This window comes from Bombina bombina, chromosome 3 (assembly GCF_027579735.1).
Source record: "Bombina bombina isolate aBomBom1 chromosome 3, aBomBom1.pri, whole genome shotgun sequence".
Classification (NCBI taxonomy): domain Eukaryota; kingdom Metazoa; phylum Chordata; class Amphibia; order Anura; family Bombinatoridae; genus Bombina; species Bombina bombina.
The window spans coordinates 1189710909-1189855087 of record NC_069501.1 but is presented as its reverse complement, the minus strand read 5'-3'; positions in this window follow the sequence as shown (position 1 = coordinate 1189855087).

The following is a 144179-nucleotide window of genomic DNA, read 5'->3' as shown; positions in this document are numbered from 1 at the left end:
AACTTCCTCTTTCGACACACAAATGTGTATAAATTGTTAACAATTGTTAATGATGGCATTCACTTTTTTATCTGATGAAACGACCCGTTTGAGGTTGAGAAACGCGTCATAAGTATTAAAAGCCATTTTATTTGAAGTTGTCTGTGTTGTGGTTTATCAATACCAACTGAACAACACACAAAAGATTACATCTCTGCAGCACCTGAAGTCCAGCCAACAGGAGATACACACAGAGTTTCAACTAGGACAAGTGCCTTTGGAGCTTGGCTTCCACAGTGTACTAGCCACTGATAAGTGCTAGCCTGCTTTCTTGCACTGGTCATAGCACAGTGCCACACCATTTGGTAAGCATAATATTATACATAATATCGGTATTGAACAGAAGCAATTTTGTAATATACATGTATTAGCAAAAAATGGTTCTAAAAAAAGCTATATCTGTTTCAAAGTGTATTTTAGTATGCACCGTGCACCAGCATTTTAAACACAACAATTGTTTGGAGAGCCTAAGGTGCTTGTATCATCTTGTAAGGACTTTATTTCTTAATTGCTGACATGATATAAGCCCCACTGATGATCTGAGCAGCTGCTAAAACAGTGATAACTTTTACTAGAAGCATTTTTTCCAATACATCTACATTGAAAATATGTTTCTATTTAAAGATGCAATAAATCTATGTGCATTTATATTTTGACTGGAATGTCCCTTTAACTCCCTGCATTTTACATTTATAGCCTCTTATACAATCCTCATCACAAAACCACCCATGTCATTTAGAGGTTGTGAAAACAATGATAAAGTTGTGAATGTGCTGTAATGACCTGAGGCATTTTAGCAACACCATTTAAGCAAATTACCAGTATAAACATAGGTTTATAATATCAGTAACTATCGGCTATCTATCTATCTATCTATCGGCTAGATTACAAGTTTTGCGGTATGAGTAAAAGAGCAGCGTTAAGGCTCATAACGCTGCTTTTTCACTACCGCTGCTATTACGAGTCTTGTAGGTACAGCTGTCCCGCATATTTTTTTGGCCATACTGCAAATTAACTTATGCAGTTTTCGTAAAGTCTTTTTTCAATGGGACTTCCATAGCGCCGGTATTTTAGGTCAAAAAGTGAGCGGTACAGCCTATCCCGCAAGATTCGTAACACATTCTAAAGTCAGTAGTTATGAGTTTTACGATACAAAGCTGTAGCATAAAACTCATAACTAAAGTGCTAAAAAGTACACTAACACCCATAAACTACCTATTAACCCCAAAACCGAGGCCCTCCCAAATCTCAAACACTAAAATAAAATTATTAACCCCTAATCTGCCGCTCCGGACAGCGCCACCACTATAATAAACATATTAACCCCTAAACTGCTGTACTCCTGCATCGCAAACACTAGTTAAATATTATTAACCCCTAATCTGCCGTCCCTAACATCGCCGCCACCTACCTTAATTTATTAACACCTAATCTGCTGTCCCCAACGTCGCCGCCACTATACTAAAGTTATTAACCCCTAAACCTAAGTCTAACCCTAACACCCACTAACTTAAATATAATTAAAATAAATCTAAAGAAAACCTACTATTAATAACTAAATAATTCCTATTTAAAACTAAATACCTGTAAAATAAAACCTAAGCTAGCTACAATATAACTAATAGTTACATTGTATCTAGCTTAGGGGTTTTTTTTATTTTACAGGCAAGTTTGTATTTATTTTAACTAGGTACAATAGCTACTAAATAGTTATTAACTATTTACTAACTACCTATCTAAAATAAATACAAATTTACTTGTAAAATAAAACCTAACATGTCTTACACTAACACCTAACCTTACACTACAATTAAAGGGACACTGAACCAAAAATGTTTCTTTCGTGATTCAGATAGAGCATGACATTTTAAGCAACTTTCTAATTTACTCCTATTGTCAAATTTTCTTCATTCTATTGGTATCTTTATTTGAAATGCAAGAATGTAAGTTTAGATGCCGGCCCATTTTTGGTGAACAACCTGGGGTGTTCTTGCTGATTGGTGGATAAATTCATCCACCAATAAAAAAGTGCTGTCCAGAGTACTGAACTAAAAAAAAGCTTAGATGCCTTCTTTTTCAAATAAAGATAGCAAGAGAACGAATAAAAATTCATAATAGGAGTAAATTAAAAAGTTGCTTAAAATTGCATGCTCTATCTGAATCACAAAAGAAAAAAATTGGGTTCAGTGTCCCTTTAAATACAATTAACTAGGCCAGCAAAGAGAGAAGCAGCACTTCTGTTTAGCTCTGCACAGAAAGTGACAAATAACACTAGTTTTACACTTTTATTTGAGGAATATCAACGTCAAAAGCCCACTAGGTGATAGATATACTAACAGGGACTATCCGTTACAACTTTGGAGTGGATACCTGCCGATTTCCGATATATCCACAAACGAGAACCAGCAGATTTCTAGGAAAGACCGCGGCTGCGGCCTACTCCGGAACCTCCAGCCCTAAAAAGTGACCCATCCGATTACAGGAGTGCTATAAAGGGAGACCCCAGGAGACTACTAATGGTGAGATTGAACATATCTATTGACAGAAATAAGTTTTAAACACTCCGGGCCTATCTCCTAAAATGTAACAGAAGGAAATTAGCTGCACACATCCAGTTAGCTGACTATATCCTTTGGGACACTTTGCTGCTGAATTGTCACCCTCTTGGGTTTATAAGGCCAATTGGAGGATTAACACTATACTTTAGCAGGACTGCCAGTGGCGGGAAAGGAGGCCATCTTGTCTTGCAGCTTTTGATACAGAACAGTAATCTTTTCTAAACCACGCAGCCTTTATCTACTTAGGTGATTTACAAACAAGCTACAGAAAATTGAGAGCCCATACGGCTGTTTTTCTCTCCTTGTCCAAATAACCGGCAGCTATCGAAGCTAAATTTGGTGTGACTGCAGTCTAAAAATATGCCGAACTTTTAGCCGCTGACCTTATGCTGTGCAAGTGTGGACTGATACCCTGCTAGTCTGTTAACATGAGTCATACGAAGGTATCTGGGGACATGTATCCCGGAAAATAGCATCCAAAGCGGGACAGAGAACACCAGTATTATATCAAAACCACTGTGACAATCCTTATGCATTTCTAGTCAGAGATAGCGCGGTGAGAGCCTCCCCCTCCAACTTTTAAGAACCTCACGAGTTTCCTTTTTTTCACCAAACAGATTATAACCCTATTGACACCTGCTCCTTGATCCACTACGTTATTTCATAGTGAGAACCTGGGGGTTTTTCACAAGTCTCCCGAAATGTCTGCCAGGAAATCCTCCTTAGACAAAAGAAACAAGCCTACATCTTTGAACACATACTTCAAGCCCTCCAAAACAATAAAACAGATAGACCAACCAGACGCTGAGATCCCAGAAGAAATGGACTCAGATTCAGAATCTGCAGTATCAAACACAGATCAGACCCCAGTAACTAAAGCAGACCTGCAATCTTTGGTTTCAAAACAAGATATATCAGCTAGCTTTGATAAATTATGGACTAAAATTGATTCCATGCACACAGCAGTAACAGCTAGTCTAACAGAGATCAGGTCTGATATAGCAGAACTAGGAGGTAGAATGGATACAATTGAAGAACATACAGAAGCAATTACGGAGGATATGAATGGACTTTCACAAACCATTGCCTCACATCACCAACTGTTCATAGAGATGCAAGACAAGATTGAAGATCTGGAGAACAGGAGTAGAAGAAGCAATCTAAGGCTAAAAGGTATCCCGGAGACGGTGGATGGTAAGGAGCTACCTACCTATCTACAACAACTCTTCAGAAGCATAACTGGAAATAAGGGAAATAGTGATTTTACTATGGAAAGAGCTCACAGAGCTCTGAGGGCTAAACCTAAGGGGGAGGCTCCACCGCGAGATGTAATAGTGAAGATGTTGCTCTTCCAAGACAAAGAGCTAATACTCTCAGCAGCTAGAAATGCTCCTACGTTCAAATTCCAGGGGTCAGTTGTTCAATTCTATCAAGACCTATCTTTTAGGACTCTCCAAAGGCGGAACTCTTTTCGCCCCTTAACTCAGCTATTGAGGAAACAACAGATTCAATACAAATGGGGGTTCCCTTTCACTCTGTATATCTTGAAGGACAACTTAACTGTGACTATCAAGGAAGCGGCAGACATCCCTGACTTATGCCAACGACTGGGGCTAGAAACACCAAAAATGCCTGATCCGCCGGTCTCAGCCCTACAACTGGAACCCCAGGCATTTCTGAGATCAAACACCATTCCTAGATGGAAAACAGTCAGTAAAAAACGTTCTAAGAATAAGTGAAACACAGCTTCCTTCTGGGAAATCCTTTTTTTTCTCTCTATCTCTGGAAGAGAAAAGAAATGAAGGCCACAAGTCGACAAATGCAGGAGGAACATAGCTATCTCACATGAAGTACCTTTTTATGTGACTCTCTAATGAGTAGGTGGTAGCCATGCTACCAGCTATGTAAGTTTTGTAAGCTTAATAGGTATACTACGGGACTCCCTGTATAGACCATCAGGTTATATATGAAGAACTCTGCAGGTAATGGGGTAAAGCAGGGAGTTGGGAGAAAGATGAACTGCAGTTACCATGTGCCTGTAGAAGAGACAGGGCTCACGCCCATTGTTTTTGTTCTCTATTGCATAGTTATAACACTTGCACAGTTACTTAAACTTAAAATGTTAAGGTTATTTATCTTATTACCTTGCCCTCAAGTGAGGGAATTATTATGTTTTTTTTCTATGGTTAATTCACTAATTTGTTATTGTACTCACACTACTCACTACAATCCTCTTTTAGAGCCACATAATGTTGTAGCACATCACACACGCCCAGATGACACAGTTGTAGAATGGTCAGAGGCTTACCCCGGTCAGAGAAATTCCAGATGCACACATCTTCTCAAACTATATCCCAATATCAAAAAGAGAAAAGAGAAGAGGAGCCAAATGGTGTGTATCGTTTTAAATTCAGTAGGCCATGCCCCCAGATAAAAACTACTTACAAAATTTCCAGCACTTGAGAAGTGCCACAAATGCCTTCTGAACTGTTAGCAGCCGTCCAGCTAGCTGAATTGTACCAGTACTGCTTCAATAATGTGCTGTGTGAGACAAAAAACACAAAAGTGCCACAATAGTGTGTATCAGTGTGATCACTTGTGAAAGCGCAATAATTGAAATGTACTCACAGGATATAGGGCACTTGAGAAGTGCCACAAAGACCTCCTGGACACTTGTCAGCTGTCCAGCTCACTGATTTCACCGATATCCTCTGGGTTCAATAGTTCAGGTCACAAAAGGGCTCCAATGAAGCACTCTACGATATACCTGCAGCTCAGTGTCCTGTTACTTGCATAAATGGCTGTCAGTATTAAATGCCAAAAAATGCCGTGCTACTTGTAATTGTAATATAAAATGATATTTATTTAAAAACAATGTTACACTACGCGTTTCCCGGTTGCTAAGACCGCTTCCTCAGGTGTAAATACAAATACAAAGTAGCCAAATTTTATAGCCCATTGTCGGCGTCTATCCCGACCTAGGGCGCATGCGTGAGCAACTAAAACATCGTTAGCCAATCCGTGTCTGTATAAGAATTATCTGTGGTATAATAGGTTCCCACTTAGGGGCTTGGCCTGTGACGTTACCCACTATCATATGAGTGCAGTGATTGACACTAGGTGCCGAGGTGCCACATCAATGGCCAACACCGGTAAACAAACACATCGTAAGTGTTTTTTACATATTGCAAAAATTATTAAAGGATCGCCCCATGGGGCGATCCTTTAATAATTTTTTTAATAATTTTTGCAATATGTAAAAAACACTTACGATGTGTTTGTTTACCGGTGTTGGCCATTGATGTGGCACATCGGCACCTAGTGTCAATCACTGCACTCATATGATAGTGGGTAACGTCACAGGCCAAGCCCCTAAGTGGGAACCTATTATACCACAGATAATTCTTATACAGACACGGATTGGCTAACGATGTTTTAGTTGCTCATGCATGCGCCCTAGGTCGGGATAGACGCCGACAATGGGCTATAAAATTTGGCTACTTTGTATTTGTATTTACACCTGAGGAAGCGGTCTTAGCAACCGGGAAACGCGTAGTGTATCATTGTTTTTAAATAAATATCATTTTATATTACAATTACAAGTAGCACGGCATTTTTTGGCATTTAATACTGACAGCCATTTATGCAAGTAACAGGACACTGAGCTGCAGGTATATCGTAGAGTGCTTCATTGGAGCCCTTTTGTGACCTGAACTATTGAACCCAGAGGATATCGGTGAAATCAGTGAGCTGGACAGCTGACAAGTGTCCAGGAGGTCTTTGTGGCACTTCTCAAGTGCCCTATATCCTGTGAGTACATTTCAATTATTGCGCTTTCACAAGTGATCACACTGATACACACTATTGTGGCACTTTTGTGTTTTTTGTCTCACACAGCACATTATTGAAGCAGTACTGGTACAATTCAGCTAGCTGGACGGCTGCTAACAGTTCAGAAGGCATTTGTGGCACTTCTCAAGTGCTGGAAATTTTGTAAGTAGTTTTTATCTGGGGGCATGGCCTACTGAATTTAAAACGATACACACCATTTGGCGCCTCTTCTCTTTTCTCTTTTTGAACAGAACCTGTGATTGCCAACACCTATCTGGAATGAGTCTGCTGCCTGGAGATTTTAATACCTCTGAGAGTGTGGACTATCTAACTTATATTGACAGAGGGATAGTCATATCATTGTAGTATACTTTGATAAAATCGTTTGAGTCTAACAATTTATATTTATATATGTAGGTTGTTATTTTGCTTGTTACATCATACATTGTATTGTCAATATAAAAACAATTAGTGACAAGTTATACATTTAACACTTTATTGTAGCACATAGCACACCAATACTGGCAATTTAATAACTGCCAGTACACGAGGGCGCCTCTAATTTCACTTTAACATATATCCCAATATATTTATGATACATCCTATATCCACTTAGATGGCCCCTAAAATTAAATTAATTTCTCATAATGTGAGAGGCCTGAATACGGATGTAAAGAGACGAGTGGCAATGAACCAATATATAAATATCAAAGCTAATATTCTCTTCCTACAGGAGACTCACTTTCTTAACAATCAGGTTCCTAAATATTGGTCCAGACACTTTCAACAACATTACCATGCCACAGCCTCTACCAAAAAAAGAGGAGTTTCCATTTTGATTCACTCGGTCCTTAACTTTGAACTTGAATCCATAACCACAGATGAGGAGGGGAGATATTTAATAGTTAAAGGTCAAATTGATAACACAGACATAGTACTCTGCAATATATATGCACCTAATACGAAACAGACAGAATTCTTTGCCCATATATCGCATCTTCTAACTCAGTGGTCCCAAATTAGGATTATAGTAGCTGGAGATTTTAACATTAACTTATCTCCGATCCAGACACCCAGTCGAGAGACTTTATCACATAAAAAACAGCAACACAACCGGGATATAAAGCACATTCAGGAACACCTGGCGTCCCACACTCTTATAGATTCCTGGCAGGCCTTATATGGAACCACAAACGACACCACCAATTATTCCGCTGCACATAAATCTTATACAAGAATTGACTATATCTATACCAGCCAAATCTTTCACCCGATCTTACTATCTTCTGAAATATACCCCTGCGTTTGGTCTGACCACTCCATACTGACGCTATCTTTAGATGGGATACAAGATCATAAGCGGGAAAAGTCGTGGTCTTATGACCCACAATATTTCCAGCAGCCCCTAGCACAGGACCAGGTCCTGACATATCTCAAAGAGTACTGGGACATAAATATAGATACCACCTCCAACCCTTTATACACATGGGCGGCTCACAAAGCATATCTTAGGGGAATACTAATGCAAGGGAAGGCGGCACATACCAGACAATGTCGAAAACAGATATCTACACTCCACCAAGAGATAGCCACTTTAGAGAAGTCACACAGGCTTACACATAGTGAGAATACCTTAAGAACATTACAGGCAAAAAGAACCACATTAGCTAACTTACTGACTACAAATGCCACTAAAACACTACATAAACTGAAAGTACAATATTTCATATTTGCCAATAAACCAGACAGATATTTGGCACATAAACTACAGGAAAGAAATAGAGCCATGGCTATTCCCTTCCTACAGCTAGCCAATGGAGATACAACATCATCTCCTCAGGAGATAGTAGATGAATTCGCAAGGTACTATGGCCAACTCTATGATGGTCACAAAACTAAACACTCACCATCTATTACAAAAGACACACATAACTTTTTGACTGATGCACATCTTCCGGTTATCTCAGATGAGGACAAAATTATCTTAAATGCCCCCGTATCTCCAATAGAGGTTATACAGGTTATAAAAGAATTGAAAGTGGGAAAGGCAGCGGGACCGGACGGCTTCCCGGGGGATTATTATAAGCTATTTCGTACAACATTATTAACTCATCTCACGAAATTCTGCAATCATTTCTTAGAGGGCCGGGAAATACCAAAGGAATTACTGGGGGCTAAAATTGTGGTCATTCCTAAAACAGGGAAAAATCCCAAACTCTGCGCCAGTTATCGCTCTATATCGCTCATAAATCAGGATCTGAAGATATTCACCAAGATATTGGCCAATCGCTTAAAAACTATATTGCCCTCACTTGTCCATCCGGACCAGGTGGGATTTATAGCAAATAGAGAGGCCCCGGATAACATAAGAAGAATGATAAATATTATAGAACACCTGGGAAAGAAGGAAACGCCTTCTCTGCTCCTATCTTTGGACGCGGAGAAGGAGTTTGATAGGATAGACTGGGGATACATGATGATGGTACTGCGGCACATGGGGTTTGACGGTCCCTTTATTAAAGCAATTCAGGCAATTTACTCTAGCCCCACTGCACAGGTTGTATCGGCAGGATATAGATCTAAACCTTTTCCCATAAGGAATGGGACAAGACAGGGATGCCCTCTGTCCCCCCTGATATTTGCGCTATGCATAGAGCCCCTAGCAGCTAGAATAAGACTATCCCCGGATATTGCCGGCGCCACTATAGCAAATCAAGAATACAAACTCACCCTCTTTGCAGATGACATTTTGGTCACCGTTACGAAACCCCTGTTGTCTCTCCCGAATTTATACAACCTCCTCGATAGATTCTCACAGATATCGGGATATAAAATCAATCTTGAGAAATGTGAGGCATTACCAATAGCTTTACCTCCCCATACAAAAAAAAACATAGAGCTTAACTTTGAGTTTAAATGGGTGAAACACTCTCTTAGGTACCTGGGGATCCAGCTAACATCTCAATACAACCAACTGTATAAGTACAATTATACTCCGTTATTTAAAACTATAAGAAAGGACCTCCAGAGTTGGAGAAGACATACTTTTTCTTGGTATGGCCGACTTGCCGCAGTCAAAATGAATGTTTTCCCACGGTTACTTAGAATTATCCACACTACAAAAGGAACTAATAGCCTATGTTAGGGGTAGCAAAAAAGCAAGAATCCCTTCAGTGGTTCTGACACAACACAAAACTCTGGGAGGGGTAGGTATCCCAAACCTAATTGACTATTACAAGGCAGCTAGAATATCGCAAACAATACTACTGGGGAGGAGACAAGGGGACATTATCTGGCCCAAGTTAGAGGCGGGGATGGAGGGACTACCAAATGCAGGACCAAACAAGTAATACACTTACATATAGATCACCAATCCATGCGTCCACCAAACAAGTTAAAAAATGGATAACAGATCACCACAACATACTACCTCCGAGATCAGTGATGATCCCACTTAGGAAAATTATGCCTCAAGAACTTTACACCACTATAGATAAATGGGCAAATAAAGGGCTGTATAGAGTTGCGGACGCCTTACTCAATAACACACTTAAGACCTACACTCAGATTCAAGATAAACTGACTCCGATGAAGATAAGGTGGTTTCAATATTTACAGTTGTCCTCCTCCATCCGTAAATATATGGGCAATGAGAGAGCCTCTTCCCCCACAACACTGGAAAACATATACTCACTAACATCCAGGCCTAAACGTACAATCTCTATTATGTACATAGCGCTACAGAAAGACCCCAATGCCCCTAAAACAACTTTGATGCAGAGGTGGGAAGAAGACATTAATGTCATATATGATAAACACACATGGGAGAATATATTTAGCTCCATGGGAAGAGGGTTGATCAGTGCAGATCTACGTGAAAATACTCTCAAAATAGCATTTCGCTGGTACCTCACACCAAATATTACCTCTCATATGTCACAGGCGGCATCCAACTTATGCTACAGGGGATGTGGGAACATAGGCACCTTTAAACACATGTGGTGGGACTGTGATGGGGTAAAACAGATATGGCATTCTCTCTCCACTTTACTTAGCTCTATCCTAGTGGAAGAGATAAAGCTTGATATTTCACAGGCCTTATTACACACAGGTTTCAAACAATATAATAAAGATATTAATGCCTTTACCAGAATCCTATGCACGACCACAAGAATAGCAATAGCATACCACTGGAAAAACGGGGGCACCAACATGGATAGAGGTGAGGAATAAAATTAACAATATGTTTAGAATCAGCTTCATGGATCATGAATACTAGAGAGTCATTTAAGAGGGTTTGGTTCTATTGGGCCCTGAATAACGCCACTACCATTTAAACACTACATAGTACAGACGCTTGATCTGGGGGTTGGATCAGAAGAAAATATATACACAATAGCAGAGGTGTGTTGGCTTGGGAAAGAATAAGTAGCCTCTATAAAGCAATTTTTAAATACCTCTTTCTTTCGTAACGTAAAATATTTGATATTGATATATGCAACTTTGATGTGAGTACAAAATTTGTTTTGTTTTTTTTCCCCTAGTTTTGAGATTTAGTTATTTCTTTCTCTTTTTTTTTTTTTTTTTTTTTCTTTTCTTTCTTAATCTCTTTGATGTATGGATATATGGCTAGCCCTGCCCATATGTTACTCAGTTCTAATTTTTTTGAAAACTCAGGGCAATTTCCTTCCCTATCCCATCCCTCCACCTCCTGGTTTCCCCTTCCCCTCTTTTTCCTTTCCCCCCTCCTCCCTTTTTTCTCGTTTGTATGCCATAATGAAAGGTATTAATACGATGTTATGACGACAACTGCCCCCCACTTAAAGGGGCTCCGATGTATTTACCTCATGCAACAGTTTATAATTTGTTATATTTATGCTGTAAAAAACTCAATAAAAAATATTTAAACATAAATACAATTAACTAAATTAAATACAAATACCTAAATTACAAAAAAAAACAAAAAACACTAAATTACACAAAATAAAAAACAAATTACAAGATATTTAAACTAATTACACCTAATCTAATAGCCCTATCAAAATAAAAAAAAACCTAGCCTAAACTAAACTACGAATAGCCCTTAAAAGGGCCTTTTGTGGGGCATTGCCCCAAAGAAATCAGCTCTTTTACCTGTAAAAACCAATACAAACAACCACTCCTAATAGTAAAACCCACCACCCACACAACCGACCTCCCAAATAAAAAGCTAGCTAAAAAACCTAAGCTCCCCATTGCCCTGAAAGGGCATTTGGATGGGCATTGCCCTTAAAAGGGCATTTAACTCTATTGCTGCCCAAACCCTAACCTAAAAATAAAACCCACCCAATAAACCCTTAAAAAAAACTAACACTAACCCCTGAAGATCCACTTACAGTTTTGAAGAGCCAACATCCATCCTCAACGAAGTCGGGAGAAGTCCTCAACGAAGCGGCAAGAAGTCCTCAATGAAGCCGGGAGAAGTCTTCATCCAAGCTGGGATAAGTGGTCCTCCAGACGGGCAGAAGTCTTCATCCAGACGGCATCTTCTATCTTCCTCCATTCGGCGCAGAGCGGGTCATCTTCAAGACATCCGGCACGGAGCATCCTCTTCTTCCGATGACTCCCGACGAATGAAGGTTCCTTTAAGTGACATCATCCAAGATGGCGTCCCTTAGATTCCGATTGGCTGATGGATCAATCAGCCAATAGGATTGAGCTCACATTCTATTGGCTGTACCAATCATGGCTGTTCCAATGTTTAGACTCGGGGTTCATGTTAGGGTGTTAGGTGTAAACATAAATTTTGTTTCCCCATAGGAATCAATGGGGCTGCGTTACGGAGCTTTACGCTGCTTTTTTGCAGGTGTTAGGCTTTTTTTCAGCCGAATCTCCCCATTGATGTCTATGGGGAAATTGTGCATGAGCACATACGACCAGCTCACCGCTGACTTAACCAGCGTTGGTATTGGAGTGCGGTATGGAGCACAATTTTGCTCTACGCTCACTTCTTGCCTTTTAACGCCGGGTTTAGAAAACCCTGTAATACCAGCACTGTAGGTAAGTGACCAGTGACAATAACGTGCATAACGCAAAACTCGTAATCTAGCCGTATATATTTTAACTAATTTGTTGATATTATTTTGCTTCACTTTAAAGCTATTATTGAAGTAGCCAGAGGGCAGAAAAAAACATTTGATTACAAAGAACATTCATAGTCTAATCTGTGGTAATGACATTTTTGACCAGTGACTGGCAAATTTAAAGGGACATTCCGGTCAAAATGTAAATGCACATAGATGAATTACATCTTGAATAGAACCATATTTACAATTTACATGTATTAGTAAAAATACTTCTAGCAACAGTTATCACTGTTTTAGCGTTAACATTTCTCTCTGCAAGTGCACGTGATGCATAGCTAGATATTCTCAGTGCGCCAGCATTTAAAACACTGCAGTTGCTCAGAGAACCAGTGGGGCTTGTATCATGTAATCGATTAACAAATTAAGGCATTACCAGATGGTACAATCACCTTAGGCTCTCTGAGCAAGTGGTTTTGTTTAAAATGCTGGTGCACGGTGCATACTTTAATACACATTTAAAACAGCTATAGCTTTTATTAGAAGCATTTTTGCTAATACATGTATATTACAAAAATGCTTCTATTATAAAACTGAAATACATCCATGTGGATTCTAATTTTGGCTGGAATGGCAATTCAAATTTGATTGACATTTCTTGAAACTATTGCGCTTAACTACTTGATTGACATTTCTTGAAACTATTGCGCTTAACTACTTGATTGACATTTCTTGAAACAATAACATTACAATAATTTCTCAGATAAGGCTGAAGTAGTAATGCTTTCTTGACCAACGTCAGGTTAAAGGAATTGTATTGGAAATTTCATAAATTGATTTGGTAATTGTGTATTTTTGCTTCCTCTGGGTAGTTTTTGACACTGATCCATATTTCATGAATAAAATATATTTTTTCTGTATAAGATTCAAGAAAGTATACACTCCTATGCTGCTATACAATCTTAAATTTATGAAGTGAAATATATTTTGACTCAAGTCAAGCTGGTGTTGCCGTGTTCATTAATATTCTGTAAGATGTCGTATCAGTAATTTAATGCTAGTACTTGGTACCGTATTGCTTTTGATTACAAAATCTTAACAAATCCTTTACATGTCAGAGAATATTATGAAGCAGTTTTATGAAGCGTGTCTTTTGCCCACATCAGAGCAATGGATCCCTGCTAACAACTCAGGAGGAAATTAAATGATTTCAATCAGTATTAACTAGTTCTGTATGATGAATTAAATCTTTAGAAAACCGTATTCAAAGCGTAGCAATTTCATTCTAAAATCTGTAGGATGTTCTGTATTGTATTAATAAATGCAAACATTTTGAAATAATGGAATACCTGAAGCAAAAAGATTTTATTTTTAAAGTCTCTCATTAATAAAATATTAAAATATGAACTGTTAAAATTAATATCCATCAGCTTAAGTTGCCTGGCTGTTGCAAAATCCAGTAAAGCAAAAACTGCAGTAATTTGAAATAATATATTTTATGCTGTATTCTTAAAAGATTTGGTTTATGCTGACATCATGCTGTGGGTTGAGATATCAAATAATTGAAGAATAATTAAATGATTTTGGTGATTATACAAATAAAAGAGAGCATTTATCAAGTTGGTAGTTATGTCCCCATGAAGTGCAATTAAATCTATATTACTTGTCTGTAACTTTTCCACATTTATTGGATGTCTCTCCCATAAATATAATGCATTCTAGTATAACACCAGTTTTAATCAAACCCAGCATTTAGGTTATAGCTCAAATGCTGAAAAATCACCAAATCATTCAATCATTGTTGACGCCTGTCATATGATCAATAGCATCAAATATATAAAGGAACATTCTTCTCAATATAATTTCTAGTATGCATAAGAAAAATTATCTGTTTAAGAGACACAAAACCCACATTTTTTCTTTCATGATTCCGTTAGAGATTACAATTTTAAACAACATTCCAATTTACTTCTATTATTTAATTTGGTTCATTCTTTAGATGTCCTTAGTTGAAAAATAGCAGTGCACATGGGTGAGCCAATCACACGAGGCATCTATGTGCAGCCAACAATTAGCAGCTACTGAGATTTAGATATGCTTTTCAACAAAGGATATTAAGAGAATAAAGCAAATTAGATAAAATAAGTAAATTGGAAAGTTGTTTACAATTGCATGCTCTTTCTAAGCCCCACTGTCTTGTAATCCCTGTGCCGGTCGACTGTTTATCCAGACGACTTGGCGGTTGTGCAGGTGGTTGTCTCCGCTGGCGGGGTCCACCTCATAAAGGACCCGACCTCTTCTTCTGCCTATTCAGCATAATCTGCAGGGCCCTCTGAGTCCAAGCAGTGGATGGCAGTTCTGTAGCCTCCAGCCGAAGCCCTTGTCCACTGAGCAGAAGGAGGATTCTTTGGCCTCTCCACTGCCGGGCAGTGCCTTCGGATATGACCCATCTGACCATACCCAAAGCACCCCCGAGGTGAGCTACCGGGGAGGCGCCGAGGGGACGAGCAGGGGTGTTAGAGGAGCGGGTCACCGGTTGCAGCTCAGGGCGAACCTGACGCTGTGCATTCAAGTACTGGTCAGCCAGGATGGCCACTTGGCTGGCTGTCTTGGGACCCCTATCTCGAACCCATTCTCGCACCTCCACTGGGGAGTGGTTATAAAAGTGCTCCAATAGAATGAGCTGGGTGGCTTCGGCCAGGGTAGTTACATGGCAAAAAATGTGCTTACAGGTAGGATGCGCCTAATATATAAAATATCATAAGCAGGGGGGCGTGTCTAACCACCGACTGTGATGGCTGCATTCTAACTAGGGCTCCACAGAAGAGCGTTTAAAACTGCTGTTTTTCACTCTTATATATCGCATACCAAGCTTGATTCACGATAATTAGTGCTTGTGGAACAGTATTGGTCAGTATTTGCTGTTCAATCTTTGCCCAGCAGTCCAGAATTTATGAGGTATGCAGCAGAGGCCTGTGATGGCCTGGAACCTCATCCACCCCTTCATATTTCTGACGCTACCAGATATTACCAGCCAGTTGTGCTGAAGAATGAAATACACTCTACACATCATTCTATTACAAGGGTAAGAAGACAAATTGTGCCTTGACCCTTTTCATTGTTTAACCCAGTTACAAAAGGGGGGCTACTCTACAATATTGTCTATGGCTTTCGCTATGGAGTATCTCCCTGCGGCTCATCTTTACAGATTTTGAAATCTCCATTATGCGGGCTTTGTACTGTATGCTTGGGCCCACTTGTCAAGAGACGGCGCAATATCCAGAGCCCATGATATTTACGCCAGCGGACCTGTTACTTATGGAGGTACAGAAACAGGACAGCACAGAGTTCACCTATAATGACCTAACCCCGTGTAATGTGGCTGGCCCTGGGGAACAGGAAATTACCTTTCTAGCACCCAGCAGAGTTAGATCAACGGACTCAAATGTCAGTATGCAAACTATCCCACCGTACATGTCACTAGGGTTGAGACCAAGAATACAGGAGCCTAGCGACTTGATCTTTTATCATCACCTATATGCGTGGAAGAGTGGCACTGAAGTGATATCAGCACGATGGTTTGTTTCAGTGCCGGACTCCACGCCAACTCTAATGCCGGTCTGTTTCTATCAAGAGGCTGAAGAGGTAGGGTTTATATATCTGCTACAATACTCCCGTCACGCAAGAGCTTGAGGACACTGGAGTGGGGTAGGCTACTATGACTTTCATAGCAGAAACTGCATTAGTCCTCTGGTGCGGTAACTGCCCAAATACTGCTGCTACTCTGCTATACCTATTGGAACTATACATAATGACACTGAGGCTTATGGCCGTAGACCTCATGAAAGTTATAGATCCGTCAGTCTCACCTCGCTGGACACTCAGTTCTGGTTATTGGCCATATATAGCTTATATTAGGTGTTTTGTTTTTTTCAATGTTTGAACTTTTTCTTATAGAATATGTTAACTATTTTTCCTAAACTTCATCCTCTGTTGCATATGGCTCTCTGAAAATACTAGAGACATACTCCATGTCTTAATACATATAGATTGGCTTTGATAATACCTATAATATACTATCAAGATTTATATTCAATAGGCGATAGGAGTAGGTTTAGACTGCAGAGCTTAGTAACTATGTGTTAGCAAGTTTTATCTTCACCTAAACCTGCTTTATTCCTGTTACTTTTTTAATTCTTAGCTGCTACAGCCATATGTAGGAGATAGATTGATAGTACTTTTGCCTGTTTTTTTTTATAGATACCTGATACCTCCACTAGATGGCAGTAGATATCTAAACATGGTTTCATAGATTAAGCAAGTTCTTCTTAGCTTTACCCACTTCAGGGAAAGATCCATAGCTGACCAGAGATTTTTGGGATATAATATTGAGTAGCCCTCATTAAGCATAAACAATCATAAACGGCTCCATCCATATATGTTCTTGTCCAGGAATCATGAGTGATCCTATATATTTAAAGTTTTGAATATGCCCTTTTTTATATCCCTAATTGATCCACATTTTGACATGACTATGTTATAATAGATTAAAAAAAAAAGGAAAAAATGAGGTTACCAATTAAAATGTTCAGTACCTACAAGACCCACGGAGGACTCGTCCTAGGAGGTATCTTTGAGTTATAAGAGTAATAAGCTTAAATTTAGCATTTAACTACGGCTTACTTTTATTTGCTGGATACTTATAACAATGATATCTTTATAATGTAAGGTTATTGATTTTGTTCTCTCCTGCTTGCCATTTATTTTTATTTTCCTCTGTATGCCTTTTTATAACCTCAATAAAAATATTAAAATATTAAAATAAAATATCATAAGCAATGTGATATAAATCTGAGTGTGTAATATGGGTAAAATATCGTATGATGGGGAGGTGGGGCTAGCTGGGGAGGTGGGGCTAGCTGGGGAGGTGGGGCTAGCTGGGGAGGTGGGGCTAGCTGGCAAAGGAAACAGCAGCATATGAGAGAAGCTCTGTGTAAAAAAGGGTATTAAACTAATATAAAGCAGCTTTCTGAGGCCACTACTTACTACTTGTTGGCATCCTCAACTAAGGGGTAATAAATAACATCAAATTGGAAGCACTAGAAAAAACAGAACTTCAACCTGAATTTGAGAACCAGGGAAAATTCAGGAAAGTCCCCGGCTGCGGCCTACTCCGGATCGAGTAGGCCCCCCCAAAGAAGACAAAAATAGCTGGATTTGTAAAGGCAGCCCAAACAAGGTAGACACATACACTGAAAAATCAGGTAGAGGAGAATAGAAGCCAAAATAAGCCTTTTGCAATCAGAAGAAAAACGGAGGCCCTCACAGCCAGCAATCCTAGTAGCCTCACTGAATAAAAGTGGTGTAAGAAAAGACACAGACATCCATGCTGGGATAGTGTACAGAAGTATAAGAAATTCAGAAGCAAAACAGGCTAGATATATTAAGAGTCCCTGCAGAGGGGTAAGTAGCGGAAAAATACAGCATTTTATTTATACATCTCTTTAAGTCAATAGAAGCATTACACCTGCAGCATAATTATTCAGGACTGCATTGAACTGCAGGAACACTCTCATCATGAAAATAATGTAAACACATAGATAAAATAGAGGGGGTAACCAGCCAGCTCACTGACTCCAATGATATGATCTCAGGTAATTCATATGCCGTTAAATGGCGTTCTGTTTTTGGTCGCTGCCTTTATACCAAACCTCAAGTATATGAAAAAATGATCTAGTCATTAAAACAAATATTCTGCCTAACGCTGACATAAACATACGCCCACTTTCATTAATTGTTTAGGACTTGGTGCTCCCGTGCACTCGTCTGTACCGCCACGGCAGTCAGAACCACATCTTAGAAGCAGAAACATGGCTGCCAGGAGATCAGTGAAGGGCGATACGTCGCTGAAGACTACCAATATGTCCTCTTTTTTTAAAACAACCCAATCTGATAAAATTCCCAAAGATTCAGAGTTAGAAGAGGAATCAGAGGGGGAACCCCCACAACCTCGAGATGACAGTGTCCCTCTCACAAGGGCAGATTTATGCACACTAGTCTCTAAGCAGGATATCGCTGATAACTTTGAGAAGTTGTGGGAGAAGATTGACTCTATCCACACATCAGTCTCTAACAGTTTGTCAGAGATCAAATCTGACTTGGTGGACATGGGGGGGAGAATTGAGACCCTAGAAGACCAACAGGACTCTATTGTGGGAAACATGGATGAAATGACACAAACAATTTCCTCACAACAACAACTAATAGCGGAATGTGAAGATAAATTGGAGGACCTCGAAAATAGAAGTAGACGTAACAACATTAGACTGAAGGGAATTCCGGAAGAAGTCACTTCTAGAGATCTACCAGCATATCTATCTCAACTCTTCAGCCAGATCACTGAAAAACCAGCTGACTATATTTTCCAGGTGGAAAGGGCTCACAGAGCTTTAAAGGCTAAACCTAAGAACGACCTTCCCCCCAGGGATGTAGTAATCAGATTAACTTTCTTCCCTGACAAAGAGAAAATACTATAAGCCTCTAGGAGACATCCTACCTTCAAATTTCAGGGGAATGTGATTCAGTTCTTTCAGGACCTAAGCTTGCGAACTCTACAACGCAGGGGTACCTTACGGCCCCTTACGCTTTTGCTCCGGAAACATCAGATACCATATAAGTGGGGCTTCCCCTTTGCGCTCATCATCACCAAAGACTCTAAAATAATAACCCTCAAAGAGCGAGAAGATATTCCTGAAATTTGTAAAGTCCTGGGCTTAGAAGCCTCAGCATTACCACATCTGGAAGCTCCCTCTAATGGCGAGTCAACACAGGAAACCAGACACAAAGCGTTATGGCAGAAAATTAACTATAAAAAAACAAAAGACAAAAGACACTCAAGGAAACGGAACTTGACTCCTAAATGTGAAAGATACCCGAGACTGAGGTAACACTACCAAATTCCGGTTAACGGCCTAGTTGATGGTTGTTTAGAAGCCTTTGTACTTTTCACTAATTACACAAAAACAAACTTTGATGACGCTCATTTGGTTGAGGTCGTGAGCTGACTTTAGATATGACCTGACTTGTGAGCTGGAGGGGTGCCCTTGCCCCCTCGCAATACTGATTGTTTATTATTTGTTCATTTTCACAATGTTGTCCCCTAGCTGACTGTTTCAGGGACGGGGACCTGTTTTTTATTCTGTTGCATGTAATGTGCTGTTTTTTCTCTAATGTTTCTTTTTACCCCAGTGACAACTTTGTAATGCTCCTTGATATTGAAACTACTACTCCATTAAGACTCCAGCAAAGTAAAGGCTGGAACCAGAAGGTACCAGTTTACGCAGCCCTAACATACACAACATTACCAAACAATTTTCCCTAGAATAACTTTGCTTTCCCATAATGTCAGGGGACTTAACACTGACACCAAATGTAAGATAGCGATGTCCCAATATGCCTCATTGCAGGCAAACATATTATTTTTACAAGAAACACACCTTCTTAAAGCTAATATCCCAAGATACTGGGCACGACACTTCACAACCCACTACCATGCCACGGCATCCACCAAGAAAAGGGGAGTCTCTATTTTAATTCATTCCTCTATTAATTTCACACATGTATCTACCATTGAGGACCCAGAAGGGAGATATCTTATTGACAGGGGTCAGATTTTAGACACTGAGATCACTCTATGCAATGTCTATGCACCCAATGAGAACCAGCACTCATTCTTTCGACATATAGCACACCTATTAACACAATGGTCCCAAACTAAGATCATTTTAGCAGGGGATTTTAATATCACTATGTCCCTGAATAAACATACATCTAATAGCTTTTTGACTAACAAGCAACTCCGACATAATCGACTAGTCAAATCTATTCAAGATCACTTATCACCTCACTCCCTAATAGATACATGGGATACATTATATGGAGTAACTACTGATACTACTTTCTATTCAGTTGCACACAACTGATACGCGAGATTAGACTATGTATATGTTAGCCAGATTCTTCAACCCTTAATACGAAAATCTGACATACATGCCTGTGTATGGTCAGATCATTCCATTGTTTCCCTACAGATAGACGGACTAAGAGATCCATCATGTAGCAAAACTTGGACGTTCGACCCTACATATCTTAAAAACCCTCAGGCACACGAAAACACTCTACGAGCATTAACAGAATATTGGACTATCAACACTGACTCCACTTTAAATCCAATAAATATATGGGCAGCACATAAGGTAGTGCTACAGAGATTGCTTATCAAAGAAAAAGCGGTCCAAAACAAAAAATACAGAAATCAACTAGAAGAGCTTTATAGGGAAATAAATTTACTAGAGAGACAACACAGACTATCGAAATTGACTTCCACCCTAAATATGCTCCAGACTAAAAAAAAACTACTAATGTCGATGCTTAACTCCTAAGCTACTAGGGCTACTCAAAAACTGAAATCTCTGTATTTCATTTACGCGAATAAGCCGGATAAATTTATGGCCTACAAAATCAGGGAAAGATGTAGAGCATCAGCCATCCCAGTTATTGAGACCATTCAGGGTACCTCCACTTCACATCCACAGGAAATAGTCGATACATTTGCAACCTATTATGGGGACTTATATGACATACACAAAGTCATTCAACAACAGAAACTCTCACGACATAATTTTTCGCACATTCCCCCCTGCACACAATATCTAGGGAACACAGGGAAACACTTAATGCTAAGATATCTGCAGCGGAGGTGATGGAGGTGATCCGAGATCTTAAACCAGGGAATGCGGCGGGCCCTGACGGGCTTCCAGGGGAATACTATAAACTATTTGGATCCACGTTGGTCCCTCACCTTACCACATTTTGCAACCATATTATGGAGGGCAACCCTGTTCCACCGGAACTCTTATATGCTAAAATTGTAGTGATACCTAAACCTGGTACAAACCATAGACTTTGTAAAAATTATCGTCCCTTATATATCCCTTATAAATCAAGATTTGAAGATCTTTACGAAGATTTTGGCAAATCGCCTTAAACTAATTATACCCCACCTGGTGCATCCTGATCAGGTGGGATTCATCAAATATAGGGAGGCTCCGGATAATATCAGAAGGTGACAAATCTCGTGCAGTGGTTGGATAAGACAAAAATGCCTTCTCTGCTCCTGTCATTGGATGCGGAGAAGGCGTTTGATAGAATTGATTGGAAATATATGTTCACCACCCTTGGGAGGATGGGGTTTGAAGGTACATTTATAACAGCCTTACAAGAGATATACTCTCTCCCATTCGCCCAGGTAGCCTCAGCTGGATACAAGTCCAAAAGTTTTCCAATCCTAAACGGCACGAGACAGGGTTGCCCTCTTTCACCACTATTATTCGCCCTTTGTATAGAACCACTAGCAGACAGAATCAGATCTCACCCAGATATCTCGGGGGTCTCTGTAGCAAATTCGGAGTATAAGCTTTCGCTCTTTGCAGACGACAACCTATTAACCGTCACCAAGCCACTTATCTCACTCCCCAACCTCTATGGGATCTTAGACACATTTTCAATTATATCAGGATATAAGATAAACACAGGTAAATCTGAGGCCCTACCTATCGCTATTCCCTTACACTCTCAAAAATTATTAGAATCCAATTTCGATTTCAAATGGATGAAACATACACTCAAATATCTAGGAATTTTCCTGCCACCACAGACTCATTTATTATATAAATTCAACTATATCCCCCTTTTTAAACAGATCAGACGAGACCTTGGGAAATGGAAAAGTTACAACTTTTCCTGGCTAGGGAGACTTGCAGCTGTCAAAATGACTATTTTACCTAGAATTTTATATCTATTTCAATCACTCCCTATAAAGATCAACAGGCCTGATATAGAAAAGTTGCAAACTGAGCTTCTCTCCTTCATTAGAGGGAGCAAATCTGCTAGAGTATCAAAATTTATAATAAATAGACACAAAACACTAGGAGGGGTTGGAGGACCGGCATTGTTAGATTACTATAAGGCCGCTAGAATAGCACAGGATAAAATGCTTTTACAGAAGTCAACAGATGCATTGTGGCCCAGATTGGAGGCAGAGATGGGAGGCTGGGGTGAACCAGATTCAATCTTCTGGGACAGGAAAATTCAACAATCCACTTTATCCCACCCAACACCATACACTTCAGAGCTTACCTTACATACATGGTCGAAAGTGATATTGGGCAACGATCTAATGCCAAGATTCTCTCTTTCCACCCCAATTCAATATATCTTTCCTGACGAGCTAAGACCACAGTTTAAGAAGTGGGAGAATAAGGGACTGTACCAAGTTGCAGACATATTAAATAACGGGAAGTTGCTCTTCTTCAATCAAGTTGCAAGAGAAAGTAGCATCAATACAAATACATTGGTATCTTTACCTCCAACTCAGCTCCTCAGTCAGATCATTTCTCACTCAGAAGGGAGCCCCTACTATTTTGGAACTACTTTGTAATAGCCCCCATTGCTCCAAACACACTATTTCCAGACTATACTTGACTATTCAATCTGGTCCACTTAAGACCAAATCCTCGGTTATGACAGCCTGGGAAAGGGACTTGAATATGACTAAAGACCTAGTGGACTGGGAACACCTATTTCAGACCGCTGATAGAGGCCTTTTGAGTGCAGACTTAAAATAAAACGTTATGAAAACACTTTTCTGATGGTACCTGACACCGGTTAAGACTGCACATATGTCCACACAAGGCAGCAAACTATGCTATTGAGGGTGCGGGGAGGTAGGCACATATCGCCATATGTGGTGGGACTGCGCTGGGGTCAATGCGATCTGGATGAGATTGGCTTCTTTCATGGGTTGCCTGATAGGTGAGGAGATCAATTTCACTATACAACAAGCTCTCTTACACGATCACAACACCTTATATAACAAACACTTAAATACCTTTTTCAATATTCTATGTACGGTCACCAGAACATGTATTGCTAAATATTGGAAGACAGGGGTCCCTACCTGGTCTGAAATAATTAATAAGATACAATACACATACAATATGTACGAATTGGCATCTGGGATCCTAGACAACAAGGACACATTTCATCAGATCTGGTTCTATTGGATAAATGGGGATGCTTCAGACCAGGATCTACCCAATAGGAGTACCATATCTTGATCAACATGCATTACACACTTAGATTCAAAAGCACTACCATGATAAGCTTATCCAGCTGTTGCTGGATATGTTGTCACCTTTACCCATGTTATATTCCCCACCCCTTTTTTTTCAATATAAATTTATGGTATAACTTACCTTCCTTGTCTTACATTGCTCAAGGGGATACGTTCTCCCCCTTTCTCTTTTATGTCTCTTAGAGGGAGGTCTAGGACACCATATATGTTATGTTTTACATCATGATTGCGGAGAACTGAGATCTAATTTTTGAATATTTGAGTTATACAAGTTCGAAACTTTATTTGTTATGACAATGTGTTTTATTTTCAATTTGTTTGAAAACGTAATTGGCAAATTTTTATGTAAATGTACTTCATAAATCTTTGCAAACTTTAATAAAAAATATTTAAACATAAAATATTGTATGATTATAGTTATTCCCAGTGTTAAAAAGTGCTAAATAAATTGCAAAAAAAACATCAACAATTGGTGACATATAAAACACAAAAATATGGGGGCGGAGCCAACTGCCGATGTAGAAAGACGCATCTTACTAGAGCTCCTGTTACATGTTTAAATATTCTATCTTTCTGAGCACATTAAGGAATTTTATATCAAGTTTTACTCTTTATTAAAACCTGGAGTGTAAGAGGCACGTTACACTGACTTTGAAAACAGGGTCTTAGAGACCACATCGGCATAAGAATCTTTCTGGCCTGCTGTGATGGCTGTATGAGGTGAAACGCCATTTTTAGAGTACAGCTACGCGCTATTTCTCATCGTGAAGGCTCGACTGGACACTAAGATATGGAGAGGCAAGTCATATCTATGCTACAGGACCTGATGTGCACCTTGGATACCTATCAGGGAGAACTGGTAGCTGTACTCAGAACAGCTATGACCGGAAGCCAAGATCTACAGACTGCGAGTAGGACTGTGGAAACTACTAATGGAGATATATCAAATACACCGCATATGGGATCCGATACTCCTCAACGCACAGGGTATGTACACATTGAAATTAAAGGGAGACCGGAGACTAACGTAGTAGAATCGCTGGAGCGATACATACCACCAAAGCCCTTGCAGCCTATTACCCTTAAACCGGAAGAGATACGTCCCCTGCAGTGGGAAGATGGATCTCTGCTGGTCCTGATAACAACTCACACGAGTGGTAACCTAGCGATCGCACTAACAGAGCCATGGTCTGATCTTATGAGAGGTTTGTCACTGAAGCCTGATCTTGTTGCCGACGGCTCTTAGGCTAGAAGAGGACTATATATTGAAGCTCCGTTTGAGGTTGGTGATATTTCTCTGACTACATTATATGGGACGACCACGAGTGACTTTCTTGCTATGAGCAGTCAAATAGTATGGTCTTGCCGCCGCCACGCTAGTATAGCTGATCTGGACTCTCCAAGCAGTTTCCCACTCTCCTTTTGTCTGAGAGTAATGATCTCAGGCTCCGACGGTTCACATACCCTCCTATACTATGCAATCCACCAAGCTCCATGTGGAATAGGTTGATGGTCAGCCAAAATCCAAGCTTAGTGCCCCTGCTGCCCTGCTGGACCTAGGGGCATTTTCAAGCACTGACTCAAGATCCCAGTAACACCTCTATCAAGGACAGTATGAACCTTCTTAATGTTGAACATTTGCTTAAGACATTCACATTTTATATAGTCTTCCTATGTTTGGTCCTATGTTTCTTAGTTTACAGTTTATACCACTGATTAAGCTTGTCACAAACTAGTGATTCTCAGGTTACTATGGTTTGAGGTTCTTATTTACATGCAGCAGCTGCTACTCCTATTCAATGTGCCTAGAATACCTAACTGGTAAACTACAGTACCGCTGATACAGTCTGGCATACACTGCTTTAGATACTTCTAATACATACTTCGTGCTCCCTGGGACAACATACAAACTACCAGTTGTTCAGCTGCAGAATTTTCCTGTGTATTTTTTGTGAGACCTATAATACTTAAGGCTAACTTTTCCCTAGCATTAGTCTATCCTACAAAAATTAATATTCATACTGCCTACCTAGCTAAATTCATATGCACTTGCAAAAGTGTTGTCGCATTTTAGGAAAGATCTTAATATAATAATACTATTAGTAATCTCAGTTAGGGAACATTACGGGTAAGCACTTCTTCTAATATATATATTTGCAGGAGCGGGTATGATGCCCACTTACCCTATGACCTGGAATTCCTAAGTCTCAGCCGGGCACTTATAAGCCCATACATTGCAGCAATATTTTTAAAAAATAATTTTAATATCAAAGGTATCGGTGGCCACTGCCATTAAACATCCTAAGTATTGACATGCTGTTTAAGCTATCTGTTATGGGTACTGCAACTACTATAGCCCCAGATTCTTATATAGAGGCTATATGTATACATAACCAAACTGTGCCTATACTGACTTACCATTATAATAGCATCTTATATTTTCAAAATAATGGTGATCTTGGTCCTATTACCACTGTCTGATTGCTGACCTGCCGCTGAAGTATACATTGTTTATTATACTTAGAATATCTATCTTCCTTTACTCCGTATTGCAGTATATATGTGTGTGAAGTAGGAGGCACTTACTTACCTTAAGTATTAACACACTACCCAGCCCATGGCACCTATACACCAGGCACTATATATATCCTGGCAAAATTTGCCTATTTAAAGTATTAGTACTACTGCAGATCTATACGTAGGGGTTTATGCTTTCACCTTCACATACTTCATTTAATATATATAGCTCAAGACATATGTGGATGTTGTTCATTATCTAAAGATATGCCTGCGCTCATATTAGGGACACTACCAACAACCTCTTATATACCCCGATTTCACAAAGGTCTTACATAATAATACCCTAGTAGGGGAAAACCCCAGCTTTTGTTACTCACCTATATGATACGTGATATCTGTATACTTACCCTTGGTACCATCTTGCTATGAACTCTTATATTCCTATTGGAGATTTTCTCTTTTGTATTATATTATATTGCATCATATCTATGCATGATACTAGTCTGTAGTGTGGCCTCAAGCAGTCTCCCTAGCAGTTTCCGACTATTAACCCATGTGTATGTGACAGTTAGTATTGTACTCAGGTTATAGCCGCATGCAGTTTAGGCTACATACATAGTATACTTTTAGTCAAATTTAATCAATGTTATATCTTACATGTCAGTTTTGCTCTATCTCCCATGCCACATGTTATACAACGATAATTAAGCGACCATGTTCATTAACATTTCTATGGTCTCCCGCCCCCCCCACAGTAGTTGACCATAGCTATTTATACTGCTATTGTTTCTATTTCCATCAAATAATTTAAGTATGCTATAATATTGTTATATAGACATATTACCTGTATAAGCGGTGCTTACCCGCTGACAATTTCCTAATTCCCCCCTTGCTTTTTATGAAGCTTTTGACATTATGACCCTGACTTTAACAATATGAAGCGTTCAAGTACAAATTAGTTCAGAATAAAATGGGTCTATATGGTAGCTACAGTGCTCTTCCAGAGTACCTTTTTAACATTATGGCCTGGACTAATAGCTACCCATATTGTTATATAAAAAAACAAAATGAGGTTTTCAGATATATCTTGGCATCCATTATATATATTCTATTTTTTATTTTTTATTTTTTGCCTGTTATATTGTTATTGCGACAATCATTGCTATGTTTTGAAACATGTCTATTCCATAGTTTTTTGTTGTCATTATGAAAAACCCTCAATAAAAAATTATTATAAAAAAAAAACACAAAAATATAGCATGTGTATCAAATACTATTTTCTTAAATCACATGCAAAATCCAAGTGGAAAAGATATTGATAAAAGTTCAAAGTCACTTATCATAAAAGGAATAAATCTCTCTTGAGACAGCGATGGAGAATCCCACAGGGGTCCAAAGCGTGACTGCGGCAAGCTACTCCTCCCAAATTCTGTTGGTGTTTCAGAATACGTGACAGTCTAGAAATATAAAAAAGTAGGAGGCGCCACCATAGTGCACAATCAATATTGCAAAAAATAGGGCCAGCGCACAATGTAACGTACTTACAGTGTTGAAGGCACTTGAGAAGTGCTACAAAGGCTTCCTGGACTCTTAAAGTCGTCCAGATAACTTATCCTCATCTTACCCAGGCCACTCGAACCTCTTATTCTGCTGCCGCACATGGGTTCAGGTAGATTGTTGTGAGAAAGACCGGAGCATCCAATCATTCACTTTTCAGCTCCGTAATAACTACCATACACTCCGTGCGCTCTTGGTTCCAGCTGGGGTAGTGTACAGTGTATACATTAAACAGTATAGATAAAATCTAAAATGAAGCTTGTGGAAAAAGCCAATGTAAAAAAGACATTGAATTTAAAAACACAACGTTTCACAATCCAACACGATCGTTTCATCAGGTGTAGATAAATAATTAAAATTCCACAGCTTCAAAGTATATGATCATTACACTAGTATTATGATAATGGGGCATTGAGGTGATTGATTTTAGACAACTATACTGGTGTTGGTATATCCATTTTGGAAATTAATATCTCTTATTGACACTTTTTTTTTTTTTTTTTTTAAATAATTTTTATTGAGGTTTTGCAGGGGAAAAAAAAAAGACATACATATAAATATGCAGATGAAACTGTTACATAACAGCAAGACGTAGCGTCATACAGAAGCATGAGTTCAGCATATTAATCAGTGACCATTAACATCAAATGAATAAGAACAACAATAGTATGTCATATGAAGGGTACCAAGGCTAAACAAACCTCACGTATTTTTTGTTTTATAACACAACGGTCTATCAACATTCAAAAAGAAAAACAATAATATATGAGAAAGACATAGATTGTCGAGTTATTAATGAATAACAGGCGAGAAATAGAGCAACTCAACAGATAAATAGCATATAGTACAAGAAAAGTAAGGAGGGGGAGGAAAGGAAGGAGGAGGGGGGGAAAGAAAAAAAAAAAAAAAAAAAATTATGACTTCCCAAAAGATGCTATAATATTTGGTCCCTGCAGGAGAACCCACCAGCGATCAGCATTCACCCCTCAAAAGTGATATCACTAATGATCTCAACATATGAGGTAGAAGATATTTCTAGCATGTAATGACCTCCCCTACTAGGCTTTGTCGCCAGGCTTCCCAGCATAAACAGTGGATCGTGATTTTATTATTAGCTGCAAAAACAGCGCATTCCATGGTTTCAATATGTGCCATCGTGGACTTAATCTGACTCCATCTTGGGCCCTTAGATTGGAGCCATGCCTTAGCGATATTTAATTTAACAGACATGAAAATATATACACACAGTAATTTTAAATGTCGAGGCATCTTGTCAGTGAATAAATGGAATAGCGCTGCTGCCGGCCGGTTAGAATCTACTAAGCCTAGCTTGGTGCAAAAGTAGAATGCCCTAGTCCAGATTCTCTGGATCCTGGAACACTCCCACCACATATGGGCCGGCGACCCTACTTTGCCACATCCCCTCCAACACATAGGGGAGTTTGTTTTGGAAATCTGGAATAAGCGTAGGGGGGTATAATGCCATTGTGTCAAGATCTTAAAGTAGAGTTCGAAATAGGTAGTACTATGAACCGTACTTTTAGTTAGTAAGGCTGCAGACCTCCATGCCTCTTCAGGGGCATTAAAATGTAGAGCACCCTCCCAATGTGAGATATAAAAAGACTTGTTGTACGTGGGTGCCTGTATCAGAGCAGAGTAAGCAAGAGAGAACACTCTTGGGGCAAGGTATCTTGCATCCCAAAGCTTTTCCCACAGAGTACGGGATCTTAGGGGTCCTGAAGTGAAGCCCCAAGAACGCAAGAAATTTCGCAATCGAAAAAACTCAAAGCTCATCAGGGGCGAAGGAGAGAATTTATTTTGGAAGAGGGTAACCGGGATCAAGCCCTCATCTGAGAACAAATCTCTTACAGACTGAATCTCAAGCGCTCTCCACTCTAAAGGATGTGGATCTGCTAAAGCACCCAGTAAGCCTGTGATAGAGTGGGCCGGAGAGGGGTGTGGAGCAATTCCACTCTTATGATGAATTCTGTCCCAAAACTTTAGGTTAGAAGCTATGATGTAATTCAAGCTTAACTCTGGTTTCCTGGAGTGTCTTGGGATCCAGATTAGATCTCGCAGACTGAGTCCCTTTGGTAGGGACGCCTGTTCAATTTCCGCCCACCTACTTTCAGGGGGCTCTAAACCCCAGGCTGTGATATGGGCCAACCTGGATGCCTCATGATAGACCGCTATATTGGGGGCTGCCGCTCCACCTGCTAGTATTGGATATGACATAATTTTCATCGCGACTCTAGGACGTTTCCTTTTCCAAATGAAATTGTTGCACAGTCTCTGAAACTGAGAAATTATACTCTTAGGAATAGGGAGAGGAAGGCACCGGAAGAGATATGTCAGCTTTGGCAGAAGGTTCATTTTGATAGCAGCTATCCTGCCCCACCAGGAGATATTGGGTGAATCCAATTTCACAAAGTATTCTTTGAACTTACCTTATTGACACTTTCATAATCATCTACACACATCATTCATAATCGGGGCATCGGGTATGTCATACTGCACCATAAATTTGGTTTGTAGAACACTGCTCTATCACCCGGATTTATGTTGGATATATGGACTTTATAAACAGATCTAACTTTTATACACAAAATATAGATAATATGAGATTTCATTTTTGACATCGCTGTATTCCTGAATTGTTGGTTAGACTGTGAAATACATTTTTCTAACAAAAACTTGATGTATGTTATATAGATTTGCTATAGATTGTTAGGGGTTCTGTCACTGAGCACTACGCGAAGGTTTCGGGACATCGCTGCTACAAACATGGTATCGTGAATGGAATAGGGGGGTGGGGTTGTGATATCCATTAATCCATTGGACTCAGCCAATAAGGTATTCCGCTTCTAAAATGAGCCTGTAAAAAGTGAGTAGGGGCTTGGTGGTATATAGGATTCTGATTGGATAAGTTCAGCCGGATTGGGCTAGGTGCAGCGTAACAAGGTTATCCTAACAGGTGTGTGAAACCTTCGCGCAAGCGCAGTGAAACCCTGAGAACGCTGAAAAGAGTATTTGAAGCTGTGGAATTTTAATTATTTTGTTACATGGCAGCCTATGAACCAAGAGTCCAAGGACTGGGTGAACCGGTGTGTCCACTCCGTAAAAGGCTGCCCCTCCTGCCTCTTTAGTTCCCGGAACTTCAGCCGGTGAGTTCTTTCGGTCTCCCAAGGGAACAGTGTTGAAAGCCTCTAGGGCTTGTCCGGACAGTTTTCCGTGCAGGAGGGTGACTCGGTCTGTATTGGCAACACCCTGCAACTCACACTGTATTTCAAATACTTGGAGGTAGCTGTCAATCTCCTCTTCATTGTCTTTGAAAGCTAGGAAAGCATCATGGGGTAGCTTCTTTTTGGAAGATACCTGCTTCTGTGAGGAGGAAAAAATGATTTTTTTTATAGGTGTAGGTATATACAGATATAAAGTATATTGGAATACCTATTTAAAAATACTTAGAACATATTCCCTTTTGTAAAAAAAAAACATTGGAATGTATAATATTTACACAATTAAACACATTATTAAATGTGTATAACATATATAACTTTTCATGTTTTCAGGTATTTGACTGCCATGGGCTCCAATGTGTGTATATATGTGTGTGTGTGTGTGTATATATATATATATATATACATATATATATATATATATATATATATATATATATATATATAAAGATATGAGATAGCGCTAAATGCAGCTCATATCTATGAGCTGTTTGTGATCTGAATGAATTTCCTTATAAGTACTGCTTGTCAAAGACAGGAAGTAGATTACACATGTAGTATACTATATTGTATGTATGTGTTATATCAATATATAAAATGATACTACTTATGACATATAAAAACCATACAATGTAGCAAATGACAAAAACAAAGAATATAAAAATATAAAAATAAAAGTCCTTTTAAAATTCTAAAACGTTCTTAAAAAGTTCTTAATCCCAATGAGTGATAAACATCCAACAGAAAGTGTTCCTGCACCCAATCAGATGTGCACTTACTTTCACAGACCTCAATCGATATGAGGTAAGTAGATGGTGTGTATAATCGATCACCGTTAGTAGTTCAATAACCATGGAAAGAAACACAAGCCAGAAGAGGCGTATGTCAGGCTGGTATGTCGAATGGGGGTTTGTCTACGTTTTTTCGGCCTGGAGGGGCCTTGATAAATTATCTGGAATTAATATATTACAGAAGTAGGATTCCTTTGGGTGTGAGCGCTTTTGGGGCTTTTCTGAGGACTTTTCTTGTCACCAGATATTCTAGCTTTGTTTCTATTCCAGTCGTTAGTAGTTCAATAAACATAGAAAGAAACACAAGACCCCCATTCGACATACCAGCCTCACATACGCCTCTTCTGGCTTGTGTTTCTTTCCATGGTTATTGAACTACTAATGACCGAAATACTGAGGGAGTTACCATTGGAGAGTTTTTGGGAGTGCTTGGAAGTTTCTCACATCAAAGACAGCAAAACCTGAGGAGTGTGCATGACACACAAACTGCTGGATCCATACTCTGGGAGGTGATCGATTATACACACCATCTACTTACCTCATATCGATTGAGGTCTGTGAAAGTAAGTGCACATCTGATTGGGTGCAGGAACACTTTCTGTTGGACATTTATCACTCATTGGGATTAAGACTTTTATTTTTATATTTTTATATTCTTTGTTTTTGTCATTTGCTACATTGTATTTATATGTCATAAGTAGTATAATTTTATATATTGATATAACACATACATACAATATAGTATACTACATGTGTCATCCACTTCCTGTCATTGACAAGCAGTACTTATAAGGAAATTCATTCAGATCACAAACAGCTCATAGATATGAGCTGCATTTAGAGCTATCTCATATATTTTTATGTATCTACTTTTTAGAAAAGTCTGAGGGACTTATCTTAGTTGTCTATTTTGTGACTGTCTGCTCTGTTTCCTCTGAATATATTATAGATTTACATTATCTTCAATTAATAAATTACAGAAAAAGGATTCCTTTTTCTGTAATATCTGAGGACATTTCTTGTCACCAGATATTGTAGCTTTGTTTCTATATACAGTATATATATATATATATATATATATATATATATATAATATCTCACACAGGGAAAGTCCAGCACTCACTTACAAGCTCTCAGCTAAGATTAAAAGCAAAAATGGAAGGGTTAGTTACCGCATTTGGCCAAATGGAACAAGCCCAGGTACCACGTCAAGGTCCCTTCCAAAACCTGTCTGGGGTTAACTGCCTGTGATTCTGGTGTTGCATGTTCCTGCATCACCTGTGGCAGGGTTGTGATTAACTCCCAACATGGTGTAATTGTGCCACTATCCAATACTCCCAACACATCCCTCTGTCAAACAGCAGCACTCTCAGGGAAAAATTGGGCCTCAACTCAGTTTGAGACCCCTCTCATAGAAACATTTGGAGCACCATCATTCTTGTGGAGGCAAAGACAAGACTAGTTGGGTGGGAGGGGTTTTATAGGTCTTTTCGAGTTTAGGAGTCTTTGCCTCCTCCTAGTAGTCAGAAAAGATCATTCCCAGGAGTAATGGATTGTGGACTCTCACCACCTGTATGAAAGAAATGAACAATCATACAGGTTCTTATCTTAAACAGATAATCATACAAAAACAAAACCTTTCAGGTATTTGAACCAATTGTCAATAGTAGTCAAATTTCCCAATCAGCAGTGATGTAAAAATAATGTGGACAAATAAATTATAGGTCTGTGATGAACATGCAGATTATTTTCCATTATGTACAGCAAGCACTGAACAAACAAATATGTACCTACAGGCAGCTCTTGAAAACAGTAAATATAGAGAATAGTTCATTACCTAAAAATAAAAAGCTGCACAGACTGAACAGTACTTAAAAAGAACAACTGAACACATTTCTACATTCCCGAAGGTGCACACTTAATCATAGACTAGCTGTGTTTTAATAAGTAACATTTGTATTAATAGACCTGTCAGACATGAAGGTTTTTCATCCTTGAAAGTTTCTTTATTTGAGATAAAGGAAAGCTGTGTAACGATATCAGTCTGGCTACTAGACTGAGAGTGCTTAACCTGCCCTGAACAGCACTTACAGGTGCCTCACATATTTTAGTTTTTTCCTTTGTTTGCTAAATTAGGATTTTTCTGCAGATTGTACCAATTGTACTATATATCTTTTTCCATGAATCTTTAAAGCAGTAGCCCTGATGAACAGAAAGTTGTGAATCATTTGTGAATTATATCATATTGTCATTTTAAGTTTCAGGGGGGGGGTTAGCTCCAAGCTATGGTATCAGTCTATAGAGTGCCCAGCCTGCTCTGAACACCACCTGCAGAATACCCACAATTGTGAACAAAGATTTTTAGAGATATTATGGCACCAAGTGAATATAAGAAGAAAAGTAAAGAAGAAAAACAGATGAATTTGCAAAAAGAAATAATAGAAGGATTATTTCCTTGTTTAGACTGCAAATCTTGTAAATATAGTGAGAAGAAAAAATCAATAATGGTAACAAATACAAAGAGACATTTTAAGATTAGGGATGTAATTAGGTGTACAGATAAGAACATAATATATGTACTACAGTGTTCATGTACTTCACGGTATTTGGGCCAAATGGGTAGACAACTAAAAGATAGAATAAGAGAACACATTTGGCAAATTAAGAAGGTCAATGCAGGCCCAATTGTACATAAACATTTTAGGGAAGTAAACTATAAGGATATGAAGTTTTGGGGTATTAAGAATATTAAAACTGAGGGAAGGAAGGGAAATTGAGAAAATTATATTGATAAATGAAGCTAGATAAATATATGATTTTAAAACCCTTCATTCCTCAGGTCTAAACCTTGAACTTGATTTAAATATATTTCACAGTATCTGATTTAAGGTATTGTGAAATACTATACTGGTGCTATCCCTTTCAATAACAATAGTAAACTCTGACAATATTTAGAAGTGAGTATGTAGAAATTAAAAATATTCTAGTATTAACAGTATAAAAGGCTATAAAAGATGTAGGGTGGTTTTATTCTTGAAATGTACAAAGGGCGACACACAGTGCAGTGGTTAAGATATAAGGTTTTGAAGAATAGGACTGAATAATCTGTTAGAGGTTAAATAACTACATTTACACTCAATTTATACTGATATGTAAATGATGTCCTTTAGCAGTGAATATAATTGTATGTACTCTTCTATACACGCAGTAAAGACAATTGAGTTTGTCAAAATAATAGTTTTAAAAGGCATAGAGAGATACCTTAACATTTATAAAAAAAGAAAAGTTATACTAGATTAGGTTTAGTTCAGATTTAGGCAAATCAAGTTTGGAGGTACAGTGGAGTGGTTAAGAAATTTTGTTTGGTGAAGAGGAAAGAAAAGTAATTCAAATGTTCGATTCCAATTAGAATAAATATTTTAAGAATGGCAAAGACAAAGTTTTAATAAGATTTTATAATGTTAAATTCATGCTTAAAGTTTGTTTTCTCAAGAATTAGGTTTATAACTTTTAGGAAATAAGTGTGAATACTATTGGATTAAGACAAAGACTGGAAATAATATGATGCTAATACAAAGGAGTCACACTGAATGTGCTGATCAATTATGTGAAACGGGTACTGAAAGGGATGTAATGGAAACACTATAAAAGGGTGCTCACTATGATAATCAGGTACTCTTGACAAAGGCTTGCAAGAGCTGAAACGCGTAGAGGCGTAACCTGATTAGCACCTGTTGAATACAAGTGAGAGCGGAGTTAGTTTGCCCCAGAAGACCACGGGAGATTCACTTCCACTGGGAACGTTAATTGAAGAGCCGAGTGAAGTGAGAAGCATAGATTATTAGAGAAACCGCAAAGAGGAGGGTGACTCAGCCCAGCTCGGTAACCTTTTAAGAGGAGCAGTATCATCTCTCCAAAGAGGAGAAACTGGGTGTGAGGGTAAGGAAGGTGTCTGGAACTCAGTATGCAGGAATAGAAAACCAAAACAAAGAAAGTATTTTCTTGAACAAACTTTACTGAAGAAAAATAATGAAGAAACAGGTAAATCAAATTGAAGTCAATATTGAACCAGAATAAAGAACAAATAAAGTATTTAGAAATAAAACTTTAAGCACAAGTCTCTCAGCAAGCACAGAACCCAGTGGGTACTGTTGGTAAGGTATTTTGTAAAATGTCCAGGAACAAGAGAGGACATATAGGTATCACAGCAGAGGCCTTTTGATCTAAGCAGTAAAGATAAGAATACCCAAGGATCACAGCAGAGGTATTTGGTCTCAGCAGTAGGATAAGAATACCCAAGTATCACAGCGGAGGTCTTTGGTCTCAGCAGTAGAATAAGCATACACAAGTATCACAGCAGAGGTATTTGGTCTCAGTGGTAGGATAAGCATACACAAGTATCACAGCAGAGGTTTTTGGTCTCAGAAGTAGGATAAGCATACACAAGTATCACAGCAGAGGTCTTTGGTCTCAGCGGTAGAATAAGTATACACAAGTATCACAGCAGAGGTCTTTGGTCTCAGCAGTAGAATAAGTGTCACGCTGTTCCTCTGCTCTGCTGTGGCTGTTGCCACGGACACAGGCACTCCTCCTTTTGCTAGGGATGCAGCACAGTGATGAGATCATCATGCCCGCCCTGTCTTCCCTATGTAAAGGCCTCAGTCTCTCTCACCTGTGCCCAAGTATATGTGTTACTTCTTGTGCTCCTGGGTGCTGTATATCTGTATGCTGAATTGCTGGACTGCTTTACTGTTGATGAACTCTGCCTGTTTTGACTACTCTGCTTGCCTTAACCCCTGAATTGCTGGACTGCTTAACTATTGATGAACTCTGCCTGTTTGACTATGCTGCTTGCCTTAAACTCTGCATTGCTGTATTGCTTAACTGTTGATGAACTCTGCCTGTTTGACTATGCTGCTTGCCTTAACCCCTGAATTGCTGGGTTGCTTTACCGCTGATATACTCTGCCTGTTTTGACTACTCTGCTTGCCTAAACCCCCTGAATTGCTGGAGTGCTTTACTGTTGATAAACTCTGCCTGTTTTGACTTCTCTACTTGCCTTAACCCTAAAATATTGGATTGCCATTCTGTTGCCGAACTCTGCCTGCCTGACCATTCTATGGATTTACCCTTGTACTGCTTTACCGCTGGATTCCCTACCTATTGCCGTCAGACACTATCCTGTCTGTTTCCAGTCCATCAAGTGGTTTAACCTTGAACTGCCTAACTGCTAATTCCCTGCCTGTTACCCATCAAAGACTATCCTGTCTGTTTCCAGTCCTTCAAGTGGTTTACCCTTGAACTGCCTAACCGCTGATTCCTACCTGCTGCCGCCAAAGATTACCCTGCATAGTGTGAGTACTGCTTCCAAAAATAGATAGTGCAGTCTCTGCTCATTATTAAAGTGTGTACCAATAAGACACTATCCAAGGTGCACAAACACATTCACCAGTAGCTTCATCAAAATCAGACCCAGTTTTCGTTCAGCCTTTACACCAATCTTGGTATCCACATACATATATGCCTTCAAACAACGGAGCGGGTAACGGGTATACACCATCGGTATCCACCTCCGCACTCTTGGAGGTAGCTGAGCGTACTCCCCTCTATAGTGCCTCACTGGCTCTTACCTGTGGCTGGAATACATCCCACACACTCCAGCTTTGTGAGTACTGCTTACCTCATTTTGCAAACTTTCTCTGCTCTGGGATATTCCCTATCATTCCAGCTTGATGCTGGGATAAGAAGACTACTGGCCAAGTTTGGTCTCATAGTGGAATATCCACTACACAAGTATTTCAGCAGAGGTCTTTGGTCTCAGCAGTAGGATAAGTATACCCAAGTATCACAGCAGAGGTCTTTGGTCTCAGCAGTAGGATAAGCATACACAAGTATAGCAGCAGAGGTCTTTGGTCTCCTCAGTAGGATAAGCATACACAAGTTTCACAGCAGAGGTCTTTGGTCTCATCAGTAGGATAAGCATACACAAGAAGTAACCTTCAGATAAGGACCAGGAACATGGTAATAAGGACTTTCTTAGGCAATAACTCAGCAGCCTTATATAAGGACTCCCACACCTGTGCCTTCCCGGTGGGAGTCCTAACAATCAGAGGATGGCCCTTTAAATCTAGGCAGCGTGCAACTGCACACCTAGAGAGCTGCAGATATTGATCAGACTGGTCTTGGCGTCTCTGCACGTGGGACGCCAAGACGGACCTCTGGGGGGCCCCGCATTCACTGGGGCAAACAGCCAGAGTAAGGACCTAACACCGGGAAAGGACACAGAATGAGAAGTGAGTGATAGGCTGAATATGGAGCCGCCTATTATAAGGTAATCACTCATTGTTCCATTAACAGAAGAGTGAGTTTGATTCTAAACACTGAGGAGCCGGACGTTTTGTGAACTATCTTTCGCTAAGTAGCGAACAACAGGCTTACTAACAAATAGACATGTGCATGGCAAAAAAATTCGGTTCGGTTCGGTTCGGATCGATTCGGAATTTTTCGAAGTTCGGTTCGGATCGATTCGAATTCGGAAAATTATGAATCGATTCGTTTCGGATTCGTTTCGGATTCGAAGAAATTCAGCTGGGTTCGATTCGGTTCAATTCGGTTCGTAAATTCGGCATTTCGGTAAGTGTTAGGTGGGATTAGACTAGTATTATACTGTATATTAGGTGTTAACCTAACATACTGTACAATACTAGTGTAATCCCAATGGCCATCCGAATTTACGAATCGATTCGGTTCGATTCGGTTAGATTCGGAAAATTCGGCAGAATTTTAAATCGGAAATTCGGTTCGATCCGAATCGCCGAATTTTCAGAATTTTCCGAATTTCCGAATCGAACCGAAACGAATCGCACATGTCTACTAACAAACTACCCAGGATATAGTGATATAGTATGGTTTGGCAGAGCATGAAACTGTAAGCACTGTGAAGCCAGACCCTTTTCAACATATCACAATCTCATACAGTGTGGAGATTTACTTATCCAATAAACGTTTACACTAATTAACTCGATGTGTCATTCTGGACTTTAAAAGAACATTGTATTTTAAATGTTATTGTTATGGAAGTGCATCTAATTTAATTTCTCAGGAAAAATTTCATTAGATTGTGTAAAAGAAGCAATTTTATTTCTATTTTTATATTTATATATATGTAGCTTTTATTTTAATACCAGCGTTGGTCTATGAGATTAATCCCATTTATTGTAAATTGTTTTTTATTAATAAATTATTAGTTAAATTATAAATTGGAAAGGACCTTGATTGCTTGTTAGCGCTACTCCAGTGTATTTCTGCAAACTAAATGTTCCTCAAGAGCACTAGGTGGTGCTATGTGGGTATATACAAGGGTTAACAAAACCTTTAAGACTACTGTACTGTTCAAACCACAAGCAATAATATGGGAACAAAAAATATATATAAAAAAGCAGCGAACAAACAAAAAACAAATGAACCTAAAACAGAATAACACACAAATTATAAAGTCCAAAATAATAAAAAAAATATGTAGCAGACTTTCTTCAAAACCGACCACAGTGATATATATGCACAGGGTACTCATATTTAGTTGCAGCACACTGATGTGCTTATAGAGTCACGCTGAAGATTTGCAGTGCTTCAGCTCATTGTTTCCACGCTTACAGGAACTCTTGTGGAGAGTTCAGCAAACCGGTAGCAAACTGGGACAACAAGGCTTAGCTTAAAAGCACATGGTGAATTAATTAAAACATAAAATAAAATAGTCATTTAGACCAACAAGTGCAGGGATATGACAAATAGCATAATCCCCTTATGCAATGCGTTTGTCGGCTCATACGCCGTTTCCTCAGGCATATAACACTCAATCCCAAAGCTACCTTTTATATATTTGCATTTAGACACGTCTATACAGCTGTCAGCAATTTAAACAATTATTCTACCTATCGACATCACTAGCTCCTCCCACCCCTCTTCATATTTGAGACTGCCCATATATACAAAAAATAATAATAATAACAACAATGATGGTTACTTAAAATTAAAGGGACAGTCAAGTCCAAAAAAAAACCTTTCATGATTCAGATAGGGCATGTAATTTTAAACAACTTTGCAATTTACTTTTATCACCAATTTTGCTTTGTTCTTGATATTCTTAGTTGAAAGCTAAACCTAGATGGTTCATATGCTAATTTCTTAGACCTTGAATGCCGCCTCTAATCTAAATGCATTTTGATAGTTTTTCACCACTAGAGGGCATTAGTTCATGTATTTCATATAGATAACATTGAGCTCATGCACTTGCATTTACCATAGAGACAGCTCTGATTGGCTAAAATGCAAGTCTGTCAAAAGAACTGAAATAAGGGGGCAGTCTGCTGAGGCTTAGATACAAGGTAATTACAGAGGTGTTGGTTATGCAAAATTGGGGAATTGGTAATTAAGGGATTATCTATCTTTTAAAACAACAAAAATTCTGGTGTTGACTGTCCCTTCAAATAAAACAAATCTAAACCAAGAACAAGTATTGACTCCACAAAATGTAGAATATATAACTCCCACTGGGATCCACTCGCTACATAGTGATGCTCTTGTTTAATAACATATCAAGGTTACACGTTGATACATTTTATTATACCTCCTAACGAAAAACACATGTGATCCTGAAAATAGATGGGACTTTCCAAAGAAAATCTTATTTATTATACCTCCAATGTGCATCCGTTTCCTACATGTATTACAAAAATATGCGATTGTTCACAAGTTGCTAACTTCAGCGATTGCCATTTAAGCATATTGATGCAAAACCTGATCATAACACCTTAGAGTGTTGGAAGGGTGAATCACATGACTGCAACTTCTGTGACGTCAATGGGATCATTAACTCACTCCTGAATTGAACGACCATTGTGATTATACTGAGCTAATACTATGTGAACCAATCTGAGTGTAATTTAACCCTACTGATGCTGATAAAGTGTTAATAAAATGTTAAATAATAAATATTATGAGAACGCTACCTTCCTTTCTATTTTTAAAACAATATATACATATATATATATATATATATATATATATATACATACAACTGTAATAAGTGAAAAATAGTGTTTGGGATAATAGTGAATATTAATTTATATCAATAATAATGCACATCAATAATAATTTACGTATGCTCTTATAGAGACTTAAAAAGAAAAAATTGCAAAATAATTTATTTCTATGGGTAGACTATTCAATATTTCAAAAGTTTTGTTTTATTTGATGTTTAGTAACCATCGTTGTTGTTGTTTTTGTTATTATTATTGTTATTATTCTTTGTATATATAGGCGGTCTTCAATATGAAGTGGGGTGGGGTGGGAGGAGCTAGTGATGTTGATAGGTATAATAATTGTTTTAATTGCTGACAGCTGTATAGACGTGTCTAAATGCAAATATATAAAAGAAAGCTTTTGGATTGAGTGTTATATGCCTGAGGAACTGCGTATGAGCTGAGAAACGCATCGCATAAGAGGATTACGCTATTTGTCATACCCCTGCCGTTGTTAGTCTAAATGACTATTTTATGTTTTAATAAATTCACATGTGCATTTAAACTAAGCCTTGTTGTGCCAATTTGCTACCGGTTTGCTGAAGCACTGCAAATCATCAGTGTGACTCTACAAGCACATCAGTGTGCTGCAACTAAATATGAGTACCCTGTGGTCGGTTTGGAAGAAACTACTGATACACACGAGGCGCCCTTTTTTGTTTGTTTGTAGATACAGACATCCCAACTCTCTCTGAAGTTCAGGGAGTCTCCCTGATTGTAATAGCGGCTCCCTGATGCCAGCAAATGGAATGCAATCTCCCTGAAACTCCAAGTACTATGATCCAATGTGGCCCAAATCCGGAAAAGTGGTTCTTTAAGGAATGCCTTTAGTTGCTGGGACATTATAGAACCCTCAAAGCATGCATCAGTAACCAAAAAACCCTCACTTATTCTAATAAAATAAAAACACAAATACTACCTTATTTACTACACGTAATTAAACTTTGTATTCTAAAATATTTAAGCATTCAACAAGCATACAATCACTGGAAAATAGGTTTGTTGTAATGTGGTTGTGCAATAAATTTACTTTTTTTTTAATGTGACTTTAGAGGGAAGCTTCTTTAATGATGAGTCTCTATCTTATTTAGGGTTTCAAGGTGTCCAATATATAACTGGGGGGGGGGGGGTTGGTGGCACAGTAGCGGGTGAACCCACCTCCCTGAAATGAGTTTTTGCAGGTTGGGATGTCTGTAGATATCCAGTGTATTTCTGTATCTTGTAAAGTATTGTGCATAATTACATTTTGGTTCAGTTTTTTTGTATGGATTTTTTTTTCATGCTCATCCAAAAATATTTGAATAATTATATTTCAGATGACGACAATTTCTTGATTGTTAGCTTGTTTGTATAGATGCTATTCTATAAAAAAAATTAAATAAATATTTTTTCCCAGACAAACAAATAGGACGTTCAAAAACAACATTTAGCCTTGATTCCAACTCAGTTCATCAGCTGAGAAACCTTTTTTTGGCTCAGCGTTAGTTCAGATATTTAGATTTTTTAGAGTTTCATTTTAGATATTGCGGCTTCATTTTATCAAAATTTAAAAGAGCAATCAAGCGGCTAGATTACGAGTTGTGCGTTTGGGTAAAAAAGCAGCGTTAAGAGGTCCTAATGTTGCTTTTTTACTACAGCTGCTATTACAAGTCTTGCAGGTTTAGGGGCCCCGCACACTTCTTTGGCCTTACCGCAAAACGACTTACCTAAACTTCGTAAAGTCTTTTTTCTATGGGACTTCCATAGCACTGATATTACGAGTCTGTCCTGGGAGGCCAAAAAGTGAGCGGTACACCCGTCAATAGTCCTTACGCATTTAAAAGTCTGTAGTTATGAGTTTTATGGTACAACGCCGTAACATACAAATCTTAACTAAAGTGCTAAAAAGTACACAAACACCCATAAACTACCTATTAACCCCTAAACCGAGGCCCTCCCGCATCGCAAACACTATAATAAAATTTTTTACCCCTAATCTGCTGCTCTGGACACCGCTGCTACCTACATTTTATGTATTAACCCCTAATCTGCTGCCCCCAACATCGCCGACACCTACATACTATTTATTAACCCCTAATCTGCCGCCCCAATGTCGCCGCAACCTACCTACATTTATTAACCCCTAATCTGCCGCCCCCATATTAAAGTTATTAACCCATAAACCTAAGTCTAACCCTAACCCTAACACACCCTAACTTAAATATAATTAAAATAAATCTAAATAAAATTCCTATCATTAACTAAATTATTCCTATTTAAAACTAAATACTTACCTATAAAATAAACCCTGAGCTAGCTACAATATAACTAATAGTTACATTGTAGCTAGCTTAGGGTGTATTTTTATTTTACAGGCAAGTTTGTATTTATTTTAACTAGGTAGAAAAGTTATTAAATAGTTATTAACTATTTAATAACTACCTAGCTAAAATAAATACAAATTTACCTGTAAAATAAAATCTAACCTAAGTTACAATAACACCTAACACTACACTATAATTAAATAAATTAACTAAATTAAATTAGCTAAAGTACAAAAAAAACAAACACTAAATTACAGAAAATAATAAACAAATTACAGATATTTAAACTAATTACACCTAATCTAATAGCCCTATTAAAATAAAAAAGCCCCCCAAAATAAAAAAACCCTAGCCTAAACTAAACTACCAATAGCCCTTTAAAGGGCCTTTTGCAGGGCATTGCCCCAAAGTAATCAGCTCTTTTACCTGAAAAAACAAATACAAACAACACCCCCAATAGTAAAACCCACCACCCACACAACCAACCCCCCAAATAAAATACTATCTAAAAAAACCTAAGCTCCCCATTTCCCTGAAAAGGGCATTTGGATGGGCATTGCCCTTAAAAGGGCAGTTAGCTCTACTGCAGCCCAAAGTCCCTAACCTAAAAATAAAACCCACCCAATACACCCTTAAAAAACCTAACACTAACCCCCTGAAGATCGACTTACCGGGAGAAGTATTCATCCAAGCCGGGCCGAAGTCCTCAATGAAGCTGGGAGAAGTCTTCATCCAAGCCAGGCAAAGTTGTCCTCCAGACGGGCAGAAGTCTTCATCCAGATGGCATCTTCTATCTTTATCCATCCGGTGCGGAGCGGGTCCATCTTCAAGACATCTGACGTGGAGCATCCTCTTCATCCGACGACTAAAGCTGAATGAAGGTACCTTTAAGTAACGTCATCCAAGATGGCGTCCCTTAGATTCCGAATTGGCTAATAGAATTCTATCAGCCAATTCGGCATTAAGGTAGAAAAAATCCTTTTAGCTGATGCAATCAGCCAATAGGATTGAAGTTCAATCCAATTTGCTGATCCAATCAGCCAATAGGATTGAGCTCGCAGTCTATTGGCTGATTGGAAATGTCCTTTTAGATAGTACTTTATTTGGGGGGTTAGTTGTGTGGGTGGTGGGTTTTACTGTTGGGTGGGTTGTTTGTATTTTTTTTCAGGTAAAAAAGCTGATTACTTTGGGCAATGTCCCGCAAAAGGCCCTTTTAAAGGGCCATAATACCCAAATATTTAAACACTTGAAAGTGCTGCAGCATAGCTGTAAGAAGCTGACTAGAAAATTTCTCCTGAACATCTCTATGTAAAAAAGAAAGATATTTTACCTCAAAAGTTCCTCAGTAGCCACCTCCCATTGTAAAGGATTTCTAAGCAGCATTTTAGTGTGTCTGTCCTGGGACATCTGAAGGGATGAGCATCGTGCACTCTCATCTTATTTCACCATTCAGGTAAAGGAAGTTTACAATGAAATCTCATGAGAGTCAAATCAAATCTCATGAGATCACAGTAAGAGTTCATGACCTCAGCACTGCTGATGCTGATTGGCTGCTGTTCATTTCTTCATTTTTTTTAATTTTTTTTTTACCTGCAGCTGGGAGCAGCTGAGTATAACTTTTTACACAGAACTTACTCTGGTGAGCTGAGGAGATTGTGAGGTAAAATATCTTCCTTTTTTACATAGAGATGTTTAGGTGATATTTTCCTGTCAGCTTTTTACAGTTATACTGCATCAGTTTCAAGTGATTTAGCATATGAGTATTATGTCCCTTTAAGGGATATTGGTAGTTTAGTTTAGGCTTTTTAATTTTAATAGGGCTATTAGATTAGATGTAATTAGTTGAAATATCTGTAATTTGTTTATTATTTTCTGTAATTTAGTGTTTGTTTTTTGTACTTTAGCTAATTTAATTTAGGTAATTGTATTTAATTTAGTTAATTTATTTAATTATAGTGTAGTGTTAGGTGTTATTGTAACTTAGGTTAGGTTTTATTTTACAGGTAAATTTGTATTTATTTTAGCTAGGTAGTTATTAAATAGTTAATAACTATTTAATAACTATTCTACCTAGTTAAAATAAATACAAACTTGCCTGTAAAATAAAAAATAAACCCTAAGCTAGCTACAATGTAACTATTAGTTATATTGTAACTAGCTCAGGGTTTATTTTATAGGTAAGTATTTAGTTTTAAATAGGAATAATTTAGTTAATGATAGGAATTTTATTTAGATTTATTTTAATTATATTTAAGTTAGGGTGTGTTAGGGTTAGGGTTGGACTTAGGTTTAGGGGTTAATAACTTTAATATAGTGGCGGCGACGTTGGGGGCGGCAGATTAGGAGTTAATAAATGTAGGTAGGTTGCAGCGACATTGGGGGCGGCAGATTAGGGGTTAATAAATAGTATGTAGGTGTCAGCGATGTTGGGGTCAGCAGATTAGGGGTTAATACATATAATGTAGGTGGCGGCGGTGTCCGGAGCAGCAGATTAGGGGTTAATAAGTATAATGTAGGTGTCGGCGATGTCGGGGGCAGCATATTAGGGGTTAATAAGTGTAAGAATAGGGGTGTTTAGACTCGGGGTTCATGTTAGGGTGTTAGGTATAGACATAACTTTTATTTCCCCATAGGAATCAATGGGGCTGCGTTAAGGAGTTTTATGCTGCTTTTTTTGCAGGTGTTAGACTTTTTCTCAGCTGGCTCTCCCCGCTGATTCCTATGGGGAAATTGTGCACAAGCACTTACGACCAGCTCACCGCTGACTTAAGCAGCGCTGGTATTGGAGTGCGGTAATGAGCAAAATTTTGTTCAAGGCTCACTTCTTGTCTTTTAACGACGGGTTTCTGAAAACTCGTAATACCAGCGCTGCAGGTAAGTGAACGGTGAGGGAAAACTGCTGGTTAGCACCGCACAGCCTCTAACGCAAAACTCATAATCTAGGCCTAAGTTTTTGAGCCCTGTCACTCTTATCATCTTTGTTGTCAAAACACAAAACTTGATGATAGATGCCTTTCGTCATTCTTAGTTAAAGGGACATTCTAATACAAAAAGTGAAATGCTTTAATTTCTTTATATTTTTGTTTGTATGACAATTTTGCATAAATCTCCATGTGCTGGGGATCAACACAAATTGGTTAATCACAATCTTTTGTGTTTTCGTTTTTGAACATCAGCGGTAGTGTTAAATTGTTTTTCCATTGATACAATCTCAAAATGCTTTACCTGATAATGCTGTTAGAGCACACAATTGTTACCTTCCAAAAATAATACAAAATAATTATGTGCCTTGTTAATTGTGCTGTATATTAATTAAAAGATAAAATGAATACTATTAAAGATAAATAAAATTGTGATTTATGGCCCATGTATTGATTTATCCATATTAAAACTGCTAAAGGGATACTGAACCTATATATATATATATATATTTTTTTTTTTCTTTCATAATTCAGATTCAGGGCCAGGGGCCAATTTATCATTGTTTGTCCAACATGATACGCTGTAGTGTATCATGTCTGACAGACACTGCTGAATGCCGACAGCATACGCTGTCTGCATTTAACATTGCAAAAGCAGTTCTGGTGAACTGCTTGTGCAATGCCGCCCCCGGCAGATTTACTGCCAATCGGCCGCTAGCAGGGGGTGTCAATCAACCCAATCGTATAGGATCGGGCGGATTGCAGACCGTAGGCTCAGAGACAGCAGACCAGTTATGGAGCAGCGGTCTTAAGATCGCTGCTTCATAATTGCTGTTCCCGGGAGCCTGAAGGCTCACGCGGAAACAGGGGCATCAATGGCCATTCGGCCCTTGATAAATTGGCCCCTTTTATCAATTTTTCTTTGTTTTCTTGGTATCTTTATTTAAAAAGGCAGGACTGTAAGCTTATGAGCCAGCCCATCTTTGGTTCAGCACCTTTGTACAGCTTGCTGATTGATAGCTAAATGTACCCATCAATCAGCAAGCGCTATCCAGAGTTCTGAACCAAAAATGGTCCGGCTTGTAAGCTTACATTCCTGCTTTTTCAAATAAAGATACTAAGAGAACAAATAAAAATTGAAAGAAGGAGTAAATTAAAAAGTTGCTTAAAATTGCTTGCTCTATTTAGGTTCAGTATCCCTTTAAGTGATACAAATAGTTAACATGTGCAATTAAACTGTTGTGCCCCAAATATAAAGATAAAGAAATGTCCATCTGAGGGATTGGAACAGGGGCTGTATGGGTACAGTAGGAATTAAACAGGTGGTGTTTGTATCTGGTAATATTGCTTTCTAATATCATCAAATATGTCAGGGTAATACCAGTGTGTTTTGTTCATGCTCAAAACCAGTATTATATATGAAACCTTTTTGAGGTACTCGATAATAAGTCAAAAAAGTGCTGTCTGGGGTTTATAAGCCCTTTTAGCTGTTTCATAAGTGAAAAATATGTTAACTTTCAAGAATTAATATTGTAAACAGAACAAACAGGACTGGCACATGTTAGTATAGGGCTATTTTTTGTAAAACCAAAAAACTATTAAAATGTCTGGTTATGATCACATTGACATAAAAAAAGGGAACAAATGTTTATATTATGCATAATTATCAAAGAATAGATTGCAACATTAAAGCACACATTACACATTATTTTATAACTGTCCCTAAGTGACCTTAGCAATGAAAAACCATCGATGGGACCTATTGCTGTATGGACACCAAGGGCTAAATAACACAACGCTAGACACCTGTAGCAAGAGCTTTCTACCAGCACTAGCTACAAGTAGCAAATGATCAGCTATCACACTTAAAGGGACATTATACACTAATTTTTTCTTTGCATAAATGTTTTGTAGATGATCTATTTATATAACCCATAAAGTTTTTTTTTAAATAAATGTATAGTTTTGCTTATTTTTAAATAACATTGCTCTGATTTTCAGACTCCTAACCAAGCCCCAAAGTTTTATGTGAATACCGTCAGCTACCTTCTCCAGCTTGCTCCTGTTTGTGTAAAGGGTCTTTTCATATGCAAAAGAAGGGGGAGGGGGGGGAGGGTCTTATTTGCCACTTGCAGTGGGCTTTCCAGCTACCTTTTCAACAGAGCCAAACTGACAGCTTCTAAGTAAGTTATTAAACAGTTTTATACTGGATTTTTATATCAGTATCTGTGCATCTTATTCTTTATAGTAGTGTCTATTACATGCAGTTATATGAAAATGAGTGTATACTGTCCCTTTAACTTGCTACCAATGGTATCAAGAACTCTTGTAGAGTAACCAGAGGTTTTTGGCTGCCTATACTTTTAATGGGATTTCCAAATCATTGTAGTTTACATATCATATGACGCTTGCTACAAATTTATAAGCTGTTGCTACATTTCTTTTTGCTACTGGTGGATTCAAAACTTGTACATTGAAACCAGTGGAATGTTTGTGTTGGTAAACTTTATAAGATTGTATTGTTTTTTAATGTAAACATTATAACAGGATAATTAATCTTTCCTTTGGTAAATATGTCAAGATACCATTAAATATTATCAAGAAAGGGAAAATCAATCTTAATAAAATGGACTTTCCAGCTAGAATTGGAATTAACATGGATGCATTTCAATTTTGAATGGAATCATTTTTGTAATTTACATGTATTAGCAAATATTCTTCTAACAAAAGCTATAGCTGTTTCAAATGTGTATTTAAGTATGCACCAGCATTTTACACACAGCACTTGCTCAGAGAGAGCTTAAGGTACTTGTAGCATGTGGTAATGACTCAATTTGTTAATTGCTGACATAATACAAGCCCCACTGGCGCTCTAAGCAGCTGTAGTATGTAGAATTTACATTGAGCATATCTAACTATGCTTCACGTGCACGTGCAGAGAAAAATATTAACATTAAAACAGTGATAGCTTTTTCTAGACACATTTTTGCCAATACATGTATACTGCAAATAGGTTTCTATTCAAAGATTTAATTCATCTATGTGCATTTCAATTTTTTAACGTAATGTAAAAAATATTAATAATTAAATAACTTTAAAAAAAAAATAATCTGCATTTTATACTGAGGCTAATATTTACTTTAAACACACAATTCTATCTCATATACATTTAGTTTTCCATGTCCTTTTAATCTTTTCTCTGATAATAATATGCAATTGGCATTTTGTACGTTTGCCTCCTCAGACAATTCTTGGATGACGTATGCATGAATGTTTCCCTTCTGATTTAGGGTGTTATCCTGAATATGGACTATAATGACATATTTTTATGAATTGATCACATTGTCTATTTAATTGTCTATCTGCATATGTGCTGCAATAAACATGTTAGACGTTTTAGAGAGCCATGCTGAGATCTTTATCTTTTAAATCAAAAGCATAATGGGTATTAGGATTCCATGTATTTGTCTATACAATGCTGAACAGCAGGTGGATTTCAGCGAAACCGTAAAATGATAGATTATTAATTGCTATGAAATGTGTGATGGATGCTCTGCAAGAATCATTTTAACAACATTTATTATACACAATTTTTAAAATAAAACGTAAATGTACTTGGAAATATTTTTCTAGAAACGTATTAAACATGTGTAGGGTGCACCATCCCTGATGGTTTTTAGTTGATCATTTATTAAAAAGTAGCAAACAATTGTAATCAGTAGTCACTTATTATTCAAGAATTCATTATTTAACATTGAGACAAATTATGTTTTTTTCTCTTTGTTAAAAGGCGTAATATTGCCATTTATATAAAAATCTTCCGCACACACCATGTGTATACATTTTAAAAACTGTTGTGGCCCTATGGGCCCGGGCAGTGCAGTCTTTTTAATGCAAGCCTCATTCATGTGGAATGATTGACAAGTCCTTCTCTCTCACAATTGGTTGCACAAGAGCAGGGGGTAGGGCTGCACAAGAATCGTCTTATGCAATGCTGCTTTGGAGGCCCCAAAGTGGCTGGAGAGCTTTATTGCCTAGAAAAAAGTCTCTTAAATTCACATGCACTAGTTTTATTTTGATGTTAATGTCCCTTTAATAAAGTTAAAACCCATCAGATATGTTTCAAATGTTTTCTTTTTTGGGGTTTTTAAATACATTCAGCCTCTAAACTTGTGCACAAATAAAGTATGATGATTTGAATGTTTGTTTATAATTAGCATTAAAGGGACAGTCAACACAAAAATTATTATTGCCTAAAAAGATAGATAACACCTTTACTACCCATTCCCCAACTTTATAAAACCAACATTGTTATATTAATATACTTTATAACATTTAAACCTCTAAATGTCTGCCTATTTCTAAGCCACTTAGGACAGCCCCCTGATCACATGCTTTTTTATTAGCTTTTCACAACAGGGAAGTCCTAGTTCATGTGAGCCAAATAGATAACATTGTGATCACGCCCTTGAAGTTGTGCACAACACTGCACTAATTGGCTTAAATGCAAGCAAATAGATAACAAATAAAAAGTCATGTGATCAGGGGGCTATTAGAAGAGGCTTATACACAAGGTAATCACAGAGGTAAAAAGTGTTTTCAACTAAGAATACAAAGAGAACAAAGAAAATTTGATAATAAAAGTAAATTAGAAAGTTGTTTAAAATAACATGCCCTATTTGAATCATGAACGTTTAATTTGGACGTTACTATCCCTTTAAGGAGCAGAGGTCTTTTGACCACTGCTTCTTAACTTCCATTTCATCTAAACCTGAAACAATGAGCCTCTGAAGCAACATCCGCTGCGCAATAAATGGAGCCCTTAGATTCTATACTAACACGTGTGGATATTCTTAATGTGTGTTCCCTTTAGTGAATTAACCGTTTTATTTTTCATTTCATATGCTGCTTTTCTAAATGGATGTCTCCTAACTGTGCAGTCTTTCTAATAGAATCATAAAAACAATTTGATTCCAACGGTGTCTCTTCTACACTCCCTTGCCTTGGGGTCTCAGCCTTTAATTTCAGCACTATTTCCATAAAGCTTTTTCAGGTTCATGTATCAAGACAAGGAGCGTCACAGCCTTTTGTTCTCTTTGATACAAGCAATATAAAGGAAGAATTTACAGAAATATGGGCATCTTCAGCAGTCAAACAAAATGACATTATTGACAAGGTACAGATTTGAGCTAAAAAAATTAAGACATGTAACTGCCTGCGCTACAATGCCTGAGCATCCCATCCGTTAAAAAAACATGAAAGTTAAAATAAAACATTTTGGGCTGGATTACAAGTGTTGTTTTTTTTTGCGCCGGTTAAATTGCCCTAGAATCATTACCACAATTTCAGAGCTGTGGTTAACTGTTTTGAGAAATTAAAAAGTGTCACAAAACATATAAAACATACATTACAAAGTAAAGTTACACTCAAAATAACAAATGCTTTTAAAAATATTGCACAAAACTTTTATAGGGGCTCAAAGATATAGAAAAAAAAGCCGTCAAAGGTCTTTACATAGATATGCATACACATAAATTGCTAAAGATGTATATGTATGTGTGTGCGTGTATGTATATATATATATATATATATATATATATATATATATATATGTGTGTGTGTTTGTGTAAATATGTATTTATATGTGTATATATCTATGTAAAGGATATTTACACATATAAACACATAAATACATATGTACACACACACACATATATATATAAATATATATACAGTATATATATATATATATATATATATATATATATATATGTATATGTGCATTAGAACCTTTTGCCGTAAGTAGATGAAAACATGTAAAAACATATTTATGCAATAATCATATTTAATAAAATAAAATAAAATATGTATTTACTGCAAATATTTCATTCCAATGTTCTTTACATAGGGGAATATGTTATATATGTATTTCTAAATATACAACAAAAAGGTATTGGCGCACCACCATTATCAAAAGCACAACAATTTTTTTAAACTGCTGCAAAGAAATGCCTGCAAACAACTATTCTTTTTAAATAAAATTGGGATCTTAGTCACCCAATATGGCCATATTTTGCTTAGCCAGTCACCACTTACAAGGTGTCCCAATCTAGACTGGTACTAACACTACATTTCTTTTGCCACAGAGGGCTGAATCATTCCTGCTTTAACTCCTCATAATAGAATGAGACTCCCTGGCTTAATATTCACAACTGTCTTACACAGTCATGAGCACACCTGAACTTGGGTGGGGTGCTTAAACAAATGGTAGATGGTCAGTCTCCCTGATTAAATACAAATACAATATGGTTTTTTAAAACACCTTACAAAAAGTTTATATACGCATCTTTTGGGAGTGCTGCCAATATGACCCAGTAATTATACAACAAAAAGGTATTGGCGCACCTCCACTAGATCCCAATTTTATTTAAAAAAGAATAGTTGTTTGCAGGCATTTCTTTGCAGCAGTTTAAAAAATATGTTGTGCTTTTGATAATGGATGTGCGCCAATACCTTTGTGTTGTATAATTACTGGGTCATATTGGCAGCACTCCCAAAAGATGTGTATATAAACTTTTTGTAAGGTGTGCTAAAAAACCATATTGTATTTGTATTTATAAATATATATCTGTATATAACTATACCTATATATAATCATGTATATAAATAGTTATACATATACTTTTGTTTAAAAAACCATCAGATACATGTAGAAATACTTAATAATGAAAAAATAGAACATATTCAATTACGTAAAGTACATTGGAATAAGAAATATTCATATTTTCATGTCTGGTTAGTGCTAATTAGAATATGTGATGGTGTTTGTACAAGATTGGGTGATTTTTTCCAACCTTTTTTGTTCTCCATTGACTTCCATGGGGAAATACGTAAACGTGCACATGTTATTAGAACTTCGGATTTATGTGCTAGTCAGGTTACCGCTAGAGCAAAACTGTTTACTTTCAACTTGTAATACTAGCGCAATCCAACTAGCGCAAAAATCTTAATTCTAGCTGAGTTATCATTATAGCGGAAACGCAAAATACCGCTCCACTTGTACATCTCCACACTTCTCTGCAAACCTGAGGCCTGTTACCTGTGACTGACCAATACAATTCTCACGATTATCTGTATTGTGCCACAAATTTAGCATCTGGAAACATCTGATAACAGACATATTTAATATGCCAAGTGTCACAAAATCTTTTACCCATAACAATAATTTCTACTTCTGTACTGAAATTGAATAGCAGTTATTCACATTCTAATCTGGCCTTAAACAGATATTTCATCCTGACCTCAATTTAGAACATTTTCTGGCAAAATACCAGTGACTCCTTTATTAAAGGAACTAATATTTAAAATAAAGGATTTTCCTTTTGTTAAGAAATATGGTGCTGTATCCATTTGTGTTTTATTTAATGCAGTTGGAGAAAAGCTGAACTTCCAGATTATTTGCACATTTAGAGAACATTTGTAAAGTACTGGGCTTAAAAGGGCAAAAATAACAAATATTTGCTTTCATAATTCAGACAGAACATACAATTTTAAACAATTTTCCATTTTACTTCTATTATCACATTTTCTTTGTTTTCTTGTTATCCTTTGTTGAAAATCAGGAAGGTAAGTTCAGTAGTGTGCTCATGTCTTCAGTATTATATGGCAGCTGTTTTGCAACAAGGTTATATATTAGCAAGAGCACTAAATGGCAGCACTATTTCCTATCATGAAGTGCTACAGACGAGATACCTCATCAACAAAGAATAACAAGAGAACGATGCAAATTGGATAAAAGAAGTAAATTGGAAATGTTTTTAAAATTGTATTCTCTATCTGAATCATAAAATTAAAAACAATTGGGTTTCATGTCCCTTTAAATTAGTGAATAGTTTGCCAGATATAGCTAGATCAAATTTGGTGTTATTAGGAGGAAGACTCTTGAGACAGATATTTGGAATAATAATACTTTGGCAGACATGTTTGTTAGAGAATTATCAAAGATGTTGAAGGTATAATGAAGCTATGGAAATCGGTTACACTGAAAAATAGGCATTTTATGTTTAGACAAATTCCTTAACTTTTCTATGGCCTAGATTTGGAGTTCGGCGGTAAAAGGGCTGTTAACGCTACGCGGGTTTTTTTCTGGCCGCACCATAAATTTAACTCTGGTATCGAGAGTTCAAACAAATGCTGCGTTAGGCTCCAAAAAAGGAGCGTAGAGCATATTTACCGCAAATGCAACTCTCGATACCAGAGTTGCTTACGGACGCGGCCGGCATCAAAAACGTGCTCGTGCACGATTCCCCCATAGGAAACAATGGGGCAGTTTGAGCTGAAAAAAAACCTAACACCTGCAAAAAAGCAGCGTTCAGCTCTTAACGCAGCCCCATTGTTTCCTATGGGGAAACACTTCCTACGTCTGCACCTAACACTCTAACATGTACCCCGAGTCTAAACACCCCTAACCTTACACTTATTAACCCCTAATCTGCCGCCCCCGCTATCGCTGACCCCTGCATTACACTTTTAACCCCTAATCTGCCGCTCCGTAAACCGCCGCCACCTACGTTATCCCTATGTACCCCTAATCTGCTGCCCTAACATCGCCGACCCCTATGTTATATTTATTAACCCCTAATCTGCCCCCCACAACGTCGCCGACACCTGCCTACACTTATTAACCCCTAATCTGCCGAGCGGACCTGAGCGCTACTATAATAAAGTTATTAACCCCTAATCCGCCTCACTAACCCTATCATAAATAGTATTAACCCCTAATCTGCCCTCCCTAACATCGCCGACACCTACCTTCAATTATTAACCCCTAATCTGCCGACCGGAGCTCACCGCTATTCTAATAAATGTATTAACCCCTAAAGCTAAGTCTAACCCTAACACTAACACCCCCCTAAGTTAAATATAATTTTTATCTAACGAAATAAATTAACTCTTATTAAATAAATGATTCCTATTTAAAGCTAAATACTTACCTGTAAAATAAATCCTAATATAGGTACAATATAAATTATAATTATATTATAGCTATTTTAGGATTAATATTTATTTTACAGGCAACTTTGTAATTATTTTAACCAGGTACAATAGCTATTAAATAGTTAAGAACTATTTAATAGTTACCTAGTTAAAATAATAACAAATTTACCTGTAAAATAAATCCTAACCTAAGATATAATTAAACCTAACACTACCCTATCAATAAAATAATTAAATAAACTACCTACAATTACCTACAATTAACCTAACACTACACTATCAATAAATTAATTAAACACAATTGCTACAAATAAATACAATTAAATAAACTATCTAAAGTACAAAAAATAAAAAAGAACTAAGTTACAGAAAATAATAAAATATTTACAAACATAAGAACAATATTACAACAATTTTAAACTAATTACACCTACTCTAAGCCCCCTAATAAAATAACAAAGCCCCCCAAAATAAAAAATTCCCTACCCTATTCTAAAATACAAATATTACAAGCTCTTTTACCTTACCAGCCCTGAACAGGGCCCTTTGCGGGGCATGCCCCAAGAATTTCAGCTCTTTTGCCTGTAAAAAAAAACATACAATACCCCCCCCCAACATTACAACCCACCACCCACATACCCCTAATCTAACCCAAACCCCCCTTAAATAAACCTAACACTAATCCCCTGAAGATCTTCCTACCTTGTCTTCACCATACCAGGTTCACCGATCCGTCCTGGCTCCAAGATCTTCATCCAACCCAAGCGGGGGTTGGCGATCCATAATCCGGTGCTCCAAAGTCTTCCTCCTATCCGGCAAGAAGAGGACATCCGGACCGGCAAACATCTTCTCCAAGCGGCATCTTCTATCTTCTTCCATCCGATGACGACCGGCTCCATCTTGAAGACCTCCAGCGCGGATCCATCCTCTTCTTCCGACGACTAGACGACGAATGACGGTTCCTTTAAGGGACGTCATCCAAGATGGCGTCCCTCGAATTCCGATTGGCTGATAGGATTCTATCAGCCAATCGGAATTAAGGTAGGAATTTTCTGATTGGCTGATGGAATCAGCCAATCAGAATATAGTTCAATCCGATTGGCTGATCCAATCAGCCAATCAGATTGAGCTTGCATTCTATTGGCTGATCGGAACAGCCAATAGAATGCGAGCTCAATCTGATTGGCTGATTGGATCAGCCAATCGGATTGAACTATATTCTGATTGGCTGATTCCATCAGCCAATCAGAAAATTCCTACCTTAATTCCGATTGGCTGATAGAATCCTATCAGCCAATCGGAATTTGAGGGACGCCATCTTGGATGACGTCCCTTAAAGGAACCGTCATTCGTCGTCTAGTCGTCGGAAGAAGAGGATGGATCCGCGCTGGAGGTCTTCAAGATGGAGCCGGTCGTCATCGGATGGAAGAAGATAGAAGATGCCGCTTGGAGAAGATGTTTGCCGGTCCGGATGTCCTCTTCTTGCCGGATAGGAGGAAGACTTTGGAGCACCGGATTATGGATCGCCAACCCCCGCTTGGGTTGGATGAAGATCTTGGAGCCAGGACGGATCGGTGAACCTGGTATGGTGAAGACAAGGTAGGAAGATCTTCAGGGGATTAGTGTTAGGTTTATTTAAGGGGGGTTTGGGTTAGATTAGGGGTATGTGGGTGGTGGGTTGTAATGTTGGGGGGGGGGTATTGTATGTTTTTTTTTACAGGCAAAAGAGCTGAAATTCTTGGGGCATGCCCCGCAAAGGGCCCTGTTAAGGGCTGGTAAGGTAAAAGAGCTTGTAATATTTGTATTTTAGAATAGGGTAGGGAATTTTTTATTTTGGGGGGCTTTGTTATTTTATTAGGGGGCTTAGAGTAGGTGTAATTAGTTTAAAATTGTTGTAATATTGTTCTTATGTTTGTAAATATTTTATTATTTTCTGTAACTTAGTTCTTTTTTATTTTTTGTACTTTAGATAGTTTATTTAATTGTATTTATTTGTAGCAATTGTGTTTAATTAATTTATTGATAGTGTAGTGTTAGGTTAATTGTAGGTAATTGTAGGTAGTTTATTTAATTATTTTATTGATAGGGTAGTGTTAGGTTTAATTATATCTTAGGTTAGGACTTATTTTACAGGTAATTTTGTTATTATTTTAACTAGGTAACTATTAAATAGTTCTTAACTATTTAATAGCTATTGTACCTGGTTAAAATAATTACAAAGTTGCCTGTAAAATAAATATTAATCCTAAAATAGCTATAATATAATTATAATTTATATTGTAGCTATATTAGGATGTATTTTACAGGTAAGTATTTAGCTTTAAATAGGAATTATTTATTTAATAAGAGTTAATTTATTTCGTTAGATAAAAATTATATTTAACTTAGGGGGGTGTTAGTGTTAGGGTTAGACTTAGCTTTAGGGGTTAATACATTTATTAGAATAGCGGTGAGCTCCGGTCGGCAGATTAGGGGTTAATAATTGAAGGTAGGTGTCGGCGATGTTAGGGAGGGCAGATTAGGGGTTAATACTATTTATGATAGGGTTAGTGAGGCGGATTAGGGGTTAATAACTTTATTATAGTAGCGCTCAGGTCCGCTCGGCAGATTAGGGGTTAATAAGTGTAGGTAGGTGTCGGCGACGTTGAGGGGGGCAGATTAGGGGTTAATAAATATAACATAGGGGTCGGCGATGTTAGGGGTAGCAGATTAGGGGTACATAGGGATAACGTAGGTGGCGGCGATTTGCGGTCGGAAGATTAGGGGTTAATTATTTTAAGTAGCTTGCGGCGACGTTGTGGGGGGCAAGTTAGGGGTTAATAGATATAATACAGGGGTCGGCGGTGTTAGGGGCAGCAGATTAGGGGTACATAAGTATAACGTAGGTGGCGGTCGGCAGATTAGGGGTTAAAAATTTTAATCGAGTGGCGGCGATGTGGGGGGACCTCGGTTTAGGGGTACATAGGTAGTTTATGGGTGTTAGTGTACTTTAGGGTACAGTAGTTAAGAGCTTTATAAACCGGCGTTAGCCAGAAAGCTCTTAACTCCTGCTATTTTCAGGCGGCTGGAATCTTGTCGTTAGAGCTCTAACGCTCACTGCAGAAACGACTCTAAATACCGGCGTTAGGAAGATCCCATTGAAAAGATAGGCTACGCAAATGGCGTAGGGGGATCTGCGGTATGGAAAAGTCGCGGCTGAAAAGTGAGCGTTAGACCCTTTAATCACTGACTCCAAATACCAGCGGGCGGCCAAAACCAGCGTTAGGAGCCTCTAACGCTGGTTTTGACGGCTACCGCCGAACTCTAAATCTAGGCCTATGTGTTTAAAGGAACACTAGAGTGAAATTTAAACTCTCATTATAAAAGTGGTCAGAGATCTGCACAATGGTTCTAAATGGCTCTAAAACTCTGAACTAATTTCACATTACAACATACATACCAAGCTCACCTTTGAAGTGATGCCTTTCCGCTCTTTATTACATAGTTGGGGATTCCTACGTACTGACCTTAGAGCATTAACCATCTGGGAAACTAGATGGAAATCGGAACAACAGAGACACAAACCTTTGACAGTGCACTACCAATGTTTAATAGACTACCCAACTTTATGTAAAACCCACAACATCATCTCTTGGGAGAAAGACTTCAAGCATGACATAGAAATCAAATGTTGGACAATAGCCATTTAAGACAATAGACAGTCTATTCACTGTGTGACACTTTTTGAACTATATTTTAAACTACTGACGAAATGGCTTTGGGTCCCTAGCAGACTACATAGAATATCTATTTCAAACCCAGCTACTTGCTGGAGGGAATGTGGAGACACAGTTGAAGACTTACATACAGTATATGGCGGGCTTGTCCGATAATACATTTATGGAGAGACGTTTTAGATCTATGTACCTGTCTAGGCCTACCAAGGAGAAGAACTCCTGAATCATGCCTACTTCACTTAGAACTCCCTAAAATACCAAAAAGTTGTAAATACCTTTACATATATATTTTGATGCTGACAAAACTATCCATAGCAAGACATTGGAAACAGCACACTGCCCTCACATTACAAAAAGTTATTGAAATCCTTATTTATATTCGAAAAATGGAGGAAGTGATGTTCCTCAATAGGGGAACCCTAGACCTACACTCTGAGATATGGGACTCCTCGGACTCTATATTTCCTAGATCAAACTATGAAGCTATCTCCCAGTCTAACTGACCAACACAGTGATTAAATGTGAGAATCTCTATTTCTTCCTCTAACCCCTCTCACACATGCTATTCCAGAATAATATTACAGCAAAGCAATGCCCCTTCCATTGATGCTTTACCTGCACAAACCTGTACATGTTTGGTGCGTATTAAATTTCTTATTTTGTTTTGGATTAAATACATTTACTGAACACTACAGTTCTTTATTTAAGATATGTAAAATATATAAATATGCATAAAGTATTATACAGTGAAAACATAATAAATGCACATTTATGTATTGTGTAATGTAGGTTTGTGCCATTTACCTGAGATCCCTCAATTAGCAATATGATGTTTTTATCACATACAAGGTAAATTTGATTCAGCTCTCCATGAAGTGCGAAATATTAGAGCTGAATTGTATCTTCAATGCGTCCTGCTAATTTGTAGAACTTAAATTACATGCAATGAATTGTATTCCATTGTGTGCATCTGCTAAATATATTCTTATCAATTTACACTTCCTTCTTTACTTCTGCCGAAACATTTAGATGAGTAACTCCTCCAGGTGCTGATTTTGTTGTTCATTAAATACAGTGGCATTGACCACTTTATAACAAATTGGTAGAATATAACCCAAATAAAGCTTTCTTATCTTGAGAAAATTAGTTTGTCTATTGCTTGGTTTGAGACATTTTACAAATCTCACGTTGGTCTCATAGGTAATTAGGCTGTCTTTGTTTTTTTGTTTACTGAACTAAAATAATGCATGAAGTATAGTCAATCCAAACAATTATTCAACTAATTTTTGAATACTTTTCTTTATATGTTTTTTATACATATAGCATTAATGAACGTATTAAATATGTTCTTTTGTGGTATATTGTATCATAGCATTTTTTTATTGTACTATTGCTTGTATATATGATTTAAACCTGTGATTACCTAGTATATAAGCCTCTGCAGACTGCCCCTTATCTCAGTGCTTTTTACAAACTTGCACTTCAGCCAATTAGTGCTGACTAAGTAAGCACAATCGGCTAGATTACGAGTTTTTTGGTAAAGCTATGCCGCTGAAAAATTGGCCATTGCGTGTGGAATGGACAGGAACTTATATTATGAGTTGTGGCGGTATATTTATAGCATTTTAGTCTGTAACGCAACGTCCATTCAGCACTCAAAAAAATGACGTTTGAGTGCGTGATTTTCATAGCACCTGTATTACAGGTTGTGCGGTCCGGCTAAAATGCTTGTGTTACAGCCTATACCGACACAATCCATACCGCCATCTGAGAGCAGTAGTTATGAGTTTTGTGAAACATTTTTGTAACACAAAATCCCTAACTAAATTGTTACAAAGTACACTAACACCCATAAACTACCTATTAACCCCTGAACCGCCACCCTCCCGCATCACAAACACTACATTAAAATTATTAACCCTTAATCTGCCGCCCACCCACATAGCGACTATTAAATAAACCTATTAACCCCTAATCCGCCACCCCATGACATCGCCGACAATATATAAACCTATTAACCCCTAACATAACTATTCTAATAAAATGATGCCACCGGGATGAAAATAGAAGACGTCCACGAGATGGATGAAGGTGTCGCCAACTGGATGAAGATGGATGTCTGGACTTCAGGAACTGTGAGTAGATTTTATTGGGTTAGTGTTAGGGTTTTTTTTTTTTTTAATATGGGTAAGGGCAGTAAAAGAGCTGAATTACTTTTTAAGGGCAATGCCCATCATACAAATGCCCCTTTTAGGGGCAATGGGTATTTTAGGATTTTTTAGAGTTAGGTTTTTTTATTTTGGGGATTGGTTGGGTGGGGGTTTACTTTTTGGGAGGACTTAGTGATTTTTAAGGTAAAAGAGCTGTTTAACTTAGGGCAATGCCCTACAAAATGCCCTTTTAAGAGCTATTGGTAGTTTATTGTAGGTTAGGGGGCTTTTTTATTTTTTATAAGGCTATTAGATTAGGTGTAATTGTTTTTATTTTTGATAATTTTGTTTATTATTTTCTGTAATCTTTGAGTTTTTTTATTTTTCGTAATTTAGTGTTTATTATTTTTTGTAATGTTCGATTTTTAGGGGTTTTTTTTCGTAGTGTAAGGTTTTTTTAAAAAAAATTTAAATTTTTAATTTAGGTTTCTAATTGGTAGTTTTTAAAAAAAAAATTATTAGAATAGTTATGTTAGGTTAATTTATAGTTTAAACTTAGTTTTTTTTATTTCACAGGTAAGTTTTTTTTTTAAATACAGTTATAGGTATTTGTTAGGGGGTGTTAGGTTTAGTCGTTAATAGTTTAATTAAGGCCTAGATTTAGAGTTCGGCGGTAAAAGGGCTGTTAACGCTCCGCGGGTTTTTTTCTGGCCGCACCATAAATTTAACTCTGGTATCGAGAGCTCGCATTCTATTGGCTGATCGGAACAGCCAATAGAATGCGAGCTCAATCTGATTGGCTGATTGGATCAGCCAATCGGATTGAACTATATTCTGATTGGCTGATTCCATCAGCCAATCAGAAAATTCCTACCTTAATTCCGATTGGCTGATAGAATCCTATCAGCCAATCGGAATTCGAGGGACGCCATCTTGGATGACGTCCCTTAAAGGAACCGTCATTCGTCGTCTAGTCGTCGGAAGAAGAGGATGGATCCGCGCTGGAGGTCTTCAAGATGGAGCCGGTCGTCATCGGATGGAAGAAGATAGAAGATGCCGCTTGGAGAAGATGTTTGCCGGTCCGGATGTCCTCTTCTTGCCGGATAGGAGGAAGACTTTGGACCCTCTTCTGGACTTCTTCAATGGATGTCTAGCCCCCGCTTGGGTTGGATGAAGATCTTGGAGCCAGGACGGATCGGTGAACCTGGCATGGTGAAGACAAGGTAGGAAGATCATCAGGGGGGTAGTGTTAGGTTTATTTAAGGGGGGTTTGGGTTAGATTAGGGGTATGTGGGTGGTGGGTTGTAATGTTGGGGGGGGGTATTGTATGGTTTTTTTTACAGGCAAAAGAGCTGAAATTCTTGGGGCATGCCCCGCAAAGGGCCCTGTTCAGGGCTGGTAAGGTAAAAGAGCTTGTAATATTTGTATTTTAGAATAGGGTAGGGAATTTTTTATTTTGGGGGGCTTTGTTATTTTATTAGGGGGCTTAGAGTAGGTGTAATTAGTTTAAAATTGTTGTAATATTTTTCTTATGTTTGTAAATATTTTATTATTTTCTGTAACTTAGTTCTTTTTTATTTTTTGTACTTTAGATAGTTTATTTAATTTTATTTATTTGTAGCAATTGTGTTTAATTAATTTATTGATAGTGTAGTGTTAGGTTAATTGTAGGTAATTGTAGGTAGTTTATTTAATTATTTTATTGATAGGGTAGTGTTAGGTTTAATTATATCTTAGGTTAGGATTTATTTTACAGGTAAATTTGTAATTATTTTAACTAGGTAACTATTAAATAGTTCTTAACTATTTAATAGCTATTGTACCTGGTTAAAATAATTACAAAGTTGCCTGTAAAATAAATATTAATCCTAAAATAGCTATAATATAATTATAATTTATATTGTAGCTATATTAGGATGTATTTTACAGGTAAGTATTTATCTTTAAATAGGAATTATTTATTTAATAAGAGTTAATTTATTTCGTTAGATAAAAATTATATTTAACTTAGGGGGGTGTTAGTGTTAGGGTTAGACTTAGCTTTAGGGGTTAATACATTTATTAGAATAGCGGTGAGCTCCGGTCGGCAGATTAGGGGTTAATAATTGAAGGTAGGTGTCGGCGATGTTAGGGAGGGCAGATTAGGGGTTAATACTATTTATGATAGGGTTAGTGAGGCGGATTAGGGGTTAATAACTTTATTATAGTAGCGCTCAGGTCCGCTCGGCAGATTAGGGGTTAATAAGTGTAGGTAGGTGTCGGCGACGTTGTGGGGGGCAGATTAGGGGTTAATAAATATAACATAGGGGTCGGCGATGTTAGGGGTAGCAGATTAGGGGTACATAGGGATAACGTAGGTGGCGGCGATTTGCGGTCGGAAGATTAGGGGTTAATTATTTTAAGTAGCTTGCGGCGACGTTGTGGGGGGCAAGTTAGGGGTTAATAGATATAATACAGGGGTCGGCGGTGTTAGGGGCAGCAGATTAGGGGTACATAAGTATAACGTAGGTGGCGGTCGGCAGATTAGGGGTTAAAAATTTTAATCGAGTGGCGGCGATGTGGGGGGACCTCGGTTTAGGGGTACATAGGTAGTTTATGGGTGTTAGTGTACTTTAGGGTACAGTAGTTAAGAGCTTTATAAACCGGCGTTAGCCAGAAAGCTCTTAACTCCTGCTATTTTCAGGCGGCTGGAATCTTGTCGTTAGAGCTCTAACGCTCACTGCAGAAACGACTCTAAATACCGGCGTTAGGAAGATCCCATTGAAAAGATAGGCTACGCAAATGGCGTAGGGGGATCTGCGGTATGGAAAAGTCGCGGCTGTAAAGTGAGCGTTAGACCCTTTAATCACTGACTCCAAATACCAGCGGGCGCCCAAAACCAGCGTTAGGAGCCTCTAACGCTGGTTTTGACGGCTACCGCCGAACTCTAAATCTAGGCCTTAGTGTTTTGCAATGTGAGGGGGGTGGCGGTTTAGGGGTTTATAGGTTTAGTTTAGTAGTTACAATGGGGGGTGCTGGAGGTTTAGGATTAATAATTTATTATAGTGTTGGCGATGTGGGGGGCCGGCGGTTTAGGGGTTAATAGGTTTATTTAGGTGTCAGCGATGTCAGGGGTGGCGGATTAGGGGTTAATGACGTTTATTAGTGTCTGCGATGTCGGGGAGCGGCGTAATAAGGGCTAATAACTTTTATTAGCGTTGAATGTGTCGGGGAGAGGCGGAATAGGGGTTAATAACTTTTATTAATGTTGGCGATGTTGGGGAGTGGCAGATTAAGGGTTAATAACTTTTATTAGTATCGGTGATGTTGGAGGTGTTGGATGTTAGGTTTAAACGTAACTTCTTTTCCCTCTAGACATCAATGGGGTTGCGTTACGGTGATCTCCATTCCGCGATCACAGGTGTTAGTTTTTTTCTAACACTCTCTCCCCATTGATGTCTATGGCGGAAAGTGTGCACAAGCATGTAAACTAAGCCCTTGGCTTCTGTGTGGTATGGAACATAACGCACAGCACAAGGAGGTTTTTCAGTAACTCATAATGGCAGCACTATGGAGAATGCGGGACCGCTCATTTTATTGTGTTACTTGCGCACCAGGTATAGCGCAAAACTTGTAACCTAGGTGAATGTTATCTATATTAGTGTTTCCCAACCCCAGTCCTCAAGTACTCCCAAGAGGCCAGGTTTTCATTATAGCTGAACCAGTGCACAGGTGAAGTAATCAGCTGATTGGTAACCTGCTCTCACCCATCAGCTGATTTTTTTCACCTGTGCACTGGTTCCGCTATAATGAAAACTTGGCCTGTCAGGGGTTCTTGAGGACCGTGGTTGAGCAAAAATGATCTATATGACACCAATGAACTAGCACTGTCTGCCTGTGAAAAGATAATTAAATGCACTGCGAAAAGAGGCAGCTTTCAAGGGCTTAGAAATTAACATATAAGCTTACCCAGGTTTAGCTTTCAACAAAGAATACCAAGAGAACACAGCAACATTGATGATAAAAATAAATTGGAAAGTTTTTTTAAAATCACATGCTCTACCTGAATCATGAACGTTTAATTTTGACTTGACTGTCCTTTTGATTAGAAACAGCAAAGGAGATAAAATAAACAACACTCAAGAGGCTTTTCAAGAGTTCTGTCCCTGGACTACAAATGTAAATTTTGCTAACAAAATTACAGTATACAGTCTTTTTTAAATGCACATATGTAAATGTTCATTTAAGTGTATTGATCTTTTTTGTCCACTTTCACTATCATATCACTTATACTGATTATGCTTTTGAACAGGCCAATATGCTAAGACCCCCCTTACTTAAAAAAAATTGCAAAGTTGTTTGAGATTACATGCCCTATCGGAACCATGAAAGTTTATTTTTGACTAGACTGTCCCTTTAAAAATACAATTTTTAATTACACTATGACGTCCTTCTGGGGACCATAATATTGAATTAGAGCAGCACGGTTTCTGCATCATACTTTCCCTCACTGCAAACTACCTCTTCTCCTGTGTTTTCCATCTTTTATGAAGCTGTTAGAGATATTTTATTCTTATTGCTTTATGTTTTTAATCATCTGGTAGGAAAAGTCACTAATCCTATTGGTTTAAAACATTAGCCAATAGAAATAATTATAAATGCCATGGAGTAGATGTAAATTAAATTACAATAAATTAGTAAGACAAACACAAATCATGCATGGATATTAGTTTTAGATATATAAAGAATTTGTGTTATAATTATAAAGCATGGTAAGCACATTAAAAGATGAATAATTTAAAATATATAATAAAATAAAATCTGAATATTTTTCCCCCACATTCTCCTTTATATTACTTGCCTGCCTCTTAAAAGGGACAGTCTACTCCAGAATTTTTGTTGTTTAAAAAGATAGATAATCCCTTAATTACCCATTCCCCAGTTTTGCATAACCAACACAGTTATATTAATATACTTTTTACCTCTGTGATTACCTTGTATCTAAGCCTCTGCAGACTGCACCCTTACTTCAGTTCTTTTGATTGACTTGCATTTTAGCCAGTGCTGACTCATAAATAATTCCCCAGGAGTGAGCACAATGTTATCTATATGTAGGCTGACCATATTGCCGCTTTAAAAAGGGACACATATGAAAAATACATATGTCAGGGCTGTTTTCAGGGCTGTTTAAAGAAATGGTTTTATATAAGAACCCTCAAATATGTATTTTTCATATGTGTTCCTTCTTAAAGCGGCAATATGGTCACCCTATCTATATGGCACACATGAACTAGCACTGTCAAATGCACTGAGATAAGAGGCGGCCTTCAAGGGCTTAGAAATCAGCATATGAGCCTACCTAGGTTTAGCTTTTAACAAAGAATTCCAAGAGAACAAAGCAACTTTAATGATAAAAGTAAATTGGAAAGTTGTTTAAAATTGCATGCCTGATCTGAATCATAAAAGTTTAATTTTGACTTGACTGTTCCTTTAAGTTTCATTTTGAATAAAAGAATCTTGGACAAGCACTTCTTTCGAATAGCAATGTATCCTGCACTGATGTTTACATGGTTATGTATTCTTCATTGATATGACACTACTGCTAGTATATGTTGCAGGGAAATAATTAAATAAATTATGACGATCACATACCACTTAAAAAGGTCAGCATACAGATAAAAAAATGATTCTATTATCAAATTTCCTTCATTCTCTTGGCTTTGCTGAAGTGTTCATCTGTCTCTTTGTATTCTTAATTGAAAGCTAAACCTAGGTAGGCTCATATGCTAATTTCTTAGACCTTGAAGGCTGCCTCTTATGTAAAGGCATTTTTACATTTTTTCAACACTAGAGGGCATTAGTTCATATGTGTCATATAAATAACATTGAGCTCATTCATGTGAAGTTACCTAGGAGTAAGCACTGATTGGCTAAAATGCAAGTCTGTCAAAAGAACTGAGATAAGGGGGCAGTCTGCAGAGGCACGGTAATCACGGAGGTAAAAAGTATATTAATATAATCGTGTTGGTTATGCAAAATTAGGGAATGGGTAATCAAGGGATTATCTATCTGTTTAAAAAACAACAATTCTGGTGTTGACTGTCCCTTTAACATTGTATACATTTGCAAGGGTACAAGATATCAGCACTGCTTCCTATCATGCATTGCTGTGGTACTTAACGCTACTAACCTGGGTATGCTCTTCAAGAAAGAATACCATGAGAACAAAGCAAATTTGATAATAGAAGTAAATTAAAAATTTGTTTAAAATCGTATATTAATTTAGTGTTAACATTTTTGAGAATCTGATAAAATCTGGGCATTGTGCTCTTTATGCAGATCAAGCACCTTCTTGTTTGAGGGTATAGCTAGTTTGTAATCAGAAGTATTTTTCTGGAAGTCATCTTGCATTATAGCTGGATATTTTTTGAACAGGGCTATATTTACTTGTGGTTTGTGTGTACTCATCTTTTTCCGTATGCTAACGTGACCCCACATTGTAAAGTCATTCTTGACCCACTCCAATAAATGCACATTACTCTAAGTTGGGTATGAAAAGGCCAATGCTAAATTTTATTTAATAACAATATTACTCAACATAACACTTTAACTTTAAAAATCCACCAACCAATTCCTCAACAAATAGGGAGGGAGGGCGGGAACTTACCCTGCCATACTGTTCCAAATCAAAGAGGTACGTAACTTCCTTTACAGGTCTTATAAGCCCTTACTCACCTCTTGCCCTAAACTTCACCCCATTCCTTCCTAGTGGGGTCAAATGCCCCTCCTTTCATGCTGTCACCTGGGCTCTCCCTTTCTGTGCCCATCGGTGATGCAAGTGGTCAGTTATCTTGCTTTGAATGTCTATCACTTTCATATTGAAGTGACGATTGTGATGGTTTTTATATGATTTTTTTTAAACCTTGATAAATTCAGTCTTGTTCAAATGGGAATTGATCTCTCCGAGGATAAAAAAAGATGTAAATGTTATATGTAATTATTGCTAGTTTGTACTTGTGAAATGAAAAGTTAAAGAGATACACATACCAATGTTATTAGTACTACAGTACCTTTGTAACATAGATAAGTACTATTGAAAGGCAATTTTACAATTAAGTGTAAGTTAAAAGGGGAGCATGAACCTTTTTTAAAAAAAAACAGAGATTGGCTATTCTTATTTGGCACAAAGTGCTGATTTAGAGTCTACTTTTTATCATTCTTTACATTGCAAAGTGATAGGTTTGGGTTTCACCCTAGAAACGCCTGTTATTATAAAAGGCAAAATTTGCTGTCTAAAATGTTTGTTGTTTACACATTACATATATCTTGAATTATTTTCTACTATCACCTACAGTATTTCATATAATAGGTTTATATAACTATTTCACACTCTCCTAATATATATATATTAAAAGAAAGAAATCACCAGCGCTAGTACTCTGTGGGAATAGAATTACTAAATAATCTGAATGTCTCAATGTACACTGCTCAAATGTAGAAAAAAATGTTATATATATACAGATTTGCAGAGAAATACGGCACACACTTTATCCTTACCGCCACCTGGTGCTCAGCTAGAAAGTACATACAGTAAAAAGATGAACTGAATCCAACGGACGGTCTCCGTATTGCAAAGGGATCCAAGGACAGCAGGCACACAGGTTTTGATCAGTAATCCGTTTTTATTCAATACAGAAAAAAACAGACGTTTCGGCTCTAACAGGAGCCTTTTTCAATGGTATTCAAACCGGATGTATCACACAGCACACAGAACTCTACCTTAAATAACCACCCATCCCAATGTGAACACCAATCAGCGTGCAAACCTGAGACACACCCTCAGACACACACACACATATATATATATATATATATATATATATATATATATATATACACAATATAAGCTAAAATTACAATGTTCAAAGTGTATAAATATTTTAAAAAATCCACATAGTTTATAATGTGATAAACCAGAAACTCATGCTGCTAAGTGAGTAAGCAGTGTACCCCTTGACACTGAAAAGTATATTACATTAAAGAGAAAATTACAGAACAAAGCACGCAGAGGAATAAAGTTCAATTCAATGCTGTGGTCTGGATAGATTTACCTCCACTTTAGATCCAAACTGGATATATCTCTATACAATAGATGGTTTAAGGCTTACCAGGGTGAACCTCAATCGTATGAGGTAAGTTGATTGCTCCAGGAGAGGCCAATGACACCACCCTTTGTTTGCCCATGGTTTCCCGGCTGGGATAGTTTCTCTTATGTGGAATGTACACTCCAGGAGAGGCAAGACACCATCCTTTATCCACCAGGCGTTATAGTTGTTGAATATACTTTCTCATAGGAGGAGGATAATCCTAGTCTGAGAATGACCTTTGTACTCCACATGATGTAGTTTAAAGGAAAAAAATAAAAAATCGCATAGTGTGATATTGTAAAATAATAGTGAAAATTTATTAAAAATTTTTCAAAAAATACACTAACATTTTACAACCTCAATCAAATATGAGGTAAGAAACAGGCACAATACATCCACTCTTGGGAAGCTGGATAATGGTAATATACGGTGTAATCGTGAATTTGAATATATTCACTTTACTGCCGGATTGCAGTTTTTGTATCAAATAAAAACTTGTATCAGATAAAAACACCGGTTCTCATCAGCATAACAGCCCACTTAGTTAATACCTTACGCATTTCCAAGTATATAAAGTACGTATTGCGTCACATGCATGAAAATAAGCCAATGAGAACCTGTGTGTACACCGTTGTCAAGGAGACCTCCATGCTTTTAGACAGTTTTGCTTCCTATATTCAGATAAATGTGACCGAATATTGGTGACTGAGGATTCCCTAATAGGGATTATAGTGTACTTATAACTGCAACCTTTTTTGCAAACAATGTCCTATTTTAAAGCAGAGCATTTTTCAAACAAAAAAACTTTGTAGCTGATTATAATAGTCTTATAAATATGTATTACAGATTCTATATTATTTTAGAAAAAGGGACTTCAATATTGGGCATTATGGACCATTATTTGTTTCAGAATAGAGTGTCACTCTGGATATTATAATGCTCAGAGCTTCAATTGAGTTGACCCAGTAGGTGATAATTATACACCATAGATATTAAATCAAATAAAATTAATATATATAAACCAAAGATATTTAACTAAATGTATTGTTCTTTTCATGAAGAATTTAGTGACCTCTCCTATGTTTTTATAAAAGAGGATAGATATCAGTTATTGTTGACCGTTTCCAGTGTTCAATTATAGGAATGCCACTATATCTATATCTTCATTAAGACCCATTGGATTCATTGTTCTCATATAGTGAATCCAATAGGTCTCCCTTTGTCTCAGTTTCAAAAATCTATCTCTTCCTCTCCCTGCAGCTTGAACGTGTTCTAGTATAGTACCTCTGAGACTAGCGGGGTCTTGATTATGTTTGAATTTGAAATGTTTTGATAAACTATGTCCATCAAAGCCACATTCTATGTTTTTAATGTGTTCAAATAAGCGTTTTTTTATAAGGGCGTTTTGTGCACCTTATATACTGAAGATGACAGCTACACTCTAATAGATAGATCACATAAGAAGTTTTGCAATTTGTCACTTTGTTAATCACACAGTACTTGTTTGGGAGAGCATTGGAATGTATGATTTTGGTTGTTTTTTTCGGGTCGTAGATATGTTCACAGCCATTGCCGTTTGCTCTGTTACAGTTTCTTATATTTGTTTGTTGTGCTTTTCTAAGTTTGCTAGAAACAAGAATTTGTTTAAGGTTTTTATTCCTACTAAAAATGACAACTGGAGTAGGTCCTAGACTATTTTGTAAATATTTGTCTTGTTGTAATATTGGCCAATATTTTCTTACTTTCTTTCTGATCTCAGGAGTCGCCTCGTTGTATGTAGTGATTAAACTCAGCAAGTTCTTGTTATTTCTCTTATCTCCTTTATCATATGAAATCATTGCTGTATTTGACTTATTTAGAATTAGTAAATGATCTCTATTAATTTTTCTAACTTTATTATATGAATCTTCTATGAGTTTTTTTCTGATATTTCTTATGAATTAATTTCCTTTTGAATTCTTCTGCCTCTCTATCTGTAATAACTCTCACTGCTATTCTCAAGGAGTGAGAACGTAAAGGAAAGGTTTTGGAGCACAACTGCAGAATGCCAAAATAGTAACTTGTGAGTTATGTTAAAGAGTAGTATGTATCAGCTCCTTGCATATAACACTACTGAGCACGTGCAATAATAAGCAAGGAAGTGAATTTTAGTCTTGTGGTAAACCTCAAGGTAACAGGGGTGCATAAACTGGACTCAAGTAAATAAGTTCACAGACAATTAACAGTAATTCCAGTTGGAACAAATGTGTAGGTTATTTGTATCATAGAAATAAACACAGGAACTGAAATGAGATCTTGAATAAAGATCAGCAGATGTAATAGTCAATTTCAAATGGAATACTCAAGTTAGTATAGGAATCTCCAATTGATATAAGTAATATAAGTAAACAGTCTTACTTTGTATCCGGATTCACCTAAAGCTGATGTCAGTGATAGGAAATGAACTAATGATTCTCTTACAGCGTCCGTTGCAGAGTGGCTTATGCTGCAGCCTCAGAGCTGTAAGATCACACAAGCTGTAGTGAGAAAAGGGCTCCAAGCGTGTCTGATGTATCACGCTAATGCTTCAGATGTTCCGGTGATTCACTGACAGTGAGATGGTTCCGGTGTAGCGCTGCGCAGCGTGGGGTCGGAGCTTGGTATGCTCGAGTCAGCAGAGAGGAGGTGTTGCGGTAAGGAGCGATAGTAGACAGCCGCGGCTTGAATGAAACAGGTAGTTGTAACCAGCCTCTGATAGAAACACAACCGCAATAGAGTTTAGGCAGTCCGGTACTGGAGATATCAAAAAGAGTTCAGGTTTGAACAGTTGTAGACTTAGGTATTTTATCCTTGTAATCCAAATAGGAAAAAGCTCAGAGAACAGTAGCTTGCATGCTACAAACAAAATACTAAGCGCCGAGCACTGTGAGGCCAGGTGTTTTATTAGTTAGGTAGGTTAAGGTAACTGAGAGCTGCTGGGTCCTAAAAGGTACAGACTCTGACATCACCCCCACCTCAAGCGAGCTGTTCCACAGCTCGAGGTGCAGGACGATCCGGATGTCTCCGATGGAACGGAGACACCAGACGGGGAGCATTCAAATTGGAAGCTGGTTCCCAGGTGTCATCCTCAGGTGGATAATCCTTCCATCGTATCAGGTATTCCAACACTGAACCCCGGAATCTGGAATCCAAGACCGAATGAACTTCATATGAATCAGTCTCCGCCAAAGGTAGAGTAGGTGGTAGAATCAGATCAGTGTCACGAGTGGGATTGTATGGTTTGAGCAAAGAGACATGAAAAGTCGGGTGGACTTTCATAGAAGGTGGCAAATCCAAGGTCACAGCATTTTCGTTTATGATTCGAATGACAGGAAAAGGTCCAATAAAACGGGAAGCCAACTTCTTGGAAGGCACTTGTAGGCGTAAATTTTTTGTTGAAAGCCAAACCTTGTCACCTATGGCATACTTTGGGGGTGTTCGTCTTCGGAGGTCGTAGTAATGTTTTTGGTTACTTTGTGCCTTCTGGGTATTCTGTGTAATATTAGAAAATGCCGTAAAAAGGTTTCGGCTATAATCTTCGAGTTGCGGAGATGTAGAAGAGGCTTCAGAATTTACGTGAAAGGTGGGATGATAACCATAAGAGGCATAGAAGGGAGACAGTTTAGTAGATGAATTCTTTAGGTTGTTGTAGGCATATTCTGCCATGGGCAAGTAGTCGACCCAATCGTCTTGTTGTTGGTTACAATAACATCGTAAGTATTCCTCAAGCTATTGATTCAACCGCTCGGTTTGGCCATTCATCTGTGGATGGAATGAGGTGGTATAGCTATGGTTAATCTTCAACAAGGAGCATAGTTTAGTCCAAAACATCGACGTAAATTGGGTGCCCCTGTCCGTGATTATCCTAGAAGGAGTTCCATGAAGTTTTACGATATGTAGTAGGAACAGGTTAGCAGTCTCAGCAGCGGTAGGTAACTTATGATACGGAATGAAATGTCCCATTTTTGTAAACATATCTATTACGACTAAGATAGTCATTTGTCTCTTAGAGGGTGGTAACTCTACAATGAAATCCATAGAGACTTGATCCCAAGGTCTTTGGGGAATAGGAAGAGGCATTAAAAGTCCATAGGGTTTGTTTCTTTCTAATTTGGAAGAAGCACATATCGAACAAGAAGTTACATAATCATAAACTGTTTTCTTCAATTTTGGCCACCAGTAAGTCCTTTGGAGTAGATCTGTTGTACGGTTCACACCAGGATGTCCTGACAGAGGTAAATCATGATGGTGTCGTATAAGTGTAGTTCTTAGACTGGGAGACACATATATTCTATCATCATGATAGTATACTCCAGATTTTTGTGAGAGTAAGTTTGAAGGTAGATCCTTGTCGTCTTTGTAGGAAGCTAACAACTCTTCCTTGATACAAGAAGAGATGTCAATAAAGCGCTCTTGAGGTATGATTGAAGTTGAGTTGAACTCTGTCATTGGTTTGGTGTATAACCTGGATAGAGCATTTGCTTTTCCGTTTTTGATTGCAGGACGGTATAATATGTGAAAATCGAATCTGGCAAAAAACAAGCACCAACGGACCTGTCTGGCAGAAAGTGTCTTGTTTGATTGCAGATATTGGAGATTTTTGTGATCGGTGTAAATGGTGATGGGGAATTTTGCTCCTTCCAAAAGGTGTCTCCAGTTTTCTAAAGCTCTGCGTATAGCCAATAGTTCTTTGTCCCCTATCGAGTAGTTCATTTCTGCTGGACTCATGATCTTGGAAAAAAAAAGAAACAGGATGCAAAGGTTCAGAGAGTGATTGTCTTTGCGATAAAACTGCTCCGGTAGCGTAGTCCGAGGAATCGACCTCTAGGACCAATTGCAGATTGATATCGGGGAATCGGAGTATAGGGGCAGTTGAGAAACTGGTTTTCAGAAAATTGAAGGCTGAAGTTGCTTCTTCTGTCCAAGCAAAAGGGATAGATTTACTAGTAAGCTGAGTGAGAGGTCTGGCTATTTTTGAGAACCCCTTAATGAACTTACGGTAGTAGTTCGAGAACCCAAGAAATCTCTGCAGTTCTTTTTTATCCTTGGGTTGTGGCCAATCTAGAAGCGTTTCAACTTTCTTGTGTTGCATACTGATACCTACTGGTGATATTTCATAACCGAGAAAAGATATCTGTGAGCAATGGAATTGACACTTCTCCAACTTAGCGTATAGTTTATGTACATGAAGTCGGGACAATACCCATCGAACATGTTTTTTATGTTCTGAAAGGGATTTGGAATAAATAAGGATGTCATCCAGATACACCACAATGCAGAGGTCCAGTAAATCTCGGAAAACATCGTTGATAAAATGCTGGAAAGTTGCCGGGGCATTGCAAAGGCCGAATGGCATCACAAGATAATCGAACAAACCGTATCTCGTACGGAATGCTGTGAGCCATTTGTCACCTTCGTGGATACGGAGTAAATTATAGGCCCCTCGGAGGTCAAGTTTCATGTAAATTGTGGCATCTGAAAGGTGTTCAATCAACTCCGGAATTAATGGGAGAGGGTATCGATTCTTTACTGTTCTTTTATTTAACTCACGACAATCTATAATAGGCCGGAGTGAGCCATCCTTATTGGTCACGAAAAACATTCCGGCCCCTGCTGGAGATGTTGAAGCTCTGATGAAGCCTTTCTTTATATTTTCATCTAAGTAGATCTTGAGATGTTGTAATTCTGGTTGGTTCAAAGGATAGATATGTCCAAAAGGAATACTGGCTCCAGGTTGGAGTTGTATCGGGCAGTCATAGGGGTGATGAGGTGGTAGGTTCTCTGCTTCGGATTTGCTGAATACGTCTATAAATTCTGAGTATTCAGGTGGAATCACTGGTTGGTCTGGAGTAGTTTGTAAGAGACACTGGTTGGTCCAAGGACGATTCCTTAATTTGTTCCAGGTTGTTGGGACATTCTGTATGTTTTACCCCTTTTTTATATGTTTTTGTGCACGGTTTTCCAAATAAATCTTTGATTGATTATACGCCTGGGAGGTTTGCTGGATTTCTTTTCTCATAGAAATAAACACAGGAACTGAAATGAGATCTTGAATAAAGATCAGCAGATGTAATAGTCAATTTCAAATGGAATACTCAAGTTAGTATAGGAATCTCCAATTGATATAAGTAATATAAGTAAACAGTCTTACTTTGTATCCGGATTCACCTAAAGCTGATGTCAGTGATAGGAAATGAACTAATGATTCTCTTACAGCGTCCGTTGCAGAGTGGCTTATGCTGCAGCCTCAGAGCTGCAAGATCACACAAGCTGTAGTGAGAAAAGGGCTCTGAGCGTGTCTGATGTATCACGCTAATGCTTCAGATGTTCCGGTGATTCACTGACAGTGAGATGGTTCCGGTGTAGCGCTGCAAAGCATGGGGTCGGAGCTTGGTATGCTTGAGTCAGCAGAGAGGAGGTGTTGCGGTAAGGAGAGATAGTAGACAGCCGCGGCTTGAATGAAACAGGTAGTTGTAACCAGCCTCTGATAGAAACACAACCGCAATAGAGTTTAGGCAGTCCGGTACTGGAGATATCAAAAAGAGTTCAGGTTTGAACAGTTGTAGACTTAGGTATTTTATCCTTGTAATCCAAATAGGAAAAAGCTCAGAGAACAGTAGCTTGCATGCTACAAACAAAATACTAAGCGCCGAGCGCTGTGAGGCCAGGTGTTTTATTAGTTAGGTAGGTTAAGGTAACTGAGAGCTGCTGGGTCCTAAAAGGTACAGACTCTGACACTATCAAAATCTGAGATTTTTGCACAATTTCGTCTCAGTCTCTGAAATCGGCCGAATGGGATATTCTTCATCCAGGGTTGATGATGACCACTGTCTGCTCTTAAATACCCGTTGCAATCTGTTTCTTTAGTATACAGTTTTGTCAAGATTTGATTTTTCTCATGGAACAATATGAGATTGAGGAATTCTAACTTATTTTGATCAACTTTGTGTGTGAATTTTATATTAAAAGGGTTACTATTTACATGTTGTATAAAGCCTTCTAGTTCCGTTATATCACCTCCCCAGATTAGTATTATGTCATTTATATACCCAGTAAAGTGAATATATTCAAATTCAAGGTTACACCATATATCACCATTATCCAGCTTCCCAAGGCCTAGATTTGGAGTTTGGCGGTAAAAGGGCTGTTAACGCTCCGCGGGCTTTTTTCTGGCCGCACCATAAATTTAACTCTGGTATCGAGAGTTTAAACAAATGCTGCGTTAGGCTCCAAAAAAGGAGCGTAGAGCATTTTTACCGCAAATGCAACTCTCGATACCAGAGTTGCTTACGGACGCGGCCGGCCTCAAAAACGTGCTCGTGCACGATTCTCCCATAGGAAACAATGGGGCTGTTTGAGCTGAAAAAAAACCTAACACCTGCAAAAAAGCCGCGTTCAGCTCCTAACGCAGCCCCATTGTTTCCTATGGGGAAACACTTCCTACGTCTGCACCTAACACTCTAACATGTACCCCGAGTCTAAACACCCCTAACCTTACACTTATTAACCCCTAATCTGCCGCCCCCGCTATCGCTGACACCTGCATATTTTTTTTAACCCCTAATCTGCCGCTCCGTAAACCGCCGCAACCTACGTTATCCCTATGTACCCCTAATCTGCTGCCCTAACATCGCCGACCCCTATATTATATTTATTAACCCCTAATCTGCCCCCCTCAATGTCGCCGACACCTGCCTACACTTATTAACCCCTAATCTGCCGAGCGGACCTGAGCGCTACTATAATAAAGTTATTAACCCCTAATCCGCCTCACTAACCCTATCATAAATAGTATTAACCCCTAATCTGCCCTCCCTAACATCGCCGACACCTACCTTCAATTATTAACCCCTAATCTGCCGAGCGGACCTGAGCGCTACTATAATAAAGTTATTAACCCCTAATCCGCCTCACTAACCCTATCATAAATAGTATTAACCCCTAATCTGCCCTCCGTAACATCGCCGACACCTACCTTCAATTATTAACCCCTAATCTGCCGAGCGGACCTCACCGCTACTATAATAAATGTATTAACCCCTAAAGCTAAGTCTAACCCTAATACTAACACCCCCCTAAATTAAATATAATTTACATCTAACGAAATAAATTAACTCTTATTAAATAACTTATTCCTATTTAAAGCTAAATACTTACCTGTAAAATAAATCCTAATATAGCTACAATATAAATTATAATTATATTATAGCTATTTTAGGATTAATATTTATTTTACAGGCAACTTTGTAATTATTTTAACCAGGTACAATAGCTATTAAATAGTAAAGAACTATTTAATAGTTACCTAGTTAAAATAATAACAAATTTACCTGTAAAATAAATCCTAACCTAAGATATAATTAAACCTAACACTACCCTATCAATAAATGAATTAAATAAACTACCTACAATTACCTACAATTAACCTAACACTATCAATAAATTAATTAAACACAATTGCTACAAATAAATACAATTAAATAAACTAGCTAAAGTACAAAAAATAAAAAAGAACTAAGTTACAAAAAATAATAAAATATTTACAAACATAAGAAAAATATTACAACAATTTTAAACTAATTACACCTACTCTAAGCCCCCTAATAAAATAACAAAGCCCCCCCAAATAAAAAATTCCCTACCCTATTCTAAATTAAAAAAGTTACAAGCTCTTTTACCTTACCTGCCCTGAACAGGGCCCTTTGCGGGGCATGCCCCAAGGATTTCAGCTCTTTTGCCTGTAAAAAAAAACATACAATACCCCCCCCCCAACATTACAACCCACCACCCACATACCCCTAATCTAACCCAAACCCCCCTTAAATAAACCTAACACTAAGCCCCTGAAGATCTTCCTACCTTGTCTTCACCATACCAGGTTCACCGATCCGTCCTGGCTCCAACATCTTCATCCAACCCAAGCGGGGGTTGGCGATCCATCATCCGGTGCTGAAGAGGTCCAGAAGAGGCTCCAAAGTCTTCCTCCTATCCGGCAAGAAGAGGACATCCGGACCGGCAAACATCTTCTCCAAGCGGCATCTTCAATCTTCTTCCATCCGGTGCGGAGCGGGTCCATCTTGAAGCAGGCGACGCGGATCCATCCTCTTCTTCCGTTGTCTCCCGACGAATGACGGTTCCTTTAAGGGACGTCATCCAAGATGGCGTCCCTCGAATTCCGATTGGCTGATAGGATTCTATCAGCCAATCGGAATTAAGGTAGGAATTTTCTGATTGGCTGATGGAATCAGCCAATCAGAATCAAGTTCAATCCGATTGGCTGATCCAATCAGCCAATCAGATTGAGCTCGCATTCTATTGGCTGATCGGAAAAGCCAATAGAATGCGAGCTCAATCTGATTGGCTGATTGGATCAGCCAATCGGATTGAACTTGATTCTGATTGGCTGATTCCATCAGCCAATCAGAAAATTCCTACCTTAATTCCGATTGGCTGATAGAATCCTATCAGCCAATCGGAATTCGAGGGACGCCATCTTGGATGACGTCCCTTAAAGGAACCGTCATTCGTCGGGAGACAACAGAAGAAGAGGATGGATCCGCGTCGCCTGCTTCAAGATGGACCCGCTCCGCACCGGATGGAAGAAGATTGAAGATGCCGCTTGGAGAAGATGTTTGCCGGTCCGGATGTCCTCTTCTTGCCGGATAGGAGGAAGACTTTGGAGCCTCTTCTGGACCTCTTCAGCACCGGATGATGGATCGCCAACCCCCGCTTGGGTTGGATGAAGATGTTGGAGCCAGGACGGATCGGTGAACCTGGTATGGTGAAGACAAGGTAGGAAGATCTTCAGGGGCTTAGTGTTAGGTTTCTTTAAGTGGGGGTTTGGGTTAGATTAGGGGTATGTGGGTGGTGGGTTGTAATGTTGGGGGGGGGTATTGTATGTTTTTTTTTACAGGCAAAAGAGCTGAAATCCTTGGGGCATGCCCCGCAAAGGGCCCTGTTCAGGGCTGGTAAGGTAAAAGAGCTTGTAACTTTTTTAATTTAGAATAGGGTAGGGAATTTTTTATTTTGGGGGGCTTTGTTATTTTATTAGGGGGCTTAGAGTAGGTGTAATTAGTTTAAAATTGTTGTAATATTTTTCTTATGTTTGTAAATATTTTATTATTTTTTATAACTTAGTTCTTTTTTGTTTTTTGTACTTTAGCTAGTTTATTTAATTGTATTTATTTGTAGAAATTGTGTTTAATTAATTTATTGATAGTGTAGTGTTAGGTTAATTGTAGGTAATTGTAGGTAGTTTATTTAATTAATTTATTGATAGGGTAGTGTTAGGTTTAATTATATCTTAGGTTAGGATTTATTTTACAGGTAAATTTGTTATTATTTTAACTAGGTAACTATTAAATAGTTCTTAACTATTTAATAGCTATTGTACCTGGTTAAAATAATTACAAAGTTGCCTGTAAAATAAATATTAATCCTAAAATAGCTATAATATAATTATAATTTATATTGTAGCTATATTAGGATTTATTTTACAGGTAAGTATTTAGCTTTAAATAGGAATAAGTTATTTAATAAGAGTTAATTTATTTCGTTAGATGTAAATTATATTTAAGTTAGGGGGGTGTTAGTGTTAGGGTTAGACTTAGCTTTAGGGGTTAATCAATTTATTAGAATAGCGGTGAGCTCCGGTCGTCAGATTAGGGGTTAATAATTGAAGTTAGGTGTCGGCGATGTTAGGGAGGGCAGATTAGGGGTTAATACTATTTATGATAGGGTTAGTGAGGCGGGTTAAGGGTTAATAACTTTATTATAGTAGCGCTCAGGTCCGCTCGGCAGATTAGGGGTTAATAAGTGTAGGCAGGTGTCGGCGACGTTGAGGGGGGCAGATTAGGGGTTAATAAATATAATATAGGGGTCGGCGGTGTTAGGGGTAGCAGATTAGGGGTACATAGGGATAACGTAGGTGGCGGCGCTTTGCGGTCGGAAGATTAGGGGTTAATTATTTTAAGTAGCTGGCGGCGACGTTGTGGGGGGCAGGTTAGGGGTTAATAAATGTAATACAGGGGTCGGCGGGGTTAGGGGCAGCAGATTAGGGGTACATAAGTATAACGTAGGTGGCGGTCGGCAGATTAGGGGTTAAAAATTTAAATCGAGTGGCGGCGATGTGGGGGGAGCTCGGTTTAGGGGTACATAGGTAGTTTATGGGTGTTAGTGTACTTTAGGGTACAGTAGTTAAGAGCTTTATGAACCGGCGTTAGCCAGAAAGCTCTTAACTCCTGCTATTTTCAGGCGGCTGGAATTTTGTCGTTAGAGCTCTAACGCTCACTTCAGAAACGACTCTAAATACCGGCGTTAGGAAGATCCCATTGAAAAGATAGGATACGCAAATGGCGTAGGGGGATCTGCGGTATGGAAAAGTCGCGGCTGAAAAGTGAGCGTTAGACCCTTTAATCACTGACTCCAAATACCAGCGGGCGCCCAAAACCAGCGTTAGGAGCCTCTAACGCTGGTTTTGACGGCTACCGCCGAACTCCAAATCTAGGCCCAAGAGTGGATGGGGATGTATTGTGCCTGTTTCTTACCTCATATTTGATTGAGGTTGTAAAATGTGAGTGTATTTTTTGTAAAAATTTTAATACATTTTTACTATTATTTTACAATATCACACTATGTGATTTTTTATTTTTTTCCTTTAAACTACATCATGTGGAGTACAAAGGTCATTCTCAGACTAGGATTATCCTCCTCCTATGAGAAAGTATATTCGACAACTATAACGCCTGATGGATAAAGGATGGTGTCTTGCCTCTCCTGGAGTGTACATTCCACATAAGAGAAACTATCCCAGCCGGGAAACCGTGGGAAAAAAGGGTGGTGTCATTGGCCTCTCCTGGAGCAATCAACTTACCACATACGATTGAGGTTCACTCTAGTAAGCCTAAAACCATCAATTGTATAGAGATATATCCAGTTTGGATCTAAAGTGGAGGTGAAATCTATCTAGACCACAGCATTGAATTGTACTTTATTAGAAACTTTTTTCCTATGTGCGCTTTGTTCTGTAATTTTCTCTTTAATGTAATATATATATATATATATATATATATATACATACGCACGCACGCACGCACGCACATATACATATTTGAAATTAAGATTTTACATAAGGAAGACTGGAAAAAAAGTTTGGGTAAATAAGGGAGATCCCTGGAAATAAGGGAGGGTTGGCAAATCTAGGCGGTAGTAACCTTTAAAACATCAGATACACACTTTTGTTTTAGACATAAAAGACAAGAGTGCTGATTGTTGAACTATCTTTATATTGTCTCACACATATTCTGGGCAAAATTTAAATCATAGATAACATCTTTGACTAGAAACATATTTGCAATGTACATGTATTGGCAAAAATGCTTTTAGTAAAAGTTGTCACTATTTTAGTGTTAACACTTTTCTCTGCATGTGCATGTGAAGCATAGCTAGATATTCTCAGTGTACCAGCTTTTTAAATACAGCAGCAACTCAGCCAGCCAGTGCGGCTGGTATCATGTCAGCAATTAGCAAAATGTCATTAACAGATGGTACAAGCACCTTAGGCTGTCTGAGCATGTGCTTTGTTTAAAATGCTGGTGCATGCATACTTAAATACACTTTTAAATACACTTTTAAAACAGCTATAGCTTTTATTAGAAGCATTTTTGCTAATACATATGAATTACAAAAATGCTTCTTTTCAGAACTGAAATGTATCCATGTGGATTTCAATTTTGGCTGGAATGTCCCTTTAAAGATAAATAGACGGACAGACAGATGATAGATATTAGAAAATGTTATTTGAAGACTATTTCAGGGCAGGTTTCTAGTAGTAGTGGTTTACTGCAAATTAATACATTTTTAATGAGGCAACCCATATCTATCCACAGTCTTTTAGAATGAATAATACTTTTTTTTTGTATCAAACTTTGCTACACTTGATTTGGAGGAATACATATTTTTGCATTTGGACTTCAGCCAAGAAAGGGCAATGTTTGCTTATTAAGTGGAGCGCTAATTTATCGCACACCCAAAAACAGGCAAATTTGTCCGTTTGCGGGCACGCTATAAAATACAAGCCTTTACATTAGTGCTCCAAAAATTAACCAGAAATCAGATCTCTGGTTAATTTTCTAAAAGTACTTCTATTGGCCCAAAATAAAGTTGTTGTTTTTTCATCACAGAGAAGTTTCTAGGGGTTAAAAGTATTGGTGTGGGGTGTTAGAAATAAAACGGCACTGAAAAACGTTTACATTGCCGTCTATGTGAACCCTGTAACTATATATGTATATGCTTATATACATATATATATTTATGTGTTAATATGTGTATACATACACATATAAATACATAGATATATATGTATATAAGCATATACATATATATTTACACTTTGCTGCCCATCTCTGCGCAACTTACTCTCTTCGTTGCACTAGTTCTCATGCCGTGTCTGACAACATCAGAACGAGGCTCCCATTGGCGCCTATGGAAGCGCACTCTAATGAGCGCAATGCTTCTGTGCAATGCAAACACATTCACATTGCACTTAACTTGTAATACAAGCGCACATTTGCGAAAGCAATATTTTGCGCTCAACTCTTAATCCGGCCCTAAATATGCTTATAAAAAGGCATAGCATACAATACACATTTTGTTTATGCACATTCCAATGACAGCTTTTTGCCTAATTATTTTAAAAACTGAGCGGTAGAGGTTTACTGACATTTCTATTTTAGTCTCAGTAATCTTAATAATTAGTTATAATTAGTTATAATTAGTTATAATGATATTCTTCCATCGCTAAACTTGTGTTTTAAGTACATAAACATAATTGCATGCTGAAAGTTTATGTAAAGCATAATATTATACTTTAATTTATATGAAACATCACCATTGAAAATCCCAGATGTGCTATTAATAGCTGAATGTAAGTACCAAACCTTTACTTGTATAAATGAGACATCTACTAATGAATATTTTGTTGAATAGTATATTTTTTAAATTGTATTTCTTAAAGGGACAATAAAGTCAAAATTCTACTTTCATGATTTAGACAGAGCATGCAATTTTAAGAGACTTTCAATGAGTAGTAATGGATCATATTCAGATTGGTCAAAGGTAATTAGTGGAGTCCACAAGGGATCAGTACTGGGCCCTGTTCTTTTTAATATTTTTATTAATGACTTGGAACAAGGATTAAATAGCAACATCTCTATTTTTGCAGATGATACAAAGTTGTGTAAGGGCATTAGGTCAGAGCAGGATGAACTTGCGTTACAAGGGGATCTGCAAAAATTAGAAGTATGGGCAGGTAAATGGAACATGAGATTTAATACGGGAAAATGCACAGTTCTACATTTTGGAAGTAAAAATAAGCAGGCAATCTATTATTTAAATAAGACTAGGCTTTGCCAAAAACAGGAAGAAGGGGATTTGGGAGTAGTAATAGATAAGAAGCTAAAGATGGGTGCACAATGCAGGGCAGCGGCTTCTAAGGCTATAAGCTATTGAATTGTATGCATGTATTCAAAGAAGAATTGATGCAAAGGAGGAAAGCTTAATTCTGTCACTATATAAATCCCTGATTATGGAGTGCAGTTCTGGGGACCGATCTCAAAAAAATACATTGCAAACCTAAAAAAAGTTCAGAGAAGGGCCACAAACTAATAAGGGGAATGGAGAATTTAAGCTATGAGGAGAGGTTAGCCAAACTGGGTCTGTTTTCTCTAGAAAAAAGGTGCTTGAGAGGTTACATTATTAATTTATATAAATATATTAAAGGCCCATATACAGAGATGGCAGGAAAGGAGATTTAAAATATATTTTAAAATGGTTTGGATACATTTCTGGCTAGAATCAGAATTCAGGGATATGATTGCTTGTGTTAAATGGGTCACCTTTTAAAGGAATAAGCTCAACTGGAACGTTTTTGTAAGTATATCAGATTTGTATAGGTTGAACTCGATGGACTTCGGCCTTTTTTTCAACCTCATCTACTATCTTACTATGTACAATGTTACTATGTTACTTATTTTTTAGTAGGTTCAGGAGCAGTTATGGACTACAGGGAGATAGGTAATGATTGGTGGCAACAAACAGATATGCCTCTTGTCTTTGGCTCACCAGATGTGAATAAATGGCTCCCAGTAGTGCATATTGCTCTGGAGCTCGCATTATGTTTTTAACACCTTTACAAAGGTTAAACACATTAGGAGATAAGAATTGGAGCGCAAATATTTGCACACATGGAATAATGGGTTTATTGCGGGTGTTTGTGCTTGTCTGAATTATCGATTATATTACGTATTCAAAGTAAACACGATTGCTTGAGCACAATGGAGATTTACGCTGAAGCACTGGTTTTCAAATCTGTCCTCAGGCTTCCCTAACAAGCTACATTTTGTGGATATATGAACTAGCGCACAGGTGAAATAATCAGCTGATTAGTAAACATGGTTATTTTATCTGCTCTCATCCAAGGTTATCCATAAAACCTGGCCTGTTGTGGAGACCTGAGGTCAGATCTGAAAACCAGTGCGCTAGAATGATTACTGAAACTTCAGAGCTGTGGTTAACTATTTGGCAAAACACATCAAAAATACATTACAAAGTACAGTTACACTCATAATAACACCATCGAATACAAACTATTAAAAAAAAATATTGCACACAAAAGTTATGAGGTCTCAGGTGTTAGACAAAAAGGCAGACAAATGGCTTTAACATTAAGATTCATACACATACATGTCTAAAAATGTGTGTGTATATATATATATATATATATATATATATATATATATATATATATATATATATATATATAAGTTCAGGATAGACAAGCACTCCAGAAATCCGGTTCCAATGCCCTGGGTGCAACAGATAAGTAAATAGAAAATAATGAGGAGTGCACTCGCCAGGACTTTTCACAAGTTTAATTCCAAAATTACAAAGATACAATAAGCACAAACCCACACCAGACATCCTAAAGTAGGTAGGTCAAACAATCACTAGCTCTCCAGGTAGGGTGCCACCCACACAGTGTGGACACTCCCCTAGCAACCAATGAGGCTGACCAAGAATAAACCACAGTGTTCAAAAAATATATATATATATATATACATATATGTACAGCAGGATAAAGACACATGGTATGCAAATATATGCAATACATCATTATAATACAATAGTTCATAGTAAAGGCACAAATGAGATAAACAAGCCAACCAAACAGTCAGAAGTAAGAAGTAAGCCCAAAATTGCTGAATGGGCCAAGATTGAGACCAGATACAGTGATGTTAAAAGCATGTCAAATTAAACCTAATAAGCAAAATAAACAATGTGGCCAAGAGAAAAAATTACAATTATGTGTATCAGACCTAGGGTAACACAACCTGTATCAAGAACCATTACAACACTGTCAGAAACCAGGGACCCTAACATCTGTTGATAAGACTGTCATCATGAAACAATATGCAAAACATGAACTGACATTGTGCAAAAATAATCAATTCAGTATTATAGAAGAAGTCAGGGCAAAGCGATAATCATGATAAGCATAATAAATATAAAAGGTAGGACTTACTATTGCCATACACATAGCTGCATTATTGAGACATCAAACTGCAGTCTGTCAAGTTACAGAAAGACCGGGAACAGCAGGCTTTGAATTAGGAGCGCAAATATCGGCTGGTTGCCATAGCAACCTGTAAACAAAACTACTGCTATTGAAGTAAACTATGCAAGCAAGTAGTAAATGAACCGGACAAAATACCAATGTCAGCGCATCATAGGGGGCAAGAAATACTGAATAAGTATAACAGAAACACAATAGGGCACGATATAAAACCATATTAACATGAGTCATAGAAAAGACCCATACCCTCTAAAACAAGCCGGTAACAAAAAGAGCGGTGATAAGTACCTGCTATCAAATGGGGACTGTGGAAGGCAAATGATCATTCATTCGTCAGAGAAACATAGATAGGGCCAATGTAAGGAATACAATAAAATAAAGAGGGGCTGCAGTGGAGCAGCCCGGCTTGGACATAGGGGACAGATTCAGAAGTTAAGGGGATAAATACAGAAGGGCAGCTGGCAGCAATATGTGTGGGATGACTCAGGACAGATGGGTTAACATGGACTGTGGAAATACCACCAAAGCAATAAATAAAGAAAGTTGTCAAAACAAGGCAAGGTAGAGATCTGGAAATCATAGGTAACCAATAAATCATGCTAGATAAACAGGAAAAAATACTAAAAAAAGAGATAATCAAAGAAAGATAATCTCTTGGCCACATTTCTCTTGGCCACATTGTTTATTTTGCTTATTAGGTTTAATTTGACATGCTTTTAACATCACTGTATCTGGTCTCAATCTTGGCCCATTCAGCAATTTTGGGCTTACTTCTTACTTCTGACTGTTTGGTTGGCTTGTTTATCTAATTTGTGCCTTTACTATGAACTATTGTATTATAATGATGTATTGCATATATTTGCATACCATGTGTCTTTATCCTGCTGTACATATATGTATATATATATTTTTTGAACACTGTGGTTTATTCTTGGTCAGCCTCATTGGTTGCTAGGGGAGTGTCCACACTGTGTGGGTGGCACCCTACCTGGAGAGCTAGTGATTGGTTGACCTACCTACTTAAGGATGTCTGGTGTGGGTTTGTGCTTATTGTATCTTTGTATGTCTGAAGAAGGGGCTAACCCCTCGAAAACGTTCACATTTTGGAATTAAACTTGTGAAAAGTCCTGGTGAGTGCACTCCTCATTATTTTATATATATTTATATATATATATATATATATATATATATTTATATATATATATATATATATATATATATATATATATATATATATATATGTCTACATGTGTGTACATATGTATTTATATTTGTTTATATGTATTTACAGACATATACTGTATACAAATATAAAGACATAAATACACATGTACACACATAAGACATATATTGTATATATAAGTGAGTGCTGTGTGTTGTATTGAATTGTTTTGTAATTTTCCCTATGGTTCTTGCACCCAGACCTGTCTGGGGTTAACTGCCTGTGACTCTGGGGACAGCACAGCTTCCTGTGAGTGCCAGTGAGCACCCAGGGCTGAGCATGTTGCAGGGTCATGGGATGTGCACCCGGTCCAGTCTGAGAGTGCAGTCCCCTTCTGTGTTTTGTATATGTCTGGGGTGATTACATAAGCCTGTGCACCCTTCACTTGTTCCCAGTTTGTTTGGATTGAGAGCTTGCATTGTGTGGCTGTTTTAGGGTCCCAGGTTTTTGGAAAGGACCTTGACGTGGTACCTGAGCTTGTCCCATTTGGCCAAATGTGGTAACTAACCTTTCCATTTTTGCTTTTAATCTTAGCTGAGAGCTTGTAAGTGAGTGCTGGACTTTCTCTGTGTGTTGTATTAATTTGTTTTGTAATTATCCCTATGGTTCTTGCACCCAGACCTGTCTGGGGTTCACTGCCTGTGACTCTGGGGACAGCACAGCTTCCTGTGAGTGCCAGTGAGCACCCAGGGCTAAGCATGTTGCAGGGTCATGGGATGTGTACCCAGTCCGGTCTGAGAGTGCAGTCCCCTTCCGTGTTTTATATATATCTCACAAAAATGAATACACCCCTCACATTTTTGTAAATATTTTATTATATCTTTTCATGTGACAACACTGAAGAAATGACACTTTGCTACAATGTAAAGTAGTGAGTGTACATCCTGTATAACAGTGTAAATTTGCTGTCCCCTCAAAATAACTCACTACACAGCCATGTCAAACAATCTCAATCTTCATCCGACCGACGACTAGATGACGAATCCTATCAGCCAATCGGAATTCAAGGGACGCCATCTTGGATGACGTCATTTAAAGGAACCGTCATTCATCATCTAGTCGTCGGTCAAGGAGGATGTTCCGCGCCGGAGGTCTTGAAGATGGAGCAGCTCCTCGTCGAATGGATGAAGATAGAAGATGCCGCTTGGATGAAGATGTCTGACGGTCCGGATGTCCTCTTCTGCCCGGATAGGATGAAGACTTCTGCCCGACTGGGTGAAGACGACTCAAGGTAGGGAGATCTTCAGGGGGTTAGGGATAGGTTTTTTTAAGGGGTTTTGGGTGGGTTAGAGTAGGGGTATGTGGGTGGTGGGTTTTAGTGTTGGTGGGGATTGTATTTTTTTTTTACAGGTAAAAGAGCTGATTACTTTGGGGCAATGCCCCGCAAAAAGCCCTTTTAAGGGCTGGTAAAAGAGCTGATTACTTTGTAATGTAGAATAGGGTAGGGACTTTCATTATTTTGGTTTTTTTATTTTATTAGGGGGCTTAGATTAGGTGTAATTAGTTTAAAATTCTTGTAATATTTTTTTATTTTCTGTAATTTAGTGTTTGTTTTTGTAATTTAGTTTAGTTTATTTAATTGTAGGTATTTGTAGCTAATTTATTAAATTAATTTAATGATAGTGTAGTGTTAGGTTTAATTGTAACTTAGGTTAGGATTTATTTTACAGGTAATTTTCTATTTCTTTTAGCTAGGTAGTTATTAAATAGTTAATAACTATTTAATAACTATTGTACCTAGTTAAAATAAATACAAAATTGCTTGTAAAATAAAAATAAATCCTAAAATAGCTACAGTATAATTATTAGTTATATTGTCGCTATATTAGGTTTTATTTTATAGGTAAGTATTTAGTTTTAAATAGGAATAATTTAGTTAATAATAGTAATTTTTATTTAGATTTATTAAAATAATATTTAAGTTGGGGGGGGTTAGGGTTAGTGTTAGACTTAGGTTTAGGGGTTAATAATTTTAATATAGGTGGCGGCGGTATAGGGGGGGCAGGATAGGGGTTAATAATTTTAATATAGGTGGCAGCGGTATAGGGGGGGCAGGATAGGGGTTAATAAGTTTAATATAGGTGGCGGCGGTATAGGGGGAGCAGGATAGGGGTTAATAAGTTTAATATAGGTGGCGGCGGGGTCCGGGAGCGGCGGTTTAGGGGTTAAACAATTTATTTAGTTGCGGCGGGTCCGGGATCCGCAGGATAGGGGTTAATTAGTTTATGTAGTTGGCGGCGGTATAGGAGACGGCAGATTAGGGGTTAATATGTATAATGTAGTTTGCCGCGGGGTCTGGGAGCGGTGGTTTAGGGGGGTAATAACTTTATTTAGTTGCGGCAGGGTAGGGGGGGCAGATTAGGGGTGTTTAGACTCGGGGTACATGTTAGGGTGTTAGGTGCAGAAGTTTCCCATAGAAATCAAGGGATATCAGGCAGCAGTGAACATGAGCTTTCGCTATGGTCAGACTCCCATTGATTCCTATGGGATCCGCCGCCTCCAGCGTGGCAGGTTAAAATCCAGGTACGCTGGCCCGGAATAGTGGCGAGCGTACCTGGTAGTAGTTTGATAACTACCAAAAGTAGTCAGATTGTGCCGAACTTGCGTTCGGAACATCTGTAGTGTCGTAAGCATCGATCTGTGTCGGACTGAGTCAAGCGGATCGAAGCTTATGTCACTAGATTCTACTTTTGCCGGGCAGTAGGGCTTGATAACTAAGGCAAATCAGCCTTGCCACAAATACGCTGCAGAATTCCAGCGTATTTGCGGTTGACGGCTTGATAACTAGAGGCCTTTGTGTGCAGAAACATCTCTATTTTTTCCAGTCAGTTTAACTATAATTGTTATCTGTATCTAATAACTACAGGCCTCCTAGCTTTATTATTTTCTGTTATTATTATTAAAATGTAACTCTTTGTGTGCAGACAAACATTTGTATTTCTTGAGGTCAGTTTAACTGTAATTTAAAACTCCACGTTTAGTTTTGCTGTTGGGCCATAGCCTGCGACTGATAACTACAGGCCTCTTTGCTCTTTTTGGTTTAATAAAAACTTTACGCTTTTAAACTTTTTAAAACTTTACCCTATTGTGAGCAGGAACACATTTCTATTTTCTTGCAGTCAGTTTAACTGTAATTAAAAAAAGTGCTTCTTTAGGACTGCTGCTTCTTAACTCCTATTTCTCTAGAGCCTGAAACAGATGCATAGACGAGTTGATCCCATAGCCTGTGACAAATAACTAGAGTTCTCCTTGGCTTTGTGGGTTAAAATAAATTTAGAATTAAACTTAACCCTTTGCATTATGCATAATAGTTACTCAGTGGGGCCAACCGAGTACGTCCAGGCTGTCAGTGCCACTTTTGGGATGTTTCCTGCATTTATTAAAAGTGATATTGTGCAGGACACAAGGAAGAGGAACATCACACTAAGTTGGTGAAATCTATTGCTGCATTTTGCCTCGGTGGGGTTCCTTGGGAGTGGGAAGAAGCCCTCAGTAGGTAGTACCCCTGGGAGAGGGCATCTCCTCTGTTTGAATATGCAGAATGTACAGATTTACCCAAGTTGTCAACAATATTAATTGCATTCCCTGATTTTTAGCGTTATCATTTCCTGCCTTTATCTCTATGCTTCCAACTTGCCATATTCCTTTGTTTTTGTCTCTAATTAACAGTGTGTTGCTTTTCTACGTACAATAGACCTTTCAGGGGGCCAGATTATAAGTGGAGCGGCTAATTAATGCTCGCGCTCAAGCGTTAACTGTTCAGTCGTGCGCTAACCAGATGGACTCAAAAAGCTGTTCTTAGAATATCACATATTCTCCCATAGAAGTTGCACTAGCATGAATGCATATTCTCAAGTACGCTTACCAGACATGAAAATATGTATATCCAATGTATAGTACAGCAGATAGTGCAAAACTGTGCTTGTGACAACCAGAGGCACTGCCTGGCCCCCAAACAATAGAAAGTCACTGAAACGGTCCACGGCACCTTGTAGATAAAATTATCTTTTTTTCTGAAGACAGAGTAAAAAAAAAAACGTGATGTTTCGGGGTCTCCCCCTTAATCATACATCATACATGTATGATTATGGGAGAGACACTGAAACGTCACAGTTTGTTTTTACTCTGTCTTCAATAAAAAAGATAATTTTATCTACAAGGTGCCGTGGACCGTTTCAGAGACATGAAAATATGAATATTTCACGTTCCAATGTTCTTCACATAGCAAATCAAAAATATGCTTTATTTTTTTCATAAATACATATTCCTACATATATCTGATGGTATTTTGGTACTATATATCTATACCTATATTTATATATACATGATTGTATATAGGTATAGATACTGTATATACAGATATATATATATATATATATATATATCTATTTATAAATACTTAGAACATATTCCACTATGTGCAGATCATTGAAATGCGAAATATTCCCAGTAAATATACAGTATAACACTTAAATATGAATATTGCATAAATATGCTTTTACACTTATATATTATTTATTTATAAAATATTTTACCAGGAAGGATACATTGAGATTTCTCTCGTTTTCAAGTATGTCCTGGGTCCACAAAACATTGCATTGCTAAAATAGGGTACAATAACACAAAAACAATAATAATACATAATATATGCAGAATTTAACATAGAACAGGTAGGAAATATAAAATCAGCCATGACAGGTGCATTCTGTTTTGAGATATGCAGAGAGGGATCTCTTAAAGGATTTTAGACTTGGGGAAGGTTGTAAAGTGTGCGGGAGGTCGTTCCATAACTGTGGTGCTCTGTAGGAAAAGGAGGATCGAGCTGCTTTCTTTTTGTATGGAGGCAGACTAAATAATGTGCTGGTACTGAATCGTAGGTTATGGGAGGTGGGAACAGCCGGGGAGAGCATTCTGCTCAGGTAGGGTGGGAGCTTCCCAGAAAGGCTCTTAAACACAAGGCAGGAAAGATGGAGTGTGCATCTGGATTCCAGTGACATGTATACATATTTATTTATGTGTTTATATGTGTAAATATGTCTGTAAATGCATATAAAAGTAAAAAAACAAAGAGTAATAAAATGTCCGAAGAGTTGCATAACTCTCACCAGGAGAGATTCTATCCCACTTATGTTAACGTGAACCCACGATACCTGATTTAGAACGGACCTTAGTCAATGTGGGAAATAGTGGCCAGTAAATAAGTGTCAGGTAGTCCCCACTTTAATTCATATGTTTAAGGGGATATAGTGCTGGGATCATAGTGCTGTAGTTTGGGGGGGGTGTGCTTTAATAGACCATAGAACATATGTTTAGTCCGCAGTCAAACAGTTCAGCCCTGCTTTATCCGCTGTTTCCTATCCCTGTGTGTGCCAATCAGAGCATGGATAGTCAATTTGCAGCTGACGATAGTATCATGTTAAGTCATATGAGATTATATCAAAACAGAGGCTGCTCTAATGCCAAGTAAACATAATTAGGTTGCCGTTCAACAAGCTTGCAAAACTCCTAGTACTCACAGTGGCCGTATTGAGCAGGATATGGACGACACCGGTGATCCTGGGCTGCCTCTCTCCTCTCTGGGAAGACTTCGGATCCGCCTAACACCGCTCATCTCTGACTCCTCTCTATAGTTCCGGCCTGGCTACACACATGGTAGGTGCACTGACGTCACTCGTCTTTCCGATCCGATGCGTGAGTGGCTTAAAGGCACACACCCTCTCCTTCTCCTATTGGATGCTTGATCTCAGCACTCGCTCCTTGATTTAAGACTCTCAGAAAACGGCAATAGGAGGTCAAAAAATTTAAGTAAATCCGAGAGTCTAGTTAAAACTTTTACTTTTAATCCAAAGTTGCATCAAAAAAAGCAGAACAACATGGGAACAACTTAGTGGGGTGAAAAAACGCCTAGAAATGGAGCTTACACATTTCAGCCATAGCCTTAGTCATAGCTCAGAACGGACCTTGTCATGGATTGTATTCAGTCAGGAAGTCTTCTCAGCTGCTGGCATCCGCAGCTCACACACGCACACAGCGTGGTCGCTTTCTACCCGCCCAGGAACAAGAAAAAGATTCCTGGTAATCTAACCTTAATTGAAAGGCAAGCTCTTAAAGAGCTACAGGATAATGAAACTATAGTGATTCGGGCGGCAGATAAGGAAGATTCTGTTTTGGTAATGAATAGAGATATGTATAGGGTTGAGGCCCTTCAACAACTTACCAATACTGAGCAATATTGTCAACTTTCTTTCAACCCCACAAGGTAGTACCAGGTTGAACTTATGTATCTTTTGGATGATGGTTTGGAAAATGGATAGATAAAAAAACTTTTGACTATCTATATGTAGAACATCCATTCATCCCTGTTTTCCACCACCTCCCAAAAGTGCATAAGTCACTGGTAAACATCATAGGTCACCCCATAGTGAGTAGAATTTGCTCACTATTTGAGCACATCTCCCAATGGTTGGATGCAGTACTCAGTACTTTGGTTCAGGCTTTACCAAGTTATTTATGAGATACCAAACATGTGCTCAAAGTCATGGATACCATGCATTGGGATCCCTTTTACTGTTGGATAACGGTAGATGTAACTGCCTTATATTCATCCATTCCTCATGATATGGGCCTACAGGCCTTAGAATTTTTCTTGGCTTATTATTCCATACTAGGACCAGATTTTCAAAAGTTTGTTATTAGGGTTGCTGATTTCCTTCTAAGATACAACTATTTTGAGTTTGCCTCTTCCTATGCCAACCTTTACATGGGTTGTTGGGAGATGTCCCGCATTGTTGGAGGGTGGTAACACTTGTTGCAAAGCCTGTGACTACATTGTAATCTTTGGCTCTTTCACGTCTACTGTTATCAATCAAAGATTTGACATCAACTATTGCCTGAATTGCACGTCAAATTATGTAATATACTTAATAACATGCGTTTCATGCAAAGTTCAAAACGTTGGTCTTACGGCCTGAGACATCAGGTCCCGTATCAGAAAACATGTGTCAACTATTAATGTTGGGAAGTTCTCCTCCCCCATAGTACAACATTTTGTACTGGTACATGATAAAGATCTAACTAGCTTTAAATGGCAAGCTATAGACAAAATACCTTACCCCAAACGGGGAGGAAATAGACAGAGACTGCTGGAGAAAAGAGAAATGCAATGGATCTTCAAACTATCCACGAGAGTGCCCTTAGAACTCAATGGATTAGTAGTCTTGAGAAAGGCCTAATCCAGGCCGAAACGCGTTGGCATACTGGTGAGCTTGATTTTAATTACCATTATTATCTATTGTATACAGTGTTGCACTATTTTGTTTTTCTTTGTTTTCTTATAGGTTTTTTGTTGCTATTTATTGTTATTTGACTTTTAACACACAGATGGCATCTTGAACTCACTGGGCACAGAATTTGTCCTAATCCCCTAATTTTTGTACACAACTTACACAAACCTTACACAAACGTTTTCATTTTTGGATTGCTTCATTTCATTATTTGATTTCACCAAAGTGGATTTTATTTTTCATTTTTTCTATTTTTGTTTTTTTGGTTTTAATGACTTTTGCCTAAAGGTTGGATTATCTTTTATATACTCATTTTTTCTACAACCCCTTCTAACATCTATACTCGATTATAGATCTCTCATTACCCATCAGCAACGTTGGAGGACACATCCACGGTTTGACACGAACATTCACTTCCTATTTTTTCACTATTTTTGATTGACTTTATTTTTGATTGACTTTGTCAGTTTGGAATCATCTTTTGGTTTACAACTGTGCTTTCAAGTATCAGTATTTGCATTTTAATTCAACATCCCACACTTGTGTATCACCTTCAAGGAGTGTCACCACTCCCACTGTATACCGTATCTCCCAGGAGTTTTTTGTTTTACTATGCACTTATGTTTTTAGAAGTTAGACATGGATCCATGCATCTAATTTTATTGTGTTATTCTACTGTGTTTATATTATCCTCTCTGCCTGTTATATCAATACCAGTATAGATGTGTTCTATTTATATTTCTCCTAAAGAATCAGAACATGAGATTTCAAACTAACCATGAAGCTAATCCAATTATTAAAATAAAATATGTTTCAGTTGCTCATGCAGCCTAACAACATAACTCCAAATTAATGTTGAACAAACAAATTAAAGCTTTTTTTTCTTTTGTTTCTATAATTACTGTATGAAAAAATATTGATAATCCATAAGGGCCCAGAGGAGCTCATGGAAATGTTCTTGATTGAAAGGAGATGGAAATGTTGGATTGAGATTAACCATCAATCACAACTGCCTAATTAGCACAGGATAAAGAGTTTTTGCATGATAACCTGGGGGCCATTGGTTTAAATAGTCTAGTTCTAAGCTATGCATGGTAATGAGAATATAACAATAAACCATATACAGTATCTTAGCTATGCTTTCTGGCCCATGGGACAATTGACTTTACAAATAATAGAAAGGTCAAACAATTGCTTAGTAAACTGAAAAGGGTTTCAGTAGATTCTAAATAAATTATATAAAGTTTTTGTATTTTTACATATCCCTATGATAAATATTAATTAAACATGACAGAATACTTGTATTCACAACTTCTTTCAAGAAGCACAGTCTTTCTCTTTCATATACTATATACCTTTTAACCCTTATAAATATTTATAATATTTAGACTGTGCAATATTTGCCCACTTTTATTTGCAGAAAGGCTCCAGTTCCTTTACATTTGATGGTGATTGTTTGTGTACTGCAGTCTTCAAGTCATGCCACAGATATGCAATGGGTTTTAAGTCTGGGCTCTGACTAGGCCATGGAAGGACATTCACTTTTTTCTCCTTCAACCCCGCTGTGGTCATTTTTGCTGTGTGCTTTGGGTTATTGTCATGTTGGAAGGTAAACCTTCTTCCCATTGACAACTTCCTGGCAGAGGGCAGCAGATTTTCCTCAAGAATTTGACGGTGTTTTACCCCATCCATTATTCCTTCTATCCTTACAAGTGATCCAGTGCCTGCTGCAGAGAAACACCCCCATAACAGGATATTACCACCTCCATGCTTTACTGTAGGTATGGTGTTATTTGAATGGTGAGCTGTATTGAATGTCCTCCAGACATATCGTGTGTTGTTAAGGCCAGATAATTTAATTTTAGTCTCATCTGACCATAACACATTTTTCCATGTGACCTCAGAATCTCCTAGGTGTGTTATGGCAAAGCTCAATCGTGACTGCATGTGGCCTTTCTTGAGGAGTGTTTTTTTTCTTGCAACCCTCCCATACAAGCCACATTTGTGGAGAATTTGTGATATTGTTGTCACATGCACACAATGACCAGTCTTTGTCATAAATTCCTGCAACTGCTTCAGAGTTGCTGTGGGCCTCTTGGTAGCCCCCTGGTTCTTTCGAAGAGTTTGGAGTGACATCAAGGGGGGGGGGGGGTGATTATTTTCAATACCCACTGTACCTTCCATGTAGGCTTCCGTGTAGCAATGTACTACACCAAATGAACAGTGGCACTACTCAGGCTTTTCCTTTATCAATACGTAACTAGTGAAGGGATTGATACAGTAAATATTCCCAGTATATTAAGGAAATGGTGCTCATGCAAACATTCAAAATGGAAACAAAAAGGAGAAATGGTATAAAGAGATAACCATTCTCCAAAAGCATGCATCTATAGCACTCTGGGTCCTGACTAAAGAACAGGAATTCCTAACAGGATAAATAAAATATAACCTTTATTATCTACATAACATAAAAAAACAAAATCGTTTGGTTGATAGACATACACATTAAAATTTGCACCGGGAGTCTGGCACAACCCAGGCTCTGAATGCACTTAACTATAATGGTAAAGGTAAGAGAGCAACCGAGGTGATTGTAATGGTGACTGGGCTGAGCCTTATGTTTGAACTAGGTATGGTATAGCCCTCATCATCTGACTACTCAAATATTCATAGGTTCATGTCATTAGGTGTGAACATCAGGAGTTAACATACACAACTTCGCTACAAGCGTTACAGTATAACACTTCCTTAGCTTTGAAAGCGCAATTATTGCCGTACTGTTAGAATTATTGTCCTCTGAACAAAATTGTTTTTTACATGTAACAATGCGAGTGCGTAAACTGAAATACCATTCACATACTCTTCAGTTGTAAAGTGCACCTAATATACTGCACAATAGGCTACAGTGACGTGATCGTAGAGCTTGTATTAATACTGCTATCATTTAGTCAATACATCCGCTATATATATAAATCTATCAGTTGCATTGATGAGAGCACAGCACAGCCGAGGCTGTGATAACGTTATAATCAGAGAACTATGAGAGTTGCTGTGTGGTCAAAATCAGCAATTAGAGCATACATATAAATGTTACACTAAGTCTGGCACAACCCAGACTATCAACATGATTAACTATAATAGTGAGAGTGTGAGAGCAACTAGAATGATTTTAATGATAACCGGGCTAATAAAATAAATACATGAATAGAGTGTGAACGAGTTCACTACTCTCCCCTGACGGATTTCACCCTATTGGGCTTTATCAAAGGCAGCGAGCCGCCGGGAACTCTGGGGATTTAAACCCTGTGAACCGGAAGTCCCGCCCTGGCTCCATTCTGATTGGTAATTGAAGCATGTGAAAACTGTACATTATAGACATCTTGAAGGACAAATGTGGATTACAAAATTACTTATCTAAATACAACATAGATGGAAATTGATCTGAATAGAATGACTTATAAATCAGACCAAGTCGTAGCAAAAATAACTAATGGACCAATGATTGTCAGGTGGGAACATACATTAGTGTATATATTTCTACGATTATATCATAATGTTCCGTTACTATGTAACTATATTTGAAATAGCAATGATGTTGGTTGAATGTTTCAACTCATGCTACCTCTCTATTAGAGATCATTGTAAGCTACAGAACGAATAAAAAACTAAATAAAATAAAACCAACTCTGCAGATGTCCCATTCTGTAATATATTGAAATGTCAAAAATGGGAAGAACAAAACCTCCAGATTATGATATCCCCACCGTTAATCGGTCAGAATAGAATTAAAATAAATTCGAAAAATAGATATTCATGTTCACATAATTCTATAAAATAATAATTCTATAAAATAATTAAAATATATGTGTCCCTCCATGCATAGAGAGTTTGTGAAGTGAAAATGTGAAAACATCAAAAAAAAAAAAAAAGGGGGGGGCAGTGAATTACTACTAGTATGTGAAAAAAGAGTGAAAAAAGGGTGAGAAATGTATAAATAATTAGTGAAATAACTCTACTGTTACATATTAATACATGTATTAAAACAGATGAATATTGGTGCATCCTAATGACGGATATCAATGAAGATATATATCTCATCATTGGTCCTAAAGAGAGTGTGATGGTAATATATAATAGAAATCTATCAGTGTTGAAACATGAGTCCCAAGTGCCCTACATCTATCAGTGATGGGACTTGAATTCCGGGAATTAAAATGTGTCAATGTGCTCTTCATTGGAGATTCCTGAGTAAAGACACTCGGAATACTCCTGTGATCTAAGTAAAAATAAATACACTAGGTGGTGAAAATTATTCTATGAATCAAATTCTATGAGTAGTATTAAGACTGAATTGTCTAATACTCTCGTGATCTAAATAAAAATAACAATGAATATAAAAATAATAAATAATAAATAAGATGGTGGTGAATAACCTATAATTCTAATTCTATAAGTAATATTTAAACTAAATAGTCTGTGAGTGAATATGACCAAGAGATATCAGTTACAAAAATTAGGTTACGGTCTGTTTCATTACAGTAGGCTCGATATATTTAATATGATGAGACCTAGTTGGATATTATCAATCTCTTGTTAAAATAGAAAGGGAAGTCTGGGGGAGGAATGCCATCTTCATACCAGAATTACTCAGTGGTTTAATTACTATTTGTTTAGGCTTTATGTCATCAGTTGTTCCTTATAATCTCCGATAATCTCCAAGATTAAATATCTGAATGAATATGGTGTATTATGATGTTGACTCAAGCCTTATGTGTACTCATTCTAGTCTAGACAATAGATACTAAAAGTTTTTTTTAAAAAACATATGAACAATCATTCCAAAAGTTTATATACATAAAAGATCCACATTATCTAATTTATTCTCTCATCTGAGTCTAGAAATCCTCCAACGTGATATGACTATTATTCTCATATCGTTCGGCTCAGATATTGGTTTGTCAAGATTCCTCTTCATTTTGAGACCCAGCCACCAAGTCAGTTGTATATTATAAATATACATATAGGTTGTTCTGTTCATTGAGGCCCCATGGTTGGACAGCAATCAAAAGATATATCCAATGACTTTCCGATTTTAATAATGCTGTCTCCAGATTGCCACCTCGGAATCCCAGGCTGACTTTCTCAATGCCCCAACATTGTAGATCATTTTGATTAGAGTTATGGTATCTCAGGAAATGTGCGGCTACACTTGTTAGAGTTTTTAGATCCTCTTGATCCTTAGCAGCATTTTTAATATTCCTGAGATGTTCCATAAGTCTTACCCTCAGTTTACTGGTCGTCATTCCAACATAATACAGATTACATGTACAATGTAGTACATAAAAATGACACTTTCAGTATTGCAGCTTATGTAGAGTTTTATTTTATGATCTTTCCCAAATCGATCTCGAATTGTAGACGTATTACGCATGTATTTACATGTACTGCAATTCCCACATTTATGGGCTCCTGGATTGAATGCTGAAATAGTCTTATTCTTTTGAAAGTGACTATTGGTGACAATATCTTTGATGTTTTTGGTCCTCCTGAACCCAAATAAGGGTTTGGTTCCTAGTGTTGTTTTAAGTATGGAATCGGTCATTAAAATGTTCCAATGTTTTTTTATTATGTTGATGATTTGGGGAGTTTGGGCATTATGTGTTATAATAAGCCTTGGTATTTGGGAGCCTTTCTTATTCCTTTTGAAAAGTAAATTTTGTCGTGGTGTCTGTCGGGCTCTCTGTTTGGCCTTCTTAATTAGTCTCTTACTATATCCTCTTTTGATCAGTCTGTCCTCAAGTTCAGATGCCCTCAGTTCAAAAGTATTATCTTCTGAGCAGTTACGACGTAGTCTCTCAAATTATCCTACTGGTAAACTTCTCATTTTGCTTGGGGCATGTGCACTAGAGCTGTGTGATAAGCTATTCATAGCTGTAGGCTTCCTGAATAGATCAGTGTTAATAAATCCATCAGAATTTTTCCGAATAGTAATGTCCAGAAAATGAATTTGAACTAGACTCTCTTCGTGTGTTATTTTGATATTTAAATGGTTATTATTCAAATGGGTAAGGAATTGTTGTAATTCGAAATGTGTACCTTCCCAGATGAAGAAAATATCATAGATAAAGCGTATCCACAATGGTATCAGATCAGTGTATTTATGGTTCTCTTCAGTAAATACAAATTCAGTTTCCCACCACCCGAGGAACAAGTTGGCATATGTGGGTGCACACGTGGTGCCCATAGCTGCCCAAACCAAGTCTCTAAACGTTTCAATCTGTGGAGGATTGACATTTTTGGGTACAAAAGTTGATTGGTTATTTAATTTATCTCTCCATTTGAGAGGAGTCTGTGGTTCAGATTCTATTAGTAAATTTTCCAGATCCCTCAGGCTTCCCAGCTCTTCTTCAGACCAACCCTCTATACTGTGATTTTGGGAAAAATGTTTCCTTAGAAACAATTTTCTAATAAATAACTGAATGTCTTTGATGGTTTCAAATTTATCAACATTATTTGATGGGCAGAAAGATAATCCTTTTAACAATACTGAAATATGTACTGGTCCCAATTGTTGCTCTAATAAATTTATCACTCTCAATGATTCAAGCGTATTTGGGAAAACGGACTCTGCTACCTTCTGGGTGGTCTCCAGGGTCCCTGATTGTCCCTCTGTTGTCGTGTCCGACCTCTGGAAGGATTTTTGTTTGCCCCCCCCTACCTCTCCGTGTCCTCCTCCCTGTTCTCCTGCATCTAAAAAATCCTTCCTTTTATTTCTACTAGATGATCTAGGTGCAAACTGGGGAGCGGGGATAGGGGGGTCATCATTACTGGATTGATAATTGGTGGAGCTACCCTCTTCTCCATCAGTGTCGGATATATCACTTTCAATGATGTTTACCTTGGGATTTCTGTTGTTATTTCTATAGAAGCCACTTCTACGCCATTTATATACCTTATTGTTCTTGAAATCACCGATGTCTCTACAGGGAGTGCAGAATTATTAGGCAAGTTTTATTTTTGAGGATTAATTTTATTATTGAACAACAACCATGTTCTCAATGAACCCAAAAAACTCATTAATATAAAAGCTGAATAGTTTTGGAAGTAGTTTTTAGTTTGTTTTTAGTTATAACTATTTTAGGGGGATATCTGTGTGTGCAGGTGACTATTACTGTGCATAATTATTAGGCAACTTAACAAAAAACAAATATATACCCATTTCAATTATTTATTTTTACCAGTGAAACCAATATAACATCTCAACATTCACAAATATACATTTCTGACATTCAAAAACAAAACAAAAACAAATAAGTGACTAATATATCCACCTTTCTTTGCAAGGACACTCAAAAGCCAGCCATCCATGGATTCTGTCAGTGTTTTGATCTCTTCACCATCAACATTGCGTGCAGCAGCAACCACAGCCTCCCAGACACTGTTCAGAGAGGTGTACTGTTTTCCCTCCTTGTAAATCTCACATTTGATGATGGATCACAGGTTCTCAATGGGGTTCAGATCAGGTGAACAAGGAGGCCATGTCATTAGATTTTCTTCTTTTATACCCTTTCTTGCCAGCCACGCTGTGGAGTACTTGGACGCGTGTGATGGAGCATTGTCCTGCATGAAAATCATGTTTTTCTTGAAGGATGCAGACTTCTTCCTGTACCACTGCTTGAAGAAGGTGTCTTCCAGAAACTGGCAGTAGGACTGGGAGTTGAGCTTGACTCCATCCTCAACCCGAAAAGGCCCCACAAGCTCATCTTTGATGATACCAGCCCAAACCAGTACTCCACCTCCACCTTGCTGGCGTCTGAGTCGGACTGGAGCTTTCTGCCCTTTACCAAACCAGCCACGGGCCCATCCATCTGGCCCATCAAGACTCACTCTCATTTCATCAGTCCATAAAACCTTAGAAAAATCAGTCTTGAGATATTTCTTGGCCCAGTCTTGACGTTTCAGCTTGTGTGTCTTGTTCAGTGGTGGTGGTCTTTCAGCCTTTCTTACCTTGGCCATGTCTCTGAGTATTGCACACCTTGTGCTTTTGGGCACTCCAGTGATGTTGCAGCTCTGAAATATGGCCAAACTGGTGGCAAGTGGCATCTTGGCAGCTGCACGCTTGACTTTTCTCAGTTCATGGGCAGTTATTTTGCGCCTTGGTTTTTCCACACGCTTCTTGCGACCCTGTTGACTATTTTGAATGAAACGCTTGATTGTTCGATGATCACGCTTCAGAAGCTTTGCAATTTTAAGAGTGCTGCATCCCTCTGCAAGATATCTCACTATTTTTGACTTTTCTGAGCCTGTCAAGTCCTTCTTTTGACCCATTTTGCCAAAGGAAAGGAAGTTGCCTAATAATTATGCACACCTGATATAGGGTGTTGATGTCATTAGACCACACCCCTTCTCATTACAGAGATGCACATCACCTAATATGCTTAATTAGTAGTAGGCTTTCGAGCCTATACAGCTTGGAGTAAGACAACATGCATAAAGAGGGGAATGTGGTCAAAATACTAATTTGCCTAATAATTCTGCACTCCCTGTATTAAGACGTTTTTTAGTTCTAACTCATATTTATCTAATTCTTGTTGGCAGGTCTTATACAATTTATTAAAGTCAGGGTTATTTTCAAACTTTTTAGAACCTCATTCTGTTCCTTGATCTATTTTATTTTAATTTATTTTAGCCTAATGTAGCTTATATCAAGTGCACCTCACAGTTGAGTAGATGTGAATGGCATTTTAAGTTTACGCATTCACACCCATATGCATAACTGTAATGAGAGGCTAATAGCTCCAACATTACGCTAATAGTTATGCTTTCACAGCTTAGGGATTGTTACGGACATGCACCGAAGAGTTCAATATTCAGATATCCAGAGTTACACATAACCAGTTTGGACTCAGGCGAGGCTCATGCATTTGACTAATACTATTGCCGTTTGGTATTATTGGTACTAAATGCTGTGGATGACTGATACAGATATAAAATCATACTGGAGCCCAGACCTATGATTTACATCTATACACACAAACACAGGGAGTGTTTAATATTAGCATAGGAACATTTCCTCTCATAGCGATTTAATTTTCAATTATCATAGCAGTTTCCAGCAGTGTAGGTGCCTGTATGGTGCGACTTCAACCACTGACAATATTATTGAATGAGCCTTTAGGTGCAGGTTACCTCTATACCCCATATAGGTATTTTATTTCATATATACCTAGAATCTGGACACGGCTGTGTAAATGTAGATAGAAATTTATTGGCTCATGTTATCACTTGAGCGTGACATCACTATATCTTCATATCACTATTAGCATTAATTTTGTGGAATTAGCTATATAACATTACTTGCTGTAGTGTAGTTTTATTCAGACTGATTCTATTTCTGTGATCTAGGTGATGTATTTGAACATATGGGAACTGCATGTGTTTTATTTTAGTTCAATTATGTCCCAGACCATTTTACTATAAAGTGAGATTTCTTACAATTGGTTACTTCGAGTGCAACTTCATGAGATTTATTATTTAGATCACTCTGATGGAGAATATATATATAGGCCGAATAAACTTATTTTGTGATCTACATATCTTATTACTAAGATTTAAGATACCGGTGCAAATTTTAATGTGTATGTCTATCAACCAAACGATTTTGTTTTTTTATGTTATGTAGATAATAAAGGTTATATTTTATTTATCCTTTTAGGAATTCCTGTTCTTTAGTCAGGGCCCAGAGTGCTATAGATGCATGATTTTGGAGAATGGTTCTCTCTTTATACCATTTCTCCTTTTTGTTTCCATTCTGTGTAGCAATGAGCAACACCCACGCATTGTGTGTAATCTGCACACAAGGTTCCCTCTGATTTTTAAAGCAGTGTGCACAAAACAGTTTGCCCTTTGCAAACTTTGGCCAAGTATGAGCAAATTTTAAGAGGCAGTGAAATTTTGTTTAGGTTGAGATTCAAAACTGCAATTTATCATAACTAGCAGTGTCAGCCTATGCTAATTCACCATGCAATAGAAATAGACAGAGACTGCTGGAGAAAAGAGAAATGCTATGAATCTTCAAACTATCCATGAGAGTGCCCTTAGAACTCAATGCAGAATATGACTTGATTAATTATTGGGAGTAGATTCTGCTGTTCTCTGGTACTCCTCTCTATTTTGTGACTTGTCTAATTTCTTACCATCAAATACATTGAGTACACAATACACACTTATATACCCTGTGCATATAATGAATTCGGTTCCATGTTTGTTGTATTTTATGTAATTTTTATTTAATATATATACTTCCTTGATGGAATTCTATACTATAATAAGTCATGGGTACAGTGCAATATTCCTGCCTTACTTATATCACTCTGCTGACTACTATATGTATACATAAATAGTTCAGAAAAGTGTCCTGGGAAAGTCACTGACAAGGGTGATCCAAGTACTGGACATTTATCTTTTGTCCACCTTTTTACTCAGATTGTATCTGTATGCAAGACTTATGTTCTGACATTTTGTCCACTTCTCTGTAACTTTGTATAAATTGTCATTTATTATTGTTATCACTTGAATATGTTATACTTTCCTCTAGTTTTAGTTAGCCAATATGTGAGAATTTCAAAATGTCAGTGTATTACCCTCTTCATTTACAATGAATATAAGTTAGGTTTTGTTTACTCTGCAGTTTGTGGAGAGAATGTTTTAATTTGTTAATTAAGCATTCACAGTCTATTGGTATTCTATGATGCATAATAGGTGTGTCCCCTTTGATCCAATGGGTGTTTAGTACACCATTTATAAGGAGGTCTGTGTTAATGCATTTTATCAGTTGTGAGTATGGCCTCTAGTTATGAAGCCGTCTACTTTCCTGCATTCGCCGGCCCAATACACTCGCCTAAGCTCACCTACCATCGCCGCAGCGGACCTGATTAAGTTCGGCAAAGTTATCAAGAAAGCTGTCAAGAAGCCGCGCACCAAGTACGGAGCGATGAGCAGCGGACTGTTGTTAACTGACAGTCATCGATCTCGCTGCTTATTAACCCCTAATCTGCCGCCCCCTATACTGCCGCCACCTACATAAAGTTATTAACCCCTATCCTGCTGATCCCGGACCCCGCCACAACTAAATTAAATGTTTAACCCCTAAACCGCCGCTCCCGGACCCCGCCGTCACCTATATTAAACTTATTAACCCCTAAACCTAAGTCTAACACTAACACTAACACCCCCTAACTTTAATATTATTTGAATAAATCTAAATACATATTACTATTATTAACTAAATTATTCCTATTTAAAACTAAATACTTACCTGTAAAATAAACCCTAAGATAGCTACAATATAATTAATAATAAACTATAGTACAAAAAAAAAACACTAAATTATAGAAAATAAAAAAATTACAAGAAATTTAAACTAATTACACCTAATCTAAGCCCCCTAATAAAATAAAAAAGCCACTGAAAAATAAAATGCCCTACCCTATACTAAATTACAAAGTAATCAGCTCTTTTACCAGCCCTTAAAAGGGCTTTTAGCGGGGCATTGCCCCAAAGTAATCAGCTCTTTTACCTGTAAAAAAAAAATACAACCCCCCCAACATTAAAACCCACCACCCACATTCCCCTACTCTAACCCACCCAAACCCCCCTTAAATAAACCTAACACTAACCCCCTGAAGATCACCCTACCTTTAGCCGTCTTCACCCAGCCGGGCCGAACTCTTCATCCAAGTGGGGCAGAAGAGGTCCTCCATCCGGTAGAAGTCTTCATCCAAGCTGCGTCTTCTATCTTCAATCATCCGGAGCGGAGCTATCTTCCATCCAGCCGACGCGGAGCCATCTTCTTCCAATGACTTCCTAACACCGAATGAAGGTACCTTTAAGGGACGTCATCCAAGATGGTGTCCCTCGAATTCCGATTGGCTGATAGGATTCTATCAGCCAATCTGAATTAAGGTAGGAAAAATCCGATTGGCTGATTCAATCAGCCATTCGGATTGAAGTTCAATCCGATTAGCTGATCCAATCAGCCAATCTGATTGACCTCGCATTCTATTGGCTGTTCCGATCAGCCAATAGAATTCGAGGTCAATCCGATTGACTGATTAAATCAGCTAATCGGAGTTTTCCTACCTTAATTCCGATTGGCTGATAGAATCCTATTAGCCAATCGGAATTGGCTTGCAATTTTTTTTGGCTTGTAATTTTTTTTTATTTTCTGTAATTTAGTGTTTGTTTGTTTTTTTGTACTATAGTTTAGTTTATTTAATTGTATTTAATTTTAGATAATTTTAGTTAATTTAATTAATTTAATGATAGTGTAGTGCTAGGTGTAATTGTAACTTAGGTTAGGATTAATTTTACAGGTAATTTTGTATTTATTTTAGCTAGGTAGCTATTAAATAGTTATTAACTATTTAATAACTATTCTACCTAGTTAAAATAAATACAAAGTTGCCTGTAAAATAAAAATAAATCCTAAAATAGCTACAATATAATTATTAATTATATTGTAGCTATCTTAGGGTTTATTTTACAGGTAAGTATTTAGTTTTAAATAGGAATAATTTAGTTAATAGTAATATGTATTTAGATTTATTGAAATAGGGGGTGTTAGTGTTAGTGTTAGACTTACGTTTAGGGGTTAATAAGTTTAATATAGGTGGCGGCGGGGTCCAGGAGCGGGGGTTTAGGGGTTAAACATTTAATTTAGTTGCGGCGGGGTCCAGGATCCGCAGGATAGGGGTTAATAACTTTAACATAGGTGGCGGCGGTATAGGGGGCGGCAGATTAGGGGTTAATAGGTATAATGTAGGTGGCGGGGTCCGGGAGCGCAGTTTAGGGGTTAATATATTTATTATAGTTGCTGCGGGGTCCAGGAGCGGCGGTTTAGGGGGTAATAAATTTATTTAGGTGGCAGGGGTGTAGGGAGGGCAGATTAGGGGTGTTTAGACTCGGGGTACATGTTAGGGTGTTAGGTGCAGACATCTCCCATAGAAACCAATAGGATATCGGGCAGCAGTGAACATGAGCTTTTGCTGCTGTCAGACTCCCATTGATTCCACTGGGCCGGAATAGTGCTGAGCGCACCTGCTAGTTATTTGACTGAGACCGGCGGATCGTAGTTTACGTCACTATATTCTACTTTTGCTGGTCTCTAGCCTTTGATAACTAAGGCGAATCAGCCTCGCCACAAATACGCTGCGGAATTCCATCGTATTTGCGGTTGACGGCTTGATAACTAGAGGCCTATGGCTTAACGCTGAAATGTGTAAACTGTTGTTTCTGAATACCAGTATCATGCCCTACCATGGGATTTTAAGTCTTTTATAATAAAAGTGAAGTTTTATACAGTATCACTGCTTCGTTCTCTTCATTGTATGCCCTGTAAATGCATATATACACATTTAAATACATATGTTCACACATATAAACATATATACACACATATACATCTTTAGACATGTATATATCTTTTTGTTAAATCCCTTTGGCTGCCTTTTTGTTTTCTAACACCTGAGACCTCATATCTTTGAGACCTTATAACATTTTTTGTGCAATATTTTTTGTGAATAGTTTTATTAGATGGTGTTATTATGAGTGTAACTGTACTTTGTAATGTATTTTTCGTGAGTTTAGTGACACTTTTTTGTTTTGCGAAACACAACCAAAGCTCTGAGAATGCTGTAATCATTTTAGCGTAAGTACCCATGATTAGGATTGTCTTTTGCTTCCTGGATGTGCTTTTATTGAATTATATATCCTTTTATTGACCTTTGGTTTGCATTGAACTGTCTCTTGAATTCTCCTTTTGTACTTTTGCCTTTTCTGTTGCTGACCTCGACCTGGACACTGATCTGATTTTGCCTTCCCCTTTGGTACGGTCTTCTGCCTGATATTCTGTTGCTGACCTTGGCTTGGAGTCTGACCTGTGTTTATCTTATCCTCTCTGCCTGTTATATCAATACCAGTATAGACTGTCTCCATATCGTCTTCTGGGTCCCTGTGCTATTACCTTGGCTGCTGAGGATTTTACCTGTCACTCCACTTGACGCTGAGATAACAAGACTACCAGCCACAATTGGAGTGCGTGGGTGATCCTCTCGCAGGCCTGATAGGTTTATTACATTGCTTTAGGAGCATATCCTGTAACCTGTAGGGAGGCCTGCTGTCTTTTTTTGGGGAGTTAAAAAAGTTTAATTAAAGTTAGTGAAACTGCAGATTTATATATCAGTTCGGTCATAGCTGTGACTGATAGGTAGGTCTGCTAGATTACAAGTGACGTGCTAAGTATACCATGAGTCTTGATATCAATATTGTGACCGCACTAACTTGAGCACAGTAATACAAGTGAAAAATAAATGTGACTGCTCAAGCGCAAACTAATTTTACTTAAGACCTTGCGTAAAGGAGTAAGGAGTTAAAAAAACGCACTGAACACAATATAATTACATTTAAAAAAATCAGCTACATTTATATATATACTATCTAATAAAAAGTATTCATATAAATATTATAAATAGTTATAAAGATAAAAGGTATATAGTATATGACAAGGTGTTTGACTGTACAGGGGTTTGACATGTACATGTCTATATATGTGTATGTATGTATATCTTGATATTTGTATACGTTAAAACAAACATAATTTTTAACAACGTGTTCTATTTATATTTCTCCTAAAGAATCAGAACATGAGATTTCAAACTAACCATGAAGCTAATCCAATTATTAAAATAAAATATGTTTCAGTTGCTCATTCAGCCTAACAACATAACTCCAAATTAATGTTGAACAAACAAATTAAAGCTTTTTTTTCTTTTGTTTCTATAATTACTGTATGAAAAAATATTGATAATCCATAAGGGCCCAGAGGAGCTCATGGAAATGTTCTTGATTGAAAGGAGATGTAAATGTTGGATTGAGATTAACCATCAATCACAACTGCCTAATTAGCACAGGATAAAGAGTTTTTGCATGATAACCTGGGGGCCATTGGTTTAAATAGTCTAGTTCTAAGCTATGCATGGTAATGAGAATATAACAATAAACCATATACAGTATCTTAGCTATGCTGTCTGGCCCATGGGACAATTGACTTTACAAATAATAGAAAGGTCAAACAATTGCTTAGTAAACTGAAAAGAGTTTCTGTTAATTCTAAATAAATTATATAAAGTATTTGTATTTTTACATAACCCTATGATACATATTAATAAAACATGACAGAATACTTGTATTCACAACTTCTTTCAAGAAGTGCAGTCTTTCTCTTTCATATACTATATACCTTTTAACCCTTATAACTATTTATAATATTTATAATATTTAGACTGTGCAATATTTGCCCACTTTTCTTTGCAGAAAGGCTCCAGTTTCTTTACATTTGATGGTGACCGTTTGTGGACTGCAGTCTTCAAGTCATGCCACAGATATGCAATGGGTTTTAAGTTCTGACTAGGCCATAAAAAAGACATTCACCTTTTTCTCCTGCTTCATCCCCCCTGTGGTCATGTTTGCTGTGTGCTTTGAGTCATTGTCATGTTGGAAGGTAAAGCTTCTTCCCATTGACAACTTCCTGGCAGAGGGCAGCAGATTTTCCTCAAGAATTTGACGGTATTTTACCCCATCCATTATTCCTTCTATCCTTTCAAGTGCTCCAGTGCCTGCTGCAGAGAAACACTCCCATAATAGGATATTACCACCTCCATGCTTTACTGTAGGTATGATGTTATTTGGATGGTGAGCTGTATTGGATTTCCTCCAGACATATCATTTGTTGTTGAGGCCAAATAATTTAATTTTAGTCTCATCTGACCATAACATCTTTTTCCATGTGGCCTTAGAATCTTCTAGGTGTGTAATGGCAAAGCTCAGTCATGCCTGCATGTGGCCTTTCTTGAAGAGTGGCTTTTTTCTTGCAACTCTATCATACAAGCCACATTTGTGGAGAATTGGTGATATTGTTGTCACATGCACACAATGACCACTCTTTGTCATAAATTCCTGCAACTGCTTCAGAGTTGCTGTGGGCCTCTTGGTAGCCTCTCTGACCAGTTTCCTCCTGGTTCTTTCGACCAGTTTGGAGCAACGTACTGATCTAGAGGGGGTCTGTGTTGTATTAAATACCTTACATTTCTTAATAATAGACTTCACGGTGCTTCTAGGCATTGATAAAACCTTTGACATTTTCTTGTATCCATCTCCTGACTTGTGCCTGTCCACAACATTTTCTCAGAGATCTTTTGACAGTTCCTTGACACCCATAGTTGATTGTTTGCTTCAGTTGCACTACCAGGGACTGAGATGATCCAGGAAAGCTCTTTTCATGCTGAGATAATCAATATCCCCACAGCTGATCACAGTTGAAGGACAAATGGCTTTGAGTGTGCAGTTGAGAAGGTGATTAACTACACCTGATTGAGTTTACAAGTCATTTTAAGAGGGGGTTATTCTTTTTGCAACTCAGTGATTCTGTTTTTGAATTGTCTTTATTTTTGCCTGACATGTTGGTGTTATATTTTTCACTTGTATGTTATAAGTTGCACTGAGTAATTACAACTGGATAAACAAAAACTGTGTCTGTCTTTATTCCAGGCTGCAAAGCAACAAAATGTAATTATTATCAAGGGGTGATTCTTTTCAATACCCACTGTACCTTCCATGTAGGCTTCTGTGTAGCAATGAGCAACACCCATGCATTGTGTGTAATCTGCACACAATGTTCCCTCTAGTTATTAAAGCAGTGTGCACAAAACAGTTTGCCCTTTGCAAGCTTTGGCCAAGTGTGAGCACATTTTAAGAGGCAGTGAACTTTTGTTTACGTTGAGATTCCAAACTGCCATGTCTCGTAACTAGCAGTGCCAGCCTATGCTAATTCACCATGCACTTGGTATCATGGGGCTTCCCAAGCCAACTTCAAATGGCACTGGGGCAATGAGCAATTCCCACACAGTGTGTGTATTATGCATGCAATGCTCCCTCTAATTTTTTGAGGAAGTGTTTGGCCAAATGTGCACACATTTGGAGAGACACAACATTAGCTATGTGCGTAACCTACATTATGCAAAATACAAAAAAATTATAGGTTATGCTTGCATGATTAATTAATTTATTTCATGGTCCACAATCCAATACTCCTGGTAATTATACTTCTTTCCATTATGAGGAGGCAAAGATCCCAAAACTCCAAGAGCACTTAAAACCCCTCCTACCTTACTGGAAACTAGTCTGACATATATCCAAACCAGAAAAGTAGAAGGTAGTTTTTATCAAGCTTAGTTTGCTAAAATCTGTTCTTGGGACATAACATGTTTAGCTTGTTGCTAACTGTAACACAGCTGCTAGCATAACCTTCACCACATTTCATTGTTATCTTGTTCCAAGGTTGAATATCTACAGTTTTTTTGTCTTTTACACAGACAATCATAGGTAGTGAAGTTCTCTTATTTTCCACTAATTATGTTGCAATAAGGGGGTGTGTATGAAGCCCCTCTGTGTCAATTCACAATGTATATAATGTATACTATATAATCCCAGCAATGTTTATAATAAACAGGGCAGACAATGGGACTGAATTATGATGCCCCTGTTTCCGCGCGAGCCTTCAGGCTCACCGTAAACAACAGTTATGAGGCTGTAGTCTGCAATCCACCCTATCCTATATGATTGGGCTGATTGACACCCCCTGCTAGTGGCCAATTGGCCGCAAATATGCAGGGGGCGGCATTGCGCAAGCACTTCTGGTGAACTGCTTGTGCAATGTTAAATGCTGACAGCGTATGCTGTCGACATTCAGCGATGTCTGTCAGACATGATACGATACAGTGTATCATGACGTTAAAACATTGATAAATTGGCCACTTTGACTATATTGTGTGTGCATGTCTGATCTTGTTCTTCAAGGCCTTGTGTGTGGTGAAATGCTCTGCTCCAGCTGAGATTCAGAATACTTATTGGTGAAAAGGTGTATCCAGCCCTAAAATGTTCCTCTAACAATTGTCTAAAATCTTTAGTAGTCTGTAAATAGAACTTCAAAGCTTTGTCCACATTCCAGTTATGGAGAAGCCTCTCCTTAGAATTTAGGACAAAAGGAAGAAATAACAATCTCCTGATTGAAGTTATCAGAAGAAACCACTTTAGGCAAAAAAATCAAACTTAGTTTTCAAAACTGCCTTATACTGATGAAAAACAATATAAAGAGGCTCAAAACAAAGCGTAGACAATTCAGAAACTCTTCTAGCAGAAGAAATAGCCTAAAGAAACATGACCTTCGAGGACAAAAGCTGAATGTCCAAATGATGCGTTTCAAAAGGAGGAACCTGCAAAACCCTTACCACCAAATTAAGACTCCAAGGAGGAGAAATTGGTTTAATCAGAGGCTTTATTCTGAATAAGGCCTGAACAAAATTCTGAATATTAGGAAATTTTATCCAAACCATCCAGAAGAAATTAAAGAATTCTAGGAATTCTAAGAGTGCCAGCTGAACCCATGTTCCATACACCAAGAAATAAAAGCCTTCTAAAACTTGTGATAAATTTTCCTCGTAACAGGTTGATGGGCCTGAACCAAAGTATCAATGACAGAATAAGAAAAACCTCACTGCCTTAAAATAATGTGTTCAATCTCCAAGCTTATAGATTTTAGATCCTGATGAATGAATGGACCCTGATACAGAAGGTCATGATGCAGAAGAAGAGGCTACAGATGACAACTAAACATCTGTACCAGATCTGCAAACCAAGTCCTGCAAGACCTAGAATTACTGATGAGACATCCTGCTTGATCCTGGCTATTAACCTTGGAAACAGAAAAAGAGGAGGTAAAATGTAGGCTAGACAAAACAACCAAGGAGCTACTTGAGCATCCAGAAACTATGCCTGAGGACCCCTGAACCTCACAATGTATCTGGATAGCTTGTTGTTTTTTTGCTCTTGAAGAAACAAAAAACATTTTGGCATCAGATACTGCTAAATGTAAATATGGAGCCTGAATCAAGTTATCATCCAGATAAGAAACCACCAACACACCTTGAGCTTTTGTCACCGATAAGAGAGTCCCCAGAACCTTTGTAAAGATTCTGGGAGCAGTAATCAGACCAAATGGAAGAACAACAGACAGAAAATGCTTGTCCAGGAAAGCAAAGCTTAGGAACTAATAATGATCCATATAAATAGGGATATGAAGATAAGCATCCTTCAGATCTATAGAGGACATGAACTGTCTCTGTTTAGGAAGGATGGTCCAAAAGGGTTTCCATTTTGAAAGAAGCAACCCTGAGAAAATCTAAAACAGGTATCTAAGTTCCTTCCTTCTTGGGAACAATAAAGACGTTTTAATACTGCTCTGTGCTGGACACTTCCGGATGGGCGGAGCCAGCTTACCAGTAACACAGACTTTGTGCTCTTCGAAGGGTGATTGGAATCACCCACGCTGCTCACTTTCATAGGCCGGCATCATCGCATCTGGTCCGGATACGGAGATTGGAGATCCAATAAGCACACAGAAGTCTCTATGCCAATTGGCACAGTCGCTGAGCCCACCTACCCCAAGCTCATTGTGCACCGTGTGTGCGCCGGAGTGGCTGCAGCCTACAGGTAGAGGATACCGAGGCCACCACACATTCAAAGAGTAATCTTTGGAGAAAGTGGAGTCTTGGTTCCACTATATGCCCGGAGGAGTGGTCGAGGGACATAAGAGGAAGGAAGTGTTTGCCATTTGTGACTCCTTCCCACACTAGAGGCAGTGACAATATCCCCAACATCTGGCCTGGATCCAGCTGGGACAGAAGCATCAAGACCGCAAGTATACATGTACTTTTAATCCATCCACTGTATGGAACCGCACTGGGCACACAATTGAGTGACAAGGGATGTACTTTGCACATACATGAAGGTTGTAACACTTGACTTATGTTCACCTTTTACTGAGGAGGTACCTTGGTTTAACCCATAGTGCACAACATTTGGAAATGGCAGTTCGAAGTTTTGTTGTTTTCCAATATCATATAGAGAACCAGTCCTTTCTGCAATAAGTTTTCCACCTACGTTAAAATCCCATTTTGGACTGCGCAGGATGTGACTGTAAAGTTTATATTGCCTGGTATTACAAAGAACATGATACCATAACAGTTATTTTTGATAAACCTAACCCTTTCAACACAATCTGGGTACAAAGTGGCAGGGCTTAACAGAGGCTATTTTTCACACATTTACTAGGATACTTAGGGGTAAAGCTGAAGCATATATTTACTGACTGAGTTGATACAACAGGGAGGAACTTTGGGAGTCGTTTTTCCCCCTAAGGGTTCGCTACACCTCATTTTCAAAGAGCCAAGTTTGAACTAACCATATAAAGGACATAATAAGTGATTTTAAATTCAACAATATTACATTCACCAGACTTAGGGGCATATTTATGATTGTGCGAGCGGACATGATCCAATATAACGGATTATTTCCGCTGCACATGGATAAATGCCGACAGCATACGCTCTCGGCATTTATCATTGCACCAGCATTGCACCAGCATAAATGCTGCCCCCTGCAGATTCGCGGCCAATCAGCCGCTAGCTGATTTCTGTCCGCCACCTCAGAGGGGGCGAACAGGTTATGGAGCAGCTTGATAAATATGCCCCTAAGTCTGGGTTAAAAGGCTCTACCTCATCTGTTCTTTAGAGACTACTAACCCTTATTTTCTCAGGCTGCGTCTATGTCTACTAGTTCAAATATAAAGTCTGGTTGTCAGTATATGTAATCATAAATTGAATGTATATTTATCTGTATTCAAGGAAAGGATCTAGTGGTTGGGGGGAATTGAGAGAGAGAGAGAGAGAGAGAGAGAGAGAGAGAGAGAGAGAGCAGGTCTCTTAAGTAAGAATTAAACTTTGTTGGTTACCAAGAGTTCTAATTTGCCACATCTGAGGATTTAAGGGTAATAGAGTCCTGTGTTTCCCCTTCCCACCCAAGACAACTACTTGTGATATAAGCTGCCTTTCAATCATCCTTTATTAGATGTAGGAAGGGGAAAAAGTATAGGGAAATATTTTTGATAATGGTGAGACTGTTATAAAATACTGCTGTCATAAGTACTGCTTGTGTGTAGTGAGCCAGGGTAAAAGAGCTTAACTATTATTATAAGCTGCTGCAGAATTCCTAATACCCCCAGTACTAAGACATAAATTAAGCAATAAGGTACCTGTTTGTTCTTTGCCTGATAAAGAAGGGCTGCAGGCAGACACAGAGATAGAATTAAGTCCCTGGTTTAAAAATTATTACAATTTTTCAACAGAGACATTAAATGTATTAAGGGGTTTTTTTGTTTCTGCTTTCTTCTTGCTTCTTCTGTGTTTTTTTTTTCTGGTACTTTTTTTTTTCTTTTTTTGGATTTCAACTAATTCTCCAGCTAGTCCACTACAAAGGTCTATTATATTAACTATTACACCCCTCCATTATTCTCTGATTTAGAAGACCGTGCTAACTTACAGGAAAAATCCAATTCTAGCTATGGTAACCAAATCAAGGTACTACAATCTAAGATAGAAGTGTTGGAGGATAAACCCCGTCATAACAACTTAAGAATAGTGGACCTCCCTGAAACTGCTGAATTTCAAGATCTTATTTTATTTGCATCTTCTAGACTACCCCAATTACTGGGGCTCAATGCAGGGAATCCTCCAATAAGTATAGAACCTGCACATAGGGTTTGCCCAATTTGAAATAGTTCAGATGGCACCCCAAGAGTTAGATCTGTTCTAATAAAATGTCTTAACTTTCAGGACAAAATGAATATTCTTAGATGTTACCGCAAAACCAATGTTTTACTTATCAACCAACACAAAATCCTGTTATTTCAGGATTTTTCTGCAGAAACCTTGAGCAGAAGAAGGGAAATGTTGCTGTACTACTCCAGATTGATTCATGCTAATTATAATGCCAGGATGCTCTACCCTGCCAAAATTATTCTGGAGAAGGACGGCAAATGCATTACTCTTACCAATAGAATCGAAGCTCAGGAATTCTGCTCTAAGTTTCAAATTGTGTAATTCTATTTCAGTATAGATTGTGTTTGTTCAAATAAGACATGGATTTTGTCATGGTGATTTTATATTTTAAGTTATAGTTGGGTTGGTTGGGGGAGGTCGGAGAGGGGTTTTTTTTCCTTTTTTTATGGATAAAATAAAATTGATTTTGTAGAATGTGGGAGGAATATAATCCACAATTAAGAGTAGGTTGGTCTTAAAAACAACTTGGGAGACATAGACCAGACATTGCCCTAATTCAAGAGACCCACCTTAATTTGCAGGAAGCCCAGAAGTTACAATGCAAGTGGGTTGGTGAAGCTTTAACTACCACATATGACAGGATGAAATGTGGAGTTGTGATTTTATTGAACAAACAACTTTCCTATCAAATATTGACACAATGTATAGATTCAGAGGGAAGATTCCAGATAGTGGAATTAATGATCAATAACTGTTATTTTGTTTTGTGCAATGTTTACGGTCCCAACAACATTTATTTCCATTTGTGGGGAGTAATATAATTCTGGCTGGAGACCTTAATAAGACATTCTCCTCAGAGTTGGATAAGTTTAAGTCCCATCAAACCCCTAAATCGGCTAGAGAAGGTAAACTACTCCACAATTTTGTTATAAACTTTCATTAAAAGACACCTGGAGATTACAAAACCCTGACACTCAAGAGTTTACCTGCAAATCCAAGACCTTTAAAACATGTTCTAGGATTGATTATTTTTTAATTTCTAACAAAATGCTAGGTCTAGAGACTAAGGCCAGTATAGAGGATTTTATTATTTCAGATCATGCTATTATTTTTTTAGAGATAGGCGCTTATTCTTCTCAATGCAAAAATGGTCCACGTTCCCCCCCCCCCCAATATCTAAGCTCAAATATCAAATTTAGGAATTTGTTGCAATCCAAGTGGAAGGAGTTCTGTGATTTTAATTCCTCTTACACAGAGAAGCCAGAACTGTTTTGGGAAACAGCAAAGGTCGTCCTTAGAGGCAAAATAAAAGCATACTTGTGTAGATGGAAGAATAAGAATAGGTTTAGGGAGAAGCAAATCTCCAATCATGTGAGGAACACTTATAGGAGGCATATTAGTAATCCGATACCAAGCCATTGGAAGAAATACAAGGACGCCAGGTTAGAATGAGAAATTTGTTTGAAACAAAACAGCCAAATTTCTTGCTAAAATATCTCAGAGGAGGAGTAAAAAGAACTATATAGCCACTGTCAAAAGTGGAAGCCAGAGATTTACTAAGGTAAATGAAATAAGGCAAGAATGTGTTGAATATTATCAAGAAGTTTACTCCATAAGTGAAAATTTTGGCTTAACTGGTTGATTCCAGCAGTTTGTCGGTCTAATCTACCAGTCCCCGCTCTCTTCAATCATAGTTAACGCAAGATTACAGATAGATTCAATCTTAAGCGAGGTACGCGCCAAGGGTGTCCCTTATACCCGTTATTGTTCAACCTCTCCCTAGAACCACTGACAATACTATTAAGGCAAGAGTTAGAAGGAATCAGGTTAGGGGAGAAAAAGATCACATGTTCGCTGTTTTTAGATGATATATTACTGTTTCTTAGTAATTCGGGCGTTTCTATTTCTCAGCTTCTTATTGAAGCATTTAGCTCTTTCTCAGGGTATAAAATTAACCTTGGAAAATCTGAACTCCTCTGGATAATGAAAATAAATCAATTAACTACTTATCCATTCTGTGAAGTCGACCAGATCAAGTATTTGGGTATATCTCTCAGTAGGAACCCAACTCTGTGGTATAAATGGAATTTTCCTAAATTTATGGAGGGGTTCAAGAAGAAAATAAGCTCCTGGGAAAATCTTCCTTTATCTATGTCCGCACGTATTATGCTTATTAAAGCGATTTTGTTTCCAAAGTTACTTTATTTATTACAAAACTTACCTTTCATGCTATTACTGAAAGATATAAGCCATCTTAATATAATCTTCTCTGGTTTTATTTGGCTAAAAAGTGAAAGTTTATTCTCAAAAATGTTCACAACACAAAGCCAACGGTGGCTTGCTGTTTCCCAATATTCAATACTATAATTATGCTACACTTGCTAAGTTTGCCCTGGATTGGATTTCAGAGAAAAATCAAGGCTCCTTCTTCTCCATAGAATCTTATTTAATGGCACCCTTTGCTCTCAAGGCGATGATCCATTTTCACTTTTCCAGACTACCATTGAATATCATTCAATTACATACGTTTAAATATATAATACTAGCGAGGCAAAAGATATGCTTTTAAATTCAGACCAATTATTGTAGGTCCAATTTTCTCCCTATTATAGGGAACCTGGATATTCCACCAGGACTAACTCAAAGAGTATTTTCTTTTAGTCAAATAAGGGGCTTATAATTTTAAATGACATATGCAGTAGTCATACCCTTCTAGTAAAAAAACTATCTTGAGTTAAGAACAGAATTTGATTTGCCAAGGTTCTCCTTCTTTGCCTATCTCCAGACTAGACACTGGATTTCAATGCTTAAAACCGAGACTCGTAATGACCTGTATCAAGAGGGAAAGTGTGCTATTTCATATACATACAACACCCTTATCCAAGTACATAGGGAAATTAACAGTAGAAATGTGTCACTAAATGAATAAGGGTGTTGGTCGACACAACTGCTGAAACTATCTCGCAGAGAGTGCTTCTAGTTTTAAAGACTAGAGTATCTATCAATTGGAGAGAGTACTATTTCAAACTTATAAATAGGTCATATATAACGCCACTTAAAATCACAAAATGGTAAGGGAATAAAAAAATGCACAAAATCCAGTGCAGACCTGGCGGATGAAATACACTGTTTTTGGTAATTTCAGACTCCTACCTACCCATATTTTCTTTTTAGTAGGACATTCTATTACTGGTCTAAATAACAGATAACAATAATCCTGATAGTACGTAACATGATTTTGTGAGTAGAAAGGAGTTTAAATTTAAAGAGTTTATAAGGAAAGTATATGAGCAAATGATACTGGAAGAATATAGATTGAAATTCCCCAACGAGAAAGAGGTAAAAGATTTTTTTATCAATAGGAAAAGACAATCCTATCCTTACCCCCAGAGGCGCAAATACAAGTGGTCTTACCTTTTAAGACATCTAGATGGTTTATACATCAAATTGACTCAAAAGTGTTTCCTTTAAGATGGCAACAGAGGAATTAAGCTGATGTTTTATTCATGGATTCCTCCACCCCTTCCCCCTCCCTTCCTCTCCCTCCCTTCCTCCCCCTCCACCCATCCATACTTATTATTATTATTATTATTATTATCAGGTATTTGTAGAGCGCCAACAGATTCCGCAGCACTATACATTTGATAAAAAAAAAATTACCGTTGATTTTTTTGTCCTTTTCTTACCATCACTGCTGAGACAGTATGGGGACTACATTAATATGATAATTTAGACAAGATAGAGTTGATAATAATTTACAAATAGGCCCATTCTATGTTTTGATTTTAAGAGTATGTTTAATACCAGAATGATATTAAGTTGGATAGACACTTTTTTTGATTGGCCTATTGATTGCTTTTTGCCTATGTTTATTTATGTATAACTCAAACTGACTCAATATTTGTTTTTATGATGTAATGCTACAAGTATTTGATTTATGATGATGCTGTAGCCATTTTTTCAAGATAAAATAAAAGATTAAAAAAAAAGAGGATTGAATAGAAACCCTGACCCTCTTCCAATTCCAGAACTGGAACTACTACACCCATAGACTCCAGATCTGAAATTGACTGAAAAAGGCTCTTGACTTTACAGGATTCCTTGGAACATGAGAGAGGAAAAACCTTCCCCTGGGAGGCCTTGATCTGAGACCTATTCTGTATCCTTTGGAAATAATGCTCACAACCTAATGATCTTGAAGAGATTGAAATCAAGTACACTGAAAAAGATGTAATCTGCCCCCTACAAGAAGATCTGGATTGGGGGCCGCACCTTCATGCAGACTTGGTAGTGGAAACAGGCTTTTTGGACCATTTAGATCTTTTCAAATTAGGATTTGGGTTCAAGGAGAAAACAGTAGAACCCTGCTTCTGTGAAGAGGTGAGAACTTCTGTTTCTTAGACTGACAAAAAGGAACAAAAATTGTTAATCCTGGATTTACCCTTAAACCTCTTATCCTGAGGGAAAAAGGCTCCTTTCCCCCAAGTCACAGTAGAAATAATCTCATCCAAACCATCCCTAAACAATAACTTTCCTTTTAAATGAAGACACAGAAATCTAGAATCAGAAACCATGTCAGCAGACCATGATTTGAACCATAAGGCCGTCCTTGTCAAAACTGCCAGAGCCATATTCTTAGCATTAATCTAATTAACACCAACAACTGCATGAAATAATAAACTGTCTTCAAGAGTTTAAATTGATTAGAAACTCTTCACTTTCATAATCCTCAGATAAACCCTCATACCAAAGGGTAGAAGCTGCTGCAACACAATGATTAGCAATTGCTGACTTAAAAATAAAACCTGCTTGCAAATAAAGGCCTTTCTGTGAAAAGATTCTAATTTTATGGGGTCTCTAAAAGAGGTGCTATCTTCCAGAGGAATAGAAGCACATTTAGCCAAAGTAGAAATAGACCCATCTACTTTAGAAATAGATTCCCAAACTTTAAATTAGAAGCCGGTCAAGTAAATACCATTTTAAAGCTTTGAGCAGGATTAAAATGGATACTAGGCTCAGATCACACTTTAGAAATTATCTCAGAGTTAGCATTAGCAACTGGAAAGCTCAGGTGATTTAACAGGGGGCTTAAAAATTAAATCTAGCTGTTTAGCATACTTATCCTCAGAAACTTTAAAATTGTGAACCCCTAAGTTATATAACACTATTCTTAAAAGAGAACAAAGGTTTTCAACATAAACAAAAAAGCAGAAGATTTGGCTTACTCAAATCAGTTAAGATAGTAGAGGGATTATCAAAAACCACCTTCTTACTCTTACTTGGAGGGGTCATAGCCAACAACATCTCAGATATAGTAGAATGTACAAAATCTGAAGAAATCCCTTATGTAGAACAAACAAGAGGGAGGACAGATACCCTTAGTAGCAAGATCAGCATTAGTATGATTAGAATTTATAAGATGATATGTACATGATTTGCAAAGCTGAGCAAGCGGATATTATCAAACAGCTTGCACAAAATACACTTTATGAGGTCTTAGGTGTTAGAAATAATCAGTTGTAATCAAAACTATTCAACTCCCATTGCAAAGCAAGTTTATTGTCAAAATGTACAGACTTTCAGCTGTTTGCAATGAACAAATCAAACAAAATCAATTGAAATAGCTCAACACAATGGGGTCTATTTATTAAGTTGCAAGCAGACATGATCCGATATAGCGGATCATGTCCGCTGCACATCAGTAAATGCCAACAGCATACTCTGTCGGCAGTTATCATTGCACAAGCAGTTCTTGTGAACTGCTTGTGCAATGCAGTCCCTGCAGATGATTAGCCACTAGCAGGGGGTGTCAATCAGCCCGATCGTATAGGATCGGGTGGATTGATGTCCACGGTCTCAGAGCAGGCGGACAAGTTATGGAGCAGCGGCCGTTAGTCCGCTGCTTCATAACTACTGTTTGCGGCGAGCCTGAAGGCTCACGCAGAAACAGGGGCATCAAGCTCCATTCGGAGCTTTATAATTTGTCCCTAATGAATGCTTTAAGTGGTTTCCCCAAATTCAACTGAAAATGCAACTTTTATTGAATTCTGCAGTCTCAAAATTATTCAACCCCCTGAATAGAATCCCTCACAACAGCACAAATATGCAAAACAGGTGTTGTATCAAACACACCTGATGCAACTAATCAGGGGTTTCATTAGTTGCACCAGGTGTGCTTGAGCTAGAAAACATGAAATACCTGGACTGGCTAGGGGTTTGTTGAGTGTCATGTTTGACTGCATGTTAGAAATATGGCTAAGTCAAAAGAATGGTCCAAAAAGTTAATAGAAGAGATCATCGCCCCTTCACAAGCAGGGAACAGGTTACAAAAAGATAGTGAAGGCACTGAATGTTGCTGGAGACACCGTTGGAAGGATTCTTTGCAAGTTCAAAGTTAAAGGAATAATGGTTACACTACCTGGACGGGGCAGAAAAAGGAAGCTATCAACGGCTGCAACCAAATTTATCAGAAGGTAGGTTAAGAAAAACCCTCAAGTGACTGGAAAAGACCTGCAACAACACTTGGTGGCAACAGGCACTGAGGTTTCAGTTTTGCACAGTAAGGTGCATAATAAACGCATGTTTCCATGTCAGAACTCCAAGATTTACACCACTACAAAAGCACAAGAAAAGTCGGCTCCAATATGCTCAAATCATATAAATAAGCCACAGAAGTTTTGGGATTCTGTTCTGTGGAGCGATGAAACAAAACTGGAACTTGTCAGCCCGATGGATCAGCGGTATGTCTGGAGGAAGAAGAATGAACCATACCCTGAAAAGAACACTCTGCCAACAGTTAAGCATGGTGGTAGCTCAGTGATGCTCTGGGGCTGCTTTGCATCCTCTGACACTGGAAGCCTACAGAGTGTGGAAGGCAAGATGGATTCATTGAAGTATCAGGAAATCCTAGGAGAAAACGTCATGCCGTATGTGAGAACACTGAAGCTTGGGCGTCATTTGACCTTCCAAAAGGACAATGATCCCAAGCATACCTCAAATTCCACCAAGGCTTGGTTGCAGAAGTCCTGGAAGGTTCTACAGCGGCCATTACAGTCACCTGACTTGAACCCCATAGAAAATCTCTGGTGGGATTTTGAAGAAGGCGGTTGCAGCATGCAAACCCAAAAATATTACTGAATTGGAGGCCAATTTTGCTCATGAGAAATGGGCTAAGATTCCTCAGTAATGCTGACAGAAGCTGGTGTTTGTCTATGCATCTCGTTCGCACCAAGTAATAACAGCAAAAGGGTTATTACTAAGTACTAAATATGCTTGCCATGAAGGGGTTGAATAATTTTGAGACTGCAGAATTCATTAAATGTTGCATTTTCAGTTGAATTTGGGGAAACCACTTCAACAAACATACATTCATTGTGTTGCGCTATTTCAATTGCTTTTGTCTGATTTGCTCATTGCAAACAGCTGAAAGTGTAAATTTTGACAATAAACTTGATTTGCAATGAGGGTTGATTAATTTTGATTACAACTGTGTGTGTGTGTGTGTATAAATATATATATAATATATATATATATATATATATATATATATATATATATATATATATATATATATATATATATATATATATATAAAATAAAAAGTACATTATTTTTGTGAAGAACATGGTAATGTAAACTATGCATTTGTGTATGAAAACTTAGTAATCTTAAGCGGTGTTATTGAGATATTACATATAAAATATTTAAAAAACAATTAGTAAAAGTTTTTAAAATGATTAAACATACTTTACATAATGATTAAACACATCCATACTGGATACATGGATTATTTATAATATTTTACAGTGAATTTAATCATTTTTATTATTTTTTTTTAAATATTTTATATTTAATATTTCAATAATGTGCATTAAGATTAAGGTGTTAAGTTTTCATGTGCGCTAAACCGACCATGTGAAATTCCAAATCTTGAAACACATATTTTACATTTCTATGTTGTTCACTTAGGCCTAGATTTAGAGTTTGGCGGTAGCCGTGAAAACCTGCGTTAGAGGCTCCTAACGCTGGTTTTAGGCTACCGCCGGTATTTGGAGTCAGTCAGGAAAGGGTCTAACGCTCACTTTTTAGCCGCGACTTTTCCATACCGCAGATCCCCTTACGTCAATTGCGTATCCTATCTTTTCAATGGGATCTTTCTAACTCCGGTATTTAGAGTCGTGTCTGAAGTGAGCGTTAGAAATCTAACGACAAAACTCCAGCCGCAGAAAAAAGTCAGTAGTTAAGAGCTTTCTGGGCTAACGCCGGTTCATAAAGCTCTTAACTACTGTGCTCTAAAGTACACTAACACCCATAAACTACCTATGTACCCCTAAACCGAGGTCCCCCCACATCGCCGCCACTCGATTAAATTTTTTTAACCCCCTAATCGAATGACGGTTCCTTTAAGGGACGTCATCCAAGATGGCGTCCCTCAAATTCCGATTGGCTGATAGGATTCTATCAGCCAATCGGAATTAAGGTAGGAAAATTCTGATTGGCTGATGGAATCAGCCAATCAGATTGAGCTTGCATTCTATTGGCTGATCGGAACAGCCAATAGAATGCGAGCTCAATCTGATTGGCTGATCGGATCAGCCAATCGGATTGAACTTGAATCTGATTGGCTGATTTCATCAGCTAATCAGAATTTTCCTACCTTAATTCCGATTGGCTGATAGAATCCTATCAGCCAATCGGAATTCGAGGGACGCCATCTTGGATGACGTCCCTTAAAGGAACCGTCATTCGTCGGGAAGTCGTCGGAAGAAGAAGATGGGTCCGCGGTGGAGGTCTTCAAGATGGAGCCGGTCCTCATCGGATGAAGATAGAAGATGCCGCTTGGAAGATGATGGTTGCCGGTCTGGATCTACTCTTCTTCCCGGATAGGATGAAGACTTCAGCCGGATCATGGACATCTTCAGCCCCCTGCTTGGGCTTGGATCATGACATCGGAGGAGCTCTTCTGGATCGATCGGTGAACCTGGTATGGTGAAGATAAGGTAGGAAGATCTTCAGGGGCTTAGTGTTAGGTTTATTTAAGGGGGGTTTGGGTTAGATTAGGGGTATGTGGGTGGTGGGTTGTAATGTTGGGGGGGGTATTGTATGTGTTTTTTTTACAGGCAAAAGAGCTGAATTCTTTGGGGCATGCCCCGCAAAGGGCCCTGTTCAGGGCTGGTAAGGTAAAAGAGCTTTGAACTTTAGTAATTTAGAATAGGGTAGGGCATTTTTTATTTTGGGGGTCTTTGTTATTTTATTAGGGGGCTTAGAGTAGGTGTAATTAGTTTAAAATTGTTGTAATATTTTTCTGATGTTTGTAAATATTTTTTTATTTTTTGTAACATAGTTCTTTTTTATTTTTTGTACTTTAGTTAGTTTATTTAATTGTATTTATTTGTAGATATTGTATTTAATTAATTTATTGATAGTGTAGTGTTAGGTTTAATTGTAGGTAATTGTAGGTATTTTATTTAATTAATTTAGTGATAGTGTAGTGTTAGGTTTAATTGTAACTTAGGTTAGGATTTATTTTACAGGTAATTTTGTAATTATTTTAACTATTTTAGCTATTAAATAGTTCTTAACTATTTAATAGCTATTGTACCTGGTCAAAATAAATACAAAGTTACCTGTAAAATAAATATAAATCCTAAAATAGCTATAATATAATTATAATTTATATTGTAGCTATATTAGGATTTATTTTACAGGTAAGTATTTAGCTTTAAATAGGAATAATTTATTTAATAAGAGTTAATTTATTTCGTTAGATTTAAATTATATTTAACTTAGGGGGGTGTTAGTGTTAGGGTTAGACTAAGCTTTAGGGGTTAATACATTTATTAGAATAGCGGTGAGCTCCAGTCGGCAGATTAGGGGTTAATGTTTGAAGTTAGGTATCGGCGATGTTAGGGAGGGCAGATTAGGGGTTAATACTATTTATTATAGGGTTAGTGAGGCGGATTAGGGGTTAATAACTTTATTATAATAGCGGTGCGGTCCGCTCGGCAGATTAGGGGTTAATAAGTCTAGGCAGGTGGAGGCGACGTTGTGGGGGGCAGATTATGGGTTAATAAATATAATATAGGGGTCGGCGGTGTTAGGGACAGCAGATTAGGGGTACATAGGGATAATGTAAGTAGCGGTGGTTTACGGAGCGGCAGATTAGGGGTTAATAATAATATGCAGGGGTCAGCGATAGCGGGGGCGGCAGAATAGGGGTTAATAAGTGTAAGGTTAGGGGTGTTTAGACTCGGGGTACATGTTAGAGTGTTAGGTGCAGACGTAGGAAGTGTTTCCCCATAGCAAACAATGGGGCTGCGTTAGGAGCTGAACGCGGCTTTTTTGCAGGTGTTTTTTTTCAGCTCAAGCAGCCCCATTGTTTTCTATGGGGGAATCGTGCACGAGCACGTTTTTGAAGCTGGCCGCGTCCATAAGCAACTCTGGTATCGAGAGTTGAAGTTGCGTTAAATATGCTCTACGCTCCTTTTTTGGAGCCTAACGCAGCCATTCTGTGGACTCTCAATACCAGAGTTATTTAAAAGGTGCGGCCAGAAAAAAGCCAGCGTTAGCTTTGCGGGTCGTTACCGACAAAACTCTAAATCTAGCCGTTAGAAAATAATGTACTTTTTATTATTAAATATATGTTTTTATATATATATATATATATATATATATATATATATATGTGTGTGTGTGTGAGATAATGTTAATTTAAAATACATATCTATAGAAATAGATATGCAGGTATAGGTGTATGTGTATGTGTGTATACATATATATATATATATATATATATATATATATATATATATATATATATATATATACAGGTAGCCCTCAGTTTACGCCGGGGTTAGGTTCCAGAAGGAATGGTTGTAAATCAAAACCGTTGTAAATTGAAACCCAGTTTATAATGTAAGTCAGTGGGAAGTGAGGGAAATAGGTTCCAGGCCCCTCTCAAAATTGTCATAAGTAACACCTAATACATTATTTTTAAAGCTTTGAAATGGAGACTTTAAATGATAAACAGCATTATAAATCTAATAAAATAATCACACAACACAGACTTCACTTACATTTTTCTGCAAACAGTTCTTTCTATGCATTCCAATCTGGACTGATTTATAGACAGGAAGATCTTGTTCCTTTGAAATCTGCTCAATAGCTCAGGTCTGGTTAAAATGATTAATTTCAGCTTGCTTGTCTTTGCTGCAACACAAGCGGACAGCACCACCTACTGGCTATTTTAATCAATGCACTGCTTCTCAATGCTTTTCAATAGCAGTCACATGACTGGAAAAAAAGGTTGTTATTCTGAAACGGTGTAAATTGAACCGTTGTAAAACGAGGGCCACCTGTATATATATATATATATATATATATATTCTAGATTGTAAGTATGTGTATATATATATATATATATATTCTGGATTGTAAATTCCCACAGGAATAGGGCCCTCAATCCCTCCTGTATGTGTTTGTAAATTTTGGACAGCGCTGTGGAATATGTTGGCGCTTCATAAATAAAGTATAATAATAATATACAATAAAAAGTACATTGTATTGTATGTGAAGAACATTGGAATGTGACATATTCAAAACTCCTGTTGGGTTAGAATGTGAGTATAGGTGTTAGGTTTTTTTTCAGTTTGCGCTCTCCATTAATTGAGAAGTTAACGCAGTTAAAATATTATTTGTTTTATAGCAAGCTATATTAAGGATTTTAACATAACATTACAAAGACATTGGGGCCCATTTATCAAGCTCCGGATGGAGCTTGAAGGCCCATGTTTCTGGCGACCGCTGCTCCATAACCTGTCGGCCTACTCTGAGTAGGTGGATAGACATCGCTGCAATTCAACCCGATTGAGTACGATCGGGTTGATTGACACCCCCTGCTGGATTGGCAAATCTGCAGGGGAAGGCGTTGCACCAGCAGTTCACAAGAGCAAAGGTGCAATGCTGAATACGGAGAGCTTATTGCTCTCCGCATTCAGCGATGTCTGTCGGACCTGATCCGCACTGTTGGAACAGGTCCGACAGACCGTTGTTAAATAGACCACAGAGGCTTAAACGCCAAGACAATAAAGTATATTTCAATGATTTGCATCTGCCTCCATACTTTGCCAAGTTTAGTCTTTGAGTTCAACATTCGTGTGAATGGCAAGTCTCTTGTGGATATAGAGTGAACATCATATCTAAGCTTGTTATGGAACATTTTCTATATAACAATTTTAATAACATTGGTAATTACAGCATTACTAATGATGTTCTGAAGGAGACTATCTGGCTATAATAATAACAGTTACAATATAGATGTTCTCAATTCTATCAGTTCACTGAATTGAGAGATAGGATGTGCCATACATATTCCCTTATAAGGAGAAGTAAAGTAAAGTAAACGGCATGGGAAAAGGAGAGTGAAGGTGGGGAGAGGAAGAGGAGGTGAAGAGAGAGAGCCCACACTGAGGCTTTCTTTGCTTTTCCGGATATTTTTGTCCATTCCTTGGTCTCTATCTCAAGGCCCAAATCTTTATGCCATGCTTCTACATAGGACGGGAGAATAGTGTCGCTTTCTAACTAGAGCAATTTGTAGAGCAGTGATTTTAGGTGAGTCAGTGTGTGATCAGCAGTGCACAAGTTTTCGAAAGGTGTTTTTTGCCTGTCGAACTTGGATTCTATCTGTCTATCTATCTATTCTATAGAAATGAGTAAGCTGTGCAACTTGAAACCAAGATGAAAACAACTGACTGTACGATTCTGCTGATTCTGCCTCGGTCCTAATATTTCCCTGGCTTAAAGCATTTGAAATTGAAGACTCCATTAAATGGTGCGAGTTACCGGTCTCATGGGTCTTACATTCCAATCCTATATCGAGGTTCTCCCGAACAGGTGTGATGGGGGAGTAACAAGTGGAGATATGGCTCTCCACCCGAATCAGTTTGCCCCATTTCGAGAATACTTAATTTATTAAGGGGTATTTACTGATCAGTTTGTGGCAGTTTGTCTGTGATACCCATGCCAGGGATCCAACATTTCATCTTCGGAGTATATTCATGCCTTGTTTAATGGATAATGGCACCACTCAACTAGTCCCTGCAGAATTATGGCCCTGCGATACTCGCCTAGGTGGGGTAGTCCTACCCCTCTTCTATAACTAGGTAGGTATATAGTTTGCAATCTGATTCTGGGTCTTAATCCATTCCATATATAAGATTCAATTGCTATTTGTATCTGGTGCAAGATATGTGACGTTGTAGACAAGGGGATCGTTTGTAGAATGTACAACACTCTAGACAGAACATTAATTTTGATGACACTAATACGTCCCATCCAGGAAACGCTCTTATTTTTCCAATTGGAAAGGTCTCAGGTGATCTCATCTCTTATACGTTTGTAATTTTGCTCTACTAACTCTGCTCTTTTGGGCATGAGGGGAATTCCTAGATATTTTAGAGAGTGCAGAGTAATTTTGATGGGACACTGAAATCTAAGGTTATCAAAGACAGCGGGTGATTCCATGATGTTAAGAATTTCAGTCTTTGAGGTGTTTAGAAGGAAGTCAGAAACCTTTACATACTCTATGAACTCTCTAAGCACAGCCTGAAGCAATGGTATTGTGTCAGAGATCGTTAAAAGGATGTCATCCACATACATCGCTAATTTATGCTCAGTTTGGCCTACAGTTATACCTTTAATGCTTTGATTAGCTCAGACTTCTATAGTCAGGGCAAAAAGTAATGGGGAAAGGGGGCACCTCATCTTGTTCCATTATTAATTTTGAATGTCTCTGAGAGCATGCCGTTAACTCGTACTTTCGCGTTCGGTGTGGAGTATAGAGAGAAAATACGATTAATAAAGCTGGAGCGGAACCCTAATTTGATCATTGTGAGATACATGAAGGACCAGTTAACCCAGTCAAACACCTTTTCGGCGTCCGTTGAATCTAGTGCAAGGGGCTTGGAGTTGTTGCTAGCTTGTGTGATTAATTGCAGAACTTTTAATGTATTATCCCATGCTTCACGGGCGGGTATGAATCCTACTTGATCTGTCGAGATTAATTGGGGTAATAACCTATTCAATTGATTTGCTAAAACTTTGACGAGGATTTTAACATCTGAATTTAGTAGGGATATGGGCCAGTAACTTTCAGGTTTATCAGTGGGTTTATCTGGTTTGGCGATCACAGTGATGTGGGCCTCTAGCATAGTGCTTGATAAGAACGGGGAGTCTGAGAGCTGGTTAAAAACATTTAGCAGCTGAGGTGCCAATATGTCTATGAATGTTTTATAATATCTAGCACCAAACCCATCTGGTCCCGGGCTTTTGCCTGTGGGTAGGTCTTTGATAGCTATCTTTACTTCTTCTATAGTGAATGGAGTTTCTAGGTAGTCTGCATCTACTTTAGGTAGTTGGGGCATGGTGACTTTAGACAGGTATTCTTGAATAGTTTGTTCTGAGGTATCATGTGTGCCGGGTCTGTTAGTTTCGTCTTTTGGGCTGGACTCACTATCTGCATAAAGAAACTGCTTCCAGTAGATAGCCAATCCAGTACTGTTCTCATAACAGCATAGGATCTGTGTATGTGGAGTATAACGCTAATCCAACAGGGAGAGGCTAGGAACCCGTCCTCACAACATCTGTGGCAGGCCTGTGACTAACTCCCACTAGGTGTAATTGTGCTACTACCCAAAACTCAATCAGCTTACTTCAGTCCAAACAGTAGCTCTCTGAGGGGAAAATGGGCCTCAAATTGGTCTGGCATCTCCATACTGTGAAGGCAAAGATAAGACTGGTTTACCAGTGAGGTGGGATGTATTTTAAGGGATCTTAGGGCCCAATGATCAAAAGCTTGCCAGCATAGAGAGAAATCATAAAAAAATCCTTGGGATTTTGTTTTAGACTTTATATTGTAAAGTAGAAGTCTCTTCTTCACATACAGATCTAAGCATAGTGAAATAAATGTCTCTCAAGAATATATTTGAGGTTTTAACATTTTTAGGCACCTCATTGTACTGGCAAGACATCTTAGATCATCCTGCCTGGGCGGAGAGTTTTATATCATCAGGCCTGTAGAGTTTTTGGGAATCTTTGCCTCCTCCTACTGGCCAGGAGTAATGGATTGTGGACTCTCACCACCTTTATGAAATAATAATGTTTTCTCCCAAAAAACTAATTACATGATAAATAATAACCTTTCATGTGATTTCCACACAAAGATAAAAACTTTTGTATGGTTTTCATGCTATTATGCAAGCTTTTATTTGGTTTTAATGTGTAGTGCTGAGTTTTCTATTACAGCACTTTATGCATCCATATATGTGAAATACAGGTCATGGTTAATTCTTGCATATGTTTTTTTTATAAATATAACAATACGTATAGGGCTTGACCCATATGAATGCATATTGTATTAAACTATACCTAAGCTCACCAGCTCTGCGTCTTGTACATAGTTTGAGTAACAAATGTCCTACATTTTGTTTCTGTATTCCAGATTCTGCATTACAGTCATTTATTTCATTTCATCACTACCTAAAAGTCATCGTATCAGTTACAATGACATTCTTTGTTTCATTAGATGTAATTAGCATTACCCTCCATGCATTTTCATGACACATATTCTACTAAATTACTGTAAAGGGCAGAGAAAAAAAGTTCTCTTATCTTAACATATGTTAATGCATCCAAGAATGGACTCACAGGACGCAAATCGCTAGCAGATAAATGTGTTTAAAATTTGCACCATTATGCAGTTTTTCATTAGATTTAGCCTTTTTTTCAAATCACAACCATATTACTAATGCTAATTACGATACCTGGTTTCTTGTGTTTTTTAACAATAAGCCATAGTCATTCTCCCACTAAAATGGACTTAAAGTCCATCTAACATTTTAAACCTTTAATGTAACTTTTTTTTTTCAAAACAAAAGACAAAAATTATAAAACACTGCAAATAAAGATTTATGTACTCTTCTTTAGGAAAATATATCATTATAAAATTTGCATAATGAAAAAGTTAAAGGTAGAGTCAAAAGGACATGGAATTTAAAGGGACAGTCTAGTCCAAAATAAACTTTTATGATTCAGATAGGGCATGCTATTTCCAATTTCCTTTTTCTTTTCAAAGTAAAATTTTATTTGATTTAATAGTTACAGGTAACAATTGGGGACACGCAGGACCCCTTCACATATAGGCACAAGTAAAAAATTTGGACACAAGGGTCCGATTACAAATGCTATCAAGACATTAACATATAAGGCATTCCTTCCACTCAGAGGGAAGGGGGCATTGAATAAACAATTGTAACGTATGAAAACAGATTTATAATCGATACATTACAAAATATTCTCAGGGGAGGGGGGGGATGCGGGAGAAGGGGGGTGGAGATCCCGTCAGTCATCTCTAAGGAAAGGAGCCAGAGGGACAAAAGTGGTCAGTCGTCTAATCAGGTATTGTGTGGAGCATCTTGTGTCGTGACCAACGGCTGCCACAGAACATCGTATTTGTCTTTCCAGTCAGCCCAGGCCACTTCAAACAGTTCAGCTTTATTAAGTTTGTGATATATATCTTTTTCTAAGTTGTACAAATAAGCCATAGTGTTTAAAATCTCGGCCCACGTTGGAGGGAGCTCCTTTTTTCCAGGACCTAGCGATATTAGTTTTGATAGAGGCCCAAAGATATATACATATCACACTATGGTGTTTAGGGAGGGTATGCAAATCCAAATGGAAAAGAGCTGTGGCTGGGTTTCTAGGTATCCTAATCTCAAGAGCAGATAAACTACGGAAGCACAGGTTCCATATGTGTTTGATTTTTGGGCATTCCCACCATGTATGAAGCATATCACCCGGGAAGGCCACATCCTCTCCTACATAAGGGGGAAGTCCCCGGGAATATTTTAGATAGCCGCGTAGGAACCAAATACCAGTGGGATATTACTTTGTAGTAGGTTTCAAACATTCTTATGCAGTGTAATTTTTTTTTTAGTCAACATGAGGGATCATTGCTATGAGGCTCGTGGGATACTCCTCTATCAGACCAAACTCGGCCAGTAGTCTTGTTATCCCGGCGTCAAGTCGGAAAGATAGGGAATATCCCAGAGCAGAGAAAATCAGGAAAATGAGGAGAGCGGCACTCACCACAGGCAGGACAGCACAAGGCAAATAGGCAGACAGGATACAGCAACAGAAAAGCAGACCAGCAATTCAGGGGTTAACCAGGTAGCGTAGTAAGACAGGCAAGGATTCGGCAACAAAGTATCAGTCCAGCAGATTAGGGGTTAACCAGGTAGCGTAGTAAGACAGGCAAGGTTCAGTAACAAGTATCAGTCCAGCAGGTTAGGGGTTAACCAGTTAGCGTAGTGAGACAGACAGGGTTCAGTAACAAGTATCAGTCCAGCAGATAAGGGTCTAACCAGTTAGCGTAGTGAGACAGGCAGGGTTCAGTAACAGGTATAAGTCCAGCAGATAAGGGGTTAACCAGTTAGCGTAGTGAGACAGGCAGGGTTCAGTAACAGGTATCGGTCCAGCAGATAAGGGTTAACCAGTTAGCGTAGTGAGACAGGCAGGGTTCAGTAACAGGTATCAGTCCAGCAAACGATCTGTCACTCCCAGGGGTACACGAAGTAGCACCTATACTTGGGCAGTGACAGGTCGCTTGTTGCCTGTTTAAATACCCTTGGCAAGGCACCAAGAGACTGGCCGGCATCAGGAGCGTGCGGCGATGATGTCAGCACCGCACGCACACTGAGCCGACACAGCCCTAGGGAATGAGCATGGAGAGGAGGCCACGCCCCTAGCAACGGCATGGCATGACAATTGCAAGGTGTTTACAGGAATGCGAATGTGTAAGAGGATATCCCACATAAGTAAGTGTGGTGCTGGTTCGTGCAGTATGGTTCCTTCTAACAAATTGTAGTGTGTTGACAGTGGCTTGAACAGTCTTTGATCCCTGCGCCAGATGGACTCCCATGGGGTTAGAGGGCGGGCAGAATTGGGGAGAAATCCCCAACTTGTGAGGAATCTTTTAATTCTAATAAGTTTGAATAGGAGGAAGGGTGGAATGCGTGTACTCGTTTCAAGTGGGTCTAGTTCAATCTATCCATCTTGATGGATCTTGGACCAAAAATCCAAAACTTAACTTAACCCCTAATCAGGCCCAAGTGTTAGGATGTGTTTCAGCAAGACCCATGAGAAGACTCGCTACAGATGTAACCGGGGAGGGGTGAGGTGCAATCAGTTGGCAGTGACAAATCTTGTCCCAGACAGAGAGTCATTCTATGATCATAGGGTTAGTTATACCGAGAGTTCTGCGGCTATGGGCCGGGGTCCAAATCAAGTCTCTAAGGAAGATATTAGATGATAATGAAACTTGTTCAATATCTCTCCATCTGTCATGCAACTGAAGTACTCCCCATTGGGATATATCCGTGAGAATTGCTCCCTCATAGTACTTATTAATGGAAGGGGAGGCCAACCCTCCAAGTTGGATAGGGAATTGAAGGGTTTTATGGGAAATTCTGGGGGTCTGAACTTCATAAATTCACTTTGGAATTGTAACAAGAGATGCATAGGTACTCTAAACAGGAGGCAACTAAACAAATAAGTAAGCTTTGGAAGGAAGGACATTTTAAGGGAGGCTATTCGGCCCATACAATAAATGGACTTGTGGCCCCACTTATTTTTTAATGTACGCAGTCAGCAATGGAAGATAGTTCTCTTTAACCCTCTGCGCTATACTATTGTATATCCTTACTCCAAGATGGGTGACCTGCTCATTTGACCACCTAAAACTAAATTTATCCTTCAGGTTAAGAATATAATTTTGAGGAAATCCCCACCAATATATGTCGGTTTTAGAAATATTGGGCTTGGAGAAGGAAAGGCCGCCAAAAGCTTTCAGGATCTCCAGAAGTCTAGGGATGGAGCAAGCAGGATCTGCAGAGAATATGGTGATGTCATCAGTGAACAATGCAATTTTATGCTTTGTTCCTGATAGTGTAATGCCCTCTATTCTCTTGTCCGAACGTATCCTCTCCGCTAGAGGCTCGACTGCAAGAGCAAACAACAATGGGGATAGAGGACATCCCTCAAAGAAAAAGATAGGCAGGCACTTCTCAGGGTGTAAATTACAAAATATTCCTTTATTAGCATCCAGTAAAAAAATTAGGAAGCAATAAGCACCAGAATAAATGCATACAGACAGTCAAAGAGGGACAAACGGCCTGACACGTTTCGCGCCCCCTAGTGGCACTTAATCATAGGCTAAAGTGTTAGTGAACAGTTATGCCTTATATACACATAAGTTAACCCTTCCCACACCAGAAAAAATTAAAACATAAGTTTACATACCCTGGCAGAATTTATGATTTCTTGGCCATTTTTCAGAGAATATGAATGATAACACAAAAAAATTTCTTTCACTCATGGTTAGTGTTTGGCTGAAGCCATTTATTATAAATCAACTATGTTTACTCTTTTTAAATCATAATGACAACAGAAATTACCCAAATGACCTTGATCAAAAGTTTACATACCCTGGTGATTTTGGCCTGATAACATTAAAGATATAGGCTATTAAAGGTAACCATCCTCACCTGAGATCTGTAAAGGCTATTAAAGGTAACCATCCTCACCTGAGATCTGTTTGCTTGTAATTAGTGTATGTGTATAAAAGGTCAATGAGTTTCAGGACTCTTGACAAACCCTTGCATCTTTCATCACGTGCTGCACTGACGTTTCTGGATTCTGAGTCATGGGGAAAGCAAAATAATTGTCAAAGGATCTGCGGGAAAAGGAAGTTGAACTGTATTAAACAGGAGAGGGATATAAAAAGATATCCAAGGAATTGAGAATGCAAATCAGCAGTGTTCAAACTCTAATAAAGAAGTTTAAAATGAAGGGTTCTGTTGAAACCAAACCACGGTCAGGTAGACCAACTAAAATTTCAGCCACAGTGTTCAAACTCTAATCAAGAAGTGGAAAATGAGGCATTCTGTTTGATAACATACTGCATTCATATTACCATCAATTCTGATCAAATTTCATGTGCCTTTGTAGCTCACACATCCCCAAAACATCAGCAATCCACCTCCATGTTTCACAGTAGGAATTGTGTACCATTCATCATAGGCCTTGTTGACTACTCTCCAAATGTAGCGTTTATGGTTGTGGCCAAAAAGCTCAATTTGGTCTCATGACTCCAAATGACTTTGTAACAGACGGTTTGAGGCTTGTCTCCGTGCTGTTTGGCGTATTGTAAGCGGGATACTTTGTGGCATTTGTGTAGTAATGGCTTTCTTCTGTCGACTCGACCATGCAGCCCATCTTTCTTCAAGTGCCTCCTAATTGTGCATCTTGAAACAGCCAAACCACATGTCCTGTATTTCACCTGAAGTTATTTGTGGGTTTGTCTTTGCATCCCGAACAATTTTCCTTGGAGTTGTGGCTGAAATTTTAGTTGGTCTACCTGACCGTGGTTTGGTTTCAACAGAACCCTTCATTTTAAACTTCTTTATTAGAGTTTGAACACTGCTGATTTGCATTCTCAATTCCTTGGATATCTTTTTATATCCCTCTCCTGTTTAATACAGTTCAACTACCTTTTCCCGCAGATCCTTTGACAATTATTTTGCTTTCCCCATGACTCAGAATCCAGAATCGTCAGTGCAGCACTGGATGAAAGATGCAAGGGTCTGTCAGGAGTCCAGAAACTCATTAACCTTTTATACACACACACTAATTACAAGCAAACAGATCACAGTGTCAGGTTTTTTCCCTGTTGTTTGCCATGTGCTGCGGCAGCCATTTTACTCACCTCTCTTCCTGACTATGGTGCATTGTGGGGGATGCTGCTCATTTCCTGCACTTCCTTTTATGGCCAGACTGGTGTGCATCATCCATGTGACACAGGATGCAGTCTCAGAATTGTGATGTCATCACTTATTATTTAAAGGGCCTCTGTTCAGTATGCTTTGCCTTTGTGTTGTCTCAGACCTGTTTGTGAGAGTTCCTGTGTATTACCTGGCTGCCTGACGTCCTTCCTGGTTCCTGATCCCTGGCTTGTTCCTGACTCTGCGGTTTTCCTTGGTCCTGATTCCGGATCGTCTGACTATTCGCTTTGGCTCCTGACTCGGCTCGTCTGACTACCAGCTCTGGTTTTGACTCCTGGCTTGTTATTTGACTTGTGGACTTTTTATTATTTTTTGCTATGAATAAAGGTGTGATTATTTTTCCACTTCTCGTCTCAGTCTGATTCCTGGCACCATGACATTACGCAAAGGCCATGAATCCTGATGGTGCTAATAATCCACCTTTACCTGCCATCATTTCCAGGATTAGCGCTGCGGAATCTGTTGGCGCTCTACAAATAACCAATAATAATAATAATAATAATAATAATAATAATAATAATGGATGAACAGCATCACCGCTTGGATCAATTTGCACTAGCCCTGCAAACCCTGCTGACTCGCAAGTTATGGCTGCTCCTGTTTCCACTGCTGCACCTATGCCTACCAGGAGCAATCTAAAAAAAGAAAAAACAGAAGCGCCACATGGCCCAATATTGTTTGGTCCAAAATTGTAGATCTTAAGATTGGGCCATGTGGCGCTTCTGTTTTTTCTTTTTTTAGATTGCTGTTTCCTGGATCCTGGCCTGGATCTTCACAGATAGCTGCCTATATTCCTCTCCAGAGACTTTAATGCAACTATATTGCCTCTTTACCTAAGGCTTTTTGATACACCATAATATTTATTTAACCATTGTTATTTATTTCAATTATCTATTGTTATTATTTTCATTACACATTTGCTATTAAGATACATATTGTTTACTATTGTGGTTAATTGCATGGGTGTATGTATGTGTGTATATATATATGTATATGCATACAGACGCTGAGTATTGATCTCACCATTGTGACTAGTTTGTGATTGTTTATCCACATTTGATATTACCATTAATTAATATAATTTATATATTCACTTATTTATTATACTATTATATTTTTATCTATAACTCTTGACACATCAAGAAAAATTATTCTTAGCCATTATTGGTCTATATTTATCACATTGTTTTAGTTTATGTAAATAGGGCGCCCCCTCACTTTTTTGTTGCTACCAGGAGCAAGTCTGGTTCTGCACCACTACCTCAGCGATATGGAGGCGATCCTATTCAGTGCAGGGTTTTTTTGAAGAAGGTGGGCATTTACTTTGAGATGTTACCTCAGGCGTTTCCCTCTGACAGAGCTTAGGTGGGATTTCTCATCTCGTTACTCTCTGACAGAGCTCTTGCATGGGCTAATCCCTTGTGGGAGACTAATAAACCTGTGATTTCAAATTACCCTAAATTTGTGGCCTCCTTTCAAAGGGAATTTGAAGTTCCGGCTCGCTCCTCCTCTGCTGCTAAACGACTCATGTCCATTCAGCAAGGTACAAGATCTGTTGCTCAGTATGCTATTGAGTTCTGTACGATTGCCGCAGAGGTAGGTTGGAACAATGAAGCCCTTGTTGCCGCCTTCTTTCATGGGCTCTCTGATGCGATTAAAGATGAAGTTGCTGCCAGAGATTTACCAGAGGATCTCGAGACATTGGTGTCTTTCTTGATCCTAATTGACATCAAACTCAGAGAGAGGCCCTCTTTCAAGGAGCGCTTGCGGAAGCCTCCTGTTCAGTTGTCTCCTACGTGTTCATTCCCACCCATGCCTCCCTCTCCTCCCATGCCTCCTGGTCCTGAGTCACCAGGTACTGCTGAGCCAATGCAGTTGGGATTCACGCGTCTCTCCGTGGTGGAGAGGGCCTTTAGGAGGAGGGAAGGGCTATGCCTCTATTGTGGGTTACAGGGTCACCTTTTGAAGTCTTGTCCTACACGACCGGGAAACGCTCACACCTAAGGTCCTGTCAGGGGCAGACATTGGGTGGTTTATCCTCGTCCCTGGAACCGCTTAAGGAGAAACCTTTTGTCATGGTTGTCCTTTCCTAGGTGGACTCCTCCATAGTCACTCAGGCTCTTGTTGACTCCGGTGCTGTGGGCTATTTCATTGACAGTGCTTTTGTATCAAAGCACTCCATTCCTGTTTTGCCTCGGTCCGTTCCACTTGCTATTGAGGCCATTGATGGCAGGCCCCTTCAGCCTGCACTCGTTACTCACGAAACTGCTCCATTATCCATGGCTGTTGGGGCTCCCCATTTTGAAACCCTCCAGTTCCAGGTGATAAACTCTCAGCATTTTCTGGTTGTTCTGGGTTATCATTGGCTCCAAAAGCACATTCCCAGTCTCGACTGGCGCAGGTCCGAAATTTTGTCGTGGTCCCCGCAATGTATTTCCACTTGTCTTCGGAAACCAGTTAAAGTCTTGTGCACTTCTTCAGTTTCTCAATTGCCAGAGGAGTACTGAGAGTTCCTAGATGTGTTTGACAAGGTGCGTGCCAGTACGTTGCCTCCTCACCGGTCTTACGATTGTGCCATAAACCTGCAAACCGGAGCCATTCCTCCTCCTTGTGTTATGGAGGAGTATGTTGCTGATGCTCTGTCGCAGGGAATCATCCACAAATCCTGCTCTCCTGCAGGGGCTGGCTTCTTCTTTGTGAAGAAAAAAGGTGGTGAGTTAAGACCATGCATCGATTATAGGGGTCTTAATCGTCTTACCATTAAGAATGCTTACCCTATTCCGCTCATTACAGAACTCTTTTACCGCCTCAAGGGAGCTATGGTCTTTACTAAACTTGATTTGAGAGGAGCGTACAATCTTGTTAGGATTAAGGAGGGCCACGAATGGAAAACAGCATTTAACACCAGGAGCGGGCATTATGAGTATCTTGTAATGCCCTTTGGCCTATGTAATGCTCCTGCTGTTTTTCAGGAATTTATTAATGATGTCCTACGAGATATGTTGCAACAGTTTGTTGTGGTGTATTTAGACGACATCCTCATACACTCACCCACACTTGAGGCTCATCGTTCTGATGTTACACAGGTTCTTCAGAGACTACGTGAGAACCGCCTGTTTTGTAAACTCCAGAAATGTGAGTTCCATCAGACTCAAGTAATCTTCCTAGGTTATGTTATCTCCGTTGCAGGGTTCTCCATGGATCCTGACAAGTTATTTGCAGTTCTGCAGTGGCCTCGCCCAGTTGGTCTTTGGTCTATTCAACGATTTTGGGGTTCGCCAATTACTATAGAAAGTTTATTAAAAAAAATTCTTCCTTTGTCAAACCTATCACAGACATGACCTGTAAAGAGAATGATCCACTCCATTGGTCACCTACTGCCATTAAGGCCTTTGATAGTCTTAAGACTGCCTTTGCTGCAGCTCCAGTTCTGGCTTATCCTAACCCTGTCCTGCCTTTCGTTCTTGAGGTCGATGTGTCTGAGACTGGAGTAGGTGCCCTCTTGTCTCAACGTCCTACACCTGACGGTTCCTTGCATCCGTGTGGTTTCTTCTCTAAGAAATTGTCTCCAGCGGAGTGCAATTATGAAATTGGCGACAGGGAATTACTGGCCATAATTTTGGCACTCAAGGAATGGAGGCATCTTCTCGAGGGGACTAGTGTGCCAGTGCTCATTCTTACTGACCACAAGAATTTAACTTATCTATCTGAAGCAAAATGTTTGTCGCACCGATGGGCGCTATTTTTGTCTCGGTTTAATTATGTGGTCTCCTACCTGCCTGGTAGTAAGAATGTTAGAGCTGATGCCCTCTCTTGACAGTTTTCGCCTCTGTCCAAGGAGGAGTCTGTACCTACTCCTGTTATACCTCCTGACCATATTTTGGCTACCATACGTACTAAATTAGCATTTCCCTTGGGGAGGAGATCCTGGCTGCACAAACCAATGCACCTCCTGAGAAACCTAGTGGTAAGTGTTTTGTTCCTGAGAATCTTCAAACTAAACTTTTGCACACTTACCACAATCCTAAAGCCGCAGGTCACCCAGGCAAGAACCCAATGATTTGGTCTGTCACTCGACAATTCTGGTGGCCAGGTCTTCATTCTGATATTGCTGTGTATGTTGCCTCCTGCTCAGTTTGTGCACAGAATAAGACTCCTCAACGTCTTCCTGTTGGTCTTCTTCAACCTATTGCTAATGTTGAGCGTCCTTGGACACATCTTTCCATGGACTTCATTGTCGAGCTCCCTGTTTCCAATGGCAATACTGTTATCCTTATGGTGTTTGACTGTTTTTCTAAAATGTCACATTGCATTCCCTTGATGAAGCTGCCTACCGCTCAGGAGCTTGCTTCGATTTTTGCCCGGGAGATCGTCCATTTACATGGGTTATCCAAGGAGATAGTGTCGGACCGGCGTAGCCAGTTTATCTCCAGATTTTGGCGTTCCTTTTGTGCTCAAATGGGGATCCAGCTTTCCTTCTCCTCGGCATATCAACCTCAATCCAATGGGGCTGCGGAACGGTCTAATCAAGCTCTGGAACAGTTCCTCCGTTGCTATGTCTCAGATCACCACAATAATTGGTCTGAACTGTTACCTTGGGCAGAGTTTGCTCGTAATAGTGCTTTTAATGCTTCCTCCAAGTTATCCCCGTTCATGGCAAATTATGGGTTTCAACCATCCTTGTTGCCCGATTCATTCATGTCTCAGGGTATTCTGGCTTTGGAGGAGCATCTCCGGCAACTCCGTTCCATGTGGGTGCAGATTCAGGATTGCCTTCATCGTTCTATGCAGCGCCAAAAGTTCCAGGCTGATCGTAGGAGTCTGCCCGCACCTTTCTACCAGGTTGGTGAGAGAGTTTGGCTGTCCTCCTGCAACTTGAACCTTCATGTGCCTTCCAATAAATTGGCTCCCCATTATGTTGGTCCTTTTCGAATACTCAGACGAGTTAATCCTGTGGCCTACGCTCTTGACCTTCCTCCTGCTATGCGCATCTCCAATGTTTTTCATGTCTCCCTCTTGAAACCATTGGTTTGTAATTAGTTTACCACTGTGTTGCCTCGTTCCCATCCTATCTTTGTTGACAACCATGAGAAGTATGAGGTCAGCAGCATAATTGACTTTCGTATTTCCAGGGGCCGTGTACAGTATTTGGTTCACTGGAGGGGCTACGGTCCAGAGGAGCGTTCTTGGGTTCCCTCCTCTGATGTTCATGCTCCCGCCCTCCTCCGTGCCTTCCATGCCTGTTTCCCCAATAAGCCTTTTGTCCTCCCGCGGGGGAGGGGTCGTTGAGGGGAGGGTACTGTCAGGGTTTTTTCCCTGTCCTTTGCCATGTGCTGCTGGCAGCCATTTTACTCACCTCTTTTCCTGACTATGGTGCACTGTGGGGGATGCTGTTAATTTCCTACACTTCCTTTTATGACCAGACTGGTGTGCATCATCCAGGTGAGACAGGATGCAGTCTCAGAATTGTGATGCCATCACTTATTGTTTAAAGGGCCTCTGTTCAGTATGCTTTGCCTTTGCATTGTCTCAGACCTGTTTGTGAGAGTTCCTGTGTATTACCTGGCTGCCTGACGTCCTTCCTGGTTCCTGATCCCTGGCTTGTTCCTGACTCTGCTGTTTTCCTTGTTCCTGATTCCGGCTCGTCTGACTATTTGCTTTGGCTCCTGACTCGGCTCGTCTGACTACCAGCTCTGGTTTTGACTCCTGGCTTGTTATTTGACTTGTGGACTTTTTGTTATTTTTTGCTATGAATAAAGGTGTGATTATTTTTGCACTTCTCGTCTCAGTCTGATTCCTGGCACCCTAACACACAGGTGAGGATGAATACCTTTAATAGTCATTCAAAACCCTTTTTGTCAACTTGTGTGCATGTTATCATGCCAAAATCACCAGGATATGTAAACTTTTGATCAGGGTCATTTTGGTAGTTTCTGTTGTGTCAATATGATTTAAAAAGAGTAAACACAGTTGATTGATAATACATGGCTTCAGTCAAACACTAACCATGAGTGAAAGAAAGGTTTTTGTGTTATCATTCATATTATTATTCATATATATAAAAATGGCCAAGAAATCATAAATTCTGCCAGGGTATGTAAACTTATGAGCACAACTGTACATTACAACAGAATTAGACCTAGGATAGATGAAAAATAAAAAACTGTCAGGGTCTTTTCCCAGTTTTGTTTGCCATGTGCTGCTGGCAGCCATTTTACTCACCTCTCTTCCTGACTTCCTGTGTATTACCTGGCTGCCTGATGTCCTTCCTGGTTCCTGGTCCCTTGCTTGTTCCTGACTCTGCTGTTTTCCTTGTTCCTGATTCCAGCTCGTCTGACTATTAGCTTTGGCTCCTGACTCGGCTCGTCTGACTACCAGCTCTGGTTTTGACTCCTGGCTTGACTTGTGGACTTTTAATTATTTTTTGCTATTTATAAAGGTGTGATTATTTTTGCACTTCTCGTCTCAGTCTGATTCCTGGCACCCTGACATTATGCAAAGGCCATGAATCCTGATGGTGCTAATAATCCACCTTTACCTGCCATCATTTCCAGGATGGATGTACAGGATCATCACTTGGATCAATTTTCACTATTCCTGCAAACCCTGCTCACTCACACTGCACATTTGGACCATAGTGTCCCACAAGTTATGGCTGCTCCTGTTTCCGCTGCTGCACCTAGTCCTACCAGGAGCATGTCCGGTTCTGCACCTCTACCTCAGCGATATGGAGGCGATCCTATTTAGTGCAGAGGGTTTTTGAACCAGGTGGGCATTTACTTTGAGATGTTACCTCAGGCGTTTCCCTCTGACAGAGCTAAGGTGGGATTTCTCATCTCGTTACTCTCTGACACAGCTCTTGGGCTAATCCCTTGTGGGAGACTAATAAACCTGTGATTTCAAATTACCCTGAAGTTGTGGCCTCCTTTTGAAGGGTATTTGATGTTCCGGCTCGCTGCTAAACGACTCATGTCCATTCAGCAAGGTACAAGATCTGTTGCTCAGTATGCTATTGAGTTCAGTACGCTTGCCGCAGAGGTAGGTTGGAACAATGAAGGCCTTGTTGCCGCCTTCTTTCATGGGCTCTCTGATGCAATTAAAGACAAAGTTGATGCCAGAGATTTACCAGAGGATCTCGAGGCATTGGTGTCTTTTTTGATCCTAATTGACATCAGACTCAGAGTGAGGCCCTCTTTGAAGGAGCGCTTGCAGAAACTTCCTGTTCTGTTGTCTCCTACGTGTTCGTTCCCACCCATGCCTCCCTCTCCTCCCATGCCTCCTGGTCCCGAGTCACCAGGTACTGCTGAGTCAATGCAG